The 118,798-nt window shown below is 39.2% G+C and overlaps 3 protein-coding genes and 1 long non-coding RNA gene across 4 annotated transcripts in view; 1 reads left to right on the top strand and 3 right to left on the bottom strand.

The window, feature by feature from the left end:
* JCHAIN (joining chain of multimeric IgA and IgM) overlaps window positions 1–2,119 on the top strand; it is a 10,264-nt gene extending 8,145 nt beyond the window's left edge. Inside the window, exons 3-4 of the mRNA XM_007523560.3 lie at window positions 258–338; window positions 1,172–2,119. Of these exons, the coding sequence (XP_007523622.2) occupies window positions 258–338; window positions 1,172–1,379 (289 nt within the window). The 3' untranslated portion in view covers window positions 1,380–2,119. The remainder of the gene's footprint in view (window positions 1–257; window positions 339–1,171) is intronic.
* Window positions 2,120–14,359: 12,240 nt separating this feature from the next.
* On the bottom strand, window positions 14,360–29,676 carry ENAM (enamelin). The gene is made up of 8 exons (XM_007523530.1): window positions 29,623–29,676; window positions 27,007–27,075; window positions 26,717–26,761; window positions 25,368–25,409; window positions 22,875–23,144; window positions 21,167–21,229; window positions 18,184–18,234; window positions 14,360–17,209 (listed from the first exon to the last, which is right to left on the bottom strand). Exons 1-8 carry the CDS (start codon window positions 29,674–29,676, stop codon window positions 14,360–14,362), a joined length of 3,444 nt encoding a protein of 1,147 aa, XP_007523592.1.
* A 21,192-nt stretch (window positions 29,677–50,868) lies between these two features.
* Window positions 50,869–107,671, bottom strand: AMBN (ameloblastin). The gene is made up of 12 exons (XM_060188455.1): window positions 107,572–107,671; window positions 67,592–67,659; window positions 65,270–65,320; window positions 63,428–63,538; window positions 61,696–61,935; window positions 60,957–60,995; window positions 60,027–60,065; window positions 56,324–56,362; window positions 55,980–56,045; window positions 55,849–55,893; window positions 55,424–55,468; window positions 50,869–52,177 (listed from the first exon to the last, which is right to left on the bottom strand). Exons 1-12 carry the CDS (start codon window positions 107,669–107,671, stop codon window positions 51,614–51,616), a joined length of 1,407 nt encoding a protein of 468 aa, XP_060044438.1. The 3' UTR covers window positions 50,869–51,613.
* LOC132537699 (uncharacterized) lies at window positions 56,646–59,020 on the bottom strand. The gene is made up of 4 exons (XR_009549160.1): window positions 58,982–59,020; window positions 57,960–57,998; window positions 57,387–57,425; window positions 56,646–56,687 (listed from the first exon to the last, which is right to left on the bottom strand). It is a non-coding gene; the product is annotated as an uncharacterized LOC132537699 (long non-coding RNA).
* Window positions 107,672–118,798: the final 11,127 nt, after the last annotated feature.

The following is a 118,798-nucleotide window of genomic DNA, read 5'->3' as shown; positions in this document are numbered from 1 at the left end:
CCCAGGAAAAGGAAACATGGTTGGTGTGGGAATTATATGAGGTTGTCATATTTCTCATAGTACCAGGTACACTCTCAGAACTGAGTTAATATGAAAATTGTTATTGTTAAGATTTGTTTATGAAAAGAGCACAGTAAGTTTATGGAATTGTCTTAAAATTCTAATAGTAAGTATAGTGCTAGCAATATACAGATCAGCAAAAATATCAGTATTTGCTGGTTTCATTATCTTGCTTTGTTTTATTTATTATTTTTCAGTGTTCCTCTGACCAACAGGGAGAACATCTCTGATCCTACCTCACCAGTGAGAACCAAATTTGTCTACAGTCTGTTTGACCTGTAAGAGGTTTTTCTTTATACTAACATAGATACTGAAGTTAATAGTTTTTAGTTAAGCTTGTTCATAAGAATGTTATGAATAAATATGTTGGCACATAAACATTTAACAATGTAATTATAACTTGAATAAGCCAGTTCCTATGCAAATTGTTAGGTATCATTAATTCACAAAACTGTCACAGGTAAAGTTCAGCTGTAAATTTATTCTAAATAATTATTGCTACTAGTACAGGATATGCTAATTTACCTTAATATCTCAGTTGGATTTCAGACACAGAAATATGAAAATATTGAAAACTTCAGAATTCAATATTGAAGGATTTGTTATAAAATTTTTTTCTTTGGGCCAGTTAGTGGTGCACCTGGTTAAGTGCACACACTACATTGCACAAGGACCCAGGTTCAAGCTCCTGGTCCCCACCTGCAGGGGGAAAGCTTCATGAGTGGTGAAGCAGGGCTGCAGGTGTCTCTCTGTTTCTTTCCCTATCTCCTCCTCCCCTCAATTTCTCTCTGCTGCATTTAAAAAATAAAAAAATTTATTCCTTGTTACTAGCAACAAATTTTAATTCTGTATAGTCAAGAATAAACCCAAGAATAGAGTTGTGTAGTGTAGATAAATAAATCATATTATCACATCATTGATTATATTGCTCAATTTCAGCTGATTTTCATATATTTGATATGGAAAAGGTCTTATTTATTCTGTATTGTTGAGCACTTGAGGTCAGATCAGAATGAAAAGAACTAACTGATTTGGGATAGAAGTTTATAGTCACTCAGATTCTGAGGTAGCTTTGATTGGAGATGGTCTGATGCTTAGATTTGTTTTTCAGCTGTAAAAAATGTGGTCTTACAGAAGTGGAGCTGGGTAATCAAAGATTTTCTGCCTCCCAGAGTGATCGCTGTGATGAAGAAGATACTGGCACCTGTTACACTTACGACAGAAACAAGTGCTATACAAATAAGGTCCCACTTACCTATGATGGTAAAACCACAGTTGTGGAAGCAGCTCTAACCCCAGATTCCTGCTATTCTGACTAATTTAAGTCATTGCTGGTTGCACTATTCCTTATCCTGAAAGGTTCTCCACTTTGGCCTATAAAGTTAATATATTTACTGCCAATCATTTCAAAACCATATGTATTTTTTTTTGACAATGTAAAACTACCCCATTGAAATATTAACATTGTTATTTTTATTAGGAAGTTACTTCTCAACTTTGTAAGTTTTGAAATCTCTCACCTACTATCTTGTTTGGAGAGGCATATGTCCTTAAGAAAATAGACAAGGGGAGAAAATAAAACTCAAAGAGTGAAAATGAGGAGGAATACTAAATTCTACCTTAAAGTTTTTTGTTTTTTGCTTTGCTGTGGAGAGCTAGAGCTTTTGCGTATTTCATTCTATTTTCTAAAAGTATCACTGTGTAGAGAAATCATATATAAGTATAGCTCAATTATATATCTTCCTTAGGAAAAGATGCTTTGAAATATTTGTAAAAGTAATTTATAACATGGCTACTATGAAACCAATTGAAGGTGGCAAAATTAAATGCATAGCTGGAAAAATGTATTTTGACTATATGTAATACCCATTTGGTGACAGATGATGATGCAGAAATTATATATATATATATATATATATATATATATATATATATATATATATATAAATTCCCAATGGAAGTTATCTGTATTGTAATGAAATATGTATTAATGAAATATGTATTCCAAAATATGTACTCTCTAACACAATCTGAACAATTAAATAGATTCATAAGCATATACCAGTGTGAAATAATTTATTGGATAAAGCTTATTTTTTAACCTTGTATGCAAGTTAAAATAGAATTCATTGATGTGATTAAACCTTATTGATTTCATATATGTATATATTTGAGATGACTTCATCATTTAAAATTAAGTTCAAATAAAAAAAGAAAGCTTCTTCCTGACAAACTGTGCTTTCTCATGGTACACAAAAGCTTGTGGCAGAAGGCCAAGGTCAAAAGGCATATGGATGGGTGTTGTGGAAAGTAAATGCTGAGGCTGGATTCAAAATTAGGAAGACCAATTAGTAAAAATCAATTTATTGAAGAAGCATTGTTTTCCTTTCTGTTTTTTTTTTTTTATGATGACGGTCATTTTTAACCTCCACTATGCTCATAGTGATTATTCAGTATTTTGTCCAGGGACACAGCTAGGACACTGACCCTTCAGTGAAATCATAATTTTGATATGCTAAAAATACATCAGTTTTCAGGTGAGTCCTTGAAATCTATTTAGTCAGTAAACATATGTTGAATATTTACCACATAGTGTTTAAACTGTGATAAATGTCCTCAGTAACACTCTCTCTCTAGAACTCAGCTGCCATCTTTTCCCCAACACTCACCTGACACTTAAAAATATTGCGGTGGTCCAGGAGGTGGCACAGTGGATAAAGTATCAGACTCTCAAGTATGAGGTCCTGAGTTCAGTCCCTGGCAGCACATGTACCAGAGTGATGTCTGGTTCTTTCTCTCTCTCCTCCTATTTTTCTCATGAGTAAATAAATAAAATATTTAAAAAAATTTATAAAAAACATTGCAAACTCCATTTCCTTTTCTAGGTTTATTTCTCTCTCTACACTTAATAATCCTTTGACAGTCCATATTACTTACTTACCACGTCTTCGGTCTCCATTTGTGCATATGACCCCAAAGGGCAGGTATTTGATTTAATTTTTTCCACTGATGTGTATAATATGATGATGGCAGCTAACATTGTTGCACAATAGACTAAAAAGTCACTAGGATAGTAAATTCCAGATAGTGGCATAGCCTGAAGAGTGCAAGACTCTGAAGCATTAGATCCTGAGTTTAATTGCTAGTATTACATGTGTCGGGGAAGTGCTATGCTTCTATCTTTGCTAAAAAAAAAAAAATAGGTGACCAAATCCTAAAATATGCCATGAACACAGTGCCCTGGCACATAAGGATGCTTGTAAATATTTATTGAATGAATGAATGAGTACCTCTTAGTTGAACTGGTAAGAACATAGACTCTACTTAATCTGAGTCAAAAGGCCCAATAGTAACGAGTACAATTTAGCTGAGAAGATTTATACATATTTACTGTCCTGTGGCTGAGTCTTATAAAAGCAAAGAACTAGGTTTCAAAGTGCAACAAGGATTTGTGGGGGATTCCTCCAATTTTACTGAGACGTGATTGACTTCATCATTATGTCAGATGAGACAATGGCTTGATTTGCATATATGTGAAATGATTGCCACAATAGATTCAGCATAGTTTTAGACAAATTATTTGCCTCAATGCCCACACCCAATACCAGTCAGAGAAAAAATTCTGTTAACCATTAATTAATGAGAACAATGCTTATTTGTGTTAGGTCCTTAGAAACTAGGAGACCCAAATCAAGCATTAGGTTTTCACTTTAAGACTGTTGTCATTTTTAATGGCTTTATATAACTTGACATTCAAAATGAAGCATAACTGTATTTCTCCAATCAAACCTTACAGATGTGTACAAGTATGTCTTCTTGGTGTGGGAAGAGTGAAACTAGGAAACTGAACTTTAATGGACTTCTCAGGCCTTGACTTCAGAGGGGCAGTGTTGTAGGTAGATCCAGGACCTCAGTGGGAATACAGATTCCTAGTGACTAAGTGATATGGAGCAAGATCATTTACAATCTAAGATTTGTTTCTTCATTTGAAAAATGACTGTGAGAATAATGTTCTCATACTATTTTATCTATTTATTTTGCCACCAGGGTTATTGTAGGGCCCAGTGCCTGCACAACTCTTCACTACTCCTGGTGACTTTTTTTTTTCTTTTTTATTTAAGAAAGGATTAATTAACAAAACCATAGGGTAGGAGGGGTACAATTCCACACGATTCCCACCACCCAATCACCATATCCCACCCCCTCCCCTGATAGCTTTCCCATTCTCTAGCCCTCTGGGAGCATGGACCCAGGGTCATTGAGGGTTGCAGAAGGTAGAAGGTCTGGCTCCTGTAATTGCTTCCCCGCTGAACATGGGCGTTGACTGGTCGGTTGACTGGTCGGTCCATACTCCCAGTCTGCCTCTCTCTTTCCCTAGTAGGGTGTGTCTCTGGGGAAGCGGAGCTCCAGGACACATTGGTGGGGTCTTCAGTCGAGGGAAGCCTGGCCGGCATCCTGATGACATCTAGAACCTGGTGACCGAGTAATGAAGCTGAAGGGTTGTCATTCCACACGTGAAGTCTCTGGACACAGTCTGAAGTTCTTTCTTTTTTTTTTTTTTTTATATGATACAGAGAGAAATAGAGAGGGAGAAAAGAAAAGGGGGAGGGGCCTGCAGCACTGCTCTACCTAGCAAAACTTCCCCCAATAGGTGAGGGCCGGGAGCTTGAGCCTGGATCTTCACATCTCATGATGTATGTGCTTTACCAGGTGTACCATCACCTGGCCTCTGATCTCATCGTTTTTTTTTTTAATTTCTTTTTAAAAAAAATTCTTGATGAATCAATGTTTTACATTCGACAGTAAATACAATATTTGTACATGCAGAACATTTCCCAGTTTTCCATATAACAGTACAACCCCCATTAGGTCCTCTGTCATCCTTTTTGGACCTGTATTCCCCCCCCAACCCCCCGAATCTTTTACTTTGGTGCAATACCCAAATTCCAGTTCAGGTTCTACTTGTGTTTTCTCTTCTGATCTTGTTTTTCAACTTCTGCCTTAGAGTGAGAACATCCCATATTCATCCTTCTGTTTCTGACTTACTTCTCTTAACATGAATTTAACATTAACTAGACCACCTCTAAGGTCTAGTTTATGATTCTGAGGATTGAACCTGCAGCCTTTGGTGCCTCAGGCATGAAAGGCATTTTACATAATGATTATGCTATCTCTCCTCACTCAGCCCAATCTTACACTTAAAAAAACAAAAATAAGGACATATAATTTAACTAGTGTCTACACTAGTTCAGCTGTTATAGAATTCACTAACCCTGAAAAGGCAGATGTTATCATGTGTTAAACTCCTTTTTCCTCTTCTCTCTGTCCAGACAGCAAATCTGAGCAACATCTAAAGATGTATTAAATCACTCAGTCTCAAACTTTAGTGTATACCAGACTCACCTGGAGGATTCATTAAACTAACTTATTGAGTCCCACCCCAGAAATGCTAATGAAATCATTCGGAAATCATTCGGACATGCAGTTGGAGACAATGTAGCCTCCCCTCCCATCCATACCAATTCTCAGGTGCTGCTGTTTGGGGATTGGATGAGAACCACTGCTTTCGAATTATGTGTCTCTGTCTCTACCTAGTGGCTAAATTAAAATACAAGGTAGTGGCAGGAAAAAGATATTTCTATGTTATCAGATTTGCATATATGAGGCTCTCAATTTGAGCACTGGGGCTGCATGGACCAGTCTGTTTCTGACATGCAACTCTTGTATGAAATAAATCTTTACAAATACATAGTGCATGTGAAGTTTACACATTATTGAATCAAATCTTTATAACTTCCTATGTTCACTCTAAAAATGGTGAAACAGAATCAAAGAAATGAAATAATCTCAAGGTTTTACAAATATGAAATGGAGAGCAGTTGTGTCCAATACTGTCAAGACTCCAAAGTCAATGATTTCATTCATATTTTATCTTTGTCCAAAATTTAATTTCAGACAATTTCCTCAGTAATTTCACTTTTGAAGAAATATGTGGCCTAAGCACCATAGGAAGTCATCACAGCTTCATTTACAATACTGAGTAGTCATAGGAAAGTTTCAGTCCATCATCAGTGTGGGTATACTTCAGAATATATATTTTTTGTGCCTCTAAGGTTATTGCTGGGGCTTGGGGCCTGCACTGCAAATCCACTGCTCCTGGAGGCCATTTTTCCCATTTTGTTGCCCTTGTTATTGCTATTGTTGCCATTGCTGTTGTTGTTGGATAGAATAGAGAGAAATCGAGAGACGAGGGGAAATCAGAGGAAGAGAGAAGGAATCCTACAGACCTGCTTTACCACTTGTGAAGTGACCCCCCCCCCCGCAGGTGGGGAGCCGGGGGCTCGAACTGGGATCCTTATGCTGGTTCTTGAGGTTTGCACCATGCGTGCTTAACCCTCTGTGCTACCTCCCGCCCCCCCAGAATGTCTTTTTTTATTTATCATTTTAGTATTTTACAGATAATAAAAAACAACTTTAAAATGTTTATGGCAGTTACTTAGATATTTAAAGAGGAGAATGCAGGATATCTCTTAATAGAATTACTTCAAGACCCTCCCCTCATATACATAAATGAGAAAAACATATGCCAAGATACTCATATCAGGTGCTGGGATTATGTGTTGTTTTTTTATTTGTTTTCTTTCACTTTTCAATATTTGTCAATTTTTCTGCAAATATAATTAGAAAAGTATTTTTGGTTTTATTATAATCACATTAAAACTGGGAAATTCTAAATTTCTGTCCATTTACAAAATCTGTTTGAAGAAAAATTGATATTTATTTGGCATTCACTGTACTGAGTATAGATCTCGTTGTTAGGAGAGTTACATGACAAGACTAGGAATTGGGTATCCGTCCTTAAGAGTCATCTTCCTTCTTTTGGTAGAACTAGCACAGTACAAATCCCATGATATAAGACAATGTGTGTGTGATTAAACATAGATGATGCACTGGGCATATCAGAATTGGCAGGATATTAGAGGAGATATTAATGGGATAGACCCTCTTCTGATGGAAGCAGAACTTTCTTTTTTCTTTTTTGCCTCCAGAGTTATCACTGGGGCTCAGTGCCTGCACTATGAATCCATTGCTCCCAGAGGCCATTTTTTCCCCTTTTGTTGCCCTTGTTGTTTATTGTTATTATTATTGTTGTCATTGTTGTTGGATAGGACAGAGAGAAATCGAGAGAGGAGGGGAAGACAGAGGCAGAGAGAAAGACACCTGCAGATCTGCTTTACTGCTGGTGAAGCGACCCCCCTGCAGGTGGGGAGGCTCAAACCCTTACGCCAGTCCTTGCGCTTTGCGCCATTTGTGTTTAACTAGCTGCGCTACTGCCCAGCCCCAGGAAGCAGAATTTTCCAGAACTACATGAGCCAGGCAGAAACCATAAGCATGACATAAATGTAGGACTAGACACAGAATTGGTCTGCTCCTCTTTCTCTTTGTCTTCTTAATCAAACTTATCTGTGAGTCTCTCAGCCCGGTGCTACTCAGTTGTTTCAGTGTTCCTTTCCTGGTGAGGGTGAGTTATCTCTTAACAGTCTTGTGCTTGGCCATTTTAATTTTGTTCTGTCAACTGGCTGATCCATCATCATCTGGGAATGTGTTTATACTACAGACTCACAGCTTCCTCTTCCAGTCCCAGAACCAAAATTTGCATTTAAAAAAATTTATTTATTTATTTTCCCTTTTTTTGCCATTGTTGTCTTTTTATTGTTGTTGTAGTTATTATTGTCACTGTTGTTGGACAGGACAGAGAGAAACGGAGAGAGGAGAAGACAGAGAGAGGGAGAGAAAGACACCTGCAGACCTGCTTCACCGCCTGTGAAGGGACTCCTGTCTGGCTGCGCGGCAGAGAAAGAGAGAGAGAAAATCCAGAGTGGAGAGGGAACACAAATCTTTATTCGCAGGGGCACCTCAGAGTTGGGTGAGAGTGCAGTGGTTCAGCAAAAAATGGCCGCCTCCTGCTACACGCAGCACCGTACTGTACCTTGCGTCCGTTTGCGGAAAAGCGGGCAAGAGGAATGAGGGGCACGGAGAAAGGAGAAGGGCTTTTTGAGGGGCACGGAGGAAGGAGAAGGGCTTTATAGGGTAACAACCAGGAGTGACGTGTCGGGACAGGATTGGTTGAAAAAGGCACCGCGAGAATATCACGGGAAGTGGCAAAGCCTGAGGGGAGAGCTTGGCAGATGTGACTGTATCTGCATAATTCCCCAGCAGACTCCCCTGCAGGTGGGGAGCTGGGGGTTTGAACTGGGATCCTTATGCAGGTCCTTGTGCTTTGTGCCACGTGTGCTTAACCCGCTGCGCTACCGCCCAATTCCCAAAATTTGCATTTTTAAGATTCTTGTGCACATCAAAGCTTGAGTAATGCTAGCATGGTATGTTGCACTATGCAAAATAGCCTGACTCTGAAGTGGAAAAAGGGAGCTTCCAGAGTGGTCTAAGAACTGAGGGCCTGGGGCCAGGTGGTGGGCACCTGGTTGAGCACACATGTCACAATGTGCAGGGACCGGGGTTTGACCCCTGCAGGGGGAAGGCTTTTTGAGGGGTGAAGCAGTGCTGCAGGTGTCTCTCTATTTCTCTCTTTCTCTACCATCCCCTTCCCTCTCAGTTTCTGGCTGTCTATCCAATAATAAAAAAAGAACTAAGGAACTGATAAAGTTTCTTCCCAAACAACATTTTCTATTACATTACCCTTCCCTAAATATGTCACGGACAGACTCACTCCCCAGAGGAAGACCACGGTGAATGATTTGGAACACTACCTTTAACTCAACACTTGAAGAGATATGTTGTCCCTATCTCACCACAGTAAATATCTATTTTTTTTATAATGCAGGAAAGAATACACATGGTTATTTGGATAAGTTCAGAGTTAATTACTGTTCAAATTCTGACGAAACACAGCAATAGAGGAGCTGGGTCCTTTGGGCAAATGAAATGGGGCCACTGTGAGGACAGAGGAGCTCGATGGGGCACTGAGGGCAGCTTCATGAGTTTCACAATTATGCCTGTCAAATTACAGCTCAACTCTCTTCTTGCTTGTTTATTTGAAGAATCTTGTTCTGCCAGCATGGAATTGCGTGTTACCAGCTGAAACCTGTTTCTTAATGTTATTGGCCACTGTTTTAAAAAAACAGTGGAAAAAAAATTCTGGTGCATGATGTAATTGTTTGGGCTGTTTGTGAGTAGAGCAGCAAGGAGAAACAGGCGGATTAAAGAAATTGTGAAGGCTCACCGGGTTAAGTGCACATAGTAGGAAGCTCAAGGAACAGCCTCTGGTTTCACACCTGCAGAAGGGTCAATTCACAAGTAGTAAAGCAGGTCTGCAGGTGTCTATCTTTTTTAAAATTTTATTTATTTATTTTCCCTTTTGTTGCCCTTGTTTTTTTTATTGTTGTTGTAGTTATTGTTGTTGTTATTGATGCTGTCATTGTTCGATAGTACAGAGAGAAATAGAGAGGTCGGGGGAGAGGAGGAGAGAAAGATAGACACCTGCAGACCTGCTTCACTGCCTGTGAAATGACTCCTCTACAGGTGGGGAGCTGGGGGCTCGAACCGGGATCCTTATGTTGGTCCTTGTGCTTTGCGCCATGTGCGCTTAACCTGCTGTGCTACTGCCCTACTCACTACAGGTGTCTCTCTTTCTCTCCCTCTCTTATCTTCCCCTCCCCTCTCAATTTATCTCTGTCTTATTCAGAAAAGAAAGAAAAGGAAAAATGGTCAAAGGAGCAGTGGTTTCGTAGTACAGGCACGCACACACAGACACACACACACAGACACACACACACACACACACACACACAAATTGTGAAATGCTGATTCCCTATTTTCTGTCAAAGTACAGTTTTTTTTGTGCAGTGGGGCTGAGTCACAGTGAAATCTTTGAGGTTTTGTGAAGGAATGACAGAGCTATTGATTTTAATTACAATGTTTCTGCTTCTCTTTTTTGGTTTTTAGGAATAAAGTTTGATTTCCTGAGTGTAAAATGAATCTTCTTCAGGGTACTGAATGAAGAGAGACTGGCCTAGAGCAGAGAACAGGAAACTAATGGGTAGAGCTATGTCAAAGCAAGCAGCAAAAGTAAGTCAAAGTTCACGTTTATGAATTTTCACTGGGGATACACACAGTTAAATCCCTGATATAAATGACTGACATGTGTGGGGAAACCAAGAAGCCAAAGAAAACATTTTTGTAATAAAGGCTATGAGGCTGAATTTTTAGAGCTAACCAGGAACTGTATTTTTTCATTTTACTTTGCTTTTTATTCAAAGTGAAAAAGGACATGATTCCTTCCAACCAAATGGATCAGTGCCCAGATATCCTTAAGGAAGATTTCTTTCATCCTCGGAGACAGAATAACTTAGAAGGCAGGTCCTTGTTATGTCTAACTTGTGCTTGTCATCTTTGGATTTTTTAATTTTTTAATTTTTGACACCAGGGTTGTTATTGGAGCTCACTGCATGTACAACTTCAACATTCCTGGCAGTGTTGCTTTTCTTTTCTTTTTTCTTTTTCTCTCCTCTCCTCTCTTATTTTCCTTCTTTCCTCCCTCCCTTGGTCTTTCCCTTGGTCCATCCTTCCCTTCCTTCCTTTCCCCCTTCCCTTCCCCTTCCTTCCTTCCTTCCTTCCTTCCTTCCATCCTTCCTTCCTTCCTTCCTTCCTTCCTTCCTTCCTTCCTTCCTTCCTTCCTTCTTTCATTCTGTCCTTTCATAGAGGGGGAGAAACAGAGGGAGAGGGACGGGACATGGACGGACACACACACACACACACACACACACACACATACACACACGAGTGATACTTGTAGTACTGCTTCACCACTCATGAAACGTTCTCCCTGCATATGGGGACCAGGAGCTTGAACCTGGATCCTTGAGTATGGTAACATGTGCACTTTACTGAGTGAGTCACCACCTGGCTCCTGGGATATTCATTTATTTGTTTTTTTCCTTTTTATTTACTTAATCAGCTAAAGATACCATCAGGATATATTGAGTCATTCAAAAATATCCTCCAGACATTTTCTAATCAGCTGGAGACCCACTAGACTAAGAGCTCGCAGGGCCACGTGTGGTGGGGTGGGGTCAATTTCAGAGCCCATCAACTGCACAGTAAGCAACTTCACCCTAGAACTGGTTTTATTTATTTGTTTAGATCTACTTTATATCACAAATCATAGGTCTTTTGAGAGAGGGGGTGGAGAGACAGAGAGGGAGAGAGAGAAAGAGAGAGAGAGAGAGAGAGAGAGAGAGAGAGAGAGGAGTCAGAGGAACATTCTGGCATATGCTGTGCCATGGGTTGATCTCAGGACCTCCTGCTCCTGAACCCAACATTTTACCTACTCTGCCACTTCCTGGGCCACTTAGAACTCATTTTAAAAGCTTTTAATAGCATGTCAAAGATAATTTCCCTACTGTAAGGAAACCAGGTCTGGTTTTCAAGGCTGTGGTAAGATACCTGTGCTTGATTTTTTTTTAATCAGAGTGTAGCTCAACTCTGGCTTATGGTGGTTCGGGGAATTAAACCTGGGGCCTTGTAACCTAAGGCATGACAGTCTGTTTGCATAATCATTATGCTGTCTACCTCTGCCCAATACCTGTGCTTGAAGAGGTGAAGAGTCATCTTCCATGTGATAGTCTTTCTCCCACTTCTACAACTCTATCTCTTTGAACTCAACACAAACTTTGGGCTCCATGTGCTTCCTAGATTTTACATTGTGTAGGTCTCAGCGGTGCAGATATATGTTAACATATCCACTAAAATGAAGGTGTGAACCACATCTTTTGATGAAATATTGACCCGAGTGAGTATTTTACAATGAAAGTTTCAGAGGTAAATTGAAAAGGTCATCGAGTAATAAAGTGGAACATGACAACACAGTTTTATTTTGATGAGGATGAACTTTTGACAGTTTTACAGAGAATAAGTTAGTGATATTTCTGTGCGTGATTAAAAAATAAAAAACTAGTTGTGCATTTAAGCAGCTAGTGGGTGAGTTATGTAATGTATCTCCAACATCTCTTCATCTCTTCTGCCTTGAGAGTCTTATGATGCAAATGTTGCTCAAGACAGACAATAAAACTGCAGTGTGGTGGCCCATTTAGTATAACAGATGTTTACCTGTGAGGAAACATACTGCAGTGCTTTCATGAGCAACTGGAAATCTTTTTAAGAGCAGTCAGTCAATTAACATTTATGGGGGGGCAGGCGGTGGTGTACCCTGTTAAATGCACACACTACCATGCACAAGGACCAGGGTTTGAGCCCCACTCGCCTCCCCCACCTGCAGGGGACGCTTCACAAGTGGTAAAGCAGGTCTTCAGGTGTCTTTCTCTATCTCCCCTCCCTTCTCCATTCCTTTCTGTCTTGTCAAATAACAAAAGAAAAAACAAAAACAAAACAAGACAAAAAACAGAAAAAAATGGCTGCTAGGAGCAGTGGATGCATAGTGCCGGCACAGAGTTCCATCGATAACTCTGGTGGAAATTAAAAAAAAAATCAATTAATATTTATTTGTTTTCTACTATGTGCAAGTCACTATACCAGGAAATTAGGAAGATATCCCTTCCTCAGAAAAATTTCAACATCGTATTTCACTAACTTTCTGAGATCTTTCTCTTCCCAGGGAATTTTGTTCTAAGAAACTCCATAGAGTTGTCAAATATCAATCTAGATCATTCTGAGACTTCTTCCTTTCTAAGAAAGCAAAAATTCAATTAATATAAATAGCACAAAACACTTAGATGTATTACAGGCAAAACAATACAGAAATACCTACTTTACAAAATAATTTACACTATTTAATCAAGATATGAAGAAAGTGTGTTTGTGAATAATTCTACCAGGACATGAAGAATCTGTCTTTATATTAGCAGTTGCTTGTACAAATAGATTTATAGAAAACTAACCATTGAGTGATTAATTTATTTGGTTAGGATTGTGTTTTCCAAAATTTACTCTTCAGAACCTGCTGATTATGAGTTGGCAATGAAAGATGGGAAGTTTTACTGTATATATATATATATATATATATATAATTTTTTAAAAATTAATATTATAATCCCAGAGTGGCAGCAGTCCTCTCCTTCCTATGATCCAAGCCTTATTTCCAGACTGTTCCTCCCCCTGTGTGTACTCCAGTATGTTTTCCTGTCTGAGCAATGTCTACTTTTAAAAGAATGTGAGAAATTTAAAAATAAAAGTATATATCTATGTCTACCATTTATGACATATATAGAATGAGCCCTCCATTCCTTTCTGTCTTGTCAAATAAAAAAAGAAAAAACAAAAACAAAACAAGACAAAAAAACAGAAAAAATGGCTGCTAGGAGCAGTGGATTCACAGTGCCGGCACAGAGTTCCATCGATAACTCTGGTGGCAATTAAAATAAAATCAATTTAGGATTGAATTTGGAGGGTAGAAACAAAGAGGAAGAGAATCATGCAGTTTTAAGATAGGGAAATGATATAGTAGGGAAAATGATAAGTTAAAGACAGGAGTCAGAACAGAAAGGGATTGATTGACCAGTGATACATTAGAAGACAGATAAGGAAGATGGGAGGAAAGACATTATGGTGATGATAGATGTAAAGACTTGTAGTGATATTCAAAGTTAGTGTAGTATGTAAGATGTGATATATATATATATATATGTGTGTGTGTGTATATATATATATAGATGGGGTAAGAAAAAAGAGAAAGCTCAGTATAGATGGTTGTATTTTTCTTTCTCAGTACAGAGAAAGAAAAGAAGAAATGAAGAAAGGAAACAAAAAGGTAAAGGAAGAAGTAGTGGGGAAAAGGGCCAAAAAAGAAACTTAACAAGAGAAACAAAAACAAAAAAACTAACAAAAGCCAATACAAGAACAGTGCATCAGGCTTCTATTGACATGTAGATCTCCATATATAAAATGGAAAGCTTACCTGCCTTTCTGTCTTGCAAAATTAGACAATTTTTGCCAGTGTGGAACTTGGAGAGAAAAGGGAAGAATAAGCAAACAAGGGAAAACTAATGCAGACAATTGGTTTCCAAGTTTCAAGGCAGTGGTGGGCATGGCCTTCTAGCTAATTATTGACAGTGCTGGATCTTGCATCCCTGGCCACCCAAACTCATCAGCATTACCCATGGTAATAACCACCCCCATTGCTGCCATGGGGATCTTAAGAATCAGCAAGAGGGTCAGATACTTAAATGAATTTTTCTGGAGGAAAAGTTTGGGAACCACTGCAGAATATTAAGTACAGAATATCATGTATTTTCCTTCCCCAAAGAAAGCTTAGTTGAGATAATTCCTAGGCCTGAAGTAGCAAGCAGTCTTGTACCTGGTCCTGTGGATTGGTTCCTATTTGAAGGGAATCAAATGGAGGGTGTTCATCTGTATTTTGTGTATCTACATTTATGCTCTGAAACTGTTCCCCAGTAGCTAATCCGGTCAGTGAGTTGGGTATTTCAGTAGGCATAATTGGATCCCCATCAAATGAAGTTTGCCTTCCAATGGTAGGTGGTGTTCCAATGTCAGATGAGTGATACTTTGCTAACCTTGAGTCAAAGCATGGTAGCTGTAATATGCTAGATGGTCTTGATTGCTGTCGTTCACCCTCATTTACTTGCACTTCACCTTGAATTCCTTCTGGCTTTGGGTCTTGCTCAGCTGTGTCCATAACAAGCTGCTCAGGAGTAAGGCCAACATTGAGCTGGTTGTCTTCAAATATTTGTTCCAAAACAAGATTATTTCCATCTCCTACAATGTCACTCTTGAGACAAGGTATATTCTTTGACTGAAGGGAACTGGCTTCTGGAAAGGGCATTATTCCCCTTTGACCCAGCTGATTCTTCATGGAACATGGTGTGTTCCTTCTCGGAGTGGACACATCTTCTCTGAAAGGACTTGGGTTTTGACTTTCTGTAGGTGGTCTTTTCTCTGAGCTGTTTCTTTGCCCAGGCAGGCTGCTTGTTGGGGAGATGGTATGTCTTGCATGCTTAGTATGACTATCTTCTGTGTACATAGGGCTGGTATCTTGGTTCTCCTCTGGTGCAAGATCAAAGGATGGCGTGTAGTCTTGAAGAGCAAGTGGATTGTCCTTGTGCCTTGTGGGGTCACTGGCACAGCAAGGGCCTCTCTGGGTTTGGTGGAATGAATGCGGTTCTTTTTGACCAGCTGGGTGATTTGAAGGAATTAAGTCTGGGAAAGAAGAATGCTCTCTTTCTGGTGAATTTAGCCTAGTATTTTGCATGCCATAATTCAAATTCTCACCTTCATTCCATGTAGGATTTTTCTGAAGCCCAGCTGGGTAGTTACTAGAATAGGGTTGGTTTTCCTTCTGGTGTGGTGGATTTGTGGGAGCATTGTATACATTTGTTGACTGATCCCAGAAATTCCTGTTAAAATATGGATCTCTTTCTTTCTGCCCTTGGGCTTGAATTCTGTTGGTCCAGGAGTTCCATGAAGGAAATGGAGAACTTTCTTCTTGTCCAATAGCATTGCTAGCATAATAGCCCCTGCTCTCCACAGGTGGTGGAACAGAGGGAACTGTATTATATGATGGGAAAGTCTCATCTGGATTCCAGGGGTAAAATTCATTGTAAGGAAACTCCTCCCTAGGTTTTGATGGATTATCCAAGGGATAGGGAAGATAGTCTTTTGGTTGATTTGAAGTAAATTGTTCCCTTTCATATTGCCTAACCGTTGGCCCTCCTTTAAAGTTTGACTCTTCCATGCCCCATTGACTTTGTCCTAGGTAAGTTTCATCTCCAGTTGGGTCAGCTGGGTCCTCTTCATTATAAGGTACTGTATCTTTGGGGTCTGGAGTATTCATGGGGTAGAGTGGATTTTCAGGCTGCCTTACGGTATTGGGAGAATCATCTCTCTCATCCCATGTATTGCTTCTATGATATGGGACATTCTCTCTGGGGGTATAGGGGTTATAGTCAGGATAGTAAACACCTCCCCTAGAGCCTTGGGAAGGACGAGGCAAATGTTCCTCCTGCCTCCTAGGGTCTTCCTTAAAAGGTGGAGAGATTTCTTGGTGATTCCAAGTATTTCTTCCAACAGGAAAGAGTTCTCTTTCAGGGGGAGGGATTTCCTCAAGGTAGACAGGCGGATATGTATTCTGTTTTAATTCTGGACCATTAGTTTCTGATTCATATGGAATTCTTTTTGGCTCTAAAACAATCCCTTTGGGCAAATTCTGGCTTGGGGCTTGTCCATCAGAATTTGGGGCTCTTCTGGAATCTCCTCTTGGGTAATAAGAGTTTTCATGTTGATCAATAGAATTAAAATTTGGAACTGGCATGTTACCCTCAGGGCGAGAAGGCTTAAAATTTGATTTATTAATTCCATAATCTTGAGAGTTTCTCCAGGGGCCAGTTGGGTCTCTAGTTGGAATGACAATCCTTTCTTTCTGACCTAGTGAATTCTCTCTTGGATTCTGGATTTTTTCATTGTGACCAACAGGATCACGTTTGGGAGCCACAGGGGCAACACTGGTTCCAATAGGTTGTTTATTTGGAGTCTGAGGCTTTCTTTTGAAATTTGCTGGATTTCCTGCCTGATTGGGAGAATTGCCTCTTGCAGTGGAAGCATAAGCTTTGCGGTAAAATGGAGTTCCTGGACGAAGTGCTTGTTTGTTTTCCAAAGCAAATGAGTGCCACCGAGGACTCCCTTGAACTTGTTGAGTTCTGTAGAATGGCCAGTTCTGCCTATGACCCAGGATTGTACCAGTGGGACGCCATTGTCTTCCTGCAGGATAATTTCGGATGTTGGGATTTGGATAATTTCCATGAAAATTTGGCTGCCTTCGTCCCAGGGGTATTTGACTTCTTGGTATTCCCTGGCCTGAAATGTTAACTGTAGAGGATGGGTTTTGAACAGCAGGGTTGTTCACAGTGTTTGACCCAGGGCCACCGTTTCCAGCTGGATTGGTGTCGTTTCCAGGCTGATTCCCTCTGGGATTGGGTGCATTTGGTTGGGTAGAATTAGTTTCAGGAGTAGTTGAGTTAGGTGAGGGTTCTGTGGCTGGACTCTCGGTTTTAGGAGGATCTTTTTCTTTGGGTTTTTCAAAATCCTGTTCAAACATCTCTTCTGAATAATAAGGAGGACGACCCCCAAATCCATGAAATCCAAAGTAGCCAAAGTAGGGATTCTGTAAAGAAGAACAAAATCAATAATTATTGTTTGCCACTAGTATTACTGGGCTTCAACTTGGTTGTACAATGAGCTAGCTGATAATTATTTTTTTATTTAAAAAGTTAACTTATTATTGATAGAGACAGAAATTGAGAAGGGGGGATAAAAAAAAGCCAGAGATACCTGTAGCTCTATTTGACCATTCTTTGAATTTTTCCCTCTTCAGATGGGAAGCTGGGCTTGAGCCCAGGTCCTTGTATACTGTAATGTGTGTGCTTAACCAGGTGCACTACCACCTGGCCCACTGGCTGATTATTTAATTCCACTATAAAAGCAACACTATAAAAGCAACTTTCTAAGAAGTTTTCCTCCCTTTCCCATTTACTAGTTGCATCATTACTATCTAGAATCCAGCCTCGACCTGGGGAAAATTATTAGGTTAACCTTCTTGGGGCTGGGGAGAAGATGGGAGAAAGGGGGAAAGATTTCAGTATAAGAGAGGGAAATGGCATATCACATTTATTTTGCTTTAGGTTACTAGCTTAATTAATTATCAGAACATTGCTCAATTCTGGTGAGTGGTGGTGTAAGGATTGAACTTGGGACCTTGGAGCCTGAGGCATGAGAGCTTTTAGCAGAACCATTATACTATCTCCTCATGCTGTTGCACTTTTTTTTTCTTCTTCTTCTTCTTCTTCTTCAGCTTTTGGGTAATTGAACTACAGGTTCATGTGAAGGACTTTCACTTACTAGACAGAAATGAAAAAAATTAGAAAACTGACGGATTGTAATTTTGTTTTCTTGGTCATCATAGAGACTTTATTTCTCCAGGCTGATTTTTCCAGATAGAAAGAGACAGAAATAGAGAGACAGATAAAGACACCACAACATGAAAGCTTCTTTCAGTGCAGTGGGGAGAGGGCTTAATCCTGGGTCATGCCCATGTGAGCTGTAATTCTCACTGGGGAATGTAGCATTGCTTGTACTCACCCCACCTTCTTCATTGCTACCTGGTGGACGTCCAAAGCCTGGTGGTATCCTCTGAAAGATGAAATACATAGTGAATACAAGAGAAAATCATTTTTCTATGCTGCTGTTTGTAAGATTTGAAGTATCTTTTTTTAAAAAAAAATATTTATTCTCTTGTTGTCCTTGTTTTATTGTTGTAGTTATTGTTATTGATGTCGTTGTTGTTGGACAGGACAGAGAAATGGAGAGAGGAGGGGAAGACAGAGGGGGGAGAGAAAGATAGACACCTGCAGACCTGCTTCACCACCTGTGAAGCGAACTCCTACAGGTGGGGAGCTCAAACTGGGATCTTTATGCTGGTCCGTGCGCTTTGCGCCACCTGCGCTAAACCCGCTGTGCTACCGCCTGACTCCCAGATTTGAAGTATCTTAAAATCAAAACAGTGAATGGGTATTAGAACTATTTGCTTTTAGCTTTGGGCTTTATTAGGTTTTTTTTTTTTTTTTTTTTTCCTTTTTTGCCTCCAGCATTATTGCTAGGGCTGGGTGCCTATACCACAAATCCACTGCTCCTGGCTGCCATAATTTTTCCATTGTTGCTGTTGTTGTTGGATAGGTCAGAGAGAAATTGAGAAAGTAGGGGAAGACAGATAGAGAGAGATAAAAAGGTAGACACCTGCAGACCTGCTTCACCGCTTGTGAAGCGACCCTCCTGCAGGTGGGAGCCGGAATCCTTGGGCCAATCCTTATGCTTCATACTATGTGCCCTTAGTCTGGTGCGCCACTGCCCGACCCCATGGGCTGGGCTTTACTAGTTTTTTAACTACAAGATTTATTGACTCTTTAATTCTCACAATATAGTCATTAAGAACTATACATAATTCAACAATGGATACTGGTAACTAGAAAGATTTCAGGTGGGTCTTAGCTTACATTAGCATATATGGCTGCACTTTTTTTTTTTCCCTACGGGGTTATCGCTGGGACTCAGTGCCTACACTTATGAATCCATTGCTCCTGGAGGCCATTTCCCCCCCATTTTGTTGTTACTGTTGTTGGATAGGACAGAGAGAACGCTAGAGAGGAAGGGAAGACAGAGGGGAGAGATAAAAATAGACACCTGGGAGTCGGGCAGTAGCGCAGCGGGTTAAACGCAGGTGGTGCCAAGCCCAAGGACCGGCGTAAGGCTCCCGGTTAGAGCCCCAGCTCCCCACCTGCAGGGGAGTCGCTTTACAGGTGGTGAAGCAGGTCTGCAGGTGTCTTTCTCTCCCCTTCTCTGTCTTCCCCTCCTCTCTCCATTTCTCTCTGTCCTATCCAACAATGACATCAACAATAATAACTACAACAATAAAACAACAAGGGCAACAAAAGGGAATAAATAAACATAAAAAAAAGACACCTGCAGACCTATTTTCACCGCTTGTGAAGTGACCCCCCCCACCAGGAGGTGGAGAGCCAGGGGCTCGAATTGGGGTCCTTAAGCCTGTTGTTGCGCTTTGCACTTTGTGTGCTTAACCTAGTGCACTGCTGCCCGGCCCCCAGAAACCTTTCTGAGTTCAGAGGTGTAGATAAAAGAAGTTTAGTAATCCTGGAGGTGGCGCAGTGGATAAAGCATTGGACTCACAAATGGGAGATCCTGAGTTCAATCCCCGGGGGCACATGTGCCAGAGTGATGTCTGGTTTTTTCTCTCTCTTTCTCTTCTTATCTTTCTCATGAATGAATAAATAAAATCTTAAAAAAAAAAAGTAGTCTGTGCCACAGGTGAATGGAAAATATCATCAGATATTTCCTCTAGTTTTTATTGGTTTAACAGTAATGGCCTTTTGTATTTCTTAGTTCAAATAGATAAATTTTGTGTGTTATTGATTTTTCATGCCTATGATGCAATTTCAACATTATATTTTATTAATTATTTATTAATTATTCTCAACTTTAGGGAACTATTGTAAATATTTTGTAAGGTTGAAAATTTTTATTTATTTTTTAAAAATTTCTCTATTGGGGGAATAATGGTTAACAATTGACAGTAAAATACAATAGTTTGTACAGGCATAACATTTCCTAGTTTTCCTATTTTATTTATTTTTAACCAAAGCACTGCTCAGCTCTGGCTTCTAATGGTGTGGGATTTTGGTGATTCAGGCATGGAAGTCTTTCACTATTTTTTTTATTAGTGATTTCATCATGGTTTACAAAATTATAATAGGAATATAAGTCCCCCCCCCCTTCAGTAGAAACTGCAATAGTTCTTCTGAGGTCACAGATATGGATTGACTCTATATCTATATTTATATATTTTCCCACTTTTCTATGGTCATGCCTTCCAGAAAAATCTTTTGACATAATCATTATGTTATCTTTCTCCCATCAGCAAACTTTTAATAATAAAATATCTGTGACTAGATGGGGTGGGTGTGAGGGGAGAATACAAGGTCCTTCAGAGGACCTAGTAGGGGTTGTATTGTTATATGGAAAACTGAGACTGAGAAATGTTATGCATGTACAAACTACTGTGTTTACTATTGTATTTACTGTTGAATGTAAAACATTAATTCCCCAATACAGAAATTAAAAAAAAATATCTGTGACTAGAAACAAAAAGACATGGAGAAAAAAATATTAGTTTAATTATAAATTTCCAAACTCCATTTTGTCCCAATTTTTGCAGTACATTAACGAGGATGAGCTTTGTGTTTTCTAGTCTTTTAAGTGAATTGGGAGATAAGTAAGGTGGTACTACAACCTTTTAAAATCAATTCACTTACTAAGTTATTAGAAGAATTTGGTAATATAGAGTGTGCTCATATCACAGTTTGAGTAACAAATTCACTTAACGCTTCTCTGTTTTCTTTCAAGATTACTGATGTCATAGTTTTTGTCTCTTGCTCTTTACGAATTGGCAGATGACATTTCACTGAGCGACTATTCAATCCTTTTGGTTTAAGATATAACATGCTATTATTATTTTTTACTTCCAGGATTAAGGGGGGGGGGAAGAACTTACAGGTGGGAGTTGCCACGGTGGTTGCTGATAGGGATACAGTCCATTGCCAAATGGTGGGAAAGCCTAGAGTGAGTGGAAAATCAGTGATGTTGGAGTGAGAAGAGCAAAAGGAAGAGGAAACAAAATTTGAATATAGTTATTGGCAACTTGGAGGTCTACATCTGTTTTAAAATCGGTTTATTTTTCATCACAGAGGTAACAACAATTGGTACTAGCATTATTATTTCCTAGGTACTGTGCTGAGCATTTTATTAATTCATTGTTTTTGTTATTATTTTTACCAGAGCACTGTTCAGCTCTGGTTTATGGTAGTGGGGCAGATTGAACCTAGGACCTTTGGTGCCTCAGGCAGGAGAGTCTTTCTGCATAACCATTATGCTGTCTATCTCCCTGCTGTCCTTTGATGAGCATTTTCAGTGCAAAATTTACTTAATCCTCACATAACCATAGTTCACATAACCTTAGTAGGTAGGTGTGTACCAGTATCCCCATTTACTTCAAATTTTGAAGTTTAGAGAAGGGAAGTTGCTTGCCCCAAAGAACACAGCTGGCAAATGACTCAAGCCAGGATTCAAAGTCAGTTGCACTTTTTTCATTCATATATATATATTTTTTTTTTTTTACCAGAGCACCACTCAGCTCTGGTTGATGGTAGTGTGAAGGATTGAACCTGAGACTTTGGAGCCTTAGGCATGAAAGTCTTTTGCATAAGTGTTATGCTATATGCCCTCTGCCCCATTTTATATTTTCTATATCTGTAACACTGTCTAAAACACAACATATGAGGAGCTCCACATGGAATGAGCCCTTGAGAAACCACTTCACAGCTTCTTGCTTTAAGCTGTGCCTCCCTACAGTACTGGAAAATACAGTGCTGTGCAGATTTGGGAAGGACTTAGGATCATTTTATTTACTCATATGCAACCTGAAGTCTACAAAGACAAAGTGATTTGCTCCAGATCATACAACCAATAAGGGTTTGAAGTAGAATGTTAATCTTTGTTCCTTGATTCTTTTATTGGTGTTCAATTTATAAACCATATTGCTTCTGTATTTTAAAAGGAGTTTCTATTGAATACACACACACACACACACACACACACACACACACACACACACACACACACTATCCCAAGGTCACAGATACGGATTGATTTTATATCTATATCTATCTATACATCTCTCTATATCTCTCTATCTACATTATTATTTTTTTGTGGAGCCGAGGCCTGCATATTCATGTACAGTTCTGACTGAAATTTTCATACACACACACACACACACACACACACACACACACACACACACACACACACACACACACACCTCTCACACACTCATGGATACAGAAAAAGAGGGAGAGATACCACAGAACTGGGGCTTCCTGTGTGGTCTGGGGTTCTATACTGAACTGTATACATGACTAGACATAGGTCCTACTAGTTGAGTTGTCTCTTTTGTCCTCCCAAGAAACTTCTTTAAGACAACAGTATTTGCGTAGTTTGTAATTAAACAAAGGCTGGCATGGTCTCACCAGGCAGTGGTGGCTAGCTGCTAACAGTATCACCTTGGAACAAAGTGTCAACTGTAAGATTCTACTTTGTACTTAGCAGTACCTGTGGTTGAGAAGCACATGCAGAAGCACTGCATGGCCCTCCTGATCCTACTTAGGTCATTTGTGACCCTGGGTTTGCTGGACAGGCCCTACCTGAGGGGTTTGAACTTCCTCTTGGGGCTGAGTTGGGGTAGGTGCTGGCTGATTTTCAGGTTGCTTTGGTGCTGGTGGCTTTTGTGGCTCAGTCTGGATGGGTTTCTGGGTCTCTGGGGTTTGTTCAGTCTTGCCTGGGCGTTTGGGTGATGGCGGTTTCTTTGGGTGTTTTGCGTTGGGTGGTGGCTGAGGCCACATTGGCATCTGGTACGGTGGCATGACTGGAGGCATTTGCATACCATTTCCAAATGTGGGGCCCAGGTGTGGCATCTGAAAAGGTAACAAATAGTCAACATCACAAGAGGGCTGAGACCCAGGCTCTCTCCACCCTCTACTGTTAGTCTCAAACTCATTCGAGGAACTTGAAAAGCCTATGGAGCTTAATGAAGGACACTTTGGATCTTTAGTTGGCATTTCTGTAAGTGTTGTCCTACAGAAATGAATTTCAGTCTTCTAGTAAACTAACTAAAAGGCAAATTATAGTGTGAAATTTTAGTTTAGGAATTTGGCTGATGCTTTTCAAATTCTGAAGTCCGACTCTGGTCAAGAATGTATCAGTCAGGTGACAGAGGAACTGCTGTCAAAGTCTCTGTGACTTATAGCAGGTTGGACAAGAAGGACAAGCATGACAAAGAGGAAGTGAGAATACTAAGAAACAGAGAAAGGGGGCTAGGAGGTGGTGTACCTAGTTGAGTGCACATGCTACCATGCACAAGGACCCAGGTTCAAGCCTCCAGTCCCCACCAGCAGTGGGGAAGCTTCACAAGTGGAAAAGCAGTGCTTCTGGGACTCTCTCTCTCTCTTCTCTCTCTCCTTGTCTATTTTCCCTTGCCCTCTTAATTTCTTAATTTCCCATCAAATAAGTAAATAAATAAGTAAACATTGAAAAAGGGAGAATAAGAACTATATGTGTGTAAGTACCCATTTATGGTGCCTTAATTTTGGATCAAAAGTGAATTCTTGGTGCACTGCACCAAAGTAAAAACCTCTGGGGTAGGGGGAACATTCAGGTCCTGGAACATGATGGCAGAGGAGGACCTAGTGTGGCTTGTATTGTTATGTGGAAATGTTATGCATATAAAAACTATTGTATTTTACTGTTGACCATAAACCATTAATACCCCAATAAAGAAATTTTTTAAAAAAGTGAATTCTTATCAATTCCATTTTCATCATCAGTATCTCCACAATTGTATGTTTGACAGGGATACAAAAATAGCTATGCTCTGAAACTGCTGAGTTCAGTATTGACCTTATACATACCTGTTCCCAAATATATATCCTCCTGCCCTCTCCCTTTTTTAACTAGTTTCTAGGCATTTCTATGTCCTACCTTAACTAATTAGTCACTTGCTGTCTATCGAACGATTGTATAGACTGCAAGTCGCATTGTGGATTGCTGGGAGTTGAAATTGCAAATCTTGCATAATAAAGCAGAATTTTATGAGAATCAAGCTGGTGAAAATATCAAGTCATGTGCAAAAGATTGTGAGAGCAGTTTGAAAATGTCAGGTCAACCAGTGTTAAAGAGAAAAATCAATAATGATCTTTGTTTTAGGTGAGAGGTTTCAAAAGAGAATGACTTGAATACAAAGGATAAAAAGAAACTTGCTGAGGTTTGTGATTCTCCCCACATGCAGGGTCTTATGATCATGTCACAGAGGTGAAAGTGGCACATAGTGGTACTTCGCTATCATACAAATTTGTCAAAAAATGTATGCTGAAAAATACAACTGATACTTGATTTATTATTAATTCTAATAATATAGTAGTAGTCCAACCTAACCTTATTTAAATAAGGTGAAAATTTGTTTCATAATTTTACTGGTATTTTCTAAGATAACACAATTAAAATTCACCACCTTCATGTCTTTACTGTGCTAATTTTTGTTCTAATTGTTTGTGAATATATTTATTAGAACTAATTTCTATCAGAACTAATTTCTTATGGATATAAAAAATTCATGTAGTCCATAAATGATCTTGACTTATCCAAATAAATGAAATAAATAATACCAAGAATTTGGTGGAAGGAATCAGGTGAAATCTTATCCTTGAGATTTTTTTTTTTTTTGCCTCCAGGGTTATTGCTGGGGCTGGGTACCTACACTATGAATCCACTGCTCCTGGCGGCAGTTTTTTTCATTTTACTGGATAGGACAGAGAGAAATTGAGAGGGGAGGGCAGATAGAGAGGGGGAGAGAAAGACACCTGCAGACCTGCTTCACCACTTGTGAAGTGACCCCTCTGCAGCTGGAGAGCCAGGGGCCGAAACCCAGAACCTTAAGTAGGTCCTTGCGCTTCCTACGTACTATGTGCCCTTAACCCTGTGTGCCACCACCGGCACCCTCATCCATGAGATTTTTAATAATTATTGTATTATAATGAAAATACATGGCTACGATAGGTTTCTTTGTTAGCTAAGAAAGACCATATAATGCAGCTATCTACATGTAGACAAAAGGCATCAGAAATAACAAAAGTGTAACTTACATGTGGGGAATTCATAAAGTTGAATTGATTGTACCTCGACATCTGTGACCAAAGAAATCCATTAATGTGGCATAAAGTGAAACATTTTTATTCATCCATCCTCAAACCATAAGTAAGTTGACTATCTCATTTTAATGTACTAGAGTTATACTATCTAGTGCCAGTTATTCATAAAATTAAGTAAGAATGCAATAAAAATATTTATGACACTTGAATATTTAAATCAGCATTTTATTATGAGAAGAATCAATATAGAATAACAGAGAATAAAGTTATTATCTACTTTTAGGTTTTTGGATATTTTACTGTGATGTGCTTTGAATATGGTGAATGGGTCATATAAAAGCCTTAATTATCTTTCCTCTTTATCCATTGCACCACCTCCCTGACCACTTAATTATCTTTCTTCTAACAACCCTTTGTACAAATGATTACCATTGCTAACTTGAAATAAGGCAAAGGAAGCAGGGGTGAGGGATTAAAAAAAAAAAAAAGAAATGAGGCAAAGAAGCTAGCATTAATTATACCTTATACAAATGTACTTATACAAATTATACAAATGTACTTACTTTGAAAATGAAAATTAAAATACAGGGCACTAGAGAACTTTCTCCTTTGCTCTGACTTGAGATTTTAAGGTTTTCAAATCTCTCTCTCTCTCTTTTTGAAAATTTTTATTTACTAGAAAGATAGGAGGAGAGAAAGAAAGAACCAGACATCACTCTGGTATATGCATTGCTAGGAATTGAACTCAGGACCTCATGTTTGCGAGTCCAATTCTGCATCCACCGCACCACCTCCCAAACCACATACACTCTCTTTTTAACCAGAGCACTGATCAGCTCTGCTTTGCTTATGGTGGTGTGGGAGCTTGAACATGGGACTTAAGAGTCTCAGGCATAAGAGTCTGTTTGCATAACCATTATGCTCTGTATCTGCTTCTTTCATATGAAAATGTTATGTGTCAGAAAGTTTTCTCAAATTCTCTCCCTCTCTCTCTTTTTTTTAAAAATATTTTATTTATTTATTCCCTTTTGTTGCCCTTGTTTTATTGTTGTAGTTATTATTGTTGTTGTTGTTGGATAGGACAGAGAGAAACGGGGAGAGGAGGGGAAGACAGAGAGGAGGAGAGAAAGATAGACACCTGCAGACCTGCTTCACCGCCTGTGAAGCGACTCCCCTGCAGGTGGGGAGCCAGGGTTGGAACCGGGATCCTTATGCCGGTCCTTGAGCTTTGCACCACCTGCGCTTAACCCTCTGCGCTACAGTCCGACTCCCTCTCCCTCTCTTTTTTATGAGCTCTCAAGACAGGACTAGAAAATTTGACTCAAGAGGTTGAATTTACATACCTCCTCACTTTTGCTGCTAAATCCAGGCATTCGGGGCATATGCATCTGGGGCATTTGCATCTGAGGCATTTGCATCTGGGGCATTTGCATCTGAGGCATTTGCATCTGGGGCATTTGCATCTGAGGCATTTGCATCTGGGGCATTTGCATCTGAGGCATTTGCATCGGAGGCATTTGCATCTGGAAGGCAGAGCATGTTGGTGATTGAACCAAGCTAAGTACAATAATCTTTTTCCAACTGAGCAGACTAGAATACAAAGAAAGATCCTAGCACTTTAAAAGATACTTACTGGCATAGCAATGCAATTACCAAGGAGACCCAGAAAGACCAGGAGAGTCTTCATCATTCTAAGTGGGATCTGGAGAAACAAAAACAAAACTGAATTTTATTTTGAGCTGTGAAATTATTATGCTTAGGGCACTGTGAGCCTCTCTTGGTCCTTGCTCACCTGTTAGAGTATAGAAATAGATGGTGACAGAGCCTCTGCTGCCATTTTTAATTTACTTAAACTAGTAGGTAGCTATTATTTGGTATGGCTATATACTGCCACAAAGTCAGATATAAAAGAAGATATGAGAGAGAGGGGCATATAGATAGATACATACACATACACAAAGGCACTGGAAAAAAATGGTTCATAGCACTGTAATGTAGAAATCAGAAATTAGGATGTTACCCCAAACTAAGAATTAAGAATGCTGATGGTTTTCAGCTACTGCTTGCTGGGTTGGTTTGGAAAGCCATCATAAAGCCTGACTGTATTCACTATTAAGAATAGTCTCCATTTCGGGAGTCGGGCAGTGGCGCAGCAGGTTAAGCTGAGCGGGTTAAGGTGGCGCAAAGCGCAAGGACGGGCATAAGGATCCCGGTTCTGGCCTTTGGCTTCCCACCTGCAGGGGGTCGCTTCACAAGCGGTGAAGCAGGTCTGCAGGTGTCTCTCTTTTTCTCCCCCTCTCTATCTTCCCCTCCTCTATCCATTTCTCTCTGTCCTATACAACAACAAAGACATCAATAACCACAACAATGTTAAACAACAAGGGCAACAAAATGAAAAAAAAAAAAAAGAATAGTCTCCATTTCAATGAGGGCATACTTTAAAAATTAGTACTTTAAATTATTTTGTGAGATGCTATACACAACATCCCCTTTTGTAGAGACTAATCAAACAATTTGGAATGTTACAAAGTCCTTTCTTTCCATTACCATAATTATCATTATCATTATTAACTACTTTACCCTTTTAGAAAACAATTCTCGAGGACTGGCAAGAGAAAAAGGACAAAGATGATAAACTATACATTTATCTGCTAGATATTTCCATTAAACATGCAGAGAGGGAAAGAGTGTGCATATAATTTTTTTTTTTTTGGAAATTGTGTTCATGGATTTAATTTTCTACTCTAGTTAATTACTAAAGTCTTGTTTAGCTGAGAATCATAGTTACATCTTTGAATGAGGTTTACTCTGAATCATTTACTTGAATAATTCCTTGAGGAAACTTCTGGTTCAGGAAGTGATTCAGTGGTAAAAGCATGCAACTTGCATGCTTGAGGCTTTGGGTTTAGTTTAGTCCCTGTCCTGTATAATAACCAGAAAGTTAACAAGAGAACATCATAAACGATGCTCAAGCCTCTCTCAATTCAAAATGTTGACAGGGACATCCTTATTAAGAAAAGGAAAGCTGTTCTATTTGCATAGTTATGTGTTGTAAGAGGTAAGTAAAGGTTTTTAATCAGAATGACTTATTTAAAAAAATGTTTATTTATTTATTCCCTTTTTGTTGTCCTTGTTGTTTTATTGTTGTAGTTATTGTTGTTGTATAGGACAGAGAGAAATGGAGAGAGGAGGGGAAGACAGAGAGGAGGAAAGAAAGACAGACACCTGCAGACCTGCTTCATGGCTTGTGAAGCGACTCCCCTGTAGGTTGGGGAGCCGGAGGCTCTAACTAGGATCCTTACTCTAGTCCTTGAGCTTTGCACCATCTGTGCTTAATCCACTGTGCTACCACCCAGCTCCCTAGAATGACTTATTTTTATGGTATATCAGATGCAATATAACTTCTGGCATAGAAATCAGCAAGTAGGCACTAGTAACTGGCTCATTCCTTTTGTTCCTTCTTTCATTTGGGTATTTAGTGGTGATGTGAACCAGTACACACTCTTCTGCTTGCTTCCCAAATGAACAGTATGATTAAAGGATACTTTCACATTTTCCTGAATTTTAGGTGTGATTATTTGCCTTCAAAATTTACCTCTTGTAGTCAGAGAAAATGTGAAACTATAATGAAACAAAGGAAGCAGTGGTATATCTTTTCTACCAATTAAAAATTTTTTAGCATCATAACATTGTAGAGAATGAAAATCACATCTGAAACTAGCATGTTTAGTATAGACTATAGGAACACAGGAAGCTACTAAGGAGACTATTGCTGAATTCTTCCTAATTAAAATCTAATTTATAAATTTATGGTTCAAGATTTAGGGGAGACTTCTGGACGTTTAATTTCTCTCTTGCTAAATCATCCACTTAATCTCTATAATAGTAGTCACTTACCCACATAGGAAAAGGTGATCTTTTAACTGGTAGACATAATATAGCACTCTTGCAGAATTAATATGTTATTTTGGATGCCTTAAGATTCCTTTCATCTGTAAAAGTTTATGACTGGATGAAAGTCTACAAATATATATATATATATGTAAATATATATATATGATAACATTCACTGACTGTTCTGCAATATAATTACTGTATTAATTCTTACTCCTTCCCCCCTGTGAACTCAGAACATATTGTTTCTTCTGACATAGGTAGATAGAGTTTTGTCCTCTAAAGTGTGCTACTGACAAGACTTTGTTTGATATGGGAATTGCATGTACTTGGAAAAATTAATTAAAACACTCACCAAGTTATCTAGCTTAGGAAAAGGAGCTCCATGCCTGCACAGAAGCAGCAACATCTTTTCGCCGAAATTTTCATAAGCCTTTAATAAAAAGTACAGATTTAGCAGGAGAAGAGACTCAAATGCAGAAATGAAACAAATAAGTGAATAAACTAGTAGCAGGAATTCAACTCAAAAGCAGCATATGTCATGTTAATAACATATTCAGTTATACCCTTACTAGAGGGTTTTCAAAATTAAGCTTAATTTTCTGCTGCTTTACAGGTAGAGTGAAAACTATATCAGAAAGCAAATGAACCAGGCAGTGTATATCAAATGCACTTTTGTAAAACTTGACATTTCTGTGGGGAAATGTACAAAAGCACATAATAAAATGAAATCTAAGTAGACTGAGAAAAACTTACAAGAAAAACTAATATACCAAGTAAACCAAAGATTTAAAATTTTACCAAAAGACTAATCTATAAACAGTGATTATTCAGCTAACATCTAAGACTACCTGCAAAAATGAATCCAATCAATATTTTTGAAATATGTTCATTATTTGGTACTATATTGTTTATGTTGATAATGTCTAATACTCACCCAATCCCAGTTAGAAGCTCCAGTATGTAAAAAAGTAACTTTTACCTGAACTTTGTTAGCCTATCTTTGAAATAATACTTTTAGTGGTTTAGAGTGGAAATGACTACAACTTGCTGAAGTCAAGGATATTTCAAGAAACAAGATACATTTATTTTTTAATGATAAAAAATTTTCATGAAGAGTCACATTCTATACCAAAGAGGCTTAAAATAAAAAGATTTCCTCCTTGTCTGAAAGTTCAGGATAGCAAGGTCACATTTAAGCACTGTTGGAGACCCACACAACCAATCAGCTTTGAGAGAGATGGTTTTGCCATTACAAGATTTTAAGGTGAAAAAACACATTCAATGTAAAATGTATAACCTGTTATTATAGGAGTTGTCAAATCAAGTCTCTTATTATATATAATAACAGTCCAGGGAAATGAGCTTACAGCAGTAAGATTTAGAAGATGCTTCCGTTGATGAATTTGGGGATCTTCAAGCATATAAACTTTGTTTGTGGAAAGATATTTAGGGGAACAAAGGTGAATATTAACTATATGCCATTGCCATAAATCATCAAGAGCCAGGCCAACAGATGTATTTAATGAGTATATGTTTAATGCATAATTAAAAGTTAAGTGTAATTCTATACCCATAGGCAACTCAGTGACTTTTTTTTTTTTTTTTTTTACCCTAATGCACAAGATTACTCAGACAGAGTGAAGTCAAATGTAATTCAGTTCTTAGGAATCCAGAGTTTTAGAGACTTGGACAAGTGACAAATGAACACTCAGCTGTTCTGATAATATAACCTTGTGAAAATATGAGAAATCCAGTGATGGTCTTATGTTATGGGTGCTTGTTTAAACCTGACATTCTATAATGAAGATTTTACCTCTAAATAAATGAGGCAAATCTACTTTTCAAACTTTTACTATCTTTGCTGAAATTATATTGTTTTCTATTCTTTTTTTTTATAGTTGTTGTAGTTATTATTGTTGTTGTTGTTGATGTTAGATAGGACAGAGAGAAATGGAGAGAGGAGGGGAAGACAGAGAGGAGGAGAGAAAGACACCTGCAGACCTGCTTCACCGCCTGTAAAGTGACACCCCTGCAGGTGGGGAGCCGGGGGCTCGAACCGGGATCCTTATGCTGGTCCTTAAGCTTCCCGCCAAGTGCACTTAACCCACTGTGCTACCGCCTGACTCCCTATATTCTGTTTTCTTATGATTATATGAGAGAAAAAAAGATGAAATGTAACTTAAAGTTGACATTTTCTTTGCCTCCAATTATTAAGATCCTTTCATGACCCTAGATTTTATGCTTCTGGGAGCAGAAAAGTCTTGATTTCTTACTCTAGGTCTGGAGAAGTAGTTCACTCGGAAAGGTGGCTGCTTTGCCATGTGCCAGGTTTGAGCCACTGAGCACCCCAGAGGGAGTATTATCACTACACTGGGGAAGCTCTGGTGTGTGGTGTCTTTCCCTCTCTCTCTGTCTGTCTCTCTGAGTTATTTCTTTCTCTAGATGTGTTGGAAAGAGATTAGGTTTTGAAATTTTCAGATCTGAGTTAAAATCTTCAGCAAGTTCTCTAGCTGCTCAGTATCCTGTTAAGGAAAGTGTGGGTAATGAGTTTCTTCTAAGTAAATTAAATAAATTTTGTGACATGCCTGGCAGGCATTGCAGAAATTTCCTCTGTTCCCCTCACCTTCACCTGCAGGGAGGAAGCTCCAGAAGCAGTGAAGCAATACTGCTAGGTCTCTCTTTTTCTCTCTCTTCCTCTCTATCACCCCTTCTATCTCAATATCTCTGTCTCTCCAAAATAAATAAATAAGATTTAAAATAATAATATGCATTATATAAAGTTCAGCAGAGGGAATTTCTTCTAAAATTTTTTTTAGAACTAAATTTGATAATTTGGATTTAGGTTATATGAAAGTAAATTCAGATGATAATTTTAAGGATTTTCATAGAGATACAAAAGTTAGATAATTTTTTTAGATATAAAGGAAGTTGAAACATATTATATATATATATATACATAATGTGTTTTAAAATAATAATGTGCTTTATTTTTAATATACTTGACAGGACAAAGAGAAACAGAGGGGAGGAGATAGGGAGAGAGACAGAAACCTGCAGCACTGCTCATGAAGCTGCCCCCTACAGGTGGGATTGTGGGCTTGAACCCTGATCTTTGTGCATGGTAATGTATGCTCTCAACCATGTGCACCATTGCTCAGCCACCTTAAACATATCATATATATATATATATATATATATATATATATATATATATATATGTATTTTTTTAATACTTATTTATTTTCTTTTTGTTGTCCTTGTTTTTATTGTTGTTGTAGTTATTATTGTTGTTGATGTTGTCATTGTTGGATACGACAGAGAGAAATGGAGAGAGGAGGGGAAGACAGAGGGGGAGAGAAAGATAGACACCTGCAGACCTGCTTTACCGCCTGTGAAGTGACTCCCCTGCAGGTGGGGAGCCTGGAGCTGGAACCCAGATACTTGCACCAGTCCTTTCGCTTTGTGCCACGTGCACTTAACCTGCTGCGCTACTGCCTGACTCCCAACATATCATATATTAAGGACAATTTTAGAAGTAGAAATAACAATGTATTATAATATGATGTGCTTGAAATTTTGTTTTCTTTTTTTCACTAGGGTTATCACTGGGACTTGGTGCCAGCAAGTTGAATCCATTGCTTCTAGTGACCATTTTTTCTTTTTCCTTTATTTGCTTGATAGGACAAAGAGAAATTGAGAGGAGGGGGAGATATAGAAGAAGAGAAATAGAGACATCTGCAACCCTACTTCACTGCTTGTGAAGCTTTTACCAACCCCCTCAACAGGTGAGGACTGGGGGCTTGAACCCTAGTCCTGTTCATGGTAACATGTGAACTCAACCAGGTGCACGACTGCCCCGCACCCCCCCATTTTTTTTTTTTTTTTTTTTGGTGTATTGGTGAAATAACTCACTTGGATAGTATGCTGCTGTGTCATCTATGTGATCCAGGTTTGAGCCTGGTTCTTACCTCATTGGAGAAAGCTTTGATGCTGTAGTCTCTTTCACCTTTTCTTTGTGCATCTTTGTGTTTCTGAGGGAAAAAAGTCATCCCAGAGCATTCAGTAAAAAAAAAAAAAAAAATTCTTGATGTGAACTGATTAAAATATTTTTTGTGAAGAGATAGATTTAGAGCTCGGATTAATTAATAACAATAAACCTTACCTAATGTTAATTCCCTTATAGTAGTAGTACCATGAAATTCTTTTTTTTTTAAATTTATTTATTTATTTATTTTTTATTTAAGAAAGGATTAATTAACAAAACCATAGGGTAGGAGGGGTACAACTCCACACAATTCCCACCCCCTCCCCCGATAGCTTTCCCATTCTCTATCCCTCTGGGAGCATGGACCCAGGGTCATTGAGGGTTGCAGAAGGTAGAAGGTCTGGCTTCTGTAATTGCTTCCTCGCTGAACATGGGCGTTGACTGGTCGGTCCATACTCCCAGTCTGCCTCTCTCTTTCCCTAGTAGGATGGGTCTCTGGGGAAGCTGAGCTCCAGGACACATTGGTGGTGTCTTCAATCCAGGGAAGTCTGGCCGGCATCCTGATGACACCTGGAACCTGGTGACTGAAAAGAGAGTTAACATACAAAGCCAAACAAATTGTTGAGCAATCATGGACCCAAAGCTTGGAAAAGTGGAGAGGAAGTATTAGGGAGGTACTCACTGCAAACTCTAGTATACTTCTGCTTTCTTACTTTGGTGCCATACTCCAAACTCAGTCAATTTCTGCTTTTCGTTTCTACTTCTTTTTTTTTTTTTTTTTTTTTACATGCATAACATTCCCCAGATTCCCATTTAGCAATACAACCCCCACTATTTCATTCATCATTTTTCAAGTACCATGAAATTCTTAACACTAATATCATATACTATCTGATAATCTGAATGCTGTAGATGATTTATACTACCTGACCATTAAAAACATGATACTGTTTTTGGTGACAAGATGGAACTGAAAGTGATTTTGCTACATGAACTAAGTAAAGAGGTGAAAGACATACGGTTTCATTCACTTGTGGAATATAGATAACTGTAGAAAAAGAAAAGTAGCAAAAAAAAAAAAAAAGCCAAACTGACTCAGAAAGCTACCGTCACTGTCAGAGGGGAGGAGGGCGCACAGGAAATTCTGTGGTAAGTGTGGTGAGTTGTAGACACACATATATAGGTGTGAAACTGCAGCCCTAAAACCTTATAATTCTGTAAACCAATGTTAAACCAAAAATAATAATTTATTTAATTAAAAAGAATATTTACCAAAAATGAGGTAGGGATTCCCTTCTACCATTTTACCTTAAAGAAATAGAATCTTAAAGAAGTTAATTAACTTGCCCAATAAATGGGAGAGTGGAGTTTGAACCCAGGTACAGCTGTAATTAACCATTCCACTCTAACCAGAGTAGAAATACTTAGAAAGTATATTTCTCTCTGTGGCATTAGGATGGCAGGGCTCTCTAAGGTTCTGTAAAGGACTTCTCTTGTAAAAATGAGAAGAGGAAGTGAACAAAAAAAAGAAATGGATTTGTGAAATTTAATTCCAAATACTAGTGTATTGTATGATTTTTTAAAAAAATGTCCATTGCTTGGAAAGTAGTACATTTTTCTCTTGAAAATAAGAAGCTCTCTGTCTTGGTATTACACATGATGAATCAACTTTCAAATAAACAGAGCAGACTGGATAATTGAGTCAGATGAAGCTTGTTGAGTCTATTGCATCATTTCTCACCAGACATCATCTAATCACTTTTAGGAATGCTAGCATGTACACTGACACATTCACACTGAAACAATGCACACATTTTAAATGCTTCTTTGTAAGCATGACTGTGTACAAGGAGTGCAGCCTTCTGCTATGACTTTCTTGTTCTGGAGAATCCTGTTGCTAGCCACCTCCACAAAAATTCACCCCTTCAGTCACAAGGAATGATTCTCACAAGCCCTTCCTTGGGATCTTCCATTAGGCCCTTGTATTCCAAGTTGAGGTCAAACATTTGTGCACCATGTAATCTTGAAGTAGATTTGCATATTTTAGACATGTTTCCCTTTCCATGCAACTATGAATATTATTATTATTACTACTATTACTATTTTTTCAGGCCAAGGAATATATATATATATATATATATATATATATATATATATATATATATATTAGTGATTTAATAATGACTGACAAGTTTGTGGCACCAAAGGGATACAATTCCATACAATTCCCACCATCAGAGTTCCATATCCCCTCCCCCATTGGAAGTTTCCCTATTCTTTATCCCTCTGGGAGTATGGGCCAAAGATCTTTATGGGGAGCAGAAGGTGTAAGGTCTGGCTTCTGTAATTGCTTCTCAGCTGGACATAGGCATTGACAGGTCAATCCATACTCCCAGCCTGTTTCTATCTTTCTGTAGAGGGGTAGGGCGCAGACCAAGGATCTTAACATATGTACAATTTCACTGCTTCCAGACTATTTTATTCAGACAGAGACAGAGAGAAGGGCAGATACTATAGCATTGGAGCTTCCTTAGGAGATGTGGCACTCTCTTGAGGTACTAGGGCTTGTTGCAGCATTCCTAAAGCACACACCCTACCCCATGAAGCTGTATCTCCCTGACCCTGAATGGCAGATATTTAACATTTGTGGAAACTGAGGTTTAGAGTGATTAACTTAAAGAAAAAAAATGGATGAGACTCCACAGATAACATGGGTTTGCACAAAGACTATATTTTTTCCACATGTCACAAATCAAGGCTTCATCAGAGGAACCAGCAAACACTGGTACGAGGGCTACCATTTGACCTGGGTCAGCTGAGTAATGTGTCAAAGTGTTGCCCATAGGCAAAGTCCCTTTATTTCTGACCTTGGACTTAGATTGGTTCTTTTTTTTCTCCAATGAAGAGATTATCTGGGTCCACCAGCAAGTGAACACTTGCTTTATCTACAAGAAATGTAAAAACTTGGCACAATGGGAGTCGGGTGGTAGTGCAGCGGGTTAAGCGCAGGTGGCGCAAAGCGCAAGGACCGGCGTAAGGATCCCGGTTCGAGCCCCCGGCTCCCCACCTGCAGGGGAGTTGCCTCACAGGCGGTGAAGCAGGTCTGCAGGTGTCTATCTTTCTCTCCCCTCTCTGTCTTCCCCTCCTCTCTCCATTTCTCTGTCCTATCCAACAATGACGACAACAATAATAACTACAACAATAAAAAAGGGCAATAAAAGGGAATACATAAATACATAAATATTTTTAAAAACTTGGCATAATTTAAAATTCAGAAGAGAAGTAACTGGGTATGATTAGCTTTTTAAACAAATGGATAGTTTTCTTGTAATAAAAACTGAAGTTCTTGTCATAGATTTGTCTTTATTGTATTTAGGCTTTCTCCCTTTCTTTCTTTCTTTTTTTCGCCTCCAGGGTTATCACTGGGGCTTGGTGCCTGCACTATAAATCCACTGCTCCTGGAGGCCATTTTTCCTATTTTTGTTGCCTGGGGAACTGGGGGCTCAAACCGGGATCTCTATGCTGGTCCTTGTGCTTTGAATCATGTGCGCTTACCCTATTGTGCTACCACCCTACCCTCACTTCCTCTCTCCCTTTCTCCTTCCTTCCCTCCCTCCCTTTCTCCCTTTCTTCCTTCCTCCCTCCCTTCCATTCCCTTCCTTCTATTCCATCCCTCCTTTCTTTCTCTTTCTTTCTTTCTCCCTTTCTTTCTTTCTTTCTCCCTTTCTTTCTTTCTTTCTTTCTTTCTTTCTTTCTTTCTTTCTTTCTTTCTTTCTTCATACCAGATCACTGCTCAGTTCTGATTTATGGTGCTGCTGGGGATTGACCCTGATGCCTCAGATAGATTTTTTTTTTTATTGCAAAACTTCCTAATGAAAGAAATATATTTAAAGAAAATTTTTTTTCAGTTTATGCGGGAGATTTATTTATTTATTTAATTTGTAGAGAGATACGGGGAGAGAGCGAGCGAGTGAGCGAGCAAAGAATGTTTGAGAGAGACCATATGCTATTGCATAGAGGTCCTAGGGTCAGACTCAGGGCCTCTTATATGTAAATCTTGTGCTCATCTTGTACACCACCTCCTTATCATTATAATGAGCTACTTTCTAAATGAGTGATAGACTCCATCATGAAGAAAGAGGAAAAAGCTTCTACAACTCACAGAATCTTAAGAGTCAAAAGAACACTTAGGATTGTCTAAAGGGATATGTCTCTCTAGTTCCACAGACATAAAGCCTTGGAGTCACGGGCAATTGCTGTCAGCTCAACTTTCAAAACAGGTCAGAGGCCAAGTCATTTTGTCCCACCTCCACCCTGTAGTCCAACTGTAACTTTAGGGGTTCATCTCTCTGCTTCTTGCTCCTCTCCACTTTAGTCTCAAATGAATACCCAGAGTGACATTTAAGTATGAGCTACAGCATGACCTTCCTGTCTACTTCAGGGCTTCAGTCAAATACTACCTTCTCAGAGAGGTTTTCTTAATGAAATAGTCACACCATCATCTTTCCTAATTCCTCCTTTCTGCTTCAGTTTTCTGTAGCACTCATTATTAGCTAGCACATTCTCCTAACTTAAATTGTTTTCCTCTTCTTCATAATGATGGTAGGAGATTTTATTCATTACTAAATCACTATCATATAGGACATTATAGGTACTCAGTAAATATTTGAATTAGATAAAATCTGGCAATTCAATATCTTTATGTAATTCCACATAAGGGAACTACAGTTTAGAGAGGTTTATCAATTCTTTTAGGGTTCTACCATTAGTAGGGTCAGCATTGGGAACACTGACAATTTAGTACCCTTTGCATCCCGTGATATTTTGCTTTGAACAATTACTAGCAACAGTTTTGCAGTTGGGATCTTGTTCATGTGTGATTTCACTGCACTTGGACTGTTTTTTATTCAGATAAGGGCAGAGACAGAGACAAAGGGGGATTCTCTAGATGCCATGGCACCCCTCATGTGGTGCTGTCGTTCTGCCTGGGAGGCTTGTGTCCTATCTGCTGAGCTATCTTTGCAGCCCAATTTTCCCCTCTCTATTTTATTTCATTCTTTTTGAAGTGATTTTGGTTTATAACATTATCAGGCTTCAGGAGTACAGTATTATATTTTAACATATATATCTCTCTTTCTATATGTAATATATATCTTTATATGTCAAAAGTCTAGCCATCATCTACCATTATACAATTATTCTCTTAGATGCAGTTTACTCACTGCTTCCAACCACCTTTACTTTTGTTTTCTTTTCTTTCTTTCTTTCTTTTTTCTTTTCTTTTTTTTTTAACCTTTTAAACATTTGCCTTTGTTTTGTCCGTTTTGTTTATTTATCTCACAGATTTAAGAGAAGTTATATTTTTCTATCTGATATTTCACTGAAGACAATACCCTCTCAGTCTATCCATACTGTTGCAAATGGCTACATATATATGTGTGTGTGTGTATGTGTATACATTTTATGATATATGGTATATATATATCTTGATTTATAAGACTATAAATGTTTTAGAAATGCAATTTGTCATCAATTCATAATGTCTTATCAGCTGTACCACCACAAAAGCACCAATATTCTCCCCCAAAAGTTCACTGTATTCCCCTCCCTATACCTCTCTCTCCATCCCCTTTTTAAATCTCAGCTCTCCAGTGCAAGTACAAAACTTTTCTCAAATTGATTTTCTTCTTCCTTTATTTATTCTGTATGAGAAGGAGCAATACAAAAAAAAAAAAGATTTCCTTTTTAAGTCTATTTAGTATTTCTTTTAAAATTTTATTATTATTATTATTATTTATTTTCCCTTTTGTTGCCCTTGTTTTTTTATTGTAATTATTGTTGTTGTTGATGTCATCATTGTGGGATAGAACAGAGAGAAATGGAGAGTAGAGGGGAAGACAGAGAGGGGGAGAGAAAGATAGACACCTGCAGACCTGTTTCACCACCTGAGAAGGGAGTCAGGGCTCGAACCCAGATCCTTAGGCTGGTCCTAGTGCTTCGTGCCACGTGTGCTTAACCCGCTGTGCTACTGCCCGACCCCTATTTAGTATTTCTTACAGGGCTGGTTTACTGTTAGAACATTTCTTTAGATGTCCGACCCCTATTTAGTATTTCTTATAGGGCTGGTTTACTGTTAGAACATTTCTTTATTTGTTGTCTGCAAAGTTCTTCATTACGCCTTTAAACCTGATCAGTAATCTGGCTGGATAGAATATTCTTTTCTGTTTAAAACTTTGAATCTGCAAATCCTTCCTAGCCATTAAGAGTTTCTTTTGAGAAACCAGTTGATAATTTTTAGATGACTTTCCCTCTAGGTGACTCTTTTCTCTGCTGCTTTTTAACATTCACTCTTTATTCTTGATATTTGCTATTTTAATTACTATGTGCCTTGGTGAGCTTAGGTTTGAATTTATCTATTTGTTTTTGTTGAGTTCTAAGATTTTCCTAGGTCTGAAGGTCTATCTCCTTTTTCACTTTGTGGAAGTTCTCAGCAAAATTTCTTCAAATAGGAATTCTGTCTCTCCCTTATAAGTCAGAGTGTGCATCAACAGATTTGACTGGTAACAGTATCCTCAGTTTTGTTACCTTCTTAGTGATGATTAGCTGAACTCTTTCTGACCAATCCATCATAACCTTCTTCCTTTTAATTTTGGATCCCCCGCTCCCCCAGGGCTTATTGTTACTGCCTGTATCAGCATAGATTTGATGTTTTGACAACTGCTATTTTCTACCTAAGATGGTGAGTAGTGTATAGTGTCCACTTGAATATTTGCTGAGCAAATATATTTTCCAGGAGACTGGGATAGGAGACAACTTTCAGAATCAGCACTGGCTCTTTCACAAAATACATATGCGTTGTTCTAACCTTTCTTTTTTAAATTTTAGTTTATTTATTCTAGATAGAGACAAGGAGAAGTTGAGAGGGAAGGGGGAATATATATGGAGAGAGAGAGAGAGACAGAGAGAGACAGAGAGAGAGAGAGAGAGACTTACAGCTTTGTTTCACCATCCATGAAACTTCCCCCTGCAGATGGGGACCAGAGACTTGAACCTGAGTCCTTGCACACTTTAATGTGTGTTCTCAACCAGGTGCAATACCCCCTGGACCCTGTGCTTACTTTTCTGACTCTGAGAAAAAGAAGATAAATATTATAGCCTTTTAGAATCTACCGTTAAGAGGTTACTTGCATTTTTTCTTTTATTGTGTTATTGGGGAGTTAGTGGTTGAAAGTATAGTTGTTAACACATGGGTACAGTTTCTCATCCCTATAATAGATTTCTGCAAAACACCCCCAAAATCCTGCCACCTGTGTTTCTTAAAATTGACTTGAAAGCAACTGACTTGGCATTTTTGACACTAGTGGACATGAGAGAAAGTCTTACAGGTTCAAGACAGACAGTTTTCATTCTTTTAGTTCCTTCCTTCCTTCCTTCTTTCCTCCCTTCCTTTCTTTCCTTCACCACTATATTGAGGAAGTGCTGAACTTCTATTCCTTCAAATATTGCTACATACAGAAACGCTATAGTTGTTGGCAGCTGATATTCAATCTTTGTTGCTTCATGGAGGTAGGTAGCGCAGACCCAGACAGACATGTTAAAGTGGTGCATGAAGTGTACTAGACGCATTAATTCAGGGTTGATTTTTTTTTTACACCAGTCTTTTCAAATGCATCTTTATAGGACACCCACACATTTCTAGCTTGTGGATAAATTAGAATGTAAATCCCCCACCAACTTGGAAAACCCACAGTGATTTCTTCCCTGTGCTCAGCAGCTTTCTAGACCCACCTAACAACTACTTTGATAATGGTTTAAAGATATGCTTCAGTGAGCACAGGGGAAAGATGAGAGAGCAGGCTGAGAGCTGAAAACATCAGCAAAAGGCATTATAACAAGCAGCATCATAATGATAGTTTCTCAAAGTTGAGAATCTCATTTCTACTGTCTGACTTCTCTGGAGTGTGGTTGCCTGTACTTTCATTCCCTTGTGAATGTCTCATCCCCTCTAATGTTGGTGGAAGAAAGAATGGTTTAAACTTCTGGTTTGGTCTCTCTTTGCATGATGCACTGCATTCTGTCTGTTGCTGTCATTGTGTTGTCATATGAGTCAACTCTTTTATTCCCGAGCAGTTTTTAAAAAAATATTTATTAGTGATTTAGTATTAATTTACAAAATTGCATGTCAACAGGCTGTTCCCACCACCAGAGTTCTGAATCTTCAGTCTCCCCACTGCAACCACCACAGTTCCCCTAAGGTTTTAGACATGGGCCAACTACCATCTCTACAACTATCTATCAACATCTGTACATAATTGTCCCCTTTTTCTTCCAGGTCTCCTCTTCCCTTCTAAGCCTCATGAGACCATTACTACCTCCAAATGTTCCTCTCCTTTTCCTCCTCTCTCTCTGGGTGCTGATGGAACTGGAGTTCAAAGCCCACTAACACTTCTTCCCCACTGGGGGTATGGGTCAAGGTTGTTTTTGGGGTGCAGAAAGTAGGAGTTCTGGCTTCTGTAATTACTTCTCCACTGGACATGGACATTAGCAGGTTAATCCATACTCCCAGCCTGTCTCTATCTTTCCCTGGTTAGCTAAAGCTCTGGAAAAGCGAGGTTCCAGGACACATTGGTGAGGTCATCTGCTCAGAGAAGTCAGGATGGAATCATGGTAGCATCTGCAACTTGCTGTCTGGAAGGTGGCAGGACATAAGGTGAGACAAAATGGTTAATGAACGAGAACCAAAAAGTAGGAATAGAGCAGAAGAGACTAGGGATTTTAGGGTAGAAGAAATCTAGGAAGTTCGTTTTAGGCATGTGTCTAGTGGCCCACAACTATGTTAGTTTTGCTTGAGTTTGATAGCTAGCTTGAAGTTGTATAAAAATATTATCTGAGAAGATGGTGTCAGAGCAGAGAAAAAGGCTAGAAAGTTGGATTAGGGCAGGGAGTAGCCCCCATTCTTGAAAAAGTTCTGTGGATAGGGGCCTGGGCGGTAGCACAGGAGGTTAAGTGCACATGGTGCAAAGTGCAAGGGCCGGTGTAAGGATCCCGGTTCGAGCTCCCAGCTCCCCACCTGCAGGGGGTCGCTTAGCAAGTGATGAAGCAGGTCTGCAGGTGTCTTATCTTTCTCTCCTCCTCTCTGTCTTCCCCTCCTCTCTCAATTTCTCTTTGTCTTATCCAACAACTATGACAACAATAATAATAACTACAAGCAGCACAACAACAAGGGCAACAAAATGGGGAAAAATGGCCTTCAGGAGCAGTGGATTCATAGTGCAGGCACTGAGCCCCAGCAATACTCTGGAGGCAAAAAAAAAAAAAAAATTCTGTAGATAGAATTATTTACCTCCATCCACCCAATGCAGGGTCCATATATATATTTTATTTAGCCTGGGTAACCTCTGAGTCCCTATTGATCTGAACTCATAGCTCATGGTCACAGCTGGGAACAGTGCAGGCTGCACTCATTTCAGGACCAATCTTCCTTGAGTGGCAGGGCAGGATACCCCAGCTTCCCTTTGGAGACTGGGGCAGTCCCTATGATCACTGCCTTATGGTGAGGGCAAGGTCCTGGGAGGGCCACAAGACAGCTTATGATGATGTTCCTGATGGAATGACCAGTGGTGGTGCAGAGAAGGATTCATTAGAGGTCCAGGTCCATCATATTTGCTTGGGAATCCAAGGATTCCCTGACTAGGGCCCCAGAAGATGAGGTGGTATGATACTGACCAAATGTTGCTGAGCAGTTTTATGAGGAAGGGGAACCAAATTTACAAGTTTTAAGTTTGCATTTATTTAAGATTTAGTATCTCAAAAGGAGTCTTTCCAAGTTTCAAAAAAAAATCTGACTGTGAATCTGGGATAGTTTGAAAATTTGCTTCAACTAATTTAATAGCACATACTACTGGTAGGTATTTGGTAAGTATTAGGCCTTCTGAGAAATAATTAAAATTGTGGGCATAATTTTATGCTTCCCATTTACTTTTAAAGGAAAGATGATTTGTATCTTTCACTGAACTAGCAAATGAGTGTTTGACAGCTGTGGTGGGTCTGTGTGGGAGAATGTTGAATGGGAAATCCAGCTTCTCCAATGGCAACTAGATTTCTCTCTCTCTCTCTTCCTTCCTTCCTTCCTTTTTTTCTTTCACTTGGGGCTCATAAATGCTTGATTTCATTGCTACTGGGTTGTTATTTCTGATCTTTTTATTTCAGAGAGAGAGGGAAAGCTAGAGAAATAGATGAGACATAGACTAAGAGAGGGAGCTATATCAGATCTGTACTCAGTGCTGTGGCACTTCTATGAGGTGCTGGTTTTTTAATCCTGTGCCATTTGTCTGCAAAGTCTTTCTGGTGAGATACCTTTGAATGGCAACTAGAATTAAAAAAATTTTTTTTAAGTATTTATTTATTCCCTTTTATTGCCCTTGTTGTTTTATTGTTGTAGTTATTATTGATGTCACTGTTGTTGGATAGGACAGAGAGTGCCCCGGCCAGTGGGGCGGTGAACAGGGGCTAGGAACCCACAAAACCTGGAATGAAAGGGATGGGAGACACAAGAAATGACAGCAAGACAGGACTCTGATCAAGCTGCAAAATTTTATTGTGTTCACAGGCATTTTAAGGCTTTGGGGAAGGGGGAGGCAGAGATCACGGTGGAGGGTCCCCTGCAACTATTTCTGTTAAACTATAACTATATGGTATGTCACTATAACTATATAGTATGTCACTTAGTTTCTGGCAAACATCCTTCCTACGGGAATTAGAAACTTATCTCGAGGGCTTATGTTGTTTCAAGGCTTAGCTTCTATCAAGCAGAGAAATGGCTTCTGGCAAGAGAGAAATGGAGAGAGGAGGGGAAGACAGAGAGAAGGAGATAAAGGAGAGACACCTGCAGACCTACTTCACCGCCTGTGAAGGGACTCCCCTGCAGGTGGGGAGCCGGGGGCTCGAACCTGGATCCTTACGCCGGTCCTTGCGCTTTTGTACCACCTGCGCTTAATCCGCTGCGCTACTGCCTGACTCCCGGCAACTAGAAATTTTAAAACTATTTTACTGTACTGGGCATTTGTTTCCTCACCAATAAATGGAAAAAATGCATTAAATATTTGTTTTTCTTAATTTTATTTATATACATAAATCCTTATAGATTGCCTTTATGATTGTTACTGTATCATATTATAATATTATTCTTTCTTTCTTTCTTTCTTTTTTTCTTTCTATTTTTTTTGCTTCCAGGGTTGTAACTGGGGCTCGGTGATGGCACCGTGAATTCACTGCTCCTGGCGGCCATTTTTTCATTTTACTAGATAGGACAGACAGAAATCGAGACAGGAGGAGACAGGGAGAGAAAGATAGACACCTGCAGACCTGCTTCACTGCTTGTGAAGAGGATTCCTTGCAGGTAGGGAGCGGGGACTCAGACCCATCCTTGTGCGACCGGGTCCTTGATCTTCATACTATGTATGCTTAACTGGGTGCGACACTGCCTGGCCCCCTTGTTCACTTTTTTAAATTATTTTTTTATTCCCTTTTGTTGCCCTTGTTGTTTTATTGTCGTAGTTATTATTGTTGTTGTCGTTGTTGGATAGGACAGAGAGAAATGGAGAGAGGAGGGGAAGACAGAGAGGGGAGAGAAAGATAGACACCTGCAGACCTGCTTCACCTCCTGTGAAGTGATTTCCCTGCAGGTTGGGGAGCCAGGGGCTTGAACCGGGATCCTTATGCTGGTCCTTGCTTTTGTGCCACCTGCACTTAACCCGCTGAGCGACCGCCCGACTCCCTGTTCACTTTTTTAAACAATTAAAATTAACTTTACAGGCTGGGGAGACAACATAGTGGTTATGCAAAAACTTTCTTTTTGTTCTTTTATTTTTTCTAATTAATGATTTAATAATGATCCACAAGATTGTGGTATAAGAGGGTAATCCATGTAATTTCCACCACCAGAGTTCTGCTTCCCATCCTCTTCGTCGGAAGCTTTCCTGTTCTTTATCCCTCTGGCAGTATGGACCAAAGATCTTTATGGGGTGTAGAAGGTGCAAGGTCTGGCTTCTGTAATTGCTTCTCAACTGGACATGCACATTGACAGATCAATCCATACTCCTAACCTCTTTCTGTCTTTCCCAATTGGGGTAGGGCTCTGGGAAGGTGGGGGTCCAGGACACATTGGTCAGGTCGTCTGCCCAGGGAAGTCAGGTTGGCATCATGGTAGCACCTGCAAATTGGTGGCTGAAAAACATTAATATATAAAGCAGAAAAAATTGTTTCATAATCAGGAATGTAGAGGTAAGAATATAGCAGATGAGATTTAGGGTCTTTATATTGTAAGAAGCTTGGAAGTCTATTTTAGGTATATTCCAATGGGTCCATGACTTTACTTATTTTTCATCTGAGCTTGATAGCTAACATGCAGGTGGGCCAAAAGTATTGTCTGGAAAGATGATGTCAGAGTTGGGAATAGGACCAGAAAGCTGACAGGGCAGAGAGTAGTTCCCAAATATGGGAAAAGTATATAAATACCATACACTATAAGTCCCATTAGTCTGACCTAGGGCTCACGTCTATTCATATTTAACACAGGAGTCTGTGTAACCTCTGATTCCTGTCAGTCTGAGCTCACATTCCATGATCATATCTAGGAACATTCTAGGCTGCACTCATTTCAGGACCAGTCTTCTTCGAGTAGCAGAGTATATTGACCCAGCCTCCCTTTGGAGAGCAAAGTCCTGTAGAGGCCTGCAGGAAAGTTTATGATGTTGTTCCTGATGGCAAAAGACTTTCATGCCTGATACTCTGAGGTCTCAGATTCAATCCCCATAAGCACATTAAGCCAGGTGAGTGGTGTTCTGGTCTGCCTGTCTCTCTTATTAAAAACAAAATAAAATATTTAAAATAAAAAATAAAATAGAATTTATTTAAAAGAAGTATCTTTTTTTTTTTTTGCATCTGTAAGTGAAAGACCAGCATTACTGGATTTATGTAAAATAGGCTTACTAATGTACTGTGTAAATGCTTATCTTTACACCTGTGCTAGACAACCACATCTGAGACACATTGGTAAAATGAATGCCATGCTATGTTTTCATTCTAGTTTCACTCTCCATCCTTCACCTAGAATGACCTAGAAAACACTTCCTTTACTAAGACAATATGGAGAGCACTTTTTTATTCATTGTGTGGCAGACATGTTTGGGGTGTTGTTTTGGATTCTTAATGGGAAAAGCAGGATTCTGAACTAGCAGAGGCCAGGTGATGGTGTTTATCTCTGACACCAGGGGGTTGCAATTACCACAACAAGCCACAGGGTGGGATGGGTGACTTTCTCGAGGGTTAAATAGTGGTTCTGACCCTGTAAAGCCTTCATAGTTTACCAATTAAAATTTATTGAAAAAGGATGGGAGGTGGGATATAGGTGCCGCAGATATCTAACAGGTGGATCCAATGCATCTATCTAGGACCCAGTCTTAGCACCTACAGTGAAACTAGACATTCCTTAAAAGTAGAAGCATCTCATATTGATTTCAATACAAGTAAAATAAAGGTATTAAGGTAAGACTGGTCAAGTGAAATCAAGTTCCTGGAACTATACTTGAACTACCTGATACACGATGTGCTGAACCACCAATCGAATGTAAACAAACATTCATTAACAAGTGAAACTAAATGCGGTTGATTCTGAATGGTTAGAAGTTAGAGGTGTTGACACCCACAACAATGGAATATCCGTAAGTCATAGCACTGCGGGTTAAGCGCAGGTGGCGCAAAGCAAGGACCAGCTTATGGTTCCCAGTTTGAGCCCCCAGCTCCCCACCTGCAGGGGAGCTGCTTCACAGGCGGTGAAGCAGGTCTGTAGGTGTCTATCTTTCTCTCCTCCTCTCTGTCTTCCCCGCCTCTCTCCATTTCTCTCTGTCCTATCCAACAACAGTGAGATCAATAATAACTACAACAATAAAAAACAAGGGCAACAAAAGGGAATAAATAAATGAATATTAAAACAAACAAACAAAAAACCAATGGAATATCCATGCATAACTTTTGACTCCTCCCCTCAAACTTAACAACTGTTGACTAGCAGCCTTACAAATAACATAATTTATTTTTATGTCATCCTATTTTATATATTGCATTAGTCCATTAAGAGTAGCTAAAGAAGAAAATGTTTTAAAAATCATAAGGAAGACAAAGTAAACTTACATTATCATACTCTATTTATTGAAAAAAATGACAAGAGGTTAGTCATAGTTCTAATTTGTGGTCTTTGAGGATAACCCTTTATGACATCAGTTTTCAGCAGCCCTGGGGAACTTAATTTCATAAGCAGTTGGCTCAAACTTTCATGATTTCTTCTTTGTAATTTTGAGCCCTGTTCTTCCTCTCACACATTTGGCTTCCTGGGAAAGGTCTATGTGGCTAAAATATCCAGATGTCCTGAGTTAACCTTTGACAGAATTGGCTTATACCTCTTGTCCAATATTTACAACATTCATATCACTTTTCATTGCCTAAAATATACCAGTTTGAAGAATTTGTTGTGTGGCTACCCTGTCTGTGCAATTGAGAGGAAAGAGTATGTACCTGGTTCACTGGACTTTTCTGTATGGGTAATGGCACCAGCTGGAGGTCCACAGTTGCTGTGTCATTATCTACTCAATGGGCAAAACTTTAACTCCTTTTTCCTTTCTTTTCCCTCCTTCCTTTCTTCCTCTTTCTCTCCTTCCTTCCTTCCTTCCTTCCTTCCTTCCTTCCTTCCTTCCTTCCTTCCTTCCTTCCTCCTTTCCTCCCTCCCTCCCTCCCTTCTTTTTTTTCTTTTTTCTTTTTTAATCAGAACGCTGCTCAGCTTTGACTTCTCATGGTTCAGGGAACTGAAACTGGGACTTTGGAGCCTCAGGCACGAGTCTTTTAGCATAACCATTATGCTATCTCCCTTACCTTAGGGCAAAACTTTAAATAATATATCTGGTCATCTAGTACGTATGGAAAGAGAGATGGGCTGGATACAGATCTGCTCTAACTGTGGGTTTGTACCAGACTGGTCAACTGGTTAAAAGTTAGGAAATAATAAAATGGGAAGATTGATAGTCAGGTAGGCCATAGGGCAGTCTATTTTGGTAGACTTCTTCGAATGGGTTATAGTATTAATATATTTATATCTCATACTAATGTCAGGAAGAGAGAATCCACAGTAGAGGAAATTGTCAATAATTTTGACATTTCCTCCTGTGGGCAACCTTTAATTCCTTTCTCTGAACATCTTGATGATCTTCTTGAGCATGAACTCATGAGTCATTATTTGAGGTAACTGTGGTGTCAGGGGTAGGGACTCAAAGACATAATATAACCTTTTGTCAAAGTTGATCTCTTAACACTATTAATATTTTACTTATTGAGACAGAAACTGAGATGGAAGGGGGAGGGAAAGAGGGAGAGACACACTGCTTCATCACTTGTGAAGCCTCCCTCTGCTCCCTGCCTCAGTTGAGGACTAGGAACTTGAACCCAGCTCCTTGCACATGGTGGTGGTAACCTTTATCAGGGCAACAAGGCCATGTGCTGTCATAAATGCATGTTTTTCATTACAGAGGAACCAGATTGGCAGTGTGTGTGTGTGTGTGTGTGTGTGTGTGTGTGTTGGATGAAGAAAAATACAATTTCATTAGATGTAGGGACAACTCCATTCTTCGATTGTTACTGATGATGTTTTGCTAAGTTCTCTTTATGACAAAGATCAATAGAAATAGGAGAAAATTGCTGCTGATTCAGTAAATATTGGTCTGTGTACTTTATTTCATTTAGTTCTCACAATTTGTGAGTGGGTAGGGTTGTAATTTCATTATGGAAGTGAAGTCAGGATCAGAAGGGTGACATCTCACTTCCAAATATGCATAGAAGGGGCTGGTCAATGGCACAAATAGAAGAGTGCACACATTACAGTGTGCAAGGACCCAGGTTCAAGCCCCCAGTCCCCACCCGTGGGGGGGGAAGCTTCACAAGTGTCGAAGCAGTGCTGCAGATCTCTCTCTCTCTCTCTCTCTCTCTCTCTCTCCTCCTCCACTCTCAATTTCCCTCTATCTCTATCCAAAATAAAAAAAACAGAACAAACAAAAAACAAAGAACCATAGACAATTAAATGTGATGTCAAGGCCTAAATTCAGATCTATGTCTTTTTTCATAGCTGTTTTTTTGTTGATGATGCTGAGGTCCCACTACTTTGGGCTATCTTTTTTTTTTTTTTTTTTTTTCAGACTGAGTCAGAGTTAAAGAGACAGAAAGGGGGAGAGACAAGACAGCACTGAAGTTTCCTACAGTGTTGTGGGTGGGGAGGAAGCTAAAACCTAGGTTGTGTGCTTGGCCAAAGCAGGTGCCCTACCAGGTGAATTGACTTTGGCTTCTGCATGTCTGTCTTACTGTTCTGATTTTAGGAGTCTGTCTGGAATGCAAAGGTGGGCAACTGTTGGCAACTGAGGAGGCTGATTTCCTATCTTGTACCTTTGTCAGAATCACTAGGGAATGCAAATGGAAATTTAATCTCTAGGGCATGTGTGGTGAGCAGAGCTCAGCCTCCAGAAATGGAGACAGGTGGTGATTGCAGACTTTGCTGAGAATCTTGAAATATCCTAGGTAGGGAGGCATCTCTGGGCTTTTTTTCTGGGCTGCATCTTTAGAGTCTCCTTAGGTGACTCTAAAGGGGAGACTCAGATCTATGGATTCTAAAGCCTGGGACAATTTTGGAGGAGGTAGAGGGAATAGGGTAGAGGGCTACATTTCAGGGACAACTAAATCTGGCGTTGCAATATGTTTAGGTGTTTAGGAATTTATTTATTACAGTTCTGACTCACATCTCGTTTTGTATCAGGTTCCCGTCATTTTCTGGGTCTTCTGTTCCCAAATTATATTTCAGAGGAGTCAACTAATTCTCATACAGCACCCATGTGACTCTTCTTTTAAAATATTTATTTATTTTATTTTAATGAGAGAGAGATACAGAGGAAAAATATACATGGGCTAGGCTGGGGGGTGGGGAAGACCAGAGCACTGCTCAGCTCTGCTTTATGGTAGTGCTGGGGATTGAACCTGGGACCTGGGAACCTCAGGCATGATAGCCTTTCACATAACAATTATGCTATCTTCTCAGCCCCTGACTCTTCTTGTCATATGAAGAAACTTCCATTTCTTCCTCTTGAAGAATCTGCTGTCAATACTGTTCCGAGGAAACTTTCTGATTCCTCTCAGGCCCACTAATGCCTCTGAGATTAGGTACCTTGCTTCTGTGACTCCAGAGCAGTCTGTGCTTGGCTTTTTTTTTTTTTTTTCTAAATTAAATTTTAAAGAGAGAGAAATATAGAGAGGAAGATATAGAAAGATCAGAGCACTGCTCAGTTCTGGTTTATGGTGGTGCTGGGGATTGAATCTAGGGCCTCAGATCCTCAGGCATGAAAGTTTTTTTGTATAACCATTATGTTATCTCCCTAGTCTATTGACTTTTTTTTTAATAGCACTTTTCACATCTTTTGAGGTTGGTATATATTTTGCAAGACTATTGTGAGATAATATATGAAGTATTTGAGCTTGGCCCAGAGTGATTGCTTTTGTCATAAATATATAAGCTTGGAAGGAAGGAGCCTCATTTATGTAACACAATGCCTATAACAACTTTGGACACAGAGCAGACTTTTCATGACAGAATGAATGAACTGAATAAACTGGCTTACAGAATAGCAAGGGAAGGGGATGTGTATATTTTTCTTAACTACGTAGATACATATAAATAATAAGCACTATTCCTGGTATTTTTAGTGAGAAAAACGCTTTATTTAAAATAGGCTAGATATTTTCACTAGATTAAATCAAATACTCTACAAATGAGAATCTGAAATAAAAACAAAACAAAAAAAGAAAAAACAACCATGTAATACCAGTCAGGGACGTTCACCAATTCCTGTTTAATAATGTTTGGAGGAAATAACTTTGTAAATCTGAAGCTATGTGTCTTGGCCTAGGAAAGAACTTTCAAAGCAGTGTCACATTTCCTGGATATAACAGTGTCCTGCGTGTAAGAGAAATGCCATCATTGCCTGTGTAGACAGCAAGGTAATAGTGATTTTCAAATGCAGAGACCCTTAGACTTCTCTGATGTCATGAAATTATTTCTGAACCACAGAGAGAGTCAATATATTTTATTTGAATAGGAGGAAAGCAAGAAGGGAACCTGTGCTATTTCTAGCCACTTATATTTATTAATATATGCTTAACACTTTGAATGCCTTCTCTGCAGAAGGGTGATAACTGTTTTAGCAAAAAAGATACACTAGTAGGGCAAAGCAAGGGAGCTTGTGCATACAGAAAGGAGCTGCTATCCCTCTCCTCAGGGCTCCTGGAAGCGCCAAGCATCATGCATGACCTGGGGCTGCTCTTCCTTGTTTCCAGGCGTTGATGTTTCCTGAATGTCCATGGTTGTTGTGCTATCTGTGGTTGATTCCCCTTGGAGGTTCAGGGGTGTGGTCATATCAGCACCATAGGTTTCATAGACATCAGCTAATCCAGGGGTCATCAGAGGGTCAGCGGCTTCTGGGGTAATCTTGGATGGTTCTCTAATCAGTCCTGCAGGACCCATGGCCAGGCTGGGAATATTGTCCTTGGGGGAAGCAAGAAACCCTCCGAGGGCTTCAAGTGCTGCTGCCTCTTGAAAGAGAGCTGGGTTTTCAGGACTGAGCCGGTTTCTCTCAGGCAGGCGGGAGTGGTGAGGATCTCCTTCACCTTCTTTGCCTCCTTCTCCCTTCTCCTGACCTTTGGTTACAGCAGGGGTGTCAAATTCCACAGTGAAGTCCCCACCCTTGGGTGAATTCTGGTGCATCCTTCCAAAGTTGGGTCTCATTCCTCTAAATCCAGGAAACATGGCTCCGTAGGCCGTGGGGCCTTCTCTGCCTCCCTGCAAAAAAAAAAAAAAAAAAAAAAAAAAGGAAAAAAAATTACCAAAGTTGCCATTATCAGATTTTAGCTATACTTGCTCACATTCATCAAGACAACAAAACTAAATAACAAGGAACATAGATTTGGTTGACAGATTTTTTAAAGTATACTTTGTCACTTAACTATCTTTGAAATATAGGAGAAGGATGGTGTACTTTTGTTTTTTGGGCAGTGGGTGGGGAACAGGAGAGAATCCATTTTCCTGAGGGGAGGAGGCCCTTTGCCACAACTGGCTGGAAGGAGAAAAACAAAACTATAGACAAAAAAACAGTAGTTTAAATTTAAGAAAACTATTAAGACATTCAGGGAGATAGCATAATGGGTATGCAAAAGACTTCTCTGCCTGAGGCTCTGAGGTCTATGTTTTTATCCCCAGCATTACCATAAGCCAGAACTGAGCAGTGCTCTGGCTTCTGTGTCTCTGCCTCTTTCATCCATTAAAACAAACAAACAAACAAACAAATAAATAATTTTAAAAAGAACACCATATTTAGTTGAAATGGAGGACACCATCATCAAACAGAGACGGTCCATATCTACATTCGATGAAGGATGATTTAGAAGACTGTTAATATTAATTGTTTGTACTTTCAAATGGTTGAGTTAAACTTTATGCATGGTTTCCTTCTCTTCCTGTCTTCCTCCCTTTCTTTCCTTCTCTCTCCCCTATTTTTTAGGATGTACAAGAAAAAGGAATTTGATATCTCTGAAAGAACTGAAATATTTCCTGTGGGTAGTTCAAATTCTAGAGACAATTTTTCCTTTTTAAAATATTTATTTATTTATTCATTCCCTTTTGTTGCCCTTGTTGTCCTTTTTAAAAAAAAAATTTATTTATTTTCCCTTTTTGTTGCCTTTGTTGTTTTATTGTTGTTGTTATTGCTGTCATTGTTGTTGTATAGGACAGAGAGAAATGGAGAGAGGAGGGGAAGACAGAGAGGGGGAGAGAAAGATAGACACCTGCAGACCTGCTTCACCGCCTGTGGAGCGACTCCCCTACAGGTGGGGAGTTGAGGGATTGAACTGGGATCCTTACGCCAGTCTTGCGCTTTGCGCCATGTGCTGCTTTTTTTTTTTTTTTTTCAATTTCTTCTGTGAAGTAAAATTTTGGAACCAAAACATTAGACTCTTTATAGCAATCATGTGGGGCTTTGTGATCTGTGTACCTATATTGTCATTTCCTCACAACTTTGATGTTTAAAATTTGATCTTTGGTTTTCCCTTATGATTATTCTGGTCTTCCTAAAGGGTAGCAAAATATTTTCAAAATGAGGCCTCTTGTGGATAAATTAATTAATAAATCAGTATAAGATGATAATTAACACTTGAATATTTAACCAGTTGTGTGGGTGTTAGATATAACACTTTTCCCTCTTCTCTTTGTCCCAACTTTTTACTTCATCTCCTCAAGGGATAGCACTGGAAACCCCTGGGGGTTGGGTTAACTCCCATACCTGACCTTTCTCCCTCCCTTCTTTCTCCCCCTGACCTTTCTCCCTCCCTTCTTTCTCCCCCTGACCTTTCTCCCTCCCTTCTTTCTTCCTCTCTCTTTCTCTTTCTTTCTTTCTTTCTTTCTTTCTTTCTTTCTTTCTTTCTTTCTTTCTTTCTTTCTTTCTTCCTTCCTTCCTTCCTCTCTCTCTCTCTCTCTCTTTCTTTCTTTCTTTCTTTCTTTCTTTCTCTCCCTTCCTCCCTTCCCTCCCCCCCCCCCCTCTCTTTCTTTCTACCAGCTCAACTCTAGCTTCTGGGGTTTGAACATGGAACAGTTTGGTACCATAGTATGAAGGTCTTTCTGCACAACTACTATGCTCTCCTTCTTAACTCCCATTTTTTTCCCTCTCTCTTTTAGCTCTGTTACTTTAACACATAATTTGATACCAAATACTCTTGTATCTATCTTTTCCAATGATTACACTGTGGATTCCTTGAATAGGAACCTTATCTGATTTATCATGTCACCATAGTATCTTTGTATATTTACACACACATATAATATATATATTGAATATATATTCAACAATGTTGAGATGCCAGTCTTTTTTCAGTGGTAGGATTGGTGTGTATCTTATTAATTTGTTAGGATTACTAGCTGATAATGACATGCTAATGCAAGATATTTTTTGTTTTGCTTTGTGCTCAATCAGAGGTAACAGAAAATTGTGAGGGGGCACACTGGGTTAAGTGCACATAGTACCATGCTCAAGAACCCGTGTTTGAGCCCTGGCTCCCCATTTTCAGGGAGGAAGCTTCATGAGAGGTGGAGCAGGTCTGCAGATATCTATCTCTTTTCTTCTATATCTCCTTCTTCTCTCTCAATTTCTCTGTCTTATCTAATAAAATAGAAAGAAAAAAATGACTGCCAGGAGCAGAGGATTTGTAGTGTTAGCACCAAACCCCAGTGCTAAACCTGATGGAAAACAAAAATTGTGAGAAAAAAGAAAATTCTGAGGGAAAAGTCAAATGGCTTGAGTTCATTAATCTCACTTAAAAATTTTTATTTATTAATGAGAAAGATAGGAGAAGAGAGAGAGAGAGAACCAGACATCACTCTGGTACATATGCTGCCGGGGATTTTACTCAGAACCTCATGCTTGAGAGTCCAGAGCTTTATCAACTGCGCCACCTCCTGGATCCCTAATCTCACATTTTAAAGTTGTCATATGGATGGATAAGGATGATAGAGTAAGAATATACGTGAATTAATTTATTAATATACTTAACATTTTATAATTCTAAACTTGGTTTTTAATTTAAATATATTTTCAACTTGGTTAATGATATTTTCCCTTCTCATATTTTAATTTTGAGGCCCACCTGGTTTGCAGTGATATTGAATTTGTTGTAATGAGGGATTATATGGTCAGAGAAGGAGTGGGAACTCTGTAGCAATCATGTGTATCTTTTGTGATTGGATGTGTTTGCTATCTAGTGATGATGGCTTTACAAGATAAATTTCTCTTCTCCCCATATGAAGGAAACAGGACAAAGTCCTATGTTAGGATGGCTGTGACTCAGATAAGATGGTGTGGAAAAGTGTTGAAAATTTTGTGTACTGCATCATCAAAAGAAGCTTGCTTTTGCTATTGGAATGGAACGATCTGAGTTCCATGCTCCATATCCAGCTACTTCATAGGAAATATTGCATATAATTCAACATCTGTTATTGTTCTACTGACCACTATGGTAAGAGTTTGAAGACATTACTCACCGGCATTTCTTCTGAGCTCATGATGCCAAGTCTGCCAGGAGCATTCTGTTCAAAAGTAAATATTGTGTCATATTATGAAACAGCAGCCTTCAATTTGCTATTCAACACAGAATTAAAGGACACTGAGTTTTTCTTAAATTGTTGATACTAATGTTGCATCCAAGGGCAGAATAAACTGGAGGTGAGTCACTGAGTAAAGATAACTGACTTGGGTGGCTCAGATAAAAAGTTTATCTTTTCTTTAATGTCTGTGTGTGTCCCTAATTATCCCAATAGAAAGTGTAGCAGTGTGCCTCCTTACATTAAATATTAACTTATGCTTTCAGAGATTATGGGATATATTATGTGGAGCCTGGATTTTATATAATTTTAGTTCTCCCAATAACATTTAGTTTAAAATCATATTTTTATAGAAATGAACTTACCAATTGATTTGCTCCATAGGACATATAAAACATTCCGGGAAAGAGCTAAATATAAATACAATGATCATCACAAAATGCATTTTCCAATGGGAAAACTTTAAATTACAAAGAAATAGGATTAAAAAGCTTACAGAAGATGGCTTATTTTGTGGTACTGCTATTGGTCCCCGAGCTATCAAACGGGCTATTGGAAACAGCTGTAAATGGTAGAAAACAGAACAAATTATTCAGATCTATTTCAACACAGATGAACTTACTGTGAGAATACTTTCTGACAGCTATTTGAAATACATTTTCAGGTGGATTAGTATGAAAAATAATTATATGACATTTAAGAAGACAGTGAAACTTTTGGTCACACTTAATTTGAAGGGATAAATTAGGTTGTTTAAAAATTTCATTTCTCTTTCTTGTAATAAAGGAATTCCATGCCACCTCATCCCCCAGAACACATATCACTGAAATTTATACTTACAGATGTAATTTGTGGATCAGCAAAATCCATTTGTGGTAACTGCATCATAGGTAAATATTAGAATCACCGAACAGTCAAAATAGACAAAGTGAAGTGCATAGTCCCTGATTTGATTTTTGATAACAATAAAACAATCTAATTTTATTATTGGTACTTCAGAGTGTACCAGGTTGATCTGAATACTGGCTCCACCATTATTTTTTCAATAATACTAGGAAAAAATTTAAACTTTCAATGCATACCTTCTCTTTTTTAGTAAAAGGATAGCAATATCTATTTTTCTAGACTATTATCAAGATAATATCTCATTGAGATTAATACTTACAGATGGGCCTTGTGCATCAGCCAAATTCACTTTTGGTAGCTGTATTACAGATAAATATGTTAAAGTTAAGAGAGAGTAAGAATAGACAAAATGAACTGAATACTCTCTTATTTATGATTATGGTGAAACACTTTAGAATGAATTTTAGTTCCATTTAGTTTTGGGGGCGCAACCGAAGATATTCCAATAGCCTTTTCTTGACATAGCTCAAACCCAGGATTTGGGAATGGGGCAGATCAGTCACAGATTTACTGTATTCTGCAGAGCAGAAAGTAACAAATGAGCATACCAGTTTGGTTTGAATCTTGGCTCTGTCACTTAAATTTTGAGTAATACTAGGAATATTTTATAGCCTTTTGTATATGTCTTTTTTAAATATTTATTTTATTTATTTATTCCCTTTTGCTGCCCTTGTTGTTTTATTGTTGTAGTTATTGTTGTTGTCATTGTTGGATAGGACAGAGAGAAATGGAGAGAGGAGGGGAAGACAGAGAGGGGGAGAGAAAGATAGACACCTGCAGACCTGCTTCACCGCCTGTGAAGCGACTCTCCTGCAGGTGGGGAGCCGGGGTTCGAACCGGGATCCTTATGCCGGTCCTTGTGCTTTGCGCCACCTGCGCTTAACCCGCTGCGCTACAGCCCGACTCCCTTTTTTTTTTTTTTTTTTTTTTTAAGAATGACACTATCTACCTCTTTAGCATCTAGTCAACGTGGCAGCCCATTGAAATGGGTACTTACAGATGGGTCTTGTGGATCGGCAAACTCCATTCTTTGTAGCTGCATCACAGATAAATATTAAAATTACCAAACAATCTTTCATTGTATTTGTGATGATGATAAAATGGTCCAAAATTAATTTTCTTATTTTTACTACATCTCATAAGTGTATATCAAGTTGATTTGAACCCTAGCTTTACCACTATAGTTTGGTGTAAATACTGGGAAAAAAATTTTTAAACTTTTTAAAAATTGCTTTTCTTTTAAGAAATATTTTCTTTCAAAGTAAAGAAAAATATTTTCTTTACTTTGGATAGAAATAGAGAGAAGTTGAAAGAGAAAGGGGAGAATGAAAGGGAGAGAGTTGCAGCACTGCTTCACCACTCATGAAGCTTCCCCTCTGCAGGTGGGGACTGGGGGACTTGAACCCAGGCCCTTGCACACTGCAATGTATGCACTCAACTGGGTGCACCACCAACTGGCTCCAAAATTTTAACTTTTCAATGTATGTCCTCTTCTTTTTTAAAAAGGGTGACAATGTCCATCTTTCTAGGATTCTAGTCAATATGGTGTCTCATTGAGATTAATACTTACAGAAGGATCTTGTGGGTCAGTAAAATCCATTCTTGGTAGCTGCATTACAGATAAATATTAAAATTATCAGGCCACTGTTCATTGTATTTGTGATGATGATAAAACAATCTAAAATCAGTTTTCTTATTTTTACTATGGTTCTTCAGACTTTATCAATTTAACTTGAATTTTAGCTCTACCACTTTTTTGGGGTGCAAATCTGAGGAATTAAAAAATTTTTAAGTTATGTTTGGCTTCGTACGTTAACTCTCTTTTCAGTCACCAGGTTCCAGGTGTCATCAGGATGCCGGCCAGGCTTCCCTGGACTGAAGACCCCACCAATGTGTCCTGGAGCTCAGCTTCCCCAGAGACCCACCCTACTAGGGAAAGAGAGAGGCAGACTGGGAGTATGGACCGATCAGTCAACGCCCATGTTCAGCGGGGAAGCAATTACAGAAGCCAGACCTTCTACCTTCTGCATCCCACAATGACTCTGGGTCCATGCTCCCAGAGGGATGGAGAATGGGAAAGCTATCAGGGGAGGGGGTGGGATATGGAGAATGGGTGGTGGGAATTGTGTGGAATTGTACCCCTCCTACCCTATGGTTTTGTTAAGTAATACTTTCTTAAAGAATAAATAAAAAAAATTTTAAGTTAATTTAAAAAAAAATATTTTATTTATTTACTTATTTATTGTGGATAGAGATAGATGGAGAGATTGCTGCTTAGCCTTTTGGCTAAGATCAAGTGATAGAGACAGAGAGAAATAAAGGGGTAAGGGGAGACTGAAAGGGAGGAAGAGAGAGAGAGAGAGAGAGAGACACCTGAAACACTGCTTCACCACTCATGAAGCAGGTGGGGGTAGGGGGCTTGAACCCAGATCCTTGCACACTGCAATGTATGCACTCAACTGGTGCACCACTGCTTGGCTCCCAAATTTAAAATTTTCAATGTACACCTTCTTCTTATTTTTTTAAATAGTGATGGTATCTAACTTTCTAGGATTCTAGTCAATATGATGTCTCATTGAGATTAACACTTACAGAGGGATCTTGTGCATCAACAAAATCCATTCTTGGTAACTGTAACACAGATAAATATTAAAATTACAAGACAGAATAGACAAAGTGAACTGAATACTGTCTGATTATGATGAAACAGTCTAAAATGAATTTTCATGTGTATACTTCCATTTTGTTTTGGTGGTGCAATTCAAGATATTATAGCAGATTTTTATTTATTTATCTATTTTAAGTTAGTTAGGTTATTTATTTATTTATTGCCTCCAGGGTTACTGCTGGGGCTCAGTGCCTGCACTGCGAATCCACTGCTCCTGGAGGCCATTTATTTCCATTTTGTTGCCCTTGTTGTTACCCTTGTTGTTGTTGTTAATGTTATTGTTGCCATTGCTGTTGTTGTTGGATAGGTCAGAGAGAAATCGAGAGAGGAGGGGAAGACAGAGATGGGGAGAGAAAGACAGACACCTGTAGACCTGCTTCACAGCCTGTGAAGCGACCCCCCTGCAGGTGGGGAGCCGGGGGCTTGAAACAGGATCCTTACACTGGTCCTTGTGCTTTGCACCATGTGAGCTTAACTCATTGGGCTACTGCCCAGCCCCCTTTATTTATTTATTATTGGATAGAGACAGAAATTTAGGGCAGGGGTAGATAGAGGGAAGGAGACAGAGAGACATTTGCATTCCTATTTCATCACTCATGAAGCTTTCCTCCTGTAGGCAGAGTCCAGAGGCTTGAACCTGGGTCCTTGCACACTGTAATGTGAGCAGATAACCAGGTGCCTGGCCCCCTAAAACAGCCTTTTATTGACATGACTCAAGTACATGAGCTGAGAGATGGGGTAGGTCAATCATGAATTTGCTGTTTTTCAGAGTAGAATGCAACACACTTTGTAACCAGAGTGTGCCTGGTTGATTTGAATCCTGGATCTGCCATTTAATTTTTTGTGTAATGCTAGGATTAATTTTATAGTCTTCCTTCTCATGTATATCATTTCCCTTTTAAAAGGAAGATAATATTTACCTTTCTAGAATTGTAATCAAAATAGTAGCCCATTTAGATTTATACTTACAGATGGATCTTGTGGATCAGCAAAATCCATTCTTGGTAGCTGCATCATAGATAAAACTTAAAATTATCAAACAGTTAAACAATGTGAGCTAAATGCTCTTATTCGTAATTATATTAAAGCATTCTTTTAAAAATATTTATTTATTTATTTTCCCTCATTTTTATTGTTGTAGCTAGTGTTGTCGTTGTTGGATAGGACAGAGAGAAATGGAGAGAGGAGGGGAGACAGAGAGGGAGAGAAAGATAGACACCTGCAGACCTGCTTCACCTCTTGTGAAATGACTCCCCTGCAGGTGGGGAGCCTGAGGCTCGAACTGGGATCCTTACACGGGTCCTTGCACTTGGAGCCATGTGTGCTTAACCTGCTGTGCTACCTACTGCCTGACCCCATGTTAAAGCATTCTAAAATGAACTTCTCTGTTTTATTATTACTATTTCATAGTGTACCAGGTTGGTTTGAATCCTGGCTGTGTTATTTAATTTTTGCATCACACTAGGATAATTTGTAGTTTTCCTTCCAATGTATATCTTTTCCCTTTAAAAAAGGATGGCAACATCTACCTTTCTAGAATTGTAATTAAAATAGTAGCCCATTGAGATGTATACTTACAGATGGATCTTGTGGATCAGCAAAATCCATTCTTAGTAGCTGCATCATAGATAAAATTTAAAATTATCCAACAGTTAAACAGTGTGAACTGAATGCTCTTATTTATGATCATGTTAATGTATTATAAAATGAACTTCTCTTCTATTATTGCTATTTCAGGTTGGTTTCAATCCTGACTCTCTCATTTAATTTTTTTGCCTAGCACTAGGATAATTTTGTAATCTTCATTCCAATGTATAACTTTCCTCTTCAAAAAGGATGACAATATCTACCATTCTGGAATTGTAATCAATATTGTAGCCCATTGAGATTTATACTTACAGATGGATCTTGTGGATCAGCAAAATCCATTCTTGGTAGCTGCATCATAGATAAAACTTAAAATTATCAAGCAGTTAATGTGAACTGAATGCTCTTATTTGTGATTATGATAAAGCATTCTTAACTGATCTTCTCTGTTTCATTATTGCTATTTCATAGTTTACCAGGCTTGCTTGAATCCTGGCTCTGCCATTTAATTTTTGTGCAATAATAGGAATATTTTATAATCTCTAAGTGTTCTCCTTTTTTCCCCTCACAAAGGATAACAATATCCACCTTTATAAGATTGTAGTCAACATGATATGAGTCTTAAATAGTATCACTAGTTACATGAAACTTTCCTTTTCTGACTATTGGACTTCACATTATTTACAAAATATTTTTGCATAGGTTATCAGAGAAATAATGCAAAAGACAAGTTGAAGTGACAAGGGATCAGAGTCATCTCTTTGTTCTTCCAACAGTGGGAAAAAAAAAAATAGAATCCTGACTGGCTTCTCAGTCTGCCTTATTTCCTCTGTAAGCTTTCATATTTTTCAAATAAGAGACCAAGTCTTATAGCCACAGGGTCTTTTAGAATCCATGCTTCTAACGACAAAAGGTAGGAATGGGTGATTATGCTTTACTCCCGTGTGTCCACTGCTTAAAAACACATTGTGTTCTGCATGCATATTTCTGAAAGTTCTGAGTACTTGCTTTCTTTCTAGCTATTCTGATCTGATTCAGAGAAAGGGATTACCTCGGCTTCCTTCGGTGGTGTATCTGATGGTGCCACCTGCTGTTGAATCATTGGTCCCTCTGCTTGCTGCAAGGGTGGATGTCCCTGGTAAACCGGAAGCTGAGGCCCTCCTTTCTGGATTGTATTCTGGATGGCGGTTTCAACAGTGGGCAGGTGGAAAGGTTTCTGTCCTGGCTGGTGAGACTGCAGGGATGGCTGCGATGGGAGAGGTGGGGGATGCACAGGCAAAGAATATTCATACTGCAGAGAAATTTGAAAGGTGTGTCAGGAAGGGACTGCTCACTGAACTGTGGTGTCTAGAATTTGTAAAGCAAAAAGACTGGGGGAGCTTGCTACTTGGAAAGGAGTCTAGGGGACTTTTCTGGGAATTAGTTTCTATCAAGTCAGTGTTCCTTAGGAGGTCTTGTGCATGTCTGCCTCTGCTACTTCCTCTGGGACAATCACACTATTCAAGAAGATGGGGAACTGTGTAGACTTTCCTGTAGAATGAGTTTTCTTTTTTCCTTTGGGTTCGTATCACTGCTTCCATGCATCCCTATTTTACTCACTGGATTACAACTATTTTTTTTATTATAAATTTTTTTTTCTCCCCAGGTAACTGAGAGAGAAATATATGCCAAATTTATCTTTTAGCCTGACACACAGTAGACTACATATATCTGAGGTAATAAAAAGTGAATGGGTAATTAAATAAAATACCAAACATATTCCTGCACTACAGGCTTCCTTTTGGAAACAGTCATCAAGTGGAGAAAGAAGCATTAGTCTAATTTCCTGTCCCATAACATGTGGCTTGGCTGGCATACTACTAGCTGTGGGAAGTGCTAAGGAAATAAACATTGCTTTTAAGACAATTGTGTTTTGTTTCTCATCTTAAAAATTTCCTGTGAAGAATGAGTCCTTGCATTTGAACTCATCTGGAGGATTCCCATACTTGCAGGGGAGTCTCCCCAGTCACCACCTCTTCAACCACTGCTCTTCTCTAAACACCTATGACCTTTATTACTTCTACTTCACAGTTTAGCACTTTGTAATGTGCTACTTTGTCTTGTCTACACATCAACCATGGAATGTTGTGTGTCTTGGAGTCATTCTTATTTATTAGATTCTAAACTTTGAATTCACTTTATTTTAATTTCTTACTAGTGACTTAATAATGGTTTACAAGATGATAAGATTACAGGGGTATAATTCTGCACCACACCCACCACCAAATTGCCTCTTCTCTACTCCCACACTCACCAAATTTCTCACAAAGTTAGAAGTCATTTTTAAATATCTTCCTTTTCATTCTTTATAATTTTGTTTATGTATTTATTAGACACCTAATGAATAATGGCTAAATGATTGACATATTCCTTGACATTGGTAGAGTTCATGATACTTTAGCCAGGATGGTTGGTATTATTTTAAATGTGCCTTTGAATAATATGTTAGGGCATCTTGATTAAAAGGAAATATACTCAGAATACAGCCTGATTATTTATTGTCATTACTGATATCTTTAACATGAGTCTCTTATTTGGGAGACCATATGCCCCTATTTGAAATAAATATACAATGTGTTAGATTTTCCAAATTAATTTTAGGTTTTGATTTTATTGTTATCTGAGTAACTTTTTGTTCACTATCATTATTAACTTGTGGGTAGTCTATGACAATGTGGAAAAGGCAAGAAGAGGAAGATTTTAAAGCCTGAGTTTCAAATGTATTGATAAGGCAATTAACTTACCTGTTGAGTTTCATGCTCTCTTGGTCTCATCCATGGGAAAGAAGGATTCGGTGGGAGAAGGCCATTCATCCACAGTGAATTAAATGATTTCCCAAAACCAAATCTTGAATACTAAAGACATGGGTGAGAAAACTCATGTTTATATTTCAGTATAGCTTCAATTTGATTCTTTCTTTCTCTCCTTCCTTCCTTCCTCCCTTTCGGCTCTCTTTCTCTCTTTTTTTATGTACAGCAAATCTAGAGGCAGCAAAGGTGAAGGTGATGCTGGTTTACTTGAAATGGTAAGTGCTTTCTTCCAACAGAATTGTATTTCATTCTGAGTCAGACTGTAATGTGCTCCAAAACTTGTTTGTGGTTTAATTTCTTAAGCACTTATATTTTCCTCAGTATAATAAAATGAATAATACAAAAATAATTTTTCCTACTCAAGAAAATTATTATTGCTTTTATTTTCCTTTATTATCCCATCTCAGGATCTTGCTTTAGGTCATCTCATTATGTCTTTGTTCTCCAAGTGTTTTGGGTATGGTCTAATCACAAACAAATTTTATTAATGATAATGATGCTTCTAATGTTACTAGGGGAGGTTGTTTTGGGATAAGTTGAGTCTGAAAAAATTTTGAAGTTCTCAGGAGTTATAGCTAAACAGGAAACATGCTATAGCTATTATGAACCCCTCATATGAATGCTTATAACTCTACTCTTTACAGTGAAGAATATTTGACAGTAACCTTACCTGAGAAAGCATGTTTAATCCCTGCAAACTTCCCAATTGTCTCATTGTCTGTTAGGAAAAAAAGTGAGTTGTTTACTACATGTGTTCCTTTTCTGTGTGACACAACTGACTTCTCATCATATGGCACTAATAGGAAAAAGCTTGAGTGCTTTGAATTGAGTTTATGGCAGAAACTAAGAAAACAAATTACTTAGTGAAAATTTATATAATACAGATATTTATAACTTCAAGTTACCATGATATGATTTAATTTTGAAAAGTCTTTGAGAAGTGTGAAACATTGTAAGTATACTGATAAGTCAGAATTTTCTATTGGTATGTTCAGACATTTCTGTTTTGCTAAGATTTGTGAAACAGATTGTGTATAGTAATGAGAACTATATTAAGACAGATATAAGTTATGCAGCAGACAATATAGTACAATGATAGTGCTATTACAGGGGTTCTTATGAACAACGACATTTTATAAGGTGAAATTTCTTAATGAGAACTTTATCATGTAAAATACTGTAAGGAGGGACACTATGAATTTAGAATAATGTTTTAATACAATAATTGTATCAGCATATATATATATATATATATATATATATTAAAGGTTCTGATGGATGAAAAAGCTGTGAAACTGCAGTAAAATTTGTTTTTTCTTTTAATATTTATTTATTCACTTTTGCTGCCCTTGTTTTATTGTTGTAGTTATTATTGTTGTTATTGATGCCATTGTTGTTGGATAGGACAGAGAAATGGAGAGAGGAGGGGAAGAAAGGGGGGAGAGAAAGATAGACACCTGCAGACCTGCTTCACCGCCTGTGAAGTGACTCCCCTGCAGGTGGGGATCTGGGGGCTTGAACCGGTATCCTTATGCTGATCCTTGCGCTTTGCACCACGTGTGCTTAACCTGCTGCGTTACCGCCAGACTCCCAGTAAAATTTTAAGATGGAGTTCTAGCTTCACAGAATTCTAGCTTAGATGTCACAGGCTTCTATAAGATTGCGTAAAAGGGTACCCTCTGTATTCTAAGAAACCAGAGAAACAGTTCACTGTTTTTCTCCTGCCTAGGATGTAACAATGTGAAGATTATATGTAAAAACTCCTACAATACATACCTCAAGGCTCAGACTGGCCATGCCTGGCATCCCAGGCTGCTTAGGAAACACCTAAATGAAAATAAAAGTAATTTGAGTTCTTTTTGCTAAGAAACTCCCTTGCAAACAGAAAAGAGAAAACAACCTCAGTCCATCCAGAAGGGTTAGTGGAGAAGCCACAATGCTGATAACAGAAATAACTTGAACTTTTGGACAGATAAAGAGTAATTTAGGGAATTAACATAATGCTTAATAGTTTGCTCCAATATGAATCATAGCCTCCTCACTGAATCTTAATGCTGTTAATGTTGCTTCAGAAGCCAAAAAATTAAAAGCTACATAGAAAATAAATAAGGGGCTAGGTGGTAGCACAACTGGTTGAGCGCACATGTTGCAATGTGTAAAGACCCAGATTCGAGTCCCCAGTCCTCACCCGCAGGGGGAAAGCTTTGCAACTGGTAAAGCAGTGTTGCAGGTGTCTCTCTGTCTCTCTCCTATCTCTATCATCCCCTTCCTTCTCAATTTCTGGCTGTCTCTATCCAATAAATAAATAAACAGGTAATAAAATTAAAAAAAGAAAATAAATAAGTAAAATAAAGTAACAAAATGAAAACCTTTCCAGGTGAGCTATTACGCTGGGCTTTCTCACTTTTATGTAAGTAAAATCTTACCCTCTAAGTCATGGTGTGGATTTCTCCAAATAAAAATGGATAGAGAGGAAGGACAGCAAATTGTCTCAGACAGATTCAATTATACAGCAAACTGCATTTTAATTTGTTTTTTTTTTTTCCTCCAAGAACAATGCTCAGCCCTGGCTTATGGTGAGGGCGATTGAACCATGGACCTCAGAGACTCAGATCTTAGTCTCTTTGCATAACTATTATGCTATCTTTCCTGCCCAAGTATACTTTACTTTCTGTCTACTCAAAATCATGCATTAGAGAACACGATTCACATAAATGTGTACAGACAGAGACATATTTCTTGTGCCAGAATTAAAGGAGAACAATTTATTTGACAGGTAGTCAGCTGGCAATCATAAGCACCTGCTCTGGTGGACTGATTGACACAGGTATGGATCCTTCAGGGTTCCAAGGGTGTTAAGATAATAGATTGACAGTAGGTGGTCGGTGCTCATCCTAATGTAAGTATCATATAAGATAAGGTAGGTGACAGTTTCAAGTTTTATTTCATTTAAAATTCATGTTGAATGATGGGATAGAAACTATTTTTATTTGTAGCACTGAGATTTTCATACCTTCTTGAAAAACACTTAAACTCAAGCATCTAACCCTTTTTCTCAAGAACTACATTTGTATGAGAGCTTTTCAATTTATGATTAAATGGATCAACTGTGGGATTATTCCCTTAATAATGAGATATATGTGATTTTTTTTTTGCCTCCAGGGTTATTACTGGGGCTTGTGCCTACACTACAAATCCAGTGCTCCTGGAGGCTGTTTTTCCCATGTTGTCGCCATTGTTTTTATTGCTGATGTTATTGTTATTGTTGTTGTTGGATAGGACAGAGAGAAATGGAGAGAAGAGAAGAAGATAGAGGGGGGGAGAGAAAGATAGACATTTGCACACCTGCCTTACTGCTTGTGAAGCGATCCCCTGCAGGTAGGGAGCCGGGGGCTCGAACTGGGATCTTTATACTAGTCCTTGTGTTTCGTGCCATGTGCGCTCAACCCTCTGTGCTACCGCCTGGACCCCTATATGTAAAACTTTTTAAAAATAATTTTAGAGACATTTTCTCTCTCTGTTTTGGTTTTATAGTGGTAGCCAGTAGTTGATATTAAAACTGTTCTGTAGTATTGCGGAGACCACACATTTTTTTTTTTTTTGCCTCCAGGGTTATCACTGGTGCTCACTGTGAGTCTACATTATGAATCCACTGCTGGTGGCCATTTTTTCAATTTTATTGGGTAGGACAGAGAAAAACTGAGAAGGGAGAGGTAGAGAGATAGAGAGATGAGGGGATGATAGATACAAGCAAGCCTGCTTCACCACTCGTGAAATGGACTTCCTGCAGGTGGGGAATGGGCATTCAAACCTGAATCCTTGATCTAAGTACCATATATGTTTAACCAGGTGCGCCACCACCCAGCCCCCCAAAATCTATCTTCATATGAATTAAACAAGACTTATACATTTTCCTTAGGCTATTTAAAATATATTTTTCATATTGAAAGATTATATTTGACTTATCATTCTTTGCAGTGTAAGACTACCATCTCAGCAATTATGACTTCCAGCTCGGTCTGTATAAGATTAGTGGGTTAATTTAGTTGAGTCCATACAATGTCTATTACTCCCTCCCCCCCAAAGAGTCTGACTTACCGGTACTGCGGAACACATTTCCAGGAGGTACAGGATCAATATCAGGTCTTTCATTTTGAAAAGTGGATCTGAAACAGAGTTGCATTGGAGAATCAAATCAAATGAACTTGTATTTCAGAGTGGTTAGAAGATAATAGTTTAAATGAACAAACTCTGTTCTTCGGAAACAAAGAATGGCTAACTATCACTGAAATGCTGATTTACCTTTGTAAATTTTTGGAAAAGAGTTGACAAGCAATTAAACAATGCCTAAATATTTGCATGTTGAATTGTTCTGTAACTGAAATGAAAATGTAGGAACAGCCTTCATGCATATTTCTTAAATGGTGAGTTTCATTTTGCCAAATAAACTATAGAATTAAAAATTCTGTTCACTGTGTAAAATTTGTGCTGTTCATTATTAGTCACAGTAGTTTATACTTTGCTTCTCTCCAGTGCAAAATTTAAAATGCACTTGAAGTATAATGCAACCAACAATCACTCACAACAAACCTTTATTTGTTGACATATGGAGTATAGCAGACTTTGTTCAAGTTATTTAGATAACTGTGCCAAAACTTAATTTTCCAATAATAAGAAACTGAATATCTTTGTTTCTTTTGAAATCAGTGGAAAATAAGTCTTAAATGTTTTTTTTCTCTTTACAGAATGAATTATTTAAAAAAAAATGTAGTCTGTAAGTTAAAGTGATGGCACAGAGAGATCAGTCTAGTCAAGAAATGTGCTCATCTTTTGAAACGTTTTAAAGTAGGCGCTGTCACTAATAATTACACATATGCTTTCTCTTAGCTGGAAGGGTTTTAGGCATGTGTTCTCTAGAACACGACAGTGTTTTATAATAAACTTCAGTTTTTGGTGACAAGTGAAGATAAATTCTCTTTATAAGAGAGGCCTGGAGATAGAAAAAAAGAACTTACAGGAATCACATGGAAATCATAAAATCACATTTTACCTTCAATGCTGGCATGCACTGTGTTCTCAGGGCCTGGTGATGCCAACCAAGATAGTTCTAAGAAAAGAAGATTGAAAGTTTTTTCGGACTGTGCCTAGGACTTGCTCTGTACCTCTCATTCAGGCAAGACCTGAAACCCTTATTTAAAGTGCCAATCCACCAATCAAAGTGAAGCAAAATGAGATTGCTCCTGCAATTAGCCCACACCCTTTTATTGCATGCGAGTACATTGGCCCGGTAGAATCTCATCATTTTTAATTGTAACTCAGGCCCTGTATTTATTCCGAGAACTCGATTATAGGAAAGGTAGTAAAGGAATAATGAACACAAACTCTGAAGACAATCATTTTGGTGGGCTGGGGGGTACTATATGCAAAATAGGTGTGAAATAAACCATTATTTGCTTTGTATGTTTTTTTTTTTTAATCTGCAGTTCCCAGTGCAAACATTATCAAGTTTTTGGTATTTATGTTTATTGTGGTAACAATAACTTCCTCCCTCTCCCTCCCCCCTAACCTTCCTCCCCCTCTACCCCCCCCCATACACCCAATCTAGAAGGAAACACTAAGATAACTGCTGGGTTTGAGTTGGAGGGTGAAGATATTAAACAATGAATGCTTTCTTTTTCTCCCCTCCCTGTTTTGTTTCTTTACATCACATATTGAATGAGGTCATTTCTGTGTTTGTCTTTTCCTAATTTATTGAATTTACCACAACCCCCTGCAATCCAACGCATGATGTCACAAAAGACAACAATATTATCTTTTCTTGTAGCTGAGAAGTATCATATCATGCTGTCTAGATGTACCACAATGGAAGTTTGTACATTTTTGACCACCCTTATCTAACACAAACCCTCTTTGCTAGCTATAAATATGATCTTTTTTTTCCAATGAGTTTGATCTGCTTTTTTAAAATCAGAATTTCCTATGTATTTTTACCTAGATATTTTCATATCTGAATGTAATAGACCAGAGAGAGTTTAATTTTTTGCAAGAGGTTTCAGTGGAGCCTTCTGAAAGAATCACTTCAGGCAATATCCCTTTTTTGGGGCAAAGGACCTAAATAAGTATATTGGAGAAGGAAGAATATGGGATGATCTCATTCATAGAAGTTGAAAAATAAGAACAGAAGGGAAAACACAAAACAGAACTTGGACTTGGAGTTGGTGTATTGCATCAAAGTAAAAGACTCTGGGGTGTGGCGGAGGGGACACGTCCTGGAACATGATGGCAGAGGAGGACTTAGTGGGGGTTGAAGGGAAGTGTGGAAAACTGAGAAATATTACACATGTACGAACAACTGTATTTTACTATTGACTGTCAACCATTAATCTCCCCAATAAAGAAAAAAAAAGTATATTGTCCATGAATGAATAAAATTGGCAGTCACACACCAGTTCATCCTTTGGGTAGACCCACTTTCAAACATTTAGTATCAAGTTAGGTTAGTAAATCATCTTTGTGCCTGTTAGTATGCTAACATCAACATGGGTGGGTTTTTCTCCATGAGCAGTTACAAGCCTGTTGGATGTGTATTGAATAACCACTTTTGTTGCTTCTCTGCCCCCTCCTTGTCTTTCCAGAGGTGTGATCTCAGAGGTGGTAGAAATGAGCATTTAAGATTAGTTTCTTCAGAAGGGATGAGTCAGTATATACTTTAGGGAAGTAGGGATCATGTCAATTATAGGAAACACTGAGACAACTAATATTTTGGGAGAAAGACATCCCTACAACTCAGTGAAGGTTAAACTCTTTAAATAATGTTATCTGGGAACCTGCCCCAGAAAAAACACCATTTCCCATTACAACATAATCATTTAAAAATATGTTATTATGGGGGTCGGGCGGTGGCGCAGTGGGTTAAGCGCACGTGGCGCAAAGCGCAGGGACTGGCGTAAGGATCCCGGTTCGAGCCCCCGGCTCCCCACCTGCAGGGGAGTCGCTTCACGGGCGGTGAAGCAGGTCTGCAGGTGTCTATCTTTCTCTCCCCCTCTTTCTGTCTTCCCCTCCTCTCTCCATTTCTCTCTGTCCTATCCAACAACAAAACAACGTCAACAATGGCAATAATAACCGCAAGAGGCTGCAACAACTAGGGCAACAAAAAGGGGGAAAAATGGCCTCCAGGAGCGGTGGATTCATGGTACAGGCACCGAGCCCAGCAATAACCCTGGAGGAAAAAAAAAGTTATTATTTATTTTATATTAACGGGAAATACAGAGAGAAAGACAGAGAAAGATCAGAGCACTGCTTAGCAATAGCTTAGGTGGTACTGGGGATTGAACCTGGGACTTCAGGGCCTCAGGCATGAGAGTCTTTTGGGCAGTTTCTCCAGCCCAACAGAACCATTTTTAGCATGCAAAGAAATAAGGAATGTGGATCTTCCATCTTCTGCACTCCCCAAAGAACTTTCATCCATACTCTCAGAGGAATAATGAACAGGGAAGCTTCCAATGGAGGGAATGAGATAGGGAGTTCTGATGGTATGAACTGTGTGGAATTGTACCCTTGTTATCTTACTATTTTTTAATTGTTATTAAACCCCTATTAAAGAAAAGAAAGGCAGAGAAAACAGGACTGTAGGAAAACAGGCAAATATATATATTTGTCATCCCATATCTGTGATGTTGGGAGAACTAATGTAGCTTCCATTGGAGGGAGAGGGGACACAGAACTCTGGTGGTGGGAATGGTGTGGAATTGTACTCCTGTTATAATTAAAAAATATATTTTTATTATCTTTAGTTATTGGAAAGTAATAGCCAGGTGGTCCGGGAGGTGGTGCAATGGATAAAGCATTAGACTCTCAAGTATAAGGTCCCGAGTTCAATCCCTGGAGCATATGTACCAGAGTGATGTCTGGTTATGTCTCTCTCTCTCTCTTCCTATCTTTTTCACTAATGAATAAATAAAATCTTAAAAATAAAGAAAGTAACAGCCAGAAATAGAGAAGACAGAGGGAAATAGAGAGAGAAAGAGGCAGAGAGACACCTGCAACACTGCTTCACCACTTGCAAAGCTTTCCCCCTGAAGATGGGGACAGGGGACTTGAACCTGGGCCCTTGCACATTGTAGCATGTACACTCAACCAGGTGTGCCATCACTTGGCTCCTTGGTTTATAATTTTGTAAATCAATATTAAATCACTAATAAAAATTTAGAAAAAGGAAATAAGGAATATGGACATGTTTTATAAATATCAAAGTGTTATTGAAATGACAACAAGCATGTTTTTTTCCTTCTCTCACTCTTTCCTTCTCTAGCTCTATTCAGTCCTGCTCTGTGCTTTTCAAGCTCCATCATTTCTTTGAGATTCAGTTTCTTTCTCTGTAATAAAAAGATGATCATTTTCTATATTACATGCTTGTTTTGGTGATTTGTTAAGAAGAAGAAGATGCAGCACTGTATACAGTGGGTATTCAATAATTGAATCAGGTAACTTTTTTTTGGGAGAAACTCCATGAAACAGGGAACCACAAAGGAAGTTAATTCCAGGAGTTTTACAAAAGGTGGAGGACTGAACTAATGGAAAGTCCCTCCCCCTAAATGGAAGTTGATTCTGAATCCATGGAATTAAGCCTCCCAGTTGACTGCTAAGCAGGGAAATGGTTTGTATGTGTGCTTTTCTGGTTTATGAAGATGATCAGGAAGCTCTGATAATAATATTTTAGTTTGATATGTATGTTCTGTTTGCTCTTATGCCAAATCTAATATATGTTTTGTTGATGCTACTTTTAAAAAAAAGACATATGTATTTATTTGTGAAGGTGGAGGAGGAGGGGGAGGAAGGAGAGGTGGAGGAGGAGGAAAGAAACTGAGCAACACACTGGCACATGTGATGTCAGGGATCAAACTCAGAACCTCACGCCTGCAAATCCAATGCTTTAGCCACTATATCACTTCCTGGACTGCTGCTTCTAGATCAAAAAAATCTTTTATACTAAATCTTGGATTATCATTTCCCAGATATTCATCTGTTAATTCCCTTCTCTTTCCAATTTCCTATAGACTAAAACAAAATTCTTTAAAAAAATATTGCTTTCAAGGGGTGGGTGGGTGGTGGCACACCCAGTTAAGCACGTACATTACCAATGCATGAAGATCTGGGTTCGAGCCCCCACCTGCAAGGGAAATACTTCATGAGTAGTGAAGGAGGTTTGCAGGTACCTCTCTTTTGAAACATTTTACTCCCTCCTTGAGATGATAACATAGAAGTTGACTCTATAATACTATCTTTATTAATAGCAATTCAATATTAATTCATAAAATTACATGTCAACAGGGGTATAACTCCACACCAGTCCCTCCACCAGAGTTCTGAATCCCAAGTTCCTCCATTGCAAACCTCTGCGGTTCTCCCAAGGTTGCAGACATAGGTTAACTATCATTTCTACAACTCTCTGTTTACATTTGTATGTAATTGCTCCCTTTTTCTTCCAGGTCCCTTCCTCTCTTCCCTCCCAAGCCACACAAAACCCTATTACTACATCCAAATATCTCTCCCCTTTCTGTCCACTTTCTCTGGGACCTGATGGAGCTGGAGTTCAGAACTCTCTTACCCTCTTCCTCCTATCACTTCTCCTATGGATCAAAGTTGTTTTTGGGGTGCAGAAGGTAAGAGTTCTGGCTTCTGTAATTGCTTTTCCACTGGACATGAGCATTAGCAGGTCAAACCATACCCACAGTCTGTCTGTCTTTCTGTATTGGGGTAGGGCTCTGGAGAGGTGAGGTTCTAGGACACATTGGTGAGGTCATCTGCTCTGAGAAGTCAGGATGGAATCATGGTAGCATCTGCAACTTGATGTTTGGAAGGTGGTAGGACATAAGGTGAGACAAAATGGTTAATGAATGGGAACCAAAAAGTAGGAATAGAACAGAAGAGATTAGGGGTCTTAGGATAGAAGAAATCTAAAAAGTCCATTTTAGGCATGTTTCTAGTGGCCCACAACTATGTTAATTTTGCTTGAGTTTGATAGCTAGCTTGAAGTTGGGTAAAAATATTATCTGAGAAGATGGTGTCAGAGCAGAGAAAAGGGCTAGAAAGTTGGATTAGGGCAGGGAGTAGCCCCCATTCTTGAAAAACTTCTGTGGATAGAATTAACTATTTACCTCCATCCACCCAGTCCAGGGTCCATATATATTTATATTTAGCACCAGAGCCTGTGTAACCTCTTGAGTCCCTATTGGTCTGAGCTTGTAGCTCATGGTCACAGCTGGAAACAGTGCAGGCTGCACTCATTTCAGGACCAATCTTCTTTGAGTGGCAGGGCAGGATACCCAGTCTCCCTTTGGAGACTGGAGCAGTCCCTATGATCACTGCCTTATGGTGAGGGCAAGGTCCCGAGAGGGCCCAGAAGAGGGCTTGTGATTATGTTCCTGATATAACTGACCAGTGGTGGTGCAGAGAGGGATCCATTAAAGGTCTAGGTTCATCATATTTGCACGGGAATCCAAGGATTCCCTGACTAGGTAGGGCCCCAGATGGTGAGGTGGTACGGTATTGACTAAAAGGGCCATTATTAAGTGAGCCTTTCTCTTAACCTTATCCAACTTCTGTAGTCCTCTCTTTGATGACCTTAGACTTTCTCCTAGTTGTTTAAGCATTGAGTGTCATTTGTTCATCCCAAACAGAATCAGTTTTTTTGGGACCTGTCTTCTTTGATCCTTTCTCTTAGATTGCTAAGCTAATTTGGTCTAAGTCTAATTGATTAGAGAATTTATGATGCCTTCTTTGGGCACTACAACTAGATTCCAGGTTTATTAGGTCTAAGTCTAATCATCAAGAACTATTGAATACTATTACTTTGAGTTATATAGTTGCCCCTAGCTTATGGCTACACAAAGTCTTTTTTGCCTCCAGAGGTATCTCTGGGCCTTGGTGCTTGTACTACAAATCCACTGCTCTGGCAGCCATTTTGTTTTTGTTGGATAGCTCAGAGAGAAATTGAGAGAGTAGGGGAAGACAGAGACAGGGAGAGAAAGATAGACACCTGCAGTCCTGCTTCACCACTTGTGAAGTGATCCCCTGCAGGTGAGGAACTGGGGGCTCCAACCAAGATCCTTATGTAGGTACTTGCTTCTTACTATTTGTGCTTAACCTGGTGCACTACTGCCTGGCCCCCAGGTGTCTCTCTTTTTCTCTCCCTCTCAGTCTCTCTCATCCCCTCTCAATTTGTCTTTCTCTTTTCAAATTAAAAAAAAAAAAAAAGGGAAAATGGTCACCAGGACTGGTGAATTTGTTGTGTAGTCACTAAGACCCAGTAATAACCCTGGTGGCAATTTAAAATAAAATAAAATATTGGTTTCAGAATTTTACTCGAGTGTTTTTTTCTTATTTTTTGATAATATTTTTTAAGTTTTTATTTATAAAATGGAAACACTGACAAGACCATAGGATAAGAGGGGTACAACTCCACACAATTCCTGCCACCAGATCTCCATATCCCATTCCCTCCCCTGATAGCTTTCCTATTCTTTAACACTCTGGGAGCATGGACCCAGGGTCATTATGGGGTGCAGAAGGTGGAAGGTCTGGCTTCTGTAACTGCTTCCCTGCTGAATATGGGTGTTGGCAGGTCGATCCATACTCCCAGCCTGTCTTTTTCTTTCCTTAGTAGGGCAGGGATCTGGGGAGGTGGGGTTCCAGGACACATTGGTGAGGTCATCTGCCCTGGGAAGTCAGGTTGGCATCATGCTAGCATGTGGAACCTGGTGGATGAAAAAGAGTTAAGAGTGGTCTGGGAGGTGGCGCAGTGATAAGGCTTTGGACTCTCAAGCATGAGGTCACGAGTTCGATCCTCAGCAGCACATGTGCCAGAGTGATGTCTGGTTCTCTCTCTCCTCCAATCTTTCTCATAAATAAATAAAATCTTAAAAAAAGAAAAAGAAAAAGAAAAAGAGTTAAGATAGAAAGCTCAGCAAATTGTTGACTAATCATGAACCTAAAGCCAAGAATATTGCAGATGGAGATTTGGGGGTTTCTGTTTTGGAAAAAGCTAGTAGGTCTGTTTTAGGTATATTCCAAGGGGTCCATGACCCAATTAGTTTTTGCCTGTGCCTGACATCTAATATGCAGGTGACCTAAGCTATTGTCTGGGGGGGATGGTGTCATAGTTAGAAAAAAGACCAGAAAGCTGGTTCAGGGAAGAGAGTAGCTCCCAATTATAGGAAAAGTATATAAATATTGTTAAGTGTAAACCCCATTGATCTGATCTGGGACCTATAGTCAGCACAGGAGCCTATGTAACCTCTGCATCCCTGTAGGTCTGAGACATGGTCATGGCTAGGAACATTCCAGGCTGCGCCAATTTCAGGACTCATCAACCTCGGGTGATAGGCAGAGTATGCTATCCAACCTCCTTTCAGGGAATGAAACACTCCCTACCATTGTTGATTCACATTGAAGGCCAGGTCTGATAGGGGCCTACAGAGGGGTCCATTACGTTGTTCCTGATGGAGATGACCAGTGACAGTGGTGAGAGAGATCTGTTAGAGGTCTAGGCTCATCATGTCTGTGTGGAATCCCCGGACTCTGACTAGGGCCCCAGGTGAATATTAATATTAATATTTTTTATTTATTTTATTTTTGCCTCCAGGGTTATTGCTGGGGCTCTGTGCCAGCACTATTAATCCAGTGCTCCTGAGGGCCATTTATTTTTTTATTTTATTATTTTAAAAAATATTTTATTGGTTAGGACAGAGAGAAATTGAGAGGGGAGGGGAAGCTAGAGAGGGGGAGAGAAAGATAGACACCTGTAGACCTGCTTCACCGCTTGTGAAGTACCCTCCTCCTCTGCCCCCACAAGTGGGGAACTGGGGGTTCCAACCAGGATCCTTGAGCAGGTCCTTGAGCTTCATACTATGTACACTTAACCCGGCGATCCACTGCCTGGCCCCCTTCTTTAACATTATTTTTATTAGTGATTTTACAAATGTTTTACAAAATTATAATATCGCATGGGTGTAGTTTTACATCACATCCCTTTCAAAGTTCTTGCCCCCACCCAATAGTTCTCACAAAGCCTGAGAGATAGATGAGTAAATAAAAAGTTTTTTAAAAAAATATTTATTTTATTTATTTATTCCCTTTTGTTGCCCTTGTTGTTTTATTGTTGTAGTTATTATTGTTGTTGTCGTTGTTGGATAGGACAGAGAGAAATGGAGAGAGGAGGGGAAGACAGAGAGGAGGAGAGAAAGATAGACACCTGCAGACCTGCTTCACCGCCTGTGAAGCGACTCCCCTGCAGGTGGGGAGCCGGGGTTCGAACCAGGATCCTTATGCCGGTCCCTGTGCTTTGCGCCACCTGCGCTTAACCCGCTGCGCTACAGCCCGACTCCCAATAAAATGTTTTTTTAAAAAAATTCTTTTGAATTTATTTTATTTTATTAGATTATTTATTTTATTAGATTACTAAGACCATAAAGTAAACTTAAACCTCTGACAATAATTAGCCAAAATAAAATTTCAGTTCACCTTTATAATCACATTTCCTAATGACTGAGTACCTTGACACAGTAATAATTATTGTAATAAGTTGAAGTTGTTTTCATTTTACTTCTGGTAAACAGTTTTGGCTACTTGTATTTCATTTTACTTCTGGTAAACAGTTGGTTAGAAAGTGATCAAAACAGACTATTCCAAGTTCACATAGCTGGACTTCTTAAGATATTCTGCTCTGACATGCAGGTTATTCTGAGCTGAGCAAAAGGCAGGTTTTGGAGATTAAGGAAAGATCTTGCCTTTCACTGAATCTTTTTGCTCTTCCCCTAATTAAAGAAGTGATCATTGCTCCCTTTTATCACTTACAAGAAAGTAGCTTGTGGGAGTTATCATCTGGGTATAAGTTTATCCTTAAACACATCCTTTGTAACTTAAGAACCCATCTTTATCTTAAGAAAAAAGATGAAGTCATCCCATCCTTGTCATGGAAAGTTCCACCCTCCTCTTTTCTCATTACGTTCTTTGGTTTAGGATCTAAACTCTGCTCTCCTTGACTGAAATCTGCACCTGCAGTCATTGTAACTCTGGTGTATGCTGTGATAAAATTGATCATTTCATTATACCAACAAATTGGGTGCTGTTTTTTAATTTTAAACTAATAATTATTTTAAATCTTTGATTTTTAATGTTATTTTTATAAGGTTGTTGTTTCAAAGTACAATTGTACATCTCCTCAAAATATGTGCTAGCCTGTGTCACCCACCACCAAAGTGCCATTTCTCTTAGGTGCATAGATTAGGCCTCCTACCCTTTCCCAACCCCTCCTCATGTTGTCACTCACCTGTTAGTGGCCTTAGATCTTTAGATTTATGCAGAGTGTAGATGTTTCACTCTGTCTTTTCGTATGCTTTGTCTCCTAAATCCTGCATAATAATCAGAGATAATTTTATATTTGTCTTTCTCCTTTTTTACTTGTGTCACTTAGTATGATTCCCTCCATTTCTATCCATGTTGTAGTAAAAGTCAAGGCAAGATTTCACATTTTCTTAAACCCAAGTAGTATTTTGTAGTGTGTGTGTATATGCATATATCACAACATCTTTACTCATCTGTCATTGGGCCTTTATAAACAGAGCTGCTTGTGTCCTTTTACATTAATGTTTTTGTGTTACTTAGTCTTTATCGCCACATCTTTGATCTATTCTGAGTTAACTATTGTGCCTGTTGTGAGGTGATGATCCAGATTCATTTGTTTGCATGTGACTGTCCAGTTTTTAAAGTAACATTTGTTGAAGAAACTCCCCCTTCCATTTTATGCTCTTGGTCACACAACATAAAATTTTATTTCTGGGGGCCAGGCGGTGGTCCAGCTAGTTGAATGCATATATTACAATGCTTAAAGACCTGGGTTGGAGCTCCTAGTCCCCACCCACAGGGGGAAAGCTTCATGAGTGGTGAAGTGGAGCTGAAAATGTCACTATGTCTCTGATTATGCGATGTTAAGAAGAAAACAATTTGGCTGGATGCTACTACGTACTCTAGTGAAAAAATATATCCAATTGGCAGGATCTGTTACTATAAGAATGTAAAATATTCAGAGTCATGTTTTTTTTTTCTTTAGAAGATGGCTATACTTAATAACTGCCTATGAATAAAGTGAGACAAATTATTTCCCCTGCTTTTTTTGTGCATGTAAGCTTTTTTAAAAACATTATTTATTTATTTAAGAAAGGAGACATTAACAAAATCATAGGATGGGGGGTACAACTCCACACAATTCCCACCACCCAATCTCTATATCCCATCCCCTCTCCAATAGCTTTCTTCCCATTCTCTATCCCTCTGGGAGCATGGACCCAGGGTCGTTGTGGGTTTATTGCCAAAGATGGAACAATGAAAAAAAAACTTTAGTTTCAATTTTTGGAATTTTTGTCCTTCATGAAATAAAAGACTGGTGACATTTGGGGAAAAATGATGTGTCTATAACACAAATAATTTATAAATCAAATAATAAACCTGAAACAGCGAAGTACAAACAGAGAAGTGCAAAGTTCCAAGCAAAAATAATAGAGGTGATGCATATGTATTTACTTTTTAAACTTGCAGGATACATTTATCCCTCACTGGTTGTTTTGTGCATTAGAGAATATAGTAAACCTAGCATAGAATAAGGGGGAGAAGGAAACAAGAGCTAGATTCTTCTTCTTTTTAAAAAAATTTCAGATAGAGACAGAGAGGGAAAGAGAAATAGGAAAAGAGACATAGCTGAGATACTTTAGCCCTGATCCACTGTTCATAAAGTACTAGGTTCTACTTTCACTCCATGCTCGGTTCTTTTCCTATATTATTACATTCATCCCTCACAAGAACCTTAGAAAAGGGATGGTGAATTAGCTCACTTGGATAATGTGCTGCTTTGCCATGTACATCAGGTTTGAGCTTGGTCTTCACTGCACTGAAGGAAACTTTGGTGCTGTGGTCTCTTTTATTCTCTCTGCATCTCTGTCTTAAAGACAAAACCGAAAATATTCAGGAGCAGATACTATTGGATGATATCAAGTTAATTCTGTAACTTGTTCAAGGTTACACAGGTAAATTGTAGAATCAAATTTCCAATCCACCCTGGGTTCAAATCAAATTTCCAATCCAACCTGGGTTCTCTCACAGTGTTCTACTTATAGCTGTTTCCCACCAGGAAGGGCTAAAGCAATGGCTGAATGGTTTTTATCAGGGACTCTTTCAGGGAACCCCAGCTGTCCATTCTGGGGCCTCTGACCTCAGCCATGAGCAGCTGGATGGAAGAACTCTCACAGTTCAACTATAGAGCTGTTCTTGAGAAGCACCATCAGTACAGGGAGATGCTCCTTGTCTCTGTTCTATAGATAGCTAGTAGGCATATTGTAGTTATAGTCCAAAGGGCCTGTGGCTATACTAGCTTTTTTTTTTTTTTTTTTCTTTTTTTCCCCTGAGCCTGAAATCTGATATGCAGGTGGATCCTTATTATTGTCTGGGGAGGTGATGTCATTGCTAGAAAAGGGACAGAAAGTTGGATCAGGGAAGAGTGTAGCTCCCTAATATAGAAATGTGTATAAATATTGTTGACTGTAAACCCCATCGATTTGGTTTGGTCTGGTGCCCATATTCAGCTTAGGAGCCTATGTAACCTCTGCATACCTGTAGATCTGAGCTCACATTCTGTGGTCATAAGTAGGAACATTCCAAGCTGCTCCACTATCAGGACCCATCTTCCTCAGGTGTAGCATAGAGTATGTTGTCCAGCCTCCCTTTGGAGGATGGAACATTCTCTACCATTGTTGATCCAAGTTGAGGGGAAGGTCTTATGGGGGGCCCACAAAGGGATCTATTTTGTTGTTCCTGATAGAGATGACCGGTAACAATGGAGAGAGGGATTTATTTGAGGACTAGGCCCATTATGCCTGTTTGGGAATCTTGGGACTCCCAGAATAGGGCCCCAGCTGTTGGGGTGGCCTGATAATGACTAAAGAGTCATCATTAAAGTATGCCAGTCTCTTGCCCTTATTTAGAAGCTGATGATCTATGCATCACACTTTAGGATATGCTACTTTAGGGACTGGGCGGTGGTATACCTGCTAGAGCACATACATCACCATGAGCAAGTGCGGGGTGGGGAAAGGGCGGGTTTCCATGAATGGTGTAGTAGTGCTGCAGGTGTCACTATTTCTTTCTCGTTCTGTCTCCATTTTTTGTCTCTATCCCAAAGGAAAAAATAGATATAATTGTTGAAAGCTGTGGATTTGTTGTGTAGGCACCAAGTCCCAGCAATAACCCTAGTAGCAAAAAAAAAAAAAAAAAGTAAAAAGGAAATGCTATGTAAGGTGTGTCTCAGCCTATCATAGGAGTTCATTGGTGGCAAGCCTGTTATTTACTTTCTGTATCTCCAGTATCTGAGTTATTGGAGTAGATATTTATTAAATGAATGACTTAGAAAATAAATGAACTAGCATCACTTATTCTAACTACTCCAAGAACATCTAACTACTGTGAAGCAACACAGACCTACTCAAGGTAGTAAGAGGGGAGAGTTTTCATTCTTGCTTTGTGTTTAAGGACAATCAAATCCTCTCTCCTGTATCTTCTGAGATGTATGTGAAACTACTGGGTTATTGGAAAAGCCGTTACATATTTTTCCATTTATTTTTTTAGATCTTATTAGTGACTTAGTATTGATATATATCATATATGATAATATTAATAATAGTATAATTTATAAAATTATAAGATAATAGGGTTATAATTACGCACTGTTCCCACCACCAGAGTTCTGTATCTGCAGGCCCTCTATTGGGAGCTATACTAGTTCTCTCAAGGTTGCAGATATGGGTTGACTGTTATACCTATATCTATATCTATTTGTCCATTTTTTTCTTTTCCTTTCTAAGACACACCCACACCCATTATTATTTCCAAATGTCCTTCCTTTTTTTCTTCTCTGTCTGGGTCCTGATGGCATTGGAGTTTAGAGTTCTCTGGTCATCTTCCCCCTAGCATTTCTTTCCCTCTGGGAGTATGGACCAAAAATCTTTTTGGGGTACAGAAGATGGGAGTTCTTGCTCCTGTAATTACTTCTCTGCTGGACATGGATGTTGGCAGGTTGATCCATATCTCCAGCTTGTTTCTATTTTTCCTGGTGGGGTAGGACTCTGGAGACGGAAGATTCCAAAACACATGGGTGAGGTTGTCTGCCTAGTTTTTTTTTTCTTTCATTTTTCTATTCACAATGTATCATGACTTTTCCTACAACCTAATGGACTGATCTTTGCATTGTGCTGGGGAAAGTGGGACAAAGATGAGAAAACATTTTAAATGAGAGAACAGGTAAGTACTTTTTCTGTTATTTCGTATAATTCTTATAATAAATGCTCTATAAAGTAAGGCTTATTGTTCTCAACATTAGAGATGGTAGTGCAGACTCCCAGAGGTTAAAGAATTTACCAAATACGTATGATCAGTGCATCAGAATTTGAATACAGGCTACTCTGAAAAATCCATATATTGTCTTTACTCTGTATTACATTCACCGTAGGGGGACAATTGGATTAAATGAATCAATTGAGTGTTACTTACTTTGAAACTTTATAATGCTTTGAGTATTATGTACATAATTAATAATGTTGATTAGTGTTAGTCTGGGAGAAACACAGACACTTTTGACTCAATTATTTGTACTTTCACTATGGGCTCCTCTACATTTTTTTCTTCTTTTTTTCTTTTTGCCTCCGTGGTTATTGCTGGGGCTTGGTGCTGGCACTACGAAACCACTGTTCTAGGTGGCCATTCCCCCCCCCTTTTCTCCATACTATTGGATATTATGGAGAGAAATTGAGAGGGGGGGGGAGGTAGAGAGGGACAGAGGTAGACATCTGCAGACCCATGTTTTACAGCTCCTGAAGCATCCCCACTGCAGGTGGGGAGCAGGGGCTCCAACCTGGGTCTGTGTCCATAGTACTATGTACACTTAACTGGGTGCTCCACCACCCCAACCCCCTCCTCTACATTTTTAAAAACAAAATGATTGTGTTTTACAACTCTTAAAGATGGAGTCGTAGATTATGGTATAAGTACTCTGTGTATGTCTGTTACCAAGCTGCCTTTTTAGAAACTGTCCAAAATTTCATCGTGGTCAGGAAAAATAGCATATTTGTTTTAGAACAACTGGTCAGAACTGGCAGTCTCTGATTAAATGTGAAAGCCAAGATGAAGAAAATCACATCACATCCCTTCTATACTTCTGCCTGATGTCTGAAGGTATGTTTTTTTTTTGGGGGGGGTAATTATACAGGAAAATATAGACTAGAAAAACCAAGAAATAGACAGACTGTCTTCCCTCCAAAAACCAAAGAAATGAATCATGAGCAGAAAGAAAATCAGTAGAATCAGCGTGCCTTAAATGTTAGGGGTTTCATGCTTCATTTAAAAGAGCAGTCAAAACTGATAAACATTTTAAAAAAGCATGACTAAACCAATAACAACAACAAACAACACATTTGCAAGCTCAAAGAGTTAATAAAAATGTAAATTTTCCGGTTTCATTTTTCCCACATAAATTATGTAGTTGTGATTACTAATGGTGGTATCAATGAGATAAAGTAATAAGTATCAGTGAGCTGTTGGCAGTGTGCTGGGCCTGTAGTAAGCTCTCAAGATGCATGACTTCATTCAGACCCTGGAATTTCTGGCAAAGACATTTGTCTTTCTGAATGGTAACACTAAGCTCAGAAACTGCTGCCCCTTTCACAGGCATCTGTCTGTTTTTCTTAAACACTTAAGTCACTTGCATTTCCTGGTAGGCATTTTGGTTGGTTATTGATACCTACTCTAAATCTGGAGTACTTTTCACTACAATATGGCCTTCCTACCCTCTGAACTTATGACCTAATGTGGCTTATACTGTTAGAAGTTGTAAGAACAAAAATATGTTTTTCTCTTCTTTTTGTGGTACTGGGACTGTGTGAATGTATGATTCTAACACTCCTGGGCTGACAACATATATCTATTTTTATTTCAGACAGAGTGAGTGCCAGGAGCCAAAACCTTAGCTAAGTCTCTCACATAACCGGTGAACGGATATTCCGATCATTGTAACTGCGATTACCATCTAACTGTTTGGAAAGTTGCTCACCCACCTCCCTCCCCCCACTACCTTAGCAGAACTTCCTCATGGTGTGTGCTTAAAATGCGGCTGCAAAATAAAATTTTCAGAGCTTGATCAGAAACCTGTCTTGCTCTCGTTCTTTATGTCTCTTGTCCCCTCCATTCTCTCGCCCCCTACCCTAGGTTTCTGTCGATAACCCCGCAGGCCGGGGCATGTGTGTGTGTGTGAGAGAGAGAGAGAGACAGAGAGAGATAAAGGGAGAGAGAGAGAAAAAGAACACAAGTGGGACCGAGTGAGAGGGAAACATGACACCTTTGCTACACCATTCGTGGAACTTCCCATGATGCCATCCATGCCACTTAACATGTGGTACTGGGACTTGAACCTGAGCCCTTGTTCATAGTAAGATGTTCTATACTAGGTGAACTATCTCCTGGTCCCTTAACTATGCTTCATAATTAAAACAGAATACAGAAAATGTATTTTGAAACTTTAAAAAAATTATTTATTTTTATCAGAGCACTGCTCAGCTCTGGCTTATGATGGTGCTGTGAACTGAACCTTGGACATTTGGTGCCCCAGGCATAAAAGGCATAAAAGGCTTTTTGCATAACCACTATACTATCACCTTAGGCCTGGAACATATGTATTTCATGTGTCATCATGATGGCATGTTATCCAGTGCCTTATAAATACTCTGATACCTTCCAGTAGCTTCACAACACAGAAGTTTTGTGTTTGTGTCGTTTAGTGACACACAACTGTTGTTTTCCAGGCTGCTTTGAATGACTTAGCTTTTACTAACGGTTTTTATCCTAAGTCCCCAGTTTAAATTTCATAAGGACCCGTCTGATTTAACAAGTCAAAATTCCACCTAGGAAGCATGGGTTAGAAAACAGAGAAAAAAGAAATTTTTTGATTATTTCTGAAGCTCACCCCTCTTCCTGACCCTATAACCAGACCCTAGGGGCTGGAGAGCTGCTACTAGCAGGCTCCCTGCTGAGCTTTTTTCTTTACCAACATTCCTGGCTCACCAGGGGTGTGATTCCAATCCTTTTCCTTTCTGATTTCCTTTGCTCTTTTTTTCTTTCTAAGTGGCTCAAGCTCAATTGGAGTGACAATATCTGACCAATCAGAGCCACACCCTGCCTGGGAAAGACTACCTGGAAGTTTTTTTTAAAAATTTGAATTAAATTAAATTTTTTTTTAATCAATTGGCTGTCTTTGCTCAGGCTGCTTAATCCAATTGGGAGCCATCCAAGCTGCAGACTGACTGTTAGGGTTTTTTACTCTTTTTTTTAAAATTATTACTATTATATTTACACACATGTCCCTTTCCCCCCCTCCTTCAGGTTGACCAAAATTAACTTTTAGTGTATTTTCCATTGCTAGGTGACTAGGTGAACTATCCATTGTGAGAGGAACTTGTTTCACTCTACCTACCTCCTTTATCCACTCTCCCCCTTCTCCTTCCTCCTAGCTAATTAAACACACACACACACACACACACACACACACACACATACACACACACACACTTCTCCTTTCACTGCTCTTTTTTTTCATTCTTGTTTTCCTTTCTTCCTTCCTCCTTCTTCTGCTTTCTGAATTCACTAATACTCATTTGTGAATTATTTTGGGGAAGAAATCTGACTCAGAGGGGACTCTGTGTGTGTCCCTTTCTCCTCTTGCTACCCCTAGAATTTACAGTGGATAGTAGATTTGCATAGTTGTCTATTTTTGATATCCCTTTTTTTCCTGTCTCTTTCTTTTTCATTTGGATTTGGTTGCTATTTTTTCTTGGACTGGAGGCATTGTTTGGCTAACTGGTATTGGTCAAACTGCTTCAATCCTTGCTTCAGTTACTATTGTAATTTCTGAGGTTGGTGACTGCATTTGTCATAAAGGTATTTAGTATAGCGTGGCTTGTACTCAAAACACAACAACTGAAGAACAACAGAACATAAAAATAAAAAACACATCAATAAAGAAAATTGGTTAAACCAAGAGCAAATAAAACTGCTACTACCATGAATGAAGACAAGAGCCCAGAAGAAAACTCCAAATCAGCCAGAAGTAACCATAGATAAGAAAAGTATGCAAGCAATAGTAAACTTAATAATCACAGAACTGAAGACAACTATGGAGAAAAGGTATAACAGAATTAGGGAAACAACAGATGAGACCCTCAAGGAAAATACTAGCTACTTCCAGGTACTTAGAGACCTGAAAGCTGAAATAGCTGAACTGAAGAAAGAAGCTGAGGGAAGGGAAAGCAGACTAACAGAAGGTGAGCTAGAGAAAACTAAGAACGAAGTAAAAGAGCTCAAAAAGAGATTGAGAGACACTGAAAACAACAACAGAGACATATGGGATGATCTCAAAAGAAGTAACATTCATATAATTGGCCTGCCAGAGGAGAAAGAGAGGAAGGGGAAGTAAAAATTCTAGAGGGAATTATAGAAGAAAGCTTGCCAGACCTGAACAACAGAAAGGACATTAAGATTCAAGAGTCCCAGAGAGTCCCAAACAGACTGAACCCAGACCTGAAGTCACCAAGTCACATCATAGTTACAATGAAAAGAAGTAAGGATAAAGAAAGGAAACTAAAGGCTGCAAGAGAAAAACAGAAAGTCACATACAGGGGAAAACCCATAAGACTATCAGCAGACTTCTCCACTCAAACTCTAAAGGCCAGAAGAGAATGGCAAGATATCTACCAAGCCCCAAATGAAAAAGGGTTTCAACCAAGGATAATATATCCTGCTAGACTTTCATTCAAACTAGATGGAGGGATCAAAACCTTCTCAGACAAACAACAGTTAAAGGAAGCAACCATCACCAAACCGGCCCTGAAAGAGGTTCTAAAAGACCTTTTATAGACAAGAACCTCACTATACTACTTGCCATATATCAGAGCAAGTAATAAATTATTGAATAATGTCACTACAATACATTAAATCCATAATATCAATAAACGTCAATGGCTTAAATTCACCCATCAAAAGGCACAGAGAGCGGGAGGATAGATCAGAAAACATAACCCAACCATATGCTGCTTGCAAGAATCCCATCTGACCCAACAAGATAAACACAGACTTAAAGTAAAAGGATGGAAAACTATCCTACAGGCTAATGGACTACAAAAAAGGGCAGGAACAACCATTCTCACCTCTGACACAATAGATTTTAAATTAAATAAAGTAATAAAAGATAGGCAAGGTCATTACATAATGACTAGAGGATCAATCAGCCAAGAAGACTTAACAATTATTAACATCTATGCACCCAATAAGGGACCATCTAAATACATCAAGCACCTACTGAAAAAACTACAAAAATACTTCAATAATAATAAAATAATAGTGGGAGACTTTAATAGAGAGAGATGAAGCATGTGAACTTATAAAAAAAATAAATATATAAAGTAGCCACACTGAAAAATGTCTCTAAGACTTTCTGAGAAGTTTGATGGTTGTCAGTAGTGAGCAGAGGGACAGAGCTCTGGTGGTAGGTGTGGTACAGAACATACCCTGTGATCTTATAAACCACTAATAAACTCTTTTTGAGTGTAAAAAGTAAAAAAAAAATGTTTAGTTGAAAGAGAAGAAGGATAGGGAGGGGTGGAAAGCTTATCCTGAACAAATCAAATAATACTTCAGATAGGCCCTTGTGGAACCTTTAAAGTATTTCTCAGGCCCATATTTCTTCTGAAAATATCCTTCATGATGTCTCTGTTCTTTTCACCATGCCCGCCAGGACACAACTGATTGGATCAGGTCTGGATATTTTTTCTGATCAATGGTATGCGATACACTGAGTTTTTAAAAAAGAAGAAGAAAGGAAGGAAGGAGGGAAGAAAGAAAGAAAGAAAGGAGAGAAAAAGAAAAAGAAGACACTCAGGGCTGGGGAGACAGCAGGATTATGCAAACAGATTTATTTATTTATTTATTTAAGAAAGGAGACATTAACAAAGCTGTAGGATAGGAGGGGAACAACTCCACACAATTCACACCACCAGATCTCTATATCCCCTCCACTCCCCTGATAGCTTTCTATTCTTTATCCCTCTGGAAGTATGGACCCAAGGTCATTGTGGGTTGCAGAAGGTGGAAAGTCTGGCTTCTGTAATTGCTTCCCTGCTGAACATAGGTGTTGACTGGTCAATCCATACTCACAGTCTGCATCTCTCTTTCCCTAGTAGGGTGGGTCTCTAGGGAAGCAGAGCTCCAGGACACATTGGTGGGGTTGTCTGTCTAGGGAAGTCTGGTCAGCATCATACTGGAATCTGGAACCTGGTGGCTGAAAAGAGAGTTAACATACAAAGCCAAACAAATTGTTGAACAATCATGGACCTAAAGGCTGGAATAGTGCAGATGAAGTGTTGGGTGTACTCACTGCAGACTATTGTGTACTTTTGCTTTCAGGTATATATTTTGCCCTAGTTTATGGCTATGTGTGAAGATATGCTGTATCTCATGGGACCTGATCTATATCTAGGTTTTGGGACTTTATTAGGAAGTGAACCACCTGGGATGGAATTAGAGAATACTATGAAAGGAAAGGTCTCACCCAAGTAATGAAGCTGAAGGGTTGTCATTCCACACCTGAAGTCTCTGGACACAGTCTAAAGTGAAGCATGCTGAGGTGGCACTCATTGCATTGATTAGGTTATGATCGGTGGATGCAATATTATTTGATATGAATTGAGGAAAGCATGCAGGAAAGTTTTTGTTGATCTGTCTAAGTGTGAGAATGGGGTCTTAAAGTCTCTCCCTATTCTTCAATGGAGAAAAACTACTCAGTAGTTGTCTTCCATTTTCTTACTTATTTCATTAAGTTTACTTACTCACTACATAATTACTTCAAGTTGCCACCATTTTTTTTTTTATTTAAGAAAGGATTAATTAACAAAACCATAGGGTAGGAGGGGTACAATTCCACACAATTCCCACCACCCAATCTCCATATCCCACCCCCTCCCCTGATAGCTTTTCCATTCTCTATCCCTCTGGGAGCATGGACCCAGGGTCATTGTGCAGTGCTCTAGTTAAAAATTTATTACTACGATATAAACTTAGGGAAAAAAAACCATATTTGCATTATATAATTCCAGCTCTGTAAAATTGTAGACATATAGATGCATAAACAGACTAGGAAGAGTAAGAATAGTGATGATCTTTGTTAAAATTATAGATAATTAAAAATTTTAATGTATATGTACTTTCAAAATTTCTAAAATGAATAGTACAATAAAATTTTTATTACTAAGATAAAATATATTGTATATCATTAAACTTATAGCATATGCTTCTTCTTCTTCTAGCATTTGCCATAGCATATGCTAATTCTGTGTTAGTGCGTTTATGGTAAAATCTAGACATTTAAGATAATTTCTTTAAAAAAAATTTTTTTTAATATTTATTTTATTTATTTATTCCCTTTGTTGCCCTTGTTGTTTTATTGTTGTAGTCGTTGTTGAATAGGACAGAGAGAAATGGAGAGAGGAGGGGAAGACAGAGAGGAGGAAGGAGGGAAAGATAGAAACCTGCAGACCTGCTTCACCGCCTGTGAAGCGACTCCCCTGCAGGTGGGGAGCCGGGGCTCGAACCGGGATCCTTATGCTGGTCCTTGTGCATTGCGCCACCTGCGCTTAACCCTCTGCTCTACAGCCCGACTCCCCACTTAAGATAATTTCTATGTTTACAAGATTAGTTCTATAAAAATTACAGTTATTTGTTCAAGAAAGGAATAAAGCTTTCTAACTCTGTGTTGAGTTTCATCTTCCAAATCTCTATTTTATTTTAGCGTTCTTTCAAAGAATTAACTTGCCAGGAAAATTTCTGCATAGTAGAGAAATAAGAATTAGACATGAAGACAAAGCAAAATGATAACTTTCACTCAAATATACCCAAATACACTTATAGTTAGATCAGAATCCTTATGGATTTAATTAGTGCACCCACCTGGTCATTGATAAACATTGATAAACTGGATGTTTTTTTAGGAACTAGTCAATACACTAGTTATCTTCTACATTGGAATAAAAGAGTGAAGAATGATCCCTTTCCTCAAAGAGTTAACAGTTTAGTTTGTGAGAAAGTCAGACATATGAGAAACTTACTAAAGTTTGTTATGACAGGGGTTATAGTAGATGGATGTGCCATGTATGTGAGGGCGATTGAACTGGGACATCTGTTACCCCACTGATTGCCAGGGTTGATTTGGCTGATCTGGCTGGCTAGGCGGGTGTCCCCTTCCTCCCTCACCACTCCATGTGCATCCCTCCCAAAGCTGTACACTCAGTCGAAGAGGACGGCCTTCCCCAAACAGATAGATGTGCCAAGAACTATGCTAATAGTTAAGTTTGGAAGTCAGTGTAGTTCTTTAACCCAGATACACTGAATTCTTTTTCACTCCTACTCTCAGAGAGTGTCCCTTTTCTGACTCTTCAAGGCTCATTCAAGTTTTGTTGCAACTGGATTTTTAATTTTTTTTAAAAAAATTTTTCTTTTGTTGCCTTTGTTGTAATTGTCATTGATGTCATTGTTGTTGGATAGGACAGAGAGAAATGGAGAGAGGAGGGGAAGACAGAGAGGGGGAGAGAAAGACAGACACATGAAGATCTGCTTCACCACCTGTGAAGTGGACTCCCCTGCAGGTGGGGAGCCAGGGCTCGAACTGGGATCCTTACACCCATCCTTTGAGCCACGTGCGCTTATCCAGCTGCGCTACTGCCGGCTCCCCGCAACTGGATTTTTGAGACTGCATGTTTCTGATGCTCTATCCTCTGAAGTCTTGTGAACCTATCAGTTCTAGGTAATTTCACCACAAATATGCAAACATATAGCACTAGAAAGTGTAGTGTAGAGCTAATAATTTTGTTTTCTAGAAATTCATAGTTTAGCTGTAGATATAATAGATCTATAAGATCAGCAGAAATAGTTCAGGCATTAAGAGATAAAATTCCAACTGCTTATTAGAACTCATGTCTGCTAGTTTTACTCTGTTGCAAGCATTTACCCTGTGTTATTGATGTACAGATATTTGGTTCAAGGCATTTTTTTTCTACACAAGAGTAATGAGTTAGTTGCTTGAAAGTTTAGCTTTATTTCTCTGTTAAGGAACTAAGAAATCAACTCTTTGAAAGCTGCAGTGCTATCATTTCCTCATGTAGCATGTCACCTGGCTTTGCACTCTCTTATTTCATACTCCTAGTAAGATCGACGACTAAAAAAATGTATAAGACCAAATGAAAGTTTTATGCATAATGCCCTTTAGAATGCCTCTCATTTCTTCTCCCCCCCCCCCATTATATAGCAAAACTGCCATCTGGCTACTAGTAATATAGCAAAAATGTTCACAGAGAAATGTTTGCATACTTGAGGTGAAATTACCTAAAATTGATAGGTTCACAAGACTTCAGAGATTAGAGCATCAGAAACATGTACAATCTCAAAAATCCCATTGCAGCAAAACATGAATGAGACTTGAAGAGACAGTAAAAGGACTCTCTGAGAGTAGGAATGGCCAGTGGTATATTTTTTTCTGTTATCTCTGGGCCTGGACCCTTTTTTATATTAAATGTTTCCTTTTCTAAAGTTTAATCTGGATGAATTTAATTCATTTAATTATGTACACATAATTAAAAGCTACATTAAATATAAATACACAGTGCTTACTGTAATTTAAAGGCAAAAGGAAATATAATAAGCAGTGCATATTGCTATATGTGATGTTTGAACACGACTACACAGGTAACCAAAATGGGGTTGTCAGATGTTTGTAACTACTCGTAATGACTAAAGCAGAATTTAGTAGACATAAAATTAAAAGCCAGACTGAAGAAGTAGAGGAAATGAAATAGCAGAGTTTCTGTGAACACCAGAATAAAAAATAGTTCTAGGATTAGTAATGATAGAGTGGTCCTGTCTATATGTGATAAGAGAAAGAAGGAAACAACCTTAACTGCAGTGGGGATAACATATTAAAACAAATTACAAATGTTGATACCAGAAAATAAGGAAGTATGTTATTAGCTAATCATTTGGGCCTTTTGCTAAGTGTGTGTCCAAATAACTTCCTGTGTTGCATGGGATGGACACGAGACAGAGAATTTCAGAAAACAAAGCCTCTCAGATGGGGGAGATAGAAAGGGAGAAAGACAAGACCAGCTGTACTGCTTCATTGCATGTTGTAACACATACACTCAACAGGGTGTGCCCCCCCCCCCCCGCGCTATTAAAATCGCTTTTTTAGTGCTGGAGTGAGATAGAGATGGAGAGAGAGAGGGAGAGGGAGAGGGAGAGGGAGAGGGAGAGGGAGAGGGAGAGGGAGAGGGAGAGGGAGAGTTTACTTTATATAATGGTGTTGGGGATTGAACTTACACCAGCAAGTCTACTTCCCTTGACTACATTCTGTCTTGAATATACAAATGGACCACAGAGACCAAATGTTTTAATAGTCAACAAGCAATTAGAGAGTACTGCATAAAACAATAGCAATTCACAGGAAATTGAGAAGTTTTATGGTGAACTTTAGGGAATGTTAAGATTGAAAAGAAAGGTAGCTAGAATAACAGTAAGACATTTCCATAATACAGTGTATATTTCTTACTATTTAGAGACAAAATTAACATAGAATTATAAATAAAACTTGGTGAGATCTTTACATGTCTTATATCTCAACGGACCTCTAGTGGCATCTCAAATTTTCACTATAGTAAATTCAAATGTCAGTTATAAATGCAATAATAAAAGTGTGGGCCATTGACTCAGATGTCATTGGGTATTGCTTGTCTTTGTAATTTTCCATAGTAAAATGAGAACATTTGAACAAAAACTAATTTAAATTTTCCCCACGAGTATAAGGAAGATACAAATCTAACATATGTGTATTAACATTGTGTATTGACAGAAATAATTGGTTCCTAGACTCAAACTAACTGTTTTATTTACCCCTATGAAAATCTTGTGGGATATTTGAAAGTCTCATAGGCTGTGAACCAATTCTTCTTTGTTTAATATGTCTCCATGCATTGCAGAACATTTAGCAGAGCTGACCTTTGCCACTCTTGTGCCAGTAACAGCTTTATTGTGAGGATGCAAAATACCTGCAAGAATGGTTTGGAAACTCTCAAAGGGCTGCTTGGGAGTCCTGCTCCTCTATACAGCAACTCTAACACAATAGAGTAGATTTGAAGTAAACAGGTTTTATGTTGGGGAGAGTCAATCCGTAGAGATTATTTATTTATTTATTATTTATTATTTATTCATTTAACCTTTTTGTTGCCCTTATTGTTTTATTGTTGTAGTTATTATTGTCATTATTGCATAGGACAGAGAGAAATGGAGAGAAGAGGGGGATACAGAGAGGGGGAGAGAAAGATAGACACCTGCAGACCCGCTTCGCTGCTTGTGAAGCGACGCCCCCTGCAGGTTGGGAGCTGGAGGCTTGAACCAGTATCCTTATGCTGGTCCTTGTGCTTTGCACCAACTGCACTTAACCACTGCACTACTGTATCTGCTCAGTTTAGATAACTATTGCTCACACAATAAAGGGATTAAGAGTAGATTACTTTAATTCTTATTTTGTGAAATTTCATTGTCCTGCAATGATGCAATTCTTTAAATTCGATGTAAGCAAAGAATCAAGAACGTATCTAATTTTTCTCTGGACTACTGATTGCGATATTTTTATTAGACTTACAATTTTTGGTTATTTTTCTCCTTTTGTCTATGTCTCTTTAAGATGATTGCTATACTTTAAAATAAGTTTGAAGCTTAAATGCTTCAGTATCTTCCAGAGGGTATTTTTGAAAATATTCATGCTTTTCACTTAGATAGAATCTTTTTATAGTCTGATATAAGTATGCACCAGTTAAGTTTTTTTCCTAGAGGCTGGAGTAGTATTTAATTTTTATGGTAATATAACTCTTTACTGGTTAAATATTAGAGAATAAGATTTATTTGCTAAAAGAAGAATCTCATATGTTTTATAGTAGTGATAGGTAAGAAGTACAGAAGAAACATGTTACATATTTTTCTTACATTTAATCCCTGAAACTTATTATCTCTAAGTACAAATATTTTAAAAAATTTTTTTAAATTGGGGAATTAATGTTTTACATTCAACAGTAAGTACAATAGTTTGCACATGCATAACATTCCCCAGTTTCCCATATAACAATACAACCCCCACTAGGTCCTCTGAATCTTTCCTGGACCTGTATTCTCCCCACCCACCCACCCACCTCAGAGTCTTTGACTTTGGTGTGATACGCCAATTCCTTTTCAGGTTCTACTTCTGTTTTCTTTTCTGATCTTGTTTTTCAACTTCTGCCTGAGAGTGAGATCATCCCATATTCATCCTTCTGTTTCTGACTTATACAAATATTTTAAAGACACGAAAAAAGAAAACCTTATCATCTGTCCTCACTCTACTCCCCAAGTGGGAAAGGAGAGTGGTCTTAGAGGAACTCACACCAAATAGGACACGTCAAAACAGCTGGATGGTGTTTCTTAAATACTTAACAACAAAAAAAAAGTCTTATTAAACTAGACAATTTCCTGGAAAAAGTTTAGGGAAATTTCATGGACAGCAATAATAGTTTTTATAATTTTGTATAATTAAAAATTATAATTTTATAATTTTGTACCTACTTTCAGCCCACTGCATGCTAGCTGTTGGGCTCAGGGGAAAATTACTAAACTCTTGGGCCCCTTGGAACATACTTCCTAGTATCTTCTCATTTCAACAGTCGTAATTTCACTTGCTCTGTTCCTACCTTTGGGTTCTTGTTTATTAAACAATTTGTTCTATATTATGTCTTACTGCCTCCTAGCCACCAAGTTGCAGATGCTACCATGACACTTCCTAACCACCCTGGGCAGACGACCTTACCTTGTGTTCTGGAACCTCATCTCTGCAGAGCCCTACTCCACTAGGAAAGATAGAACTACGGGCTGGGGGTATGAACCCTGCCAACATCCATGTTCAGTGGAGAAGCAATTACAGAAGTAACATTTTTTACCCTCTGCACCTCATAAAGATTTTTGGTCCCTACTCCCAGAGTGATAAAGAATGGGGGGGGGGTAGATAATATAATGGTTATGCAAAGAGTCTCTCATGCCTCAGGCTCTGCAGTCCCAGATTCAGTCCCCTGTACCACCATAAACCAGAGCTGAGCAGTGCTCTGGTTTAAAAAAATAAAATAGGAACCTTCCAATGAAGGGATGTGGAAGTCTGGTGGTGGGAATTGTATGGAATTTTACCCATTATCTTATAATTATTATTAAATCACAAAACAGGGAAAATTTTTGTATCTATGACACATATCATCATGTCTGCTACATAGCAGGCATTCAATAATTGTATTATTATTATTAATTTTTATTATTTTTTAAATCAGACCATAGTTCAATTCTGGCTTTTGTTCATTGGGAGCCTGAACCTGTGGCTTCAGAGTCTCAGATCTGACAGTCTTTTGCATAACCATTATTCTGCCTCTTCAGCTCAATAACCATGTTTTAATTTAGCAGACGAAGTACAAACATGTAGGGTGATTGCTGTGTTTATGACTTTTTTTTTTGCCTCCAGGGTTATTGCTGGGGCTTCGTGCCTGCACCACAAATCCACCTTCTTCTTCTCTTTTTAAATTTTTTAAATTATCTTTATTTATTGGTTAGAGACAGTCAGAAATCGAAAGGGTAGGGAAGATAGAAAGGGAGAGAGAGAGAGAGACACCTGCAGCCCTGCTTCACCACTTGCAAAGCTTTCCTTCTGCAGCTAGGGACTGGGTTCTCCAACAGGGGTCCTTGTGCACTGTAACATGTGTGCTCAACCAGGTGCGCCACCACCCAGTCCCCACTTTTTTTCTTTTATTGCCCTTGTTGTTTAGCTTGCTGTCATTGCTGTTCCATAGGACAGAGAGAAATTGAGAGAGGAGGGTAAGACAGAGTGGGGGAGAGAAAGACACCTCCAGAACTGCTTCACCGCTCCGCTTGTGAAGCGGTTCCCCCCCCCCCCAACTGGTATCTTTGAGCTGGTCCTTGCGCTTTGTGCCACGTGTGCCTACCCTGCTGCGCTACCGCCCAACCCCCTTGTTCGTGATTTTTTAAAAAAAATTTTCTTCTCTTTTTTTTTTATTTATAAAAAGGAAACATTGACAAAACCATAGGATAAGAGGGGTACAACTCCACACAATTCCCACCACCAGAACTCCGTATCCCATCCTCTCCTTTGATAGCTTTCCTATTCTTTAACCCTCTGGGAGAACTGGACCCAAGGTCATTATAGGGTGCAGAAGGTGGCAGGTCTGGCTTCTGTAATTCATTCTCAGTTCTCTGAATTGCTGATACTGTTTGGCCAGCAGAGGGAGGCCAAGATCCATCTCAAAGTCAAAGAACTCTGGGAGGAGGAAATTTCTACTCAGAGAAGCAGCTGTTGAAAAAGAAATGATCCCAGAGGGGTGGTAAAAGACATACAATTTTCAGATATAAGAGGAATAAAGTGTGAAGATATAATGTATAACATGGTGACTATAGTGGCTAGTATTTTATTGTGTAATTGAAATTTGCTGAGAGATGAACTTGCATTTTTGCACCAAAGAAAAAGTAGTGAGGTGATGGATGTGCTAATTTACTAGATGGGTGATAATGTATACAAATATCAATTTGAGACAATGAATACTTTAATTATATTCTGTATAAACCATACCTCTGTAAAGTTAAAAAATTAACATTATGTTGTGTCTTCCTGTTATATATTATTTAACCAATTACCCAAATTATGACAGTTGTAGCTAATTTAATATATACTTTGTAAAACACATATTATTATTATGTAATTTTTTTTGTACAGAGGAAAATAGCATTACATAAAAGGAAAACTATTGGAAATATAAGAAAATGTGAGGGCGGAGGGTAGATAGCATAATGGTTATGCAAATAGACTCTTATGTCTGAGGCTCTGAAGTCCCAGGTTCAATCCCCCGCACCACGATAAGCCAGAGCTGAATAGTGCTCTGGTAACAAAACAAGATAAGACAAAACAAAACAAAACTAAATGTATCAAAAAAGAAAACTACAAATACATATCAAATATGGAATGCAGGTCCGCTGAAGACCACACTTTGAATTAGTAGAAAAATAATTATTTGATTAAAATGGTTCAGAGGAAACTGCTTAGTAATTTGAAAATAAAAAAGTTTTAACTCTTCTGACTTGTGCTGTGTACTCACTGAACCAAATGAATTGAAATGTCACCTGCAAAACGAGTAATAAAATGATAAGAATAGTCATGTACTATGGGTTTTAGGTGAGTTATGTATTAAGTAAAAAATATTTTAATTAAATTTTCCAAAGTAACATACATAATAAATGATTGATTTGGATTTGGACCTAGGTAAATTGGTCAAAGTATTTTAGAGTTGTACTAAGGGTAAACAACAGAATGCAAGCATTGCAGACTCTCTGTGTATCTCTCTCACATTTTTGGCTAGGAGCTTGTCACACAGTAAAAAGTACTGAGTAACAATGTAGGAACCTATCCTTTGACCTATGAGTAACAGGAGGGAAAAGTAAACTGGGAGCCAGCCATCCACGGAGGGATTATTTAAGGATGTTAACCTCAAACTTTTAGACCTCTAAGCCCGAGTGTTTCATGATGTTCTCTCAACGTTTTACATGGGACAAAACTACCAATTTTGGCAGTAGTCATTTGTTTTGCATTATTTCCAAGTGACTGTCCCCCCTTCAGTGAGTGAAAAGCTGTGACAATTATTCAGCCAGATGGCAGGTAACTGGACCCCATCTTCACCACCACCCAGAGGTTTATAAAACCTAAATTCCAGCTTGAAATTAGGTGTTTCTTTTCCTTTTCTCTCTTTCTCGCTCTTTTTTTTTTTTTCTTGATCATACAAGCCTACTATCCAGGAATCTGTGAAAATTTCAGTTTTTTTTTAAATTTAAAATAAAAAAATCTTTTAAAACCATACTACTGCTCAGCTCTTGCTTATTATAGTGGTGCTGCATGCTGAACCTGGAACTTCAGAGCCCCAGGCATGCAAGTCATTTGCAAAAACTTTTTGCGGAACCTTTTGCAGAATCCTAGAGGGCCTCCAGCCTTGTGAGCACAGCAGCCTAGTGGCAGTGTTCTCACCCTCACGTGCCAGGACCGCCAATCGGTTCCCTGGGAGGTCTTTATGTTGTCTCCCTAGCTCCGTCAATTTTTTTTTTAAATGAATTGATTCTTTTATTACTGTCAAATACTTAGTCTCCAGTAACAACTTTTGTCTTAAAATCTTTTTTTCCCCTGGAATACCAGGGGAAATAGCCATTCTGACTCTCTATAGTTGCAATTTCCCTGACAAAACTTAACCATGATTTTTTTCCCCTTTTCTTTATTTTATAAAAAGGGAACACTGACAAGACCATAGGATAAGAGGGGTACAACTCCACACAATTCCCACCACCAGAACTCTGTATTCCATCCCCACCCCTGATAGCTTTCCTATTCTTTTTTTTTTTTTCATTTTTTAAACACATCATTTTATTTTATTTTTGTAGTTGTCGTTAGATAGGATAGAGAGAAATGGAAAGAGAAGGGGAAGACAGAGAGGGAGAAAGATAGACACCTACAGAACTGCTTCACCACTTGTGAAGTGTCGCCCCTGCAGGTGGGAAGCAGGGGGCTTGAACCAGGATCCTTAGGCCAGTCCCTGCGCTTTGCGCCAGGAGCCCTTAACCCACGGCGCTACTGCCGACTCCCCAGCTTTCCCATTCTTTATCCCCCTGGGAACATGGACCATTGTGGGAATGCCGTCAATTTCTTTGCACCAGTCCTTGCTTCTTGATTAATTGACCTTTACAAGTCCTGGCAGCACCGAGCCTTCCTTTCCGCTAAAAGTTTTTCACTAAGCTGGGCAGGAGTGACCTGGGCTGCCCGGCAGTTCCGCCCTCTTGGTCACGTTACCGGAAGTGACAGCCGTGGTCAGAGGTGCGAGCGCCGGGGCACGAGGCTCCAGGACGGGACCCGGGAACAAATGTCAAAGTCCCAGCCCTGCTGAGGCCGCTGAGCTTGCTCTGTGCCCGGGAGCCCCCTCCTCTCCCCGCATCCCCTCTGCTGCCTTAAACACTGAGCTGGTGAGGGGAAACAGTTTCTGGCCGGCAGGAGTCATCCGCACTCTAGGGCTGGGTGAGTCGCCATATATATGCACAGCTGGACATTCTCTGTCCTTTGCTTGTCCTTTGAGCATTTTGCCATTTGGGATCCAAGTCCATTTGGACTTTTTTTTTCCTTTTCTTTTCTTTTCTTTTCCATTTTGGACCTTCGATTCACTTGTCGGTCATTTGCCTCTTGGGACCTTTGGGACATTGGAGGTGCCATTTGGTGCGTGTGATAAAGATTTTGAGAGCTCTATTGTTCTTTTGTGGAAACAAAACCATAGATAATCCTAGGAAAGGAAGTACATTTATTTATTTATTTATAAAACTTTTTAAAAAAAAAATTGAAACCACTGTATATTCATATGCAATTTTTAGAAATAGTAAAAGGAATCTTATGCATTTCTTTTTGTTTCCCTGACAGGAAACATTATATAACTATATAGTACACTATGACAGACAGGAGGCTGACATTAACACAACTCACTTATCACATCCTACATCTTACCTTGTAACAATTTCTAAGTGCTGCTGGTGTGTGTATGTTAGGAAATTTTGTAATATAGTTTATCTTGACTGTATTAAAAAAAGGAAGTATATTTTAAAAGTAACATGGCAGATTGACTCCATAAGGAAACTTGATGGGCTTGAGTGCATGAAAATTACAGTACTTTCTACGTGAAAAAATACGTAGAGAAATCAACATCAATGGAGAAAATAGCTCTGATATATATGGTGCAAATTGTTAATGTTTTTTGTATATTGATGGTCTTGCAACTTGATTAATTGGCGCAAGGACCGGCGTAAGGATCCTGATTGGAGCCCCCGGCTCCCCACCTGCAGGGGAGTTGCTTCACAAGTGGTGAAGCAGGTCTGCAGTGTCTATCTTCTCTCCCCCTCTCTCTCCTCCTCCTCTCTGCATTTCCCTCTGTCGTATCCAACAATGACGACCTCAAAACAACAACAATAGTAATAACTACACCACCACCACCACCAACAAAAAACAACAAGGGAAACAAAAGGGAATAAATAATAAAAAAGAAAATGTACAAATGGCTAATAGTTTTGGTAATCACAAAATCAAAACACAACCAACCACTAGAATGGTTTTGTGGGAGTTTTTCATGGAAAGATGAGCAATCTAGTCTCAAGTAATATAAATATATAAATATCTGTGTATTTATGTATTTATTTGAGTCAAGATTTCATAGTTTTGAGCCACTTTTTTGTTCAGAGAGACAGAGGAAAATAGAGAGAGGAAGAGACACCAGAGTAACTTGCATGTAGTGAAGTGTGAGCCTGGACTGTGTGCATAGCAAGACCAATGCCCTCTCCTATGCTCTCTCTGGCCCTTAGTGCTATTATTGGTATAAAATATGTATTGGCATTTTATGAATTGTGTCAGGTGTCGTGATACTGCTAACTGGTAACTTCTTTCAACACCAAGTCTCTGTAATCTTTCTTGTAGGCCAGTTTGGTAGTGATGAATTCCTTTAACTGTTGTTTGTATAAGAGGTTTGTTATATTGCTTCAGTTTACTCCTGTGAGATGAAAACTGCATATTTAAACAGAATTTCCCCCCTAGACATCTCTAAATCTTCTTTGCAATCAAAAACATTTAAGCCTTATTCAGCCTGATTATTGTTACATTGTAGTTGAGAAAAAAGAGGTCAGAAATAAGGTTGTATGTTTATATATTACTTTATATTTTGACAAGCTGTTCTAAATTTATATATTATTTTATACTCATCAATCTATATGATACAGGATAATTATTAGCATCTTAGTTATATAGATTTCAAAATATGGCTTATGGAATTAAGTTCTAAGGATTTAAAGTTAGTTATTGGCTGGTAAATTCTATTTCCCTGTAGTTTCTAATTGAAAACGGAAAGTTAAATTCTCTTGTCCTTACAACTCAGAAAACAGGAAAATAGTTACAATAAATCAGTAATAATAAATGTATTTTGTTAATGCCATACAGTCTATTGCATTATAACATGCTAGGGAGCTTGACAGGTGTTTTCTATAAACATAATCTCATCTAATCTCTACCATTTTGTAAGAGCATTGAAACAGACATGGAAGGGATTGGCATCTTATTGGCCATGGTAAGCAGAAAATAAGGGAAATATTAAATAAAAAAATCATGATGATTATGAACTTTCGAGGTCTGAAATTTGGTGCGACTACTAATAAAAATAGAGCTGCACGAAAAAGGAACATAAGGGAAGGTGATTTTTTATTTTATTTTTTTATTATGTCTTTTGTGTACTCTTCATTACAGAATACCCCTCGAACACTCTCTTACCCTCAATTTGAATTCTTTAAAGCACTTAATTTGCCAAGATAAAAAAAATAAAAAGAAAATTCATCTGCATGCTACAGTAATGGTTCAGAGACTGAGATCAGATGTGAGAATACAAACTGTTAAGTTTCAAAGTAACTGTCAGCAGACACTTGCTTGGAATAGTGTGAAAGCTTCCCTAAGCATATTTCAGTGGAGGAAGTTTGCGTTGGGACAACTTGTTTTTCCACGTAGCCAGATGAGACAGTTCTTTGAAAAGCAAACCAGGCTACAATTACAGTGTGTGGAGGCAGACTGGCTGTGAAGAGGGTAATGACTGGTAATTAAGCAGAAGTTTGCTGACACAGAGTCTGATGGGAGCAGTGATCAAGACTGTGTGCATAGTTACAGAATGTGAGTTTCTGTAACCCCACAACTACATCCGTCCAAGTGAACAAGGATGGGGAGAGACAGTGCATTATTAAACGCTCACACACGGTGCCAGCAAGCATGTACAAAATGGTCCTCCAGGTCAGAGACAGGTCTCTTCCCACCCACATCCCTGTACAGTGGCCACAGGTACAGTTACAGTATTAATTACTCACAGAGAAAAAGCCTTCCATCTCTTCTGTAATTGGCAGTTTGTTTCAATATTGCTTTATACTTTTTAGGAAAAAACCAAACAGAATAACAACAGAATAATGCTTCCTTTTGGACTTAAGGCTCCTTTAACTTAGAATCCCGCCCCTTTGTAGTGCCTGTTCTCCAGAGCAAGTTGTCAGTTCTTTTTCTTCCCTACTTTTGGGTCTCCTTGAAATGTGTCTCAGCCCAGGAGTGTGGACCTATGAGACAGTCAGACTTTAATCCTCCCAAAACAGATCACGTCTTAGCTTGTCTTCCACTTGGTATTATACCTAAACGCTTCCTCTTCCCTTTCCTTCTCTTCCCAAGTACCCCTTTTTGTAGTATGATGTGGCAGAATGGGAGGGATGAGGAAAAGAAGTACCAAATCCTCTCATACCAGTTCTCTGGTTATCAAGACAGAAAAATGGTCCACAGTGATAGAAAATTACAGGTTCATTTTTGTAGATTGATTAACAGAGATAATTAAAGTTTTTCTTGTGGTACAGAATTTATTTAAGAATATTTTGGGGGGAGTTGGGCAGTAGCACAGCAGGTTAAACGCAAGTGAAGGGAAGAGCAAGGACTGGGATCCCGGTTCGAGCCCCCGGCTTCCCACCTGCAGGAGAGTCGCTTCACAGGCGGTGAAGCAGGTCTGCAGGTGTCTATCTTTCCCTCCCCCTGTCTGTCTTCCCCTTATCTCTCCATTTCGCTCTGTCCTGTCTAACAACGATGACATCAATAACTACAACAATGAAAAACAACAAGGGCAACAAAAAGGGAAAATAAATAAATATAATAAATTAAAAAAAATTTGGAATTGGTTGCAGGGATTTAATTCTATAACTCCTCCAACTGTCTTTGGGTATACTCAAAGACAGCTGGAGGAGTTATAGAATTTGGTTTCCTTCTTTCTGAGTTGCTCCATGGTGATATGAAACACTCATAATTTATTTACTCTTTGTTTTTTATATTTAATTATTAATTTTATATTTATATATTTAATTTTTATATTGAATTATTGGATTGAGACAGAGATAAATTGAGAGGGGCAGGGGGAGAAAGAGAGGGAGAGAGAAAGAGAGACATCTGCAGCTCTGCTTCACCACTCGTGAAGCTTTCCTGCTGCCGGTGGGAACCAGGGGCTTGAACTGGCTCCTTGTTTGTGCATTTAACCAGGTGTGCCATTGCTTGGCCCTTTTACTGACACTTTGTTCTGACACACTTCATTTAAATGTTGCCCTTAATCACCTTTCCTCCTGACTGGTTGATTTTTTACTGTTTTTTTTTTTTTTATTAATAGCTATCATATTTGAGATTTCATTTATTACTGGAAGTACCTAGTTCCTCCCGTTGTTCCTAGATTCTTGCTGGTTCACTACAATTTTAGGTTTTTGTATCTTAGCCAGTAGCGAGCGGGTGGTATTTTCAATATCTTAGCAATTTAGTTAACCACATCAATTTGCAAATATTTTGAATACCAACCAGAGTTGTGGGATATGTATTAAAAATAAATAGAAAAAATAAATAGACTTTTAAGAAATCAGTTTTATGTTTACAAAAATATTGAGCAGAAAGTACACCTCCACTGCAGTGTTAAAGCCTTGTTTCAATTACAGAGACCTAATGCTGACACATTTTAATTAATTTATTCTCATAGTTCAATGTAGGATTTATTCTATGTGTATTTTTTTAAATTATCATTTCAGTACTATACAGAATAGTTTCTTGCACTGAAAACCTATAATGTTTAACATGGTAGCCACTTCTCCATGTATTTGTTGAGCACCTTAAATGAGTCTGGTTTAAATTGAGGTATATTTATAATTAAAAATTAAACAAAAATAAATTGAGGTATAAATATTGGGTTGCAATACAAATACACCTCTGATTTAAAAAATTTAGTAACTGAAAAAAGGTAAGACAGATAATTTTTAAGTATTGCACATGTATAACATATATAGAGAGCTAGGTAAAATATTGTTAAAATTAATTTTATGATCTTTTTTGATAAGTTCATCTGCAACTAAAAAGTAAACTGACTTTTAGTGGTTATCACTGGGGGCGCCAGCGCTTCCACACTACGATCATCATCTCTGGCATTATGCTATTCCACTGCAGAATACTGTGCCCCAGTATGGTTCTGTAGCCCCCATGTCCACTTGGTCGATTCCAAATTATATTCCTCCATGAGGATAATTTCTGGAACCATCCGTTCCACCCCGGTTCCATGGCTGCCAGTTCTTAGCAACATTGCCCCACCAGATATTCTTAGGGATGTGGCATCATCTAAGTTCATTTCCCACGTCTACGCTTGACCGGACCTGCCAATATACGCGGATATCTTCGCCCACCCTGTCCAACGCTTGACGTCTCATCACCCAATCTGGTCCCCTACGCCTACACTGAACTTCTCTGTTCCAGTCTCTTGGAAACAGAGCTGGCAGTCAGCTGAGGTAAAGAACAAACACCTCATCACAGACCCCTGCAAGCGTCAACCCGGCTTTGACCTAGCTAGCACGTTATGATTGGGCCCTCTTCAATTGCTATCGCACAGGCCATGGCCGGTGCGCCGCTATGTTCCATCGCTGGGGAGCCAGAGACGACCCGAACTGCCCCTGCGGCTACAGACAGACTATGACCCACATAGTCAACGACTGCCACCTCTCCAGATTCAAAGGAGGTCTCGAAACTTTACATCAGGCTCAACCTGACGCTGTTGACTGGCTACGGAAGAAGGGCAAACGCTAGAAGAAGAAGAAACTGGGGGGTAGCGGGGGGAGGCATTGAACTTTGGTGGTGGGTGTGGTATGGAACGATTCCCCTGTGATCTTATGATCCTATAAACCATTATTAAATCACTAGTAAAAATATTAAAAGAAAAGAAATAACGTTTAGGGACCAGGGAGATGCTTCTGTGTTAGAGCTTAGGATCCGTATGCTTGAGGCCCCAGAGAACCCAGCTTCGATCCCCAGCCCTACCATATACCAGAACTGAGTGACACTCTTGTTTCTCTCTCATAAATCAATCTTAAAAATTAATGCCACTTCTTTTTGTAATCATTTTTTTCATGTGACTACTAGTTTAGTTATAGGGACCAAGGAGATGACTGAGCAATATAGCACATACCTTATATGTATAGTTTTGGATTTGATTTCTGACACTGTGCTAAAAAGAGAAAGAGAAGGCCATTATCACAGTTGTGAGGTTGTGTATCATGGTTTTGATTTTAATTTCACTAACCAAGGAAAAGATGTAAGTTATCAGTGTGGCTCACATTTTTTTTTTTAAGATTACGATTCTCTAAACTTTGATATGCACTACTTGTCAAGAGTAAATAATAGGGGCCAGGTGGTGTCGCACTTGGTTGAATGCACATGCTACAATGCACAAGGACCCAGGTGTGAACCCCTGGTCTCCACCTGCCGGGGGAAAGCTTCACGAGTGGTGAAGCAATGCTGTAGGTGTCTCTCTGTCTCTCTCCCTCTCTTTCACCCCCTTCCCTCTCGACTTCTGGCTGTCTCTGTACAATAGTAAATACAATAATAAAAAGTTAAAAAAACAAAGAAAGTAAATTAGAATTCAATTTTCCAAAAATATTTTTGCATTGTTCATATGGAATGACCTCATAATGCTACACTATTTTCTTCTACTTTGTAGTATTCAGGTTGGTCAAGATGTAGGTATTATTATGACCTTTTTGTCTTTGATTAAGAACATTTGGGATTACTGCAAAAAAAAAATAAGGAAACAAAATTTAGGGAAAGGAAAGACATGGTCTGTTAGGGTGACAGAAATGGATTATTATCAAACAAGTAAAGTTTAGGATTAAGCTTCAGGGCCTATCACTTCCAACACACTAGGAGGATTCTAGTAGTAACTTCATAGGACATCTTTCTTTTTTAAAAAATTTTTTATTTATAAAAAGGAAATATTGACAAAACCATAGGATAAGAGGGGTACAACTTTGCACAATTCCCACTACCAGACCTCCGTATCCCATCCCCTCCCCTGATAGCTTTCCTATTCTTTAACCCTCTGGGAGTATGGACCCAAGATCATTGTGGGACGCAGAAGGTTGAAGGTCTGGCTTCTGTAGTTGCTTCCCCGCTGAACATGGGCTTTGACAGGTCGATCCATACTCCTATCCTGTCTGTCTCTTTCCCTAGTGGGGAAGGGCTCTGGGGAAGCGGAGCTCCAAGGCACATTGGTGGGGTTGTCTGTCCAGGGAAGTCTGGTTGGCATCCTGCTAGCATCTGGAACCTGGTGGCTGAAAAGAGAGTTAAGATACAAAGCCAAACAAATTGTTGACCAATCATGGACCTAAAGGCTGGAATAGTGCAGATGAAGTGTTGGGGGGGAGGTGTCCTCCATTTTGTAGATAGCTAGTAGGCATATTTTAGTTATATTTCAAAGGGCCTGTAGCTATACTAGTGTTTTGTTTTGTTTTTCCTTAAGCCTGAAATCTGATCCAGGTTATTGTCTGGGGAGATGATGCCATGGCTGGAAAAAGGACCAGAAAGCTGGATCAGGGAAGAGAGTAGCTCCCTAATATGGGAAAGGGGTATAAACATTGTTGACTGTAAGCCCCATCGATTTGATGCTATCTGGGGCTCATCACAGGACATCTTTCTTTCTTTATTTCCCTCTCTCTCTCTCTCTTTCTTTTTACTAGTGATTTAATATTGATTTACAAAATTATAAGATAATGGGGGTACAACTCACCAGAGTTCTGGATCCCCAATCCTTCCATTGTAAGTTATAGAAGTTCTTCCAAGGTTGAAGATATGGCTTAACTATTATTTCTACAACTATCTGTCTAGATTTGTATATATTTGCCTTTTTAAGTTCCCATCTTCTCTTCCTTTCTAAGTCACATATACATCTATTATTACATCCCAATGTCCCTCCCTATTTCTTCCTTTCTCTTTGGTTCCTGATGGAATTGGAGTTCAGAGCTCTCTGGTCATCTTCCCCTGATCATTTATCCCCCACTGGGAGTATGGATCAAAATTCTTTTTGGGCTGCAGAATGTGAAAGGTCTGGCTTCTTTTTTTTTATATTTATTTTATTTATTTATTCCCTTTTGTTGCCCTTGTTGTTTTATTGTTGTAGTTATTATTGTTGTTGTCGTTGTTGGATAGGACAGAGAGAAATGGAGAGAGGAGGGGAAGACAGAGAGGAGGAGAGAAAGATAGACACCTGCAGACCCGCTTCACCGCCTGTGAAGCGACTCCCCTGCAGGTGGGGAGCCGGGGTTCGAACTGGGATCCTTATGCCGGTCCTTGTGCTTTGCGCCACCTGCGCTTAACCCGCTGCGCTACAGCCCGACTCCTGTCTGGCTTCTTTAATTGCTTCTTCACTGGACATGGGCATTGGTTTGTTGACTTGTTTCTATCTTTCCCTAGTGGGGAAGGGCTCTAGAGAGGTGAGGTTCTGGGACAAACTGGTGAGGTCATCTACCCAGGTAAGTCAGGATGGAATCATGATAGTGTCGGCAATTTTGTGGCTGAAACAGCAAGATAAAAAGTGAGGAAAAATAATTAATGAATGGGAATAAAAGAAAGAGTAGAGCAGATGAGAATAGGGATCTTAGCGTGGCAAGAAGCTAGTAAGTCCATTTTAGGCATGTTGCTAGGAATCTACTACTATAATGTTTTTTGCTTGAGTCTGATAGATAACATGGAGTAGGACAAAAATATTGTCTGAGAAGATGGTGTCAGAGTAAAGGGCTAGAAAGCTGGATTAGGGCAGAGAGTAGCTTCCATTTTTGAAAAAAAAAATCTATGAATAAAATTAACTGTTTACCCCATCCACCTGACCCAGGGCCCATATATACATACACATATACATATATATATATATATATATTTATTTATCTACACAGAGCCTGTGTAATCTCAGAGTTCCAATTGGTCTGAGATCGAATTTCATGGCCACAGCTGTGGACATTTAAGGCTGCATTCATTTCAGGACTAGTCATCCTTGAGTGTGAGGGCAGGATGATCTAGCCTCTTTTTGGAGATTGGGGCAGTCCCTAACATTGCTGCTTAATAGTGAGGGCAAAATCCTGGATAGACCTGTAAGAGTGCTTATGATGACTACTGAAGGTGGAAAGAGGGATCCACTAGAGTTCTAGGCACGGCATTTTCTTTGTTGATCTAAAAGTAAGAAGGCATTTAAAAATTTTATTTATATATTTATTATTTATTGGATAGAGACAGAGAAATTAAGAGAGCTGGGGAAGATAGACAGATAGATAGATAAAGGAGAGAGAGACACACCCGCCACACTGCTTCACCACTTGTGAAGCTTCTCCCTTCCCCACCAGGGGCTTGAACCTGGATCCTTTAACGTTCTAACATGTATGCTTAACCAGATGTGCCACTGCCTAGCCCAGAAAGTTTGTTTTTTAATCATCACTGGGACTTCATTGCTCTAGGCTGATTTTCTCAGATAGAAAGGCAGGGAGGGAGGGGAGAGAGAGAGAGTGAGAGTGAGAGAGAGAAACTATAACACTGAAGCTTCCTTCAATGCAGTGGGAACCAGGGCTCAAACCTGGGTCATGAACATGGCAAAAGCAAATGCACTAAGTAACTTACCTTGATACTATGAAGTAAATATATATATAAATATATTTAAGATTCATTCATTAATGAGAGAGGGCACATTTGTTACTAGGGACCATATGCATACTACTCTGTTGTATTATCCACTGTGAATATCCTGGGCCACTAAGAAGTGAGTTCTTTTAATCACAACCTGTGCAAACATCTATCTCTCTTCGTCTTACCTTTGACTTCCTTTTGACATTATTTGTGTAAACACTGGAATGATCACAGGCATTTTCTATTTTCCACTACATTGAAGAAAGACTGAATTGGAGCTGTGATGAATTTGGGTTTAGCAGGGTATGTTTATGTGACTTGTGTATAATCAAATTGCTCTAGCTGTTTAATTTCAGAAGCATCTCGGGAACATCCCCATTCTCCACTGCTCAGTGACCCTGGTTTGGGACACTGGACTGAAAGATGAGAGTTGGCAGTGTATTATGAACTAGTCTTTGCAGGCTTGGGGGCAAAAACAAATTATAATGGAAGAGAAAAACGGTCTATGATGTTTGAAGTTAGAAAAGTAGAGGTAAAATTTTCAGATAGTAAAATTGGGAGCAGAAGTTTCAGTTCTCAGTAATGTCTAGTTTCAAGGGATTATCTCTTCTGTAAGGAATATTTGATATTACAGTATTCTAAATGACAGAGCCATCATATACACACTACAGATTTTCTTTCTTTTTCTTGTTTTGGAATTCAAAATAAAATTGGCTTTATTGTAATTATTGTATTTGTAGGGCACAGATTATTGCAGTACAGCAAGCGATGAGAATGTACATGCAGTCATATATGGTGGATCAGAGAGCTAGCATAGCACACAAGATTTTTTTTTTTGTTTTAAAAAATATTTTATTTATTTGTTTGGTAGAGACCAAAAGAAATTGAGAAGGAAGGGGGAAATAGAGAGGGAGAGAGAAAGAGACACCTTCAGACTTGCTCCACCATTCATGAATGAAGCTTCCCTCTTGCAGGTGGGGAGTGGGGCTTGAACCTGGGTCCTCGCACACGATAATGTGTCCACTCAGCCAGGTGTGGCACTAGTTGGCTCCCTTGAAGCACCTCTTGAGACTCTGCGTGGCAGGACAGCGTGGCCAGGGATGGTGGAGGCTCTTCTCTTCCCACTGAGGCTGTGCAGCTTGCTCACTTTGTAGAGAGGCTGAAAAACACCTTAGACATCTCTGTAGTCCTCGTTTGCAGAGATCTCCAGGAACAGACTGGCAAGTTCATTGGCCAGTTCAATGCCTTGGCGAGTCTGTACCTGCCAGCCATGCAAACGGTCCTATGCTGCCCACAGTGATGACGGGGGGCCTGGGAGTCTGCTCATCTGCAGGAATCAGACGCCCCTTGTTAAGGGGCAGACACAGGATTTCATGGTTCAATTTTCCAGACCCTTGGTACCACCATATGCCATAACCAAATGATGTGTGATCAAAATAAAAGTCAAAAAAGAAACAAACAAACAAAAACAACAAACAACAAAAAACCAAACCAAACCAAAACACACACATACATGAGGTATACTGCCATAAGATTTTCAGTATAAAACCAAGGAGAGGATTAAAAAATAAACCAAGATACGTTGCTCACAGTTGTTTTCAAAGTTTGAGGAGGATTCTAAGGGGGTCCCTGAGATCCTTTTCTTCACGTCAGTGACTTAAAAAAATTGTTTTACAAACCAATGGGACTACATCAAATTGAAAAGCTTCTGCACATCCAAAGAAACTATTAAACAAACAGAGAGACCCCTCACAGAATGGGAGAAGATCTTCACATGCCAGACATCAGACAAGAAACTAATCACCAAAATATATAAAGAGCTCAGCAAACTTAGCCGCAAAAAAACAAATGACCCCATCCAAAAATGGGCAGAGGAAATAAACAAAACATTCACCACAGAGGAGATCCAAAAGGCTAACAAACATATGAAAAACTTCTCTAGGTCACTGATCGTCAGAGAAATGCAAATTAAGACAACACTAAGATACCACCTCACTCCTGTAAGAATGGCATACATCAAAAAGGACAGCAGTAACAAATGCTGGAGAGGATGTGGGGACAGAGGAACCCTTTTACACTGCTGGTGGGAATGTAAATTGGTACAGCCTCTGTGGAGAGCAGTCTGGAAAACTCTCAGAAGACTAGACATGGACCTTCCATATGACCCAGTAATTCCTCTCCTGGGGTTATACCCCAAGGACTCCATAACACCCAACCAAAAAGAGGTGTGTACTCCTATGTTCATAGCAGCACAATTCATAATAGCTAAAACCTGGAAGCAACCCAGGTGCCCAACAACAGATGAGTGGCTGAGAAAGCTGTGGTATATATACACAATGGAATACTATGCAGCTATCAAGAACAATGAACCCACCTTCTCTGACCCATCTTGGACAGAGCTAGAAGGAATTATGTTAAGTGAACTAAGTCAGAAAGATAAAGATGAGTATGGGATGATCCCACTCATCAACAGAAGCTGACCAAGAAGATCTGAAAGGGAAACTAAAAGCAGAACCTGATCAAATTGTAAGTAGGGCACCAAAGTAAAAACCCAGTGGTGAGGGGTAGACATGTAGCTTCCTGGGCCAGTGGGGGTGGGAGTGGGCGGGAGGGATGGGTCACAGCCCTTTGGTGGTGGGAATGGTGTTTATGTACACTCCTAGCAAAATGTAGACATATAAATCAGTAGTTAATTAATATGAGAGGGGGAAATCAATTGTATGTCTCAAAGTTTCTCAAAAGACAAACTGAATCTTTTTAATATATAGGCTGTGTATTTGATATACGGACTCTCTCAAAAGCCTAGACCAAGTAGATTAGAAGCTTCCAATAGCACAGCTATATACAAGATACTGGGTACTGTACAGCAAACCATAACAAAGGGACTTTTCAAAGTTAACCCAATTAACAAATAAAGTGATGATAATATTAACTATCGATTGTCTTTTTGAACCCTAAGACAGCAGGAACCTCACATCTTTACTATAGAGCCCCTACTTCCCCCAGTCCTGGAACCCTTGGATAGGGCCCACTTTCCTGTATGCATCTCCCATTTCGAACCAAATAATATTGCATCCGCCGATCACAACCTACCAAAGCAACGATTGCCACCTCAATATGCTTCACCTCAGACTGTATCCAGAGACTTCACGTGTGGAATGACAACCCTTCAACTTCATTACTCGGGTGAGACCTTTCCTTTTATAGTACACTCTAATTTCATCTCAGGTAGTCCACTTTCTAACAAAGTCCCATAATCTAGATATACACCAGTTTCTGTGAGAGAGAGCTTATGTGCACACGTATCCATAAACTACTGCAAAATATATACCTGAAAGCAAAAAGTACATTAGAGTTTGCAGTGAGTACCTCCCTAACACTTCCTCTCCACTATTCCAAGCTTGGGATCCATGATTGCTCAACAAATTGTTTGGCTTCATATGTTAACTCTCTTTTCAATCACCAGGTTCCAGATGCCACCTGGATGCTGGGTAGGCTTCCCTGGATTGAAGACCCCACCAATGTGTCCTGGAGCTCAGCTTCCCCAGCGACACACCTTACTAGGGAAAGAGAGAGGCAGACTGGGAGTATGGACCGACCAGTCAACGCCCATGTTCAGCAAGGAAGCAATTACAGAAGCCAGACCTTCTACCTTCTGCAACCCTCAACGACCCTGGGTCCATGCTCCCAGAGGGCTAGAGAATGGGAAAGCTACCATGGGAGGGGGGGATTATGGGGATTGGGTGGTGGGAATTGTGTGGAGTTGTACCCCTTCTACCTTATGTTTTTGTTCACTAATCCTTTCTTAAATAAAAAATTAAAAAAAAATTGTTTTAAACAAAATTTCCCTTTTTCTTTATCAAGATTATACGACAGCCTGTTTCCCTTCTCTGAGATGGAAGAGGGAAAAGGAAGGACATATGGAAGTTGTAATAGGTGACATAGAAAGGAAGTGAAAACAGGGCCTTAAACTAGTGAATAAAAATAGGCATCAGCTTCCACATGGGATCAGCCATCCTTGCCCAAATGGCACATGTGCTTCTCTGCTGTGTGACCTCTTATTTTTCCCATTAAAAGTTTAAAATATCGGGTACAAAAACAAGCAAACTGTATGAAGAATACTCAGAGTTAGGAGAAAACATAAAGCCTGTAGCAGTGGAATATTTATCACTAATTTGAGTCTGATAAATATAAAAAAAATTGTCATAGACATATACTACTCAGCAGTTAAAAAAAGACTGTCATGTGTACTTTGGGAATAAATAGCTGGGATTGACAGTGATTATGATTTAGTGAAATAAGTAAATAATAAGTAAGGACAACTATGGGGTGATTTCACTTATAAGTGGAATATAGAAAATTGAAAGACATAAACTGGAAAAAAGAAAAAAAATACATATAGTTAAGTCATAAATATGACTTTGGGAGAACTGTGTTGGTTACTAACTAAATTTTGTTAGGTTTTTCTCACCAAATTAAAATTATTTATTTTAATTGAAAAAATGTTATTTGAATTAACATGTAATTTATTGTAAAAGAATTAATAAGTAACATGAATATCTTAGTTTTAATTTCTAGCATCAAGATTTAAAAAAAATTTTTATTATTTATTTTCCCTTTTGTTGCCTTGTTTTGTTGTTGTTGTAGTGTAGTTATTGTTGTTGATGATGATGTCATCATTGTTGGATAGGACAGAGAGAAATGGAGAGAAGAGGGGAAGACAGAAGGGGAGAGAAAGATAGGCACCTGCAGACCTGCTTAGCTCCTTGTAAAGGGATCCCCTGCAGGTTGGGAGCCAGTGGCTCAAGCAGGGTTCCTTACACAGGTCCTTGCACTTCACGCCACGTGCGCTTAACCTGCTGTGCTATCGCCCGCCCCCACCCCCCAAGATGGTTTTCAGTGACTGGTCACCTGACAGTTCCATTAGAATTTCCTTTAATTTTGTTGATAAAACAAGAAACTACTTGAGTTGCAAAAGACCAGTTTCATTCTTACATCAGAATCAATACTTGAAAATTTTCATTTGTTTTATCTTGGTGGTCTTTTATGACAGTACAGTTTTTTAACAGGAAGATAGTAACACCAGCCTTTTTTTTTTTTTTTGTAATTTGGAAAAAGAACATTTATGAAAGGAAATAAGAACATGTTTCCCAGCATATCTGTCTTAAGAAAACACATTTATGGGTATTAAGAGAAAAATGAAGGCGCTGGGTGTTGGTGCACCCTGTTGAATGCACAAATACCATGCTTTGAGTCTCTGCTCTCCACCTACAGCGGGGAACTTTGCAAGTGGTGAAGCAGGTCTGCAGGTCTCCCTCTCCCTCTCCCTCTCCCTCTCCCTCTCCCTCTCCCTCTCCCTCTCCCTCTCTCTCCCTCTCTCTCTCTCCTTCCCCTCTCAATTTCTCTCTGTGCTGTCCAGTAAAGTATAAAGAAAAATGAGTTGTTCCCCACCTCCAGGGGAGGAAGCTTCACAAGCAGTGAAACAGGGCTACAGGTTTTCCTCTCTCTTTTTCTACCCGTTTCCCCTTTCCCTCTTGATTTCTTTGTTTCTATCCAGTAAGTAAAATATTAAAAACAAAACAAAACAAACAAAAAAAACCCAAAAAATGAGTTGCTAAAACTATGTTTGCTTATAGAACCTATAAAGTTAATAAGCATTTTGCAGCAATCACACACTCCAGTTGGAAGACAGCTGGTCTAATGGTCTAGCTGGTGATCATACACATGAACAAGTAAATACAGTGAGGAAATCTAGAGGAGAAGGCATGGGGCTGGAACAACATAACTTCTTAAGTTGAAAGGATATTGAAAACAATCAAATGAATTTCTGTAATGTTAAGAATTTGATAAGCATGTCCATATATTATCTGTCTTTTCCATTATGTCAATGGAAATTATCTGACATATTTTTGGCCCCCATTTTATACATGAGATAATGTATTTTATAGAGTGATCTGGGGGGGGGGGAGCTGCAGCGCCTGGGGAATGAGGCCAGGACCTCATGCATGAATGATCCTGCTGATCTTCTTCCTTTCCTTTCCTCTCCTCTCCTCTCCTCTCCTCTCCTCTCCTCTCCTCTCCTCTCCTCTCCTCTCCTCTCCTCTCCTCTCCTCTCCTCTCCTCTCCTCTCCTCCCCTCCCCTCCCCTCCCCTCCCCTCCCCTCCCCTCCCCTCCCCTCCCCTCCCCTCCCCTCCCCTCCCCTCCCCTTCCCCTTCCCCTTCCCCTTCCCCTCCCCTCCCCTCCCTTTCCTTTCCTTTCTTTCCTTCTCTCTTTCTCTCTTTCTTTCTTTTCCCTTTTGTTGCCCTTGTTTTTTATTGTTGTAGTAGTTATTATTGTTGTTGTTAATGATGTTGTCATTGTTAGGACAGAGAGAAAGGGAGAGATAAGGGCAAGACAGAGAGGGAGAGAAAAAGATAGACACCTGCAGACCTGCTTCACCACCTGTGAAGTGACTCCCCTGCAGGTGGGAAGCCGGGGGCTCGAACCAGGATCCTTATACTGATCCTTGGGCTTCACGCCACATGCACTTAACCTGCTGCGCTACTGCCCAACTCCTGCTGATCTACATTCTGACTCTATAGATTTTTAAGGGGTTGTCAGAGAATGACATCAAAGCACAGGTCTCCCATCCATGATGTTCCTTGGTTACAGCCATAGCATAGGATGCTGAGGTTGGAGTTCCAGGACTTCATACATGTAAGCATGCTGCCTGCTTAGTTTTCTGTTTCATGCTAGGAACTTTTCTGAGAGCACTTTTTAGTATCACAGGATATAAATGCCCAAATATTTTTTTTGGAAAATTGGGTGCTAATCTACATTTATTATCCATGAAAACATTGATAAATTATAAAAATGTTATTCAAAGTATACAGATCTAAAGCATGAATAAATCTTTATGTTGGAGGATGAGGCCTACTGTCCTGGAAATTACAGGCTGTTATTTCCATGAGGTCCAAGCGGGTTGACCCCCCAACTCTCCCTTCCAGTTGAGACAATAGCAGGTTCCCCTGACTTCCTGAACTAATGATGGATGGCTTCTCCAGAATGGGGGCTACTTATCTGCACATGCCCCTCTTGTCCCCTTAAAACAAGAGCCATGATTTACTGTACATTATGTTTGGCCAAACTTGAAAAAACACCACAAACTCCTGTTACTCAAACCCCTCCCCTTGCCCTGAGGTGCCAATAATTAAGCCCCCAGGGAAATATGCTTTGTGAAGCTCATGATCAAACCTGTATGGTAACTTTCCACTTGTGATCAAATAGTTTGCAGGTTAAAATGTGACCATGCATTGTGTTGCTTTATGTTTGGGGTAATGATTACCTTGACCTTCTCCCTGTGCAATGGGTATAATTTGCCAGCTTTCTCTCTCAATAAACAAGTCGCCCACCTTTCCAAGGCCGCTCCCTGAGCTGAATGAGTCTGTGATTCTCTCTGTGCACATTGCCCCCGACGAAGAATTACCCCGAAACTTCCCAGGGGCCGCTCTGACCCTCACTGTCAGTGGCCAGGGGGATGGGGGACCCAGAGCAACAGTTGCATCTTTAGTTGCTTGAATAATTTAGGATGGAATCTATTTTTTGTGAGTATATGTTTGGCTGATGGGACTGAGTCAAATATAGTGAGAAATATTATAAGTCTATCCATGTTCTTCATTTGTGGGGACTCTACTGTGGTTTGGATTAATCCTTCCTCCCTCCTACTTGGAACAGCAATGGTATGGGTTATACATTTAATCATTTTATTTTTTAATTTAACTTTCTTTCTTTCTACTTTTTATTAGATAGGACAGAGAGAAATTGAGAAAGGAGGGGGTGATAGGGAGAAAAACAGACACCTGCCCCACTGCTTTACTGCTCATGAAGCATTCACCCTGCGGGGAGGTGGGGTGGGGCTTGACTCTATGGTAATATATGCATTCAGCCTGATGTGCCACTACCTGGTCCCCTCTTTAATCAGTTTAAATTATTTTACTATTTTGTTTTTTTCCTCCAAGGTTATCTTTGGGGCTTGGTGCTGGTACTACTAATCCACTGCTTCTGGTGGCCATTTCCCCCATTTTATCGGATAGGACAGAGAGAAATTGAGAGAGGAGGGGGAGGGAGAGAGGGAGAGAAAGATAGACACATGAAGACCTGCTTTGCCATTTGTGAAGTTTTCCCCTTGCAGGTGGGGAGCCAGGGGTCAAACCCAAACCCTTGCATGGGTCATTGAGCTTAGTACTATGTGCGATAAACCAGGTGTGCCACTTACTGGCCCCCTAAATTCTATCTTTTTAGATATGCAGAGCAGGACCACCATTATCAGTAGGTACCTTTATGTCATTTCTGATTTTTAGACATCCCAAGGCCAGACATTAAATGCTATCATCACTAGCTCTATGTGTCTATAAGCAGCTTGCTGACAAACAGTAAACATAATTCTTTGTTTCCACTGTGTATTTGAAATGAGAAAAATAATCTCCATATTGACAAATGAATTTTGTGACTCTGCATCTGCACTACTCCAGCCTTTAGGTTCATTATTAGTCAGTGATTTGTTTGGCTTTGTATGTTAACTCTCTCTCTTTTTTTCTTTTTAAAACTTTTTATTAATGATTTAATAATGATTGACAAGATTGTGGGATAAAAGGTGTACAATTCCATGTAATTTCTACCACCAGAGTTCTACATCCCATTCCCTCCACCATCTTTTTCATTGAAATTTTTTTATTTATAAAAAGGAAACATTGACAAAACCATAGGATAAGAGGGGTACACCTTTGCACAATTCCTACCACCAGACCTCCTTATCCCATCCCCTCCCCGATACCTTTCCTGTTCTTTTTTTTTTTTATTCCCTTTTGTTGCCCTTGTTGTTTTATTGTTGTAGTTATTATTGTTGTTGTCGTTGTTGGATAGGACAGAGAGAAATGGAGAGAGGAGGGGAAGACAGAGAGGAGGAGAGAAAGATAGACACCTGCAGACCTGCTTCACCACCTGTGAAGCGACTCTCCTGCAGGTGGGGAGCTGGGGTTCGAACTGGGATCCTTATGCCGGTCCTTGTGCTTTGCACCACCTGTGCTTAACCCGCTGTGCTATAGCCCGACTCCCTACCTTTCCTATTCGTAAACCCTCTGGGAGTATGGACCCAAGAACATTGTGGGATGCAGAAGGTTGAAGGTCTGGCTTCTGTAATTTCTTCCCTGCTGAACATGAGCGTTGACAGGTCGATCCATACTCCCAGCCTCTCTCTCTCTTTCCCTAGTGGGGAAGGGCTCTGGGGAAGCGGAGCTCCAAGGCACATTGGTGGGGCTGTCTCTCCAGGGCAGTCTGGTTGGCATCCTGTTAGCATCTGGGACCTGGTGGCTGAAAATAGAGTTAAGATACAAAGCCAAACAAATTGCTGACCAATCATGGACCTAAAGGCTGGAATAGTGCAGAGAAAGTGTTGGGGGGGTCCTTCATTTTGTAGATATCAGTAGGCATATTTTAGTTATATTTCCAAGGGTCTTTTCAGCAACCAGGTTCCAGATGCTAGCAGGATGCCGACCAGACTTCCCTGGACAGACGAGCCCACCAATGTGTCCTTGAGCTTCGATTCCCCAGAGCCCTACTTCACTAGGGATAGAGGCAGGCTGAGAGTGTGGATCGACCAATAAACGCCCATGTTCAGTGGGGAAGCAATTACAGAAGCCAGACCTTCAACCTTCTGCATCCCACAATGACCTTGGGTCCATACTCTCAGAGGGTTAAAGAATAGGAAAGTTATCAGGGGGAGTGGATGGGATACGGAGTTCTGGTGGTGGGAATTGTGTGGAGTTGTGTCCCTCTTATCCTATGGTTTTGTCAATGTTTCCTTTTTATAAATCATGGGTCGTAAAGTGACAGTGAGGGAATCAGAACTTGTCCTTCCATTCTGGGCGTCCACCTCCATGATTGCAACACTTCCTACTCTAAGGGCAACTAGACACTGCATGTCATTCTAGTGCCCTGGAGCTAGTGTTGTTTCTTAATGGGTTAACCATTCTCCCCTTGCCAAAGATGAAAAGGTATCAGTTTCAAAATATGTTTTAATAGACATATCTTCTAGATCCAAGGTGGCACTGTGTTACATTTCAAAGACAAATTTATCTATTCATTTTTCTTATAAGAAGTCAGTATTCCCTATGAAGATTTTTTTTTTTTTCTGAAATTTCAAGGAAGTTTTTAGGTAAGCTAAGATAGAATTTCTTCTGATACTCTCCATGCAGTATGTCTCAGTGTATTCTATACTATGATCAGTCAAAAAGATTAACATGCATCACCACACTTGAGGTGGCTTAGTTGAAAAAAAAAAAAAAGCAAATGGGATCAGCTTACTGAAGTCCTGGAAGAAAATAAAACATTTTTTAAAAATAGGCAAATGCAATTGAATTTAACCATATTAACTTGAGATCAGAGTTTCTTTTTTTAAGGAGCAAGAAGGTCAGCATCAAATCATGTTTGTTAGTTCCAAGGATTTTAGGTTCTAGATATCCCCA

Source organism: Erinaceus europaeus, chromosome 3 (genome assembly GCF_950295315.1).
Source record: "Erinaceus europaeus chromosome 3, mEriEur2.1, whole genome shotgun sequence".
Taxonomy (NCBI): Eukaryota; Metazoa; Chordata; class Mammalia; order Eulipotyphla; family Erinaceidae; genus Erinaceus; species Erinaceus europaeus.
The sequence above is the reverse complement of the archived record's forward strand: the minus strand, read 5'-3'. Positions and strand labels throughout refer to the sequence as shown.

Bases quoted from the DNA above. Each gene is read 5' to 3' on its own strand.
- ENAM (XM_007523530.1), bottom strand. From the start codon at position 29,676: ATGTTGCTGCTTCTGTGCAGGCATGGAGCTCCTTTTCCTAAGCTAGAT. The intron at 27,076-29,622 runs GTGAGTGTTTTA...TTGTTTCTCCAG, and splicing joins TTCCTAAGCTAGATAACTTG to ATCCCACTTAGAATGATGAA. The intron at 23,145-25,367 runs GTAAGTTACACT...TTACCTTTTCAG, and splicing joins ACTTTATGAATTCCCCACAT to ATGCCACACCTGGGCCCCAC.
- AMBN (XM_060188455.1), bottom strand. From the start codon at position 107,671: ATGACTAGTCCTGAAATGAATGCAGCCTTAAATGTCCACAGCTGTGGC. The intron at 60,996-61,695 runs GTAATCCCTTTC...TCTATGATGCAG, and splicing joins CACCACCGAAGGAAGCCGAG to CTACCAAGAATGGATTTTGC. The intron at 56,046-56,323 runs GTAAGTATAAAT...TACCATTTACAG, and splicing joins CTGATCCACAAATTACATCT to CTGTTTCCAATAGCCCGTTT.